We start from the raw sequence: 144,179 nt of genomic DNA, 5'->3' as shown, positions 1-144,179 counted from the left end.
CTCCTATCATCCCTGACCACTAACCATGCTGGCTGGGGCTGATGCAAGTTGGAATCTAACAACTTATGGAGGGCCACAAGTTCCCCAGCCCTGTAATATGTCTTTGAATACCAGATGCTGCGAAAAACTACAGGAAGAGCAGCCATCTTCGTGTTCTGCTTGTGAGCTTACTATGATGGGCACTGAGCTGGACATTGTTTGAATGAAGCAGAATACTGGACAGTGCCACCTCTAAGTTCTGAGGCCGTTGGGCAAGACACCCTCAATGGCACCCCTCCCTCAGGGAGTCTACTTTCTCACCAGTTGCTATTGCTCCTTATCCTTCCTCATCATTGCTACCACTTGCTTGCTTGACAGGCAGAGAGCCAGTGACCACATAGGCTGTGGCATCTCCTGCTCTTCCTTCCCACCACCACTATTATCTGGGCCTCAATGAGGGGCAGATGAGGTTGCAAGGGTAAAGAGGAGGAGAAAGTCCACAGGGCTTTCGTCAGTGGGCCCCTGCTAGGATGTGAGCCCATGGTCAGTGCCTGACCATACCAGTCCTTTATGGTGGCCCTTACTATGGATCTATGAACTTGAGCACACTCCAGGAGAGAGCAGAGGACAGGAAAGCCTGGCATGCTATGGTCCATGGAGTCACAAAGACTCAGACCCGACTTAACAACTGAACAACAACAACTATGGATCTGCTGTCTGATCCATCACGGCTCTTCTTATGCCCATATAATGCCACTCTGTTTCTTTGGGAGACAAAACAAAACAAAAACTGGGTGCAATTCTGAAACTGTGGTGTCCTGTGTTAAGCCAAGAAGACACTATACAGTACAAGCAGCAATAAAGAATGCAATACTTGGTGAGACTGGGGAGTGAAAACTGTCTAAATAAGTGGAAAAGTACAGGTTCCCAAGAAAGAATGGTTGCAGAGAAAAAAGTAATGTTAATAAACTATTGGGTGAGAGCTGAGAATGTGAGGGCCGACAAATACAAGTAGCCAGTGAATGAACACATAATAGGGGTGAGAATCTCAGAAGACAGGCAAGTCCACCCTCTCTGAAACACAGAGCTAAACAAATAAAGTTACAGGCAATTTTCTTTGCCTCTTGCTGTTATTGTCAGCAATAAGCAACAAATGGGTAAACAGTCTACTTTGGCCAGGCAAGAGGAAAAGCGAGCCTAGAGCCACCTATGAAGAATAGAGGAAGAAGATAATGTATAGTCGTGCAGTGATGTATTTCAACTAAGCTGATTCAAAGGCTCCATGTTGTGCTTTCAAAGATGTTTCTATGTGGTTCCGTGGTAGAATGCTGGCAGTGCCATGAAGTCAAATTATTAATAAGCTAACATTACAAATGGATTCCTCGATACTGTCTGAAGGATATGCAAGAGTCGTCTTCTGTTGTTTGTGGTGCTTGCTGAAGTAATCATTTTCAAGTAATTCTTGTGAACCACCTAGAGAGCTTTGGCTATTGGGTAGTATATAAATGTAATAAATAAATAAATAAATGGTTATGCTGGATAAAATGTTACAATTATATGTATTCATTGAGCATCTCTACATCAGCCTAAAATCCTGCATTTAAAACAGGGCTTTCTGCTTCCATTTTAATGCGGGATCATTACAGACTCCGTTTACATGTGCTTCTTCCCCTCCTTTCCCCTCTTATCTGAGTCTTCTATATGTTTCATTATACAGCTGCTAGATGGCGCCGTGGTCTAGTTCCTCTTGTTGCGGCTTTCCCTTTTTCATGGAGGGAACTCAAGCCCAGTAATTTGATAGCTCATTATCTCAGATCTTTTTAACAATGGAATAAAGGTCATTTAGTGCAGAAGATGCTCTGGAGGATGTCATCTAAAGAACCTGCAACGAATCTCAATAGCAGGATAAAAGCTTCATGTGAAGAAGCCCATTACTTTAAATGTGCCTAGATCAGGAGTGGGAACCTGAGGCCCTCCATGGCCCCACAGATGTTGTTGGACTCCAGCTCCCATCAACCTCAGCCAGCATGGCCAGTAGTCAGGGATGATGGAAACATTCATCCAACAACATCTGGAGGTTTCCCCACCCCTGGCCTCGATTCCCCACCCCTGGCCTCAATTATCCTACCTTATGACTGATTTTTGTTTTTATTAAAGGCTCTTAAAATATCAGTGGCATCATGGAATATGCCATGGCATCATACATTCAAACACATATTGCCTAAATCTGATTGGCCTGTTGAGAAGAAGCATCTGTCGTTGACAATGGAGTATATGAAACAGAATGTGTACTTTAGCATGGCCTACGAAGGTGTGGTCCCTTCCTAGCTCAACCTACACAGGCATTTCCCAGAGTGAAAGCTGGCTGCTTAGTCTCATTTGTGAACTAATCCTGAGATTAATTCTGGACATCTTCACTCAGGGCCAAACTAGACATTACATGTAGATACATGTAACATCACCCCAACTGGAAAAACTGCTTCTAGAGGGCAAAAGAGACCAAAGAAATAGCAGGGCAAGCAATACCTAACTCTCCCCCTGCGTGCACACCATTTCTCCCATTTCAACTCTCCCTCTAAGCTGCTTTCCTCCACACACATTTAAACCCCAACAGGGGGAGTGGATTAGAAGTGCTGGGGGAGGAAGCGTGATTTGGAATGGGAAAATGGTCCTCCTCCACTGATTCCCTGATTCTTCCAGAGGGTTAAATCCAACTCTAGTCCTACTTAGAGTAGGCCCATTGAAATGAATGAGACTTAAGTCCCCCATGACTAACTTAAGTCCTATTCCTTTCAATGGGTCTACTTTAAGTAGGACTAGTGTCAAATTTAACCCAGAAGCAGCTCATCCAGTTTCAAAGGGGGTACTTGGATTTCATTATCTGCACATAACGTCCAGACTGGCCGTCATAGCCACTATCTAAGGCTAATTAACATTTTTACAGGAAAATGAGCTCTCCATCAAATTACTTTTCTCCTTCTGGTAGACTTTTACCTTGTCCTTGAGAGCCTCAAGAGTTACTTGTTACACTTCTCTGCTAAAAGCCAAGATGTTCCCTCTCCACATACAGTTGTTCTTGCTCTGTATATGGGCTTTTCCACATGGGGCTTTTATCCTGCGATTGAGATTGGCTACTCATGGAAGTTTGTGTGTCCTTTACATGATGTTGTCAACCTCCAGTACCTCTCCCATGATTTCCGACCATTTCCATGGCTTAATTTGAAATTGAAATAATGACCTAATAAAAAGAACTGGTTTGAATCAATTTGAATTTTTCCATGTAAAGAGGAAGTGGTGCTATAACAACAGCACCATCTAGTGGCTGTATAATGAAACACATAGAACTTGCAGATAAAGGGGGGGGAGGCGAAGCACATGTAAAAGGCTGATCTTAATCCCACAAAGAATTCAGAACCAGAAGCCCTGGTAACATCATGGGATAAAAAGCCTCTGTGTGGAGAAGCCCATGTCTCAAGGTTCTCCACCTTTCTCTTGAAGTTAAGAACAGTTAATAGGCCTTTAAGCAGACCTCCTGCCTTCATATATAATTGTTTCTTAAGTTGTTCTCTTTTGTTGCTTGCTCAAAGTTATTAAAAAACAGACAACAGAGACAGAGACATCACTTTTCTGTTACTGTCAGAAGAGGTCACTTGGATCTCCAGGATTCATCTACAGGTTATCAAAAATATGGTTTCACCTCTTTTGCAAATGAAGCTCTATGATTCAATCCTACCCAGTTCAGTAGGCTTCAAGAACCACATCTTAATCAAGCCAGGTGGGGACTTACAAGAATTTGGCAGTAGACCTGGTGCCAGCAATAACATTTCTTGTATTGATTTCTAGGCATGCACAGGTCATCTGAAGCTTCATTGTAGGAATTCTAGGCATTCCACTAGAGTAACATATGCTTAAGTCCCATGGAAATCAATGATACATAAGTGAAGGTAACCATTTACTGAACCGTGGCTTCAGCCTATACATAATTTCTTCTCTGCCATCCCTTTCTGGCTCAGCCTGTCTTGGCGTTATGTAATCCTTTAGTCCATGTACTTGTTTTATATACTTAATTATTTATCTGCAAACTTTTCTTGTTCTCTTGCATAAAAAAATTCACCCAACCTCTCTAGTGATCCTGTGTCTTAGATAAGTCAGATAGTGTAAAGTGAACCTTATTGCTGTAGACTACACATTCCTTTGCATTCATTATTCATATGTGCTGCACATTTGCATGTGACTTAAAAGTCTGCAAATATTTTAAATAATTGGATTTTACTTTGGAAAAGAATCACTGATTACATAATGTATATCCTCTGTGGATGCCAATGCAAGTCTGCATATATTGTCTATCTATCAGAGTGATTTCAAAATATATTTTATATGATTCTGTTGTTAGTCTACCTGTCTTGGTTATATATTTTTACTTAAGAGTTACTGCACCCATAGTGGATCCAGAGCCTCGTTACTTTGCTGTTGTGCCACATTACAGCTACACACACACACACACACCATACACATACTGTGCATTTAATATCTGCACATTGTTAGGGCATGTAAGATAATAAACAGATCTATTCAAACCTCAGAGATGCCTCAATTGAAAGACCTGAAAAAGGGCTCAGTGACCTTGCTTAATTAGCCATGTAATGAAACAGAACTGAGAGAGCTATTCCCCGCAAACCACTGCACAGCATCACATCACCCCCTGCTTGTCAAAAATGACATGAATAGGAAGTCAGCAGATATGATTCTGAAACCAACCCCTGATTCTTATGGGCTATTTGAATACAGACTGTTGCTAATTTTATGTCTATGCCAGCAAATAAATGCTGAGGATGGGAGGGCATGCTGACTGCTGCATCAGTGCAACTCCTGAACCAGAGGTGCATTCCAGCCAGCTCCCTACAAATCATTTTTCCCCCTTCAGAGGGATATAGAGGCTTCACAGCAGGACATAATGCAGGTGGTGCTGCAATGATGCCCAAACACTGCAGGCAGATATAGGATGCACAAACACAGCAGATCTAAGCTGGTTTTTGTAAAGCTGCTTGAGCTGCTGCAACAAAAAAGCAGTGACTGCCATCTTTGCCATGATAGCATGTGATCCCCTGGGACAGTCTTCTCCAACCTGGTGCCTTTCAGATGTGTTGGACTACAACTCTCATCATCCCCAGCCAGCAGGCATGTGCTGGCTGAGCATGATGGGTGTAGTAGACCAACACATCTGGAGGGTGCCAGCTTGGGGAAGGCTGGCATGTGAAAAGAGAGATGACAGGAGAAAGTGTGTCAGGCTGAGGTGGTGATCCCATTCCTTGGCCATGGATGGTGACTCCTTTGGGTCCCTCTGTCATTTCCCCAGCAGTGCCATTCCTGCCCTTGCATGTTATTGCTTCTGTGCCAGTGAGGCAAGGGCAGCACCTGCTTGAGCAGCAACACTGGAGTCAGTTGCCAAATGCAATGCAAGCAGGGCTCCTTCTACCTGCTAGGTCAGCTTCTCCAATTGTGGGACCTTCCACATGAGTTGGACTACAGCCCCCATCATTCCTAGCCAGCATGCTCACTGGCTGGGGATGAGGGGGTTGTAGTGCAACACATCTGGAGGGCACTGGGTTGGGGGAAGCTGTGCTAGACACTCCAAGACACAAGCACGGGGGGGGGGGGATACTGCCCTAAAAAGCATACTTTGAAACAAAAGAGTACACTTTGCTGATAATGTTTCAACGTAAACATCACACAAATTTGATACCCAGATAAGATAGAAAATAAAGGATGTATCACCTAGCGAAAACAATGAGATTGCAAGAAACAGATGGTATGACAAGAAAAAAATAATCTGCAAGTCTGAGAGTAAACAAGTTTCCTTTATAGAGAACACTATTATAGGGAGGAAACAGCCTAATACTTCAATAGCCTAAATGCAAAACGAATGCCCATTATAGGACTCAGCTATGTAATTCTCAAGAAGATCAGAGGACCCTACTGATGTCACGGGGGCCTCCAGGAGATAGAGCCGGGATGGGGAATCTGTGGCCATCCAGATGTTGTTGGACTACAACTCCTGTTATCCCTCCCCATTGGCTAGAGCTGATAAGCCTATGGACACATAGACTTATACGCAAGATTCATGGCTCTATTTGCATATAAGTCTATGGGCACATCCTGCCAATTGCCTTTTTTTTTAAAAAAGAAATGGCGATCAGCGTGGAGGAGGCAAACGACTCTGGTTGGCAAGGTAAACAGCCCTATAGCCGGAGCAGCTCCATGGAATCCTCGCAGAGTGAAGCTGCTCTGGAGGATTCCGGGGGGGGAGGAATGGATCACCTCTCCCCCACACACACACATGGATTCCCCCAGGAACAGACAGTGGGAAATCCGTACAACCCTATTCCAGGCTGGACCCCACATGGGGCACTAGTGAAACTTGTCATACTATTTAGTGCATGGGAAATCAGGACCATGGTCAGCTCCTTGTGAAGCAGTTACAGAGTCAGTCTGGATACAAGGCACCCAAGAGCAACCATCTTGGAATGCTGCTCCAACAATCATCTGGAACCAATTGTGAACTTTAGCAGTGCTCCAGTCAAGCTAGTTTCTCAAGCTCTGCCCCCCTCTGAAGATGACTGTTAGTTTGTGGGTGCTGTGTCCTATTCCTCAAGTGATGACTCTGATGGAGATGGGGGGCATCCTGCTGCCCCTGGATATGGTGTGGTAGTGGAGGGGTACAAACATGGTAGAAGGTTCTTAGGAGGAGTCCTTGGAGTCAGAGAGAGAGGCACAGGGCGATTTCCTCAGGTGAAGCAGATGAAGGCAGCACTGGCTCCTGGATTACCTCTCCCATGTGAGTCTATGGTGAGATGGGTACTTCTGAAGCTCTCACCAGGGATAGTTATTGCACCAAGTCTCCTCCATCCTCCATAAGATGTCTCTTCTGACAGCAGGGGGTCCACGTCCTGGCCCTTGACATAGTCTGGGAATGGGGAGAGCCAGGTTCCAATCCCCACTCAGTCCAAAGCTCATTGGGTGACCATCATGGACCACAACCCAGAACCCCCATCCTCAGAGGATCCCAACCACTCATTCTCAGCAGAAGAGGCTTCTGAGTTAACTGTTCAGGGAGAGGACTTGGTTACAGAATGGAATCATGAGGCTTCTGCCTTCTCAAGACCTAGTTCTTCAGGAAACCCCCCCCCCATGTCCCGAGGAGGTCACAGTGCCATCCCTGGACTGTGGGGACTCCAGCCATGAAGACACCCACATGCCACAGCCGCCTGAGGCTGCTAAAACAGACCAGAGGTGTAAACAGCCTAAAGGAAACCAAACCTTTACTTAGTGCTCAGTCACAATCTGGAGCAATATATAGACCAGCTTGTCTGGCTCCCAGTTCTAGCACCACTCAGAGCACTCCATGGTGCTATCATATTATCATTCCTGCCTTCAGGGGATACCTTACTTGTGAAGACCCAATCCATAGTGTAATCCTGTAACCTGGGCCTCATCAACACCCCAAAATGCTAAGCCCTCGCCATGACAGAAGCAGAACAGAACAGAGACACTGCTTCTCAATGTAAACTACCTAATAATATTTTAGTGATAGTAAAATGAGAGGGGAACTTTGTTCACTGTCTTTAGCTCCTTGGAGAAAGGGTAGGATAAAATTTTAAATTTCATACTTGCAAACACTGCAGTTGTTTGAAAGCTCACATGCCCTGATGCTTCAGTAATAGGGTGGGATTTTAAAAATAAAAATAAAATATATGGTACAAAAACAATTGTTTGGTAGAATATTTTTACGTAATCTAAAAGAGCACCATCAATTCTGGAGTAAGGAGTCAAGCAGCAAGAAGAAAAAGAAGTGATTCTTACACACATGAAAACAGAGCAATTTTTTGAAGTCATGAGCTGAATACACAAAGGGCTTAATTGAGCTAGAGTTAGTTGCGACCACGTGTTAACTAATAGTGTCCTGTGTGTTAAGGACCAATAGGAGAGAGCTATTGAGCCATATGTGGATCCACTCCAGTACAAGCAGCTCTGTGAGGCATGCATGCAGGAGGAGATGGATTATGCCCCATGTTTAGGCAGATGTAAGATGCATTTTTTTTTCTTCAGCAGGTCTCACTTCCAAGTGGCTATGTGCTACCTCCAGCACCAGAGGCAGTGAGCCTATGTACACCAGTTGCTGGGGAACATGGGTGGGAGGGTGCTGTTGTGCTCATGCCCTGTTTGTGGGTTCCTGGTCAACAACTGGTTGGCCACTGTGTGAACAGAATGCTAGACTAGATGGACCCTTGGTCTGATCCAGCAGGGCTCTTCTTATGTTTTTATGTTCTTCAGTAAGTAGGCTTAGGATGGTAACTTTAGCGGTGACCAGCTTAAGTGCTATCAAGTTCAATGGAACTAAGACACTATTAACATTTGGTGTATTGTGCCCTCTGGGCATACTGGCATGCCCCACTGTTCACAAGACTGTGAACATTCTCTTGGACCATCATAGAACTATATCATAGCAGAGTCAAGTGTGCCCACTCTTCTCACAAGTCCAGGGCCTGTGCACTATATCTTCCCTAACTGGAATATGTTAAAGAGACTCTATAATAACCACCACTTTCTATAATGGTGGGAACTTATTATTCTTAACTTACACAACTAATTTGTAAATGACATGTGCATTCTCCAAGCTTTCCATAAAAATGTGACTTTTGAATAATATTAGTTCGTAATAATCTGAAAAGATTATTGTGACATCTTCCTTCCTCTCCATTTTCTTAATGGCTTCTTCATGACAAAGGCAAAACTGAAGGAGCATCACAGGCCTCTGTAAGATTTGGAATTATATTTTCTTAGTGAAAATCAATAAGAAATCAAAACTAAAAGCCTAAGGTTTTTCCTCTTCTTCTTCCTCCTCCTCCTCCTTGTTTAACCTTGGAAATATATGAAGGCACTGTAACTAAGTAGGTTGGTAAACGTACACTGCCTTACATATTTTAATGAGACAAAGCTCTTTTGACCAGCGATGGAAAGGAACAAGATATATTAAAACTGATCTAAAGATGTTACAGCTAATCCATTTAAATATTAGAGATACCTAAATAGATAACATATATCAAATGCAATCAGATGAAATTTACATCAAGACATGGCACATGATCACCTACACAAATTATTGCTTAAACTTTCTACACAAAACATACAGCCAATCTAGAATGTTAGTTCTAGTTTTTGTTCACCGCTACCAATATTTGGCTTATGAGAATCAAACATATTCAGCCCTCAACAAAGGATTGCAAACTAGGATCAAATCATGGCCTATGATCCTGGCTTGTGGGCAAATGATGATTTATGCAAACCATTGTTTGCCAGGTTTAGTCAAAAATGGCAAACCATTGGTTACCACAAACAAGGCATAGAAGCTTCTAGTATCCTCCCCTCATGTGTGAAGGGAGAAGGGAAAGAGGGAGCTCATGAGCACAAGGCTCTTGCCTGCTTGTTCTCATAACACCCAGCCATGGTTTGCCCTTGTGTCTGAATGCAGCCATGGTCTCCCTTCCAGCATCCACAGATGCCAGTGATTCCTCTTTGGGACACCCTTGCAGCCCCAGGCATCCTCCCTCTACCATGGCAGTTTACCCTGAGGCAGCAGTGCACATGCAAAGACACTTATCAGTGTTCCCAGACTACATGACTCAAGGTCAGAATAATGCTGCTTTAACTGTAATCCCTGAATTACAGGAAAGTGTGCCACTCAAGCCTCATCTCCCTGAGATTCCTGTGGGAGATGGATTTCAGCTGCACAATTCCCTGTATTTCAGAGTTCTGTAGACTCTGGGCTGATGCTGGCACAACACCTATGAATGCAACCTGGATATGACAGTGGCAGGCCCAGAATCTGGTGATTCCAGGGTGGGGGGGTATGTCATCTTGCATGTTGTGTATGCAGTGATGCAGTGGTGTGGTAGAGATGTGTTGTGTGTCCCTGTTATTGTGAATTAACAGGCACCCTCCAGGTGTAGTCAGTATGTGCAAGTTAGCACTGGCCTGGCACAGTCCCAGATTGGTGGCTCCTGGCAAAAATTCCTAGGGCCATTTTCTCACAATTTTTATATTTTCTGGTTGTATATTTTTTTCTTCTCCCTGGCTGAGAACACATTGGATACAGCAGCATCTCTATTCACCTCTGGAGTAATGAGAGTACAGGATTGCTTTTAAATCCCTCAAACAAACAAATAGGATTGCAGCCTCAAACATCCTTCCAATGAATGCCTGCCCTATGTTTCTGTTTTTCCCCTTAGCCTTCTCAATTGAGAATATATAAGAGGATGTTATGCATGCATTTCTATATACCTATGTTGTACTTTGTTGCATATTATTCTTTCTTATTATTGGCATTATGCTGTATCTATCTGTGCTGTTGGCAGAATTTTAATTGCTCACAAGCATTGCAAGTACTCCTTTTTTTCCTAAAAGAGAAACGTTAAACAAAAAAAACTTCACAGCTAATGAAAAGTATTCATTGATAAGGAAACATTCTTTTTTTAAAAAGGACTATTTGCTTTATTTTAAAAACTACATGGAAGAAATAGAGATGGTGACTAGTAAGACAATGCCTCATTAACGAAACTAGGAACTAGCACTCTTGAAACAGCATGTAAGGAATTAAGAACAGTTTTGAACACATTAAATATTATCACATAGTTACAGGTAATTTTGAGTCAAGAGAGGTCTAGGAAATAAGGTTAATAAGAGGTAAATACAGAGTATGCTGTAGTTTCTTCCATTTTTCTATTCAGGGCATTCTTAATAGATATGAAGGCAGAGCATTGCTGAAGAATTGATTATAATGTCATAGAAAGGCAATCTAAAAGTGACATTTTTAAAAACAGATGAAATACTGAGCTTTGTATCCACGATAGTTTCTATTCCTTGCTTTTCCATGTAACACTGTGTAAGAAATTACATGAGCCATACTTGAAAAATAAACTCTCTCTCCATATTTGCATTCTTTTTTTTCTTGACATATTGTTTTCATATGAATCTTTTTCAGGTCTTTTCTTCAGCCATAAATACATATGGCGTTCCCTGTTCTGGTAAAAAAACAAAACAAAAACATATGCACAATTTATTTTTGTACAATCCTTTCATTGTGTGTGTGTGTGTGCACGCATGCACGTGCACACATACCCAGACACACATACTTAGGTAGAATGTTATATTACACTGTAATTGCTACTCATTCTGTAAAAATGATACCTTCATAGATTTCAAGTTATTGATTATGACTTATTATTAAAGCATGAAGGTGATTGCTTTCCCTGTTTCTCCATAGCATTTGGTTTTCAGAGGTATATGCCCTTGAATAAAGGTCCCAATTAGCTACTGACAGACCATCCTCCATGAATTGGTCTAATCTAGCCTTTCTCAGCCTGGTTCCCTCCAGATGTTTTAGACTTCAACTCCCATCAGCCACAGCTAGCATAGCCAAAGGTCAGGAATACTGGGAGTTGTGGTCCAAACCACCTGGAGGGCACCAGGTTGGGGAAGGCTGATCTAATCCAATCGTCTTTTAAAAAGCCATCTAAGCTTGTACAGAACCTTGTGAGAGTGAATGTCATACATTTTTATGCGCCCCAGATATCGTTTCTGAAACATTTATTTCCATAATGTCATGATTTGACAAGAGGGGCTTGAGAAGTTTGATTCAGTGAAACTGGATAATTGAAGATACTGGAAATGGAGTTGCCATCAATTTGCCAACGAATCCTGAGCAAGATAATCATGATTAGTGATTCAAACAAGTGCCCCACAAAGAGTGTGAGAGGCCTCTGTTTGAGCCAGGTAGGAGCTGAATAGCTTCAGCTCGATAGGAATGTCAAGTGCTCAGACCCTGGCAAACAGAGCCGTAAAAATTAGCTCCCAAACATTCCCATCAAACATCCAGTCTCTGAGAGCCTAATTATATAGTGTGCAATGTACACGTACACTGTACATATATTTAATCTATATGTCTCCCATCTCACTCTTTTCTCTCCCAGAGACCTATGATTTGTAGTCTGCATCCATTTTGGAATGAAGTTAATCTTAGGCTACACAGCTATGTATAAAACAAGTGACATCTTCAAATGGGTGAGAAAAATGAGCCAAAAGACTCTGAGTCATTAAGTACACATTAACTAAATCTTGTCACATTAACTATAGGGTATAGCACCAATTTTCTCTTCTTTGTCATGATCTAACACTATCCTTTTTTTGTGTGTACACGCTACATACACCATACCATTCATGCAATATGGTACCCTGTTTTCCACTTTTACACTCACTCTAGGTTCTCTTTATTATTTGCCACATGCAGTATATCTCTCTATCATTGGATTTAGCGGTTACTGGGATAAATATAATAATGTTTACAATTACATAGAAATTCACACCAAAATTATATTTCTAGTGACAGAGTAGATAACTTGGGATATTTCTTTAGTCATTTAAGTACATGTTTACTGCCTGAAAAAGCACCGAGTCTGGCTGTGAGATGGTGATTGCCCAAGGCCACAATCCAACCTAAAATCAATGGGCAATATGTTGGATTGTGCCCAATGAATCCATGGGCAAGAGGAGACTTTTCAATAGCCACATTCACCTCTCTATCTCACTGACCCACAAAGCTTCTTTCAGGTACTGTCCAATAGCAGCTTTACCCCAGTTTACCACAATGTCAATATCAGCAAGACGTGTAAGTTGCCAGTACACACAGACTTGTTTCTCTACTATGGTTGCCTATAGTAAACTATAACTAGAATTGTAACTGCCATTTTTTGAAGAATCAAATTACACAGGAGAGACCCTTATGGAGTCTCACACTCTGAATATTATACAGATTAAATTATAGTGTTTATCATACTCTTTTCATAGAAATATTACTGTAATCTAAAAAGAAATATATTGATTCTAAAGAGATTCTAACCAAAGCCAAATAAAGGTGCTAAGAACTGTTTTACTCACACCAAAAACTAAAATTAAATATATATTTTTCCTATTGGGGATGAAAAATAACACAAAATAGAAGACTTAAATGGTTGTTCCAAAGTCTACCAAATAACAACAGCAGGAAGCTAGGGAGCCCAAAGAAAAGGGAACAAGAAAGCAAAAGGTGAAAGCACACCTTCACATGTTACTTTTTCTGATATAGAACTTAATATGTGAATGGAAGTGTTTCCCTGTCCCCCTTCACAAGCCACTTTGGAAGGAGGCACTTTTGACTGGAGAAATGGTGATGGAGTACATGGACACTTAGCACTTTCTCTGCCTGCTATTTCTCTCCTTCACATAACCCCAAGAAGCTCCCTGTCTCCTCCATGCAGGTTTCAAAACTCATATTTTTAACTATCAGTTCTGCTGGAAGGCCAGCTCCATTGGCCTCCTCCCTCCTTCAGCTGTCACCTGGCATCAGGCTGCAGCAGAAGGAGATATGGGAAGCAGGCCAACTCCATCAGCTCTGCTGAGACACTAGCTCCATTGATTCCACCTCTCCCTGAACTGTTTCCATTCTAGCTGGTCATTATAAGAACTATGTAGTTTTAAGAACTGGGGCTTGGGCTTACTTGTTTTCCTCTACCCTCGTCACCCTTTATTCCTTTTGCATCATGTCAAAGAAGGGGAGATGAAGGGACACAGGGAGCAGCCATCACAACTATACAGGGCAGAGGGAGATATGGTGGGGGGAGACAGTTGCATGTTCAGGGGAGCAGGGACCATAACAGGGTCCTGGTTGTCCCCAGGTGGTCCCCCAATACAAATAACCTGGATAGCCTTGGCAGCAGCCCCCCTGAGTTGAAAATACTGTTGGTGAATGCCAGGTCAGTGAATGGTAAGACAGCTGCCATCCAGGACTTGATCCTGGATGAGCATGCCGACCTGGCATGTCTTACAGAGACCAGGTTGGATGAAGGTGGGGGTGTTAATCTATCTCAGCTTTGTCCCCCAGGGTTTTCTGTAGTACAGCAAGCTAGATCTGGGGGGCGGGGGGCAGAGTTGCAGGGGTCTATCATGATACTATCTCCCTTACCAGGTGCCCTGGACCACAGTCTACTGGGTTTGAGTGTGTATACTTAAAAGTGGGTGCTCGAGACAGAAAAGGGATTCTGTTGGTGTACTGCCCACCCCGCTGCCCAACGGTCTCCCTTCCTGAGCTAGCCGGGGTGATCTCGGCGGCAGTGATGGAGTCCCCTTGGCTTGTTCTGCTGGGAGACTTCAACATCCATGCTGAGGCTGCCCTGTCGGGAGTGGCTCAGGACTTCATGTCCTCCATGACAACCATGGCTCTGTCCCAAGTGGTTTCTGGCCCCACTCATACAGCAAGTCACACTCTAGACCTACTTTTCTATGCTGAGCAGGATGACAGTAATCTGAGTGTGGAGGAACTTTCTGTTGTTCTGTTGTCATGGACAGATCACTACCTGGTGGGGTTTAGACTCACTGGAACTCAGTGCCTCTGCAGGGGTGGGGGACTGATTAAGCTGGTCCACCCCAGGAGGTTGATGGATCCAGATCATCATCATCATGGTGATCACTCTTGACCAAGTGAGATTGTCTTCCAAAGATAGAGTCTATGTAGATAACTCTTTAAAAGGATTAGACAGATTCATAGAAGATAGGTCAATCAACACATTAATCTCTAGCAGTGGGTCTGCAGGTGGCTGTAAAAGCCGATTCTGGATCTACACAGCCTCCCACAGTGAGGAAATAGGTTTTCAGGTGGAAGGCGGTCACAGTGAGGGTTTGCTTGACATGCCTTCCGCTGGGCTCATTTCTCCCTTTCGCTCTGTACTCGTGCTTCTTCAAAGTCCATAGCTCCTTTAATAAAGGCTGACCTCTGGTTGGAACACTCATGGGTTAGAGCTTCCCAGTTCTCAGTCCTTATATTACATGTTTTTAGATTAGCTTTAAGAACATCTTTAAATCTCTTTTGCTGTCCGCCAATATTCCATTTTCCATTCATAAGTTGGGAATAGAGTAACCACTTTGGAAGACGATAATCAGGCATTCAAACAACATGGCTGATCCAGCTAAGTTGATGTTGGACAATAATTGTTTCAACGCTGGTGGTCTTTGCTTCTTCCAGTACGCTCACATTAGTCCATCTGTCTCCCCAAATAATTTGCAGAATTTTTCGGAGGCAACACTGGTGGAATTTTTCGAGAAGTTGGGAGTGGCGTTTATAGATGGTCCATGTTTCACAGGCGTACAGTAAGGTTGGTAGTACAATGGCTTTGTAAACAAGCATTTTGGTCTCCCTGCGAATGTCCTGATCCTCAAACACTCTACGCTTCATTCGGGAGAATGCTACAGTCGCAGAGCTCAGACGATGCTGAATTTCAGCGTCGATGTCGGCTTTTGTGGAGAGATGGATGCCAAGATAAGAAAAGTGATCAACATTTTCCAGCATCATACCATTAAGCTGGATTGATGATGCTACAGAGGGATTGGTTTGTGCTTGCTGGTAAAGCACTTTGGGGGGTTTATATGTTAAGCGAGCGGCCGAGCTTTTCATATGCTTCTGCGAAGTTGTTTAGGATAGTTTGGAGATTTTCCTCTGAATGTGCGCAGATTACGTTATCATCAGCATATTGAAGTTCTATGACAGAGGATGTAATTACCTTACTTTTTGCTTAGGATCCAGATGGTTTCCTGGCGGCTCTTGGGGATTTTCCTGCTGCCTCAGCAGGCAATTCTGTCGAAGCCCTGGCTGATCTCTGGAATAGGGGAATGGCCGGGCGGTGGACACAGTTGCTCCTGAGCGTCCCCCCTCATGGAGTGGAGCCAGACCAGCACCATGGTTTTCTAGGGAACTGGCGGCGATGAAGCGAATGAGATGGAGACTAGAGCGATGTTGGTGGAAAACCGGAACGAGTCCGATCAAACACAGGCTAGAGCTTATTTGAAAGCCTACTCCGTGGCAGTGAGGGCAGCAAAGAAGTCTTTCTTTTCTGCCACCATTGCATTTGCAGGGAGCTGGCCAGTGGAGCTGTTTCAAGTGGCCAAGGGCCTTCTACATCCTGGCCCATGTGATGAAAATTCTGACCACTTGACAACTCTCCGTGAACAATTTGCCCAGCACTTTGCTGATAAAATCGCTCAGATCCGTTCTGACTTGGATGCTGTAGTTGATGCAGATCCTGTGGATGTCCCTTTGGCTCCTGCTTGTGCAGTGTGGATGGATTCTTTTCAATTTGTGCAGCCCGAGGATGTGGACAGGATCCTTGGAGCGGTGAGAGCCACCACATGTATGTTGGATCCTTGCCCCTCCTGGCTTATTAAAGAGGCCAGAGGAGGACTGGCTGAGTGGATAATGGGAGTGGTTAATGCCTCTTTGGAACAAGGTATTGTTCCATTATGCTTAAAAGAGGTGGTTGTGAGACCTTTGTTGAAGAAGCCTTCCCTGAATTCCACCATACTAGGTAACTATCGTCCAGTCTCTAATATACCATTTTGGGGCAAGGTATTAGGGCATGTGGTGACCTCCCAGCTCCAGGGGTTCCTGGATGAAATGGATTCTCTTGATCCATTTCAATCTGGTTTCAGGCCTGGGTATGGGATGGAGACAGCTTTGGTCGCCTTGGTGGATGACTTATGCCAGGAACTGGACAGGGGAAGTGTGTCCCTGTTAGTTCTGCTGAACCTCTCAGCGGCATTCGATACCATCGACCATGGTATTCTTCTGGGACGCCTTGCTGGGATGGGACTTGGGGGTACTGTTTTACAGTGGCTCCATTCCTTCCTAGGGGGGTGAACTCAGAAGGTGGTGTTGGGGGATGCCTGTTCGGCTCCGTGGCCATTAGCTTGTGGGGTCCCTCCGGGTTCTGTTCTGTCCCCCATGCTATTTAATATGTACATGAAACCGCTGGGAGAGGTTGTCCAACATTTTGGAGTTCAGTGCCACCAATACGCTGATGACACCCAGCTCTACTACTCCTTTCCACCAGATTCCAAGGAAGCTGTTTCTGTCCTTAACCAGTGTTTGGCATCAGTAATGGACTGGATGAGGGAGAACAAATTGAAACAATCCAGACAAGGCAGAGGTGCTCCTGGTCAGTCAAAGGCAGATCAGGGAATAGGGATTCAGCCTGTGTTGGATGGGGTTACACTCCCCCTGAAGACTCAGGTTCACAGTTTGGGGGTGCTCCTGGATTCAGCCCTAAGCCTGGATGCTCAGGTTTCAGCAGTGGCCAGGAGTGCTTTCGCACAGTTAAAACTAGTGCGTCAACTGCGCCCGTTCCTGGAGATGTCTGATATGGCCATGGTGACACATGCCTTAATTACATCCCGTTTGGATTACTGCAACGCGCTCTACGTGGGGCTGCCTATGAAGAGTGTTCAGAAACTGCAGTTGGTTCAAAGAGCTGCTGCCAGACTGTTGACTGGGGCTGGTTACAGGGAGCATACAACTCCCCTGTTAAAACAGCTTCACTGGCTTCCAGTCTGTTTCCAGGCACAATTCAAAGTGCTGGCTATGGCCTATATAGTCCTATACGGCTCCCATCCAAGTTATCTGAAAGACCATATCCTCCCTTATGAACCTGCCCGTATTCTGAGATCTTCTGGGGAGGCCCTTCTCTCAGTCCCACCACTGTCACTGGCACGTTTGGTGGGAACCCGGGAAGGCCTTCTCGGTGGCTGCCCCACAGCTGTGGAACACCCTTCCCAGGGAGGCTAGGATGGCTCCCTCCTTGATGTGTTTCCAGAGGCAGACTAAAACATTCTTGTTCCAGCAGGCCTTTGGGACATAGTTGGCACCTGGGGGTAAGCTGCTAAAATGTTGTTTTAAAATGCTGTTTTAATGTTTTAATATAATTTTAATTATATTGTTGTTTAATTTATATTTTAACTTTTGTATATTTTCATATGTTTTAATTGTATATGTTTTAATTTTTGTAAGCCGCCTTGTGTCCCAGTACTGGGGAAAAGGCAGGGTATAAATAAATATAATTATAATGACGACGATGATGATCTTTAGATTGTAAGAATGCAGACAGGGACTGTCATATTTTTACTGATTTTATGTAAACTGCTCTGGGAGTCTTTTTGTTAGAAGAGCAGGGTATAAATCAGGGGAGGGGAACCTCCAGCCCACAGACGTTCCCCATTCTGCCCACAGAGGGTTTGACTCCCTCTATGGGCCCTTTTCCCAGGAGCCTACTGAAGGCTTAACAAAGGGACAGGAAAATCCAGACGGAAGTAACAGGAGGATTCCCCTCCCTGCTCCCTTCCCAAGCCCCCTAGAGCCTACTGGAAGATTGGGGAGGGGGTGGGGAGAGGAATCCCCTTATTATCTCTGGTCAGTGAATGGTGATAGTGGGGATTCCCTCAGTGCTCCAACTGGGAGGGTGAACAGCGCATTCAGTGTTTAGCCTGTGCTGTGCCTTCTTCCATTGGGTAGGATGTGGGGTGGGCAAAGCAGCCCCAGCTGAGGCCAGTGCTGGAGCACTCCAGTGGCTTTGGCCACTTTGCCCTTGCTGTGCCTTCTCTCATTGGGGATAACATGGTGTGGGAAAATCAGCCCCAACATGAAGCAGGCTGGATGATGCCACAGGCTGTAATCCCCTGACATTACAGGACACGGCCACACACAGCATGACACCACTGCTGTCCTGCATAAGCACCAGCATTTGGCTTCCTACCCCAGCTCAGTTCCCCTACCATACTACAGATATTCCAAATAAATACATAAATACTAAACACAGATTTGTGTGTTAAGCACTCCCTCCCTCCCCTGCTGTTTCTCTACTGTATTTTTCCCCCTCCTGAAGCAGCTTTGCTCTTTAAAGCAGCAACTGGAGCAATGTTACGCATGTTAGCATGTAACATTCAGTGCACCTCTTAAACCAGGTTTTCAGGTTAAAAAGTAAAGGTGTCCCCAACCAGTCGTGTCCGACTCTAGCGGGTGGTGCTCATCTCCATTTCTAAGCCGAAGAGCCAGCGCTGTCCGTGGCCAGCATGACTGAACACGGAGGTGCACGGAACGCTGTTACCTTTCCCACCGAAGCGGTACCTATTTGTCTACTTGCAATTTCTTGCTTTTGTGCTAGGTTGGCAGGAGCTGGGACTGAAGACGGGAGCTCACTCCGTCACGCGGCGCTCGGGTCTCGAACTGCTGTCCTGCCGACCTTCCAGTCTGCAGTTCAGCGTCATAACCACTAAGCCACCGCAGCCCTAAGGCTTTCAGGTTACTGCATGCAAAGTTTACATGACCACTCTGAGCAACCCACCTGTGCCAACCAGGAGCAAGGATCTGATCCAAGTACCACAGCATGGTGATAGGTCATACCCTTGCACCAATAGATACTACCCTACCCATTAAGCCACTAGAAGCACTGTAGCATAAGCTCCAGTTTGGTTTTACTCTTTTTTTCCTGTAAAAAAATATAAACTTAATTTGTAATTAAGAAAAAAAAAACATTCAGTTGTTGACATGGCTCATCTATCTAGTTTTCCCTTTACAAGCCCTTCTGAAAGAAAAAAGAAAGTTAAAGGGACAATTAAACAGAGACTATAGAGAATTAAAAAAACAAAAACAAATGACAATATATCACAAAAAGCTCAGTAAATAATAGTGCAATTTTCGTAGCTAATAGAATGTTTTAACACCTGAATACATTCACATGCCTGATTAAACATTAACAACATAAACCCATAAAAGAAGATTATAAGTTGCAATATCTCTTTTCAAGTAACAGCATATTAACCACCGTGGTATACTTCTTCAATTACATTCCTTTAATTTATTTCTGTTGGTGGAATCACAATATTAAACATCACTTCTGTTTTAAAAACAAATGATTACATGTGTAGTCCATTACAAAAATGCAACTTAGCAAGTATGTTATATTTGAAGTGTATCTCAGTACAGCTAAAATTTCAATGTTTTCTTTAAACTCCCCTACTTGTGAAATTACCTTTTGCATATACATATCAGAGGTTTCTCTGCATTATATACTTAGCACATGGTGCATATAAACCTTTGATACTTATATGAGTATATTATACTCATTCCAGTATGACCTCCCTCACTTCTTTTTTCATCTAATACCTTCATCCTGCCATCCGAGACCAGAGCTGCATTTGACCCAGACAGTCCTAGTTACTGGTATTCAGATAAAGGGTTACTCATTCCCATATACATCCTCATATATTTTTATCCACTCATGACCCAGTTCACACATTATGTCAGCAAATCGTGGGTTATTCAACTCACAATTTGTGGGAATGTGCAATGCACGTGAGCCACTTCCACTTTCTGTAATCCACCTCCAATCGGCCCAATTGGAGGTTGTGAGCATGATGTGTGAACCTGAACCACTGGGTTGTTTAGGGACTAAACAACCCAGCAGTTAACTCATAGTTTGTTGTTGTCTCTTGGTGCTCCCTATGACTGGACCAGCCTAAAATTTTGATCTGACTACTTCCTAACTTCTCATCGCAGGCTGCAATCCTATACCCACTTACCTGATAGTAAGCCCCATTCAATTCAGTTGAACTAACTGAACTTTAGCAACTAACTTTTAAGTAGACATGTCTAGGATTGTAGTATTAATTACTCACAATATCCACCAATTACATCTTTTCCCTGTCCCACACATCCAGTGTCTATAAAGCAGATTGTAAACCTTCAAAGCAGTAACTTCTATATGCAGCAGAGCATTCAATGTGGTAGTACATTCATCTCTTTCTTTCACTTATCAACATCTCCTAGGCATTATTTATATTATATTAATATATGGAAGCCCCATGGAGATATCCATACTGGGGCTGGTGGAATCTGCATGAGCATGTGGGTGGTCCAACAGCATGGCACCACTCCCTGATAATCATGTGAGGACTCCATCACATGTACAAAATATGAAGGGAGCTGCAACGTATGTTCCCTCATCAATGGATTTAAATTTTCTGTGCCTATCTATATTTGCACATTCTGTTGTGGTACACTTTTCTGATGGATCAAACAAAACTGGAGAACATCCAAAATAACAGAACAGAATGAATGGACGAAGTCTCAGGATGTTGGGGGGGGGGGGAATTGTATTCTTTGAAGTAGCCCAATGCGTTTCCACCCTGTATAATATACATAAGCCTTCTTCAGGAGCTAAGCAGAAAGGGACAAGAACAACACAGTAAGTATACAGAGGCATTATTGCAGTGTGATTATTATAATGATTTTTAACTCAAATATTGTGTTTTAAAATATATGTGTTTCTGCTTTTGGTTTAGCCCCTGAAGAAGGCCTGTATATTTTATATGGCCAAAATGGGTTGGGCTACTTCTAAAAATAAAACTTTTTTTCCCCAACATCCTGAGATTTTGTCTCTTCATTCCATTGGATTACACTTTCTGATGAACAGATATTTTGATTTATATGAGACACTGGGGTATAGGATTGCAGCCTAAAGTGCTTAACTTTATGGATCACACCCTGGCAGCAAAATCCTATGCAAGTTTATTTGGAAGTTCCACTGTGTCCAAAGGGGATTCCAGGTAAGTGTGAATAGTATTACAGCCTAAAAGCACAATTCTAAGCATGTTTATTCAACAGTAAGTCCCACTGACTTCAACAGAACTTACTCCCTAGTAAGTGTTGCAGTCCTGTACCCATTTGGGAATATGCACCACTGAATTCCATTGACTATTCCCACTTGGGAATATGCACCATTGAATTCAGTGGGACTTACTTCTGAGTTGACATGTGTAGGATCGCATGTTTGTTTGTTAGTTTGTTATGCTTCTGAATACAAGTGCAGTAGATATATTCAACAAGTGTGTCCTTTCAAATATCTGGCACTAATTTAAGAAGATAAATATGTTTTTAATTTAATAGAGAAACAGAAAAGCTTGTTACAATCACTCATGTTTTAAGGGGTATTTATTATGATCAGTTTCCTTCATATAATTTTTCTTTGCTCATGTCTAACTTAGACTCACCAGATGCTCATCTCTTTTTTCAAAAGATTTATCTGCATTGCAGAACCATATTACAGCCCTACAGAGCTCACCTGAGGGTCCTTCTTTTAAATAAACCTATGCAATTATATGACAGATCCATTATGCTCCTTTATTTCAAAAGCCATGTAGCATGCTGTGCACCCCCTAAATTGACCTGCTACCCTCACTTCTGGTGGAGGACACTGTTCAATTGCCAATATTGGAATAACATTCAATGGCCAGGCCAGTCAGCTTCTGCTCATGGAACAGAGGGTGCAGGAGGCCAAACGTCACCTGGTTGATCACCTCAGGCAGCATAATATCTTGGGGCAGACCTGTCTAGAAAGTCTATGTGAAGAAGGAGGTTGGAAGCCACCCTTCTCTGTTACTACAAAAACCGTGACTTGGGTGAGACTTTGGTGTGTGCACCATCCTCACACCTGACAGGGGTGGACAGCTTGTGGCCCTCCAGACGTTTTGGCCTACAACTCCCATCATCCCTCACAATTGGCTATGCCAGCTAGGGCTGATGGGAGTTGTAGGCCAAAACATCTGGAGGGCCACAAGTTGCCCACCCCTTCTAAAGTGTAGGCAACTTCATCCTTTTATGAGTTTCATGCTGAGAAGAGGGAGTGGGTGGAGACTCAGGTGTGTACAGGATTTAAAACGAATGCAGAGCCAGGACCCAGGGGAAAGGGCTTCTAAATGAGGGGGGGGGGTGCCTTCTGGCAAGCTTCAGCTCCGGAACCGTTCGCGTTAGAAACTGCTGCGCACGCACCTTCCCCTCAAAGTGAGCAGTCTCAAGTGAACAGACCTCTGCTCACTTCTGTTCCATCCCAAACGGGATGTCTGTGGCAGCCAAATTCCTCCAGATTTGTACCCAAACCGCAGGCAGTTGTACGTGCACCGGCTGGGCTGGGCTGAGGTAGGGGAAAGATAAGCGCTCAGTCTGAGGTGAGCAGCATCCTGTCACGGCCCGCGCGCGTTTGCGTATGTCAGAAATCCCGCATTGTGACCGGCGAGTCGTCTTCACTCAGAGTATATTTTAGAGCCTCTCCCTGAAACAGCTGCCTTGAAACGGGCAAACCGAGATTGCCCCTCGGGGGTGGTTGTTCCCCGAGACACCCGCTGCTCTTCCGGAACCCTCCCCGCTTCCCTCCCTTCTCAGCCTTTCCTTCAACATTTCTCAACACTTTTTGGCCACCGCCCGGCAGGAGAGCGGCATCCCGCCTCCCCCCCCCCCCCGCGCTGGCTCCCGTCTGAAGTCCGCCGGCGCCTCTTCCAGGGCGCTCCGCCAGTCTCCCGCCGAAGAGCGCCCAAGCAGGAGGCGCCCTCTGCGGTTTGCTCGCGCCCCGCGCGCGCTATGGAGCGCTCCTTCCCCGGAGGGCGGGCGGCCGGGCTGACGGCCCGGCGGCGGCCGGGCGAATGAGGTCACAGAGCGGGGAGCGTTCTTCTGCCGGCGCCGCCCCGCGTGTCCTGGAGACCGAGAGCCCACCGACTGGCCGAGGAGGAAGGAGAGCCGTCGCGCCAAGGAGTCTCAGCCCGAGGCGTCTCCAGGGGCGCTAAAGCTCGTGCTGCAGGTGCTCGGCGGTGAAAATGGCGCTCGCCGGCAGGAGTGCAATACCCACCTGCCTCCTGTTTCTCCTCGCTCACTTGCCCAGCTGGGACACTCAGACTAGGCCCCAGAGGGAACCTGACCCAGGTAGCGTTTGTCAGGCTCAGGTAGGGTGGGGCTGGGCAGAGGCTGCTGTTGGCACGATCTTCGGAGGTATGAGACCATCCTTAAACTCATCTGCTACAGCCAGGTGTAATTCAGTGAGCAGTTCTGGCCAGTGCTTTACAGTTTTTATTGCGTGACCCCTCACAACAGACCTGTAGGAGGTACTGTACACTATTAGTCTCATTTTATAGGTGGGGAACTGAGGCTAAGAGAGTGGTTTTCTCAAGATTGTACAGTGAGTCCATGACGGAAGAGTGATTTGAACTCAGATCCCCAGATCCTGCTGTCTGGTCTTCTGGCCTGTTCTGGTTCATCACTCAACCTTAGAACCAAGTAGGATTGCAAGATAAGAACATCAAACATATGGGAAAGTCCTGAGTCAAAATGAAGGGCGTATACCCCGTAATACAGATTCAGCATTATTATAGTAAAGAGCAGGGACACCTGGCAACTCTGCAGGGCAGTCTGATGCCTTTATCATTACTTTGCAAATAATAATAATAATAATGGGTTGTATCCAACACTGGCCCCCAGAGGAATAGAAATCAATGGCAGAACAGATTTCCCCTCACCCTGCAGTCCTCTTGCATGCATCCATAATCTGCTCCAGAGCAGATTTGTGGGGGTCAGGAAGCTGCAGGGGGGAGGAAAGCAAGTGGAAGTCCCCTTGCGTGAGCAGAAGTACAGTTGCACAGTGCTGGGTTTCACCCAATGTTGTTCATTGCTTTGTGCAGTCATTGTTCAATAGCAGACCTTGCAAATCAGTTACTGGTGATCCTCACAGCCACTTTATATTAAACAGCATTTCAGTCAAATGCCTCCATATCCTACTGAGGTTATTGGCATCTTGTCAGCCTGCTTCTCTGGGATTTTAGGCTCCATGTTATTGTTCATTTTGCTTAAGCCTACAAAATTTGTGGCTTGCCAAGCTGAATACAGCACACTGACCATGTATGCTGGCCTCTCAGAGGCTTGACAAACCTCCAGTTTTTCTGCATGCACTGGACTGCAAGAATAGGGTAGGACATAGTCAAGCACCCAACAAGCCAGAGTACATTGCTGGTGGGCTGTGTTTGGCTGATTTTATAAAGAGATGCTATATTTAGAAGAGACTACCTAAAGTCCTAAGGGTTACAGGGGTGCAGAAGCTTTTTATGGTGGGGGCCAAATCACCCTTCACCAGCCTCACCATGGACCAGATGACATCTGGAGAGGCACGGAGTCCTGTGACTCTCCAGCATGGAGAAAGGGACTTGGCTGGCATAAGGAGGAGCAGCCATTCGTCCTGGCATTGGCTGGGTCCCTGGCTTCACTTGGCATCCCCATGGACCCCGCATTCTGCATGAAACTACTCTGCTAGCTCAGGGAAGAGCAGCTGCTTTTCCCATTGCCAGCTGAGTTCTTACCATACTCATCCCCACTGTTACCTGCAATCTGCAATAACAGTGGGGATGCCCCCTTGGGGGGCGGTCTTCCAGGGGTTGGGACTTGGAAGCCAGAGTGTGGAGCCTGGCAGGCCAGACTAGGCCCGTGGGTTGGGGGTTCTGCATAGCCCAGATGAGTCTTGCAGGATGGGATTCTTAGGACCTATGGCATAGGAATAGGTTCTGAACTGCTATGATTTATTTATTCCAAAGCAGTTTTCCCTTGAATCATATGGAGATTCTTCACATGGTAATTGTGGTGACTGCATGAATAACCTGGTGAATCAGTTATTTTAGGGGAGTTCAGTCAGTACTTTTCTCTTGACAAGTAGCCAACATCATTCAAGATTTAAAGGGCTGAATGATTTGGCCCTTGGATTAAAGGTGTTTTTTTTTTTTGGCTAACGCTATTATGTAATACAACAGGGTTGCACCTATTGTTGCTGCAGTGCAGGCAAGAAGGAAAGCATTAACCTTTTTTCAATACTTTTTATACTAAATAGGTTTCTCAGACCTTGTCACTGTGAGGTTTTCTATATGCATATGAAATGTGCTCCCTAAGTATAACAGCACTTCTCTCCCAAACAGTAGTCACAGATCTGCCCAAGGTACAGATTGTAAATGGTTACTATGATGGGGTGGCTGAGTTCTCTGTAACTGCCTATGCAACTGTCTATACTGCAACATTTGTGAAAGAGCAGAGTAGTTTGGTATAACAGAATGCCTCCTAGTACCATTCAGGCACATGTATACTTAGCTGGGACTGGAAAGCATAACTAGCATGTCATGCTCATCTTAGCAGCTGCCAGCATCTTCTTAGTTTATTTTTCATTTTGAGAACAATGGCTTTAGCCCCTCTCCCCTCCACCATTACTAACTTAAAGGTGTACATGTTTGGTACTTAATACTTTAAAACAAAAGGACATTGCTTTCACATGTCTATGAAAAAAGTACATTTTTATTTCTTTGGAGCTTTTTTTTTAAACATGGAATTGTTTTACAGGGAGGCAACCATCTTTTTTTTCTCTTTAAATCTGGATCACCAATTTTAATCTGTTATGCACTCTTTCACAAAATGAATTGGAAAGGTTATGTTCTGGCATTTATAGGCAACATATAAGGGCTGCAGATATTGGAAATTAAGTAAAAAATGTATTATAGTACTGCGGTAGCAGCATATAATAATGATAGGGTCTGCAAATAAATAATAGCAGTTGGAAAAGTAATAAGCGAGCTGGCATTTGACAATGTTGTTGAAAAACCATATAGTTATTGTAAAAATATAAATATTTTACTGCATAGGCTTACTTGCTTCCTTCCACAGTGTTTTCATCATAATTATGGGACTGACATTGAATGCGAAAAGAATATTTTTAACCAAGTGTTCATATGATGCAGCTGTACTCATTCTTAATCACTCATTAATGTCTCGTCAAAAGAGTACTGTACTTTTTGTTTGTTTCATTTACCAAAGGTCAGCATACTTGGAAGCAATTGTCATGCACCATTACAGACCTTTTTACATATTTTTCTTGTATTGTTCTAAGCTATCATGTGCGCAAATGAGTCAATTGGTATGCAGATTGTCTGTCATTAAGACCATTTGAAAATCAGCTTTGTCATTGGTTTAGTGCTGGAACTTTGGATTCATGCATATACTTCTTGAATATGTTGTGGCATTCAGAATGGGCCTGATGATGGATGGTCATGCCAGAATGAACAGTTTTGTAGACCTCAGTCAAAGTAACTGAAGAGTGATATATTTCTCTTCCACCCCCAAGTAGAATTTAGGGCTGGTGGAAACAGATACTTGTTCTTAAGAGAGTTAAAGGTGGACTTATAAAGACATTACTGGCCTTTGGTGTGCATGCTCATTTCTTTTGTCCCACTGCTATCTCTGGTTAAACTGGTTTTTGAAGTATGCAGGAACCTGCAAAACTGCCTGATCAGAGATACACACCATCAGAACAATATAATGTAATAATTCCAGCCTTGTTATGAGAAGTGGTAGAAAACACTGAAATTTAGGATAATAGTGGTTCCAAGGCCAGACTCAAAGCTATTTAATATAGTTGTGATATATGCTAATATACATGACCAAACTGCCTTGTTTCTAATGTGGATTGAGAAGATTTGTGCAGCTTTGGATCTTTTTTGAAATGGTGTGATTGCTTTAGCACAGTCACAACTCAAGCCATATTTACTATGGTAACACTGTAATGTCTTCTGGAAGGCTGTTGCAGCCACAGGTTCATTTAGAGCCATCGCACACTCTAGTTTAAAGTTTCAGAAATCAGTTCACTTATTTCAGGATGGCAGCACAGCAGATTTGGCCATCAAGCAACTAATGGAAAAATAATACATGCAAAGCAGAGACACCCAGGAGATTATACCTCTCCTTTGTAAAGCATTTGTGGTACCTGAGACAGTCAAATTGCCCATTCCCTCATCCTAGAAGCAAAGAATGAAGATGGGTCAGGTCTCCTTAGTGGCAGGAGATAAGCCACACATGCACAGTCATGGCTGCTCATTATTCTGTAAGATGCCCAAGGTTGCACTTTGCTTTTCGACTATCAGTTCTCTCTCGGCTCTCCATTTTTCTAGTTGTCTTTCCTAATCGAGCTCCCATTCCATACAGGATTTTTATAGCAAAACCTCTCCATTTTCTTCCATCAATGGTCACTGGAAATCTCTTTGTGACAGAATTCCCAAAGGTTAGAGCTACTTGTCTTCCTACAGGACTCCTTGACTGGCATCCCCTGTCTTTTCTTGTTACCCAGATTAGCAGCTACTATGCATTAACTCCGGGTGCAATCCTATGCATGTTTAGACAGAAAAAAAAGTCCTAAAACTCCCAGCAGTCCCCAGGATTGTTTTCTAAGCATGCATAGGATTGCACCCTATATCAATTAAAATAGTGCTTATTTGCAATTAAAACAGTGCCTCTTCCCATACAGAAAGAGACCCCCATAAGAATGGTACTCAATGCTTTTGGGCCAGTTTATACCACAAATTAAGGGCCGCGGTGGCTTAGTGGTTAAGACGCTGAACTGCAGACCGGAAGGTCGGCAGGTCAGCAGTTCGAGACCCGAGTGCTGCGTGACGGAGTGAGCTCCCGTCTTCGGTCCCAGCTCCTGCCAACCTAGCAGTTCGAAAGCAAGAAATTGCAAGTAGATAAATAGGTACCGTTTCGGCGGGAAAGGTAACAGCGTTCCGTGCACCTCAGTGTTCAGTCATGCCGGCCACATGACCACGGAAGCGTCTTCGGACAGCGCTGGCTCTTCGGCTTAGAAACGGGGATGAGCACCGCACCCTAGAGTCGGACACGACTGGTTGGGGACACCTTTACCTTTTATACCACAAATTAGTAAGCTGTCTCTGGTTATTATCTTATCTTAGTTTGGTATGTAGGCACAGAACCTTTTTATCCCTTTGTCTCTCTGAGTTGCCTTTGACTTAGTTTTTCCACCATTTCCTGAGACTCTGGGGACTCATTTCAACCCCCGCAATTTGGACCAGGTAACACTACGCCATGGCTCAATTCACTTTTTGGCACTTTGCCAGCGGCATGGTAAAAGTGGCTTGAGTTCAAATTATTGTGTTGAAACAACCATCCTAGGCTGAATGCTGCAAAACAATGCTAAATTCACTTTCATCACACATCGGTTTGGTCAGAAAAATCGGTGCTGCCTTCCACTGACTTTGGTAGGAGCATAGCTTGGTACATCATCCCTAACCCTTTCAAGATGTTTCAGTATAGCTCATGAAGATGGGCAATTTTAAAGGTAGTTCAAACATGTGTCCTTAATAATTGATGTTATTGTAAAAATGTTTAATTTTTTGCAGATGTACACACTGCAGTAGTTTCAAAAAATAATCTTAAAGAAATTATTAAATTACTTGGTAAGTAACAATTCTCCAGCATGTATTATACTCCCATTTATAGACTCTAATATATATTAACATTACATGTCAATGCACAAAGATGTACAGAATATGGAACACTATATTTGTGATTAAGCTGTAGCCTTTCACTAGAGAATAGCTGAAATATAGGGCTCAGAAACTGACCCAAAATAATCTGAAAATTATGTATTACTGTTTAAAAGTATATGGTTTTTCATAATATGTATTTACTCAGTACGAATTGTGTGGGTCATATTGGTTTGGCTGGGTGGCGTGGGTACTATTTTTGCATGATATATCCAAGCATGCCACAACATGTCTTGATGGCCATTGACTTCAGTGGCTTTGGATTGGGATTGGATAGGTTCATGGAGGATGGGTCTATCAATGGCTGATAGTCATGATATGTGGAGCCTGAATGCCAGTTGTTGGGAAGCAACAGTGGGAGAGGACTGTTGCCTTCATGTCTTGCTTTTGGGCTTCCAAATGGTTGGCCACTGTGGGAAAGATGTTGCTGGACAAGATGGACCATTGGTCTGAGTCATCAGTGCTCCTCGTTTGTTCTTAGCTTCTTCCAATCTTCTAAAGAGTAACCACCTACTCTCTGTTTCTCTGCATCACCTTTTTTCTGTGCGTTCTGGTACCCATCCTCAGTCTTTTTGTCAAACCCTATCTTAGCTGTTTACCTTTGTCCTGTGCATCTTATGATCAATCTACATCTTACCTTATCCATGTGGCAGCTTTCCACACTCATCGGTGCTATATGATGAAGCTTGCCTCATGGATTCTCCCAACTGCCCACTTTGTTTATTTATAGATGAAAAGTGAGTGGCAAGTTTCCATGGCAGCTACAGAAATGTCAGCCACTTACAGCAAAACTGTTCAAGTGACTGGAAGAATCCATGTAGTAATACATGTTTAATGTTATAGCCAGGCACAAAAAGTATGTGAGTACAATCCAACACATGGGCGTGGTAATGCCTAGACCAGTCTTCTCCACCTTGATGCCTTCAGATGCTTTGGACTACAACTTCCATCAGCCACAGCCAGCATGGGGAATGGTCAGAGATTATGGTAGATGTAGTCCAAAACACCTAGAGGCACCTGGCAGGCTGGCCTAGACCGACTCCTACTTCCACTGCAAACCTTAGCATATTAACAGGAATTGAGTTGCACTGAGCTCAATAGAATTTAATTCTGAATCAATATGCTTAGGCCCCAGGGTGTGACCACTAAAAGTCCTGTGTCCATGACAAGAACCATGTCATGTATGTGTAGTACACAGTATCAATATGATGGTATTAAATAAGTGTAAGTAATAGAATTATCATGAGTACCATTTTTTAGTAGAAAGGCAGGGTATGGATCAAATAAATAAATAAAAGATTTGGTTGTTTCTGTTATCCTGTTTTAGATCATTACAAAAGCATTTCACAAGGAAAACCTCCCTGACATATAAGTATTTGGGTTTCCTATTTGTTTTTATACTTGTTCCTTACAGAGCATGAGCCAATCGTCCTTAATATTTGTATAGCATGTTTTTGAGTGTTCAAAGTGCTTCACATAATTATCTTGAGTATTTCTTATAAGATAGGCTTGTATTATTATTCTGTTTTTGCAAACTGAGGGGGAGTAAGGCTCAGAGGTGGTTTACCTAAACCACCATGTGAGTTCATGGCTGATGAAAGTTTTGAACTGGAGATTTTCTGCTTACAGCTACTACACTACACCAGAATTCAACAATTTTAAAGTTTTTTTTTAATTTTGGTTTGGATATTATCTCATATATTCATACAGGTTATTTTATTTGCAGATCACCGAATCCAAGTTCTGCACCAAAAGAATTTGATGCATGAACATGAAATCTCAGAGAAACAAGACAGACCATTAACTGTACACATGAATATGGTAAAAGGCAGGTAGTCCCTGTTCTTGTATTTTCTGTTTACTAACCTTCCTGTGGAGAAGGCCAGCATTTATTCTTGGTAATACTCAAGTACTGTTTTCACCATCAGACACGTTAATCTACAACACGTTTACTTGGAAACCTGTCCCTTTCATTTTGGGGTCCATGCTTCCAAGCAAGTTTGCTTAGAATCACAGTTTCAAGTAGTGTCATGTGAATTGTGTGTGTGTAGTCTGCATGGCTAGTTTGTAGTGCAGAATATCCTGGTGGAATTTTAATGTATACAACTATATTGTTTCAGGATCCTCTGTAAAAGAGAAGGCAACTCCTAGTAGCCTAACAACACAAGAAATCCCTTTTCCCAATAACTATTCAGTGCTGATTGGTAACAAGTTGCACAAGATTTTCCCACATATCCTTACGGACTCTCCAATGAGACAGGGTGCAGGAACCGAAGAGGATAAAAAGGAAAGACCTATGCTTTTTGGCTTGAAACAGGACAAAAATGTGGGTAATAATGGTGGCAGAGCAGTAAGAACAACTAATATTACTATAAGATTTCATTCTGCTGACAATTCAAGCAAAACTCAGATTGACATTTTCAATTTAAAAGAGCCAAGAGAGGTTCCTGAAGTTCATATTGTAGCCAGCAACATTGTTAACCAAGGCATTAAAACTGATTCAGTAGTATTAAAAGGCAATGGTTTGCAAGTGATAGTAAATAGTTCAGTGGATAAGCAAGTGAAACATATCACTGAAAAAGGGAGAAGAAAAGCTCTGATAAAACTTGATCGTGGAATTACAGGAAAAAGCACTACAGAGGGCAGTAAGAAAAATCCTCCTCTACCAGGTAAACACCATACTTTTATTTTCAATTAAATCTGGGTTTCATTTTGAAACATTTGTACTGTTGCATTAACATTATTTTTGCTGTAATATTTGGAGAAAGATTATGAATGCTTAATGTAATTGAGTGGAATGCAATGGGTACATTTTGTTATGTGTATATCGCTTATAATATGAACACAATGGATTTCAGGGCTTATGTCATTCTTTTTCACAATAATCTTGTGAGATATTCCAATATGATCATTTTACAGATGTGGGAACAGAGACTGTGAGATTGTGTTGTCACTAATAAGTATTTCTGCCCACCAGGGCCCTCATAGCGATGTACAGTCTAAAACAACAATACAATAACATCAACACATCACAACAGCAAACTAAAAGCAGAAATGTAACCTTCTTTAAAACAAGCCAAAGAACAACATTAAAAATCCATCAAAGGCCCAGCAAAACGGTGAACTTTTTACAGCCTGTTTAAAACTCAGTAAAGATGGATCCAACCCTGACCTCCCTAGAGAGGAAGTTCCACAGCTGGGCTGCTGCTACAAAAGAGGACTTGTCTCATGTACCCACTTATCTAGTCTCTGACATATAACATAGCCTCTGAAGATGGCAAATTATGGGCAGGCTTATACACAGCAGTGCAAGCTCTCATCATGATAGTCCCCATGGTCACGCACCCAAGGATACTCCAAAAATGCAGTTGATCCTTACCTATCTGTGTTTATGTGTTTATATGTATGCATAGATCTATATATATCCACGCAGCTAGCTACTTGTGCAAACTGCAGCTATGTTGAGAGGGAACAGGGAAGTCTGAGGGGTGTGGAATTTGCCACTGCAGGAAAGCAGCTAGAGCAGCTCTCCGGAGTAGCCACCCACCCTATACCTTACTCAGAGAGCTGTGAACCTGATAATTCAAAGAGAGTGCAACCCCATCCAGAACAGACTGTCCCCCCAATCCAAGGTTAGCTTGGCCTACTGACCAATAGATTGGTCAATTTTATCCAGATTGAGCCTCAAGTTTGCATAAGGGCATTCAGTCTGTGGTATAGATTTGTTAAGATCTGAATGTCCCTGATAGCCATGATAGTGCGGTCACTGAACTTGAGCCGGACATCCTCGAGAGTGAAGTCAAGTGGGCCTTAGGAAGCATTAGTAACAACAAAGCTAGCGGAGATGACAGTATTCCAGCCGAGCTATTTAAAATCCTAAAAGATGATGCTGTGAAAGTGCTGCATTCAATATGCCAACAAATCTGGAACACTCAACAGTGGCCACAAGACTGGAAAAGGTCAGTTTACATTCCAATTCCAAAGAAGGGCAACGCCAAAGAGTGTTCAAACTACCGCACAATTGCGCTCATTTCACATGCCAGCAAGGTGATGCTCAAAATCCTACAAGCTAGGCTTCAGCAGTATGCGAACCGAGAACTACCGGAAGTACAAGCTGGGTTTAGAAGAGGCAGAGGAACTAGAGATCAAATCGCCAACATTCGCTGGATCATGGAGAAAGCAAGAGAATTCCAGAAAAACGTCTTATTTCTGCTTCATTGACTACGCTAAAGCCTTTGATTGGGTGGATCACAACAAACTGTGGCAAATTCTGAAAGTGATGGGAGTACCAGACCACCTTACCTGTCTCCTGAGAAACCTGTACGAGGGTCAAGAAGCAACAGTCAGAACCAGAGATGGAACAACCGATTGGTTCAAAATTGGGAAAGGAGTACGACAAGGCTGCATATTGTCACCCTGCTTATTTAATTTATATGCAGAGTACATCATGAGAAATGCCGGGTTGGATGAATCAGAGGTCGGAATTAAGATTGCTGGGAGAATTATCAACAACCTCCGATATGCAGACGATACCACCCTAATGGCAGAAAGCGAAGAGGATCTCAAGAGCCTCTTGTTGAGGGTGAAAGAGGAGAGTGCAAAAGCTGGTTTGAAACTCAACATTAAAAAAACGAAGATCATGGCATCTGGCCCCATCACTTCCTGGCATATAGAAGGGGAAGAAATGGAAGCAGTGACAGATTTTACTTTCTTGGGCTCCAAGATCACCGCAGACGGTGACTGTAGCCATGAAATTAAAAGACGCTTGCTCCTTGGGAGGAAAGCTATGGCCAACCTAGACAGCATAGTAAGAAGCAGAGACATCACCTTGCCGACAAAGGTCCGTCTAATCAAAGCTATGGTTTTCCCAGTAGTAATGTATGGCTGTGAGAGCTGGACTATAAGGAAGGCTGAGTGCCGAAGAATTGATGCTTTCGAACTGTGGTGCTGGAGAAGACTCTTACGAGTCCCCTGGACTGCAAGGAGGTCAAATCAGTCTATCCTAAAGGAAATCAACCCTGAGTGCTCATTGGAAGGACAGATAATGAAGCTGAAGCTCCAATATTTTGGCCACCTAATGCGAAGAGAAAACTCCCTGGAAAAGACCCTGATGCTGGGAAAGACTGAAGGCCAAAGGAGAAGGGGACGGCAGAGGATGAGATGGCTAGATAGCATCACGGATGCAATGAATATGAACTTGAGCACGCTCCGGGAGAGAGCGCAGGACAGGAAGGCCTGGCGTGCTATGGTCCATGGGGTCACGAAGAGTCGGACACGACTGAACGACTGAACAACAACAACAACAACAACAACAGATTTGTTCCTGATCTTGAATATTCAAGTCAACTTTTTCATCTCCTCTTAAAATCTACCTTTCACAGCACTGCCCATTAAAAAGGTCTTACTAATATTAGAGAGGTTACTAATCGATGTTTGTACTCTTGCAGAGTAGTGGCTAAGAATTTAAGTTAAAAAACAAGAAATCCCCAGTTCAAATCTCACCTCAGCCATGAGCTCACTAGGTGGCTTTAGTCAGTATGATAGGAATAGTGGCCTTCTTTATAGGGCTTACTGAGATAATGTTATGTGAAGGTTTGAACACTTGAAATGTTTTATATAAATGGTAAGATGATTATTATATAACTGATATAGCATACCATCCTACGAATTTTGCAACCCTAAGCACCATTATTTAAGTATATTCCATCAATCTGAATGGAACAGAAGGGATTCCTACTGGCAATGTAGTAGCCACAAGGAGCATGAAATGCATGGGAAGCCATTTGTGTGAAGAAAATGCCACATTTCAATAGTGCCAGCAAACCTTTTTTCCTTTTTCCAGGGTGGCTGGTGTGATTATAGTCTCCTGAACCACATTTCATACAACTAGCTTCCTAGTGGTTAGGAGCCCATGTAGTTTGTTCCTCTGGCTACAACCATGTTACCAGTATAATATATGCTTACTTCCATGTCAATAAATATGTTCAGCATTATGAAGTCAAAGTGCAGGTGATCTTTGGAAAACATTACTGAAACATGAATTTTGAATACATAAGCACGTGCGATCTTGTATATGTCTACTCAGAAGTAAGCCCCCTTGACTTCAGTGGGACTTACTCCCACTTAAGTGTATATTGGTTTGCAGTCTGAAAATGATAGTTAGTCTATTCATAATACAGGAACTTACATGTGTCTAATCAACACATCAGGGCACATAAGATATCCATGTGGTCATACATGTAGATGACTCAATAATCTGTTTTTGTGCCTGAAATAATTCCTGTGCGTAATTTGCATCTCTGATTTGAATGTAAACACTTGCTTCAGTGTTTATAATGAAGGAACTTCTCCCATATTCGTGTGGAAACCTGCAGGCAAGCTTCTTTCTTTCTCTGTGAAGACCTTCAGTGGCAGAAAAGAATAAAACTCCTGTCAACAGTGCATCTTATCGCCAAAGTTACCTAAGAAACTTACTATACACCTTTGTGTATTTGCAGCTTTGAAACCATTGAAAGACAACAATGTTGAAAAATCTACAAGTCAGTTGCGCTTTTCTGAAGAAAGTAACCCAAAAGGTTAGGGGGGGAGGTGTATGCATGCATGTGTAATATTGATAATGATTGATAGATAGATAGATAGATAGATAGATAGATAGATAGATTTGTCTGTGTAGATATATATCTAAATGCTTTTCTCTCTCAACCCATTTCAAGAGCTCTTTTACATGGGTGCAACCCACAGTGCACACATGGAATTCCATATATAATAATAATAATAACAACAACAACAACAACTCCACTCCTCCGAGCAGGTGTGCATGTGTGAATCCCTATGGCCCCTGTGGTGCTAGCTCCCATATTTAACTCTGTGACAAAGCCTGATTGCACAGAAGTTCTGTATGTGCATGAGTGTATCACAAAGCTTTGGTTCAGAGCTGTTGTCTCATGACAGCACCTTATTATGTTAAAAACATTCCAAATCTGAATATCACATACATCAGAAAAAATGTTTCTAACACTGGATTAACAAGATTTTTACACTTAGCTACAACTGCTATTAGGTAAACTGATCCAAATAATCCCTTTGCACTTCAGGTCCCATCTTACTATTAAGGAATTTTCCTCTGTGGTTTCCAGATATGTAGTCAATATTCAACCATAATAAGCCTTGCTTGCCCAAGTAATTTTGGTGACTACATTATTACTGCACATCAAGAGTGGATAATCTCTACTGTGCTAACACGTCAGAAGTGGAACGTTTTAAATGTAGATTTTTTGTCAGCAGAAAGGCACAATAGCTTGAATTAAAGGTCAAATTTGACAGGCCTATGGGTCCTCCTGTGAAGAATGCACTTTGTAATTTGCATTGTATTGTCCCATCAGGAAGAAATATGACAAATTTAACTGATAGGTCCCTTTTATGGTGATAAAATTGTCATACACAAACTGGAGCATATAACTATATCCAGTAGATTTGAAACTTTCAGACACACACGATCATCACGTCTTAAACTAGCTACAGTGGCTTGTTTAAGCTACGGCGTATGCCTGGTGCTATTTGCCGAATTACCTGCCCGGGTGTGGCTTGTTGTGTCATCCAAACCCAGGTGACATGGATTGTTGAAAGGGGAAACAACCTTCAAATAACTCAACAACAGGCCATGGGTTATTTAAGGCCATGCCACCCAGGTTTGGATGACACAACAAGCTGTGCCCGGGCAGGTAATTAGGCAAATGGCACCTGGCACACGCTGTGGCATGTTTAAGTTGCAGTGATCATGCAAACTGGGCCATTGATAGTTGCATTCTGCTAAGGAACCACAAAATTACTAGTTTAAACTGTTTTAACATTTTAATTCAAATAGTGTGCAAGGTGCAGAATTAAATATCAGAGCTGTGTTCAGTCCAAACAAAGAGATACAGAGCACAGCTGGGCTTTGCACAAATGGTGAAGGGAGGTTTTTACAAATTTGAGACCAGATTTAAAAGTGGTATTTGGTGGAATTCCCTTTTCTCATATTTGGATTTCTCTGCACCAGGAGTATGCAATGTTGTATTAGTTATCTTTAGCAAGAGTACTTTCACAGATGACTCCTGAACAAGAGTTTTGGAAGACAACTCTTGCCCTCTCCCTTGCTTTACAATTTCTGCTTGCTTTTAGTCTTGGGGGAGCAGTTTGATAGAGGCTGGATTTAGGGTGGAAAAGCTGGTTTGATGACAGCGTACTCCAGGGATAGGCAATGTGGTGCCTGCAGGCACCCATGCACTCTTCTTGGCATCCAGCAAGGTGCTTACCCCCACACACACACTTAAAAAAACACACACCTCATTTTCTTACCAGTAGCTGGGATTGCTGTGAAATAGGTTTCCGTTGATGCTAAAAATTGTGGATTGAGAGGAGTTGTTTTGTGTGTTGGGGCTCAGACCCCACCTCTGCCTTGTGCTCAGACTTTTGGGCAGGTTACTTGTCCTCTGCCACACCTCCCATGGCAGCCATTTTGTGGTGGTGCCCAGGACAGTTTATCAAATTTCCAAATGTGGTTGCCTACCCCTGCTTTACATTTCCTAAAGTTTGCAAGAAGCATTCACCTCAACTGATGGAAAAAACAGAAGAAAAACACGTCATAAATCCTGTAGAAAGAGAAGTGGAGATGTTTGTCTGAATGTGATTTAATTCTATGCAAACAGTATATGGAAGTAACTACAGGGGAGTCTTCACACCTTTTCCAAAGTAGGTATATTGAATGCATGATGGGGCAGTGGGCTTGCCCATGCCCCTTTACCATTGCACATACATAGAAAATATATTGGGTGTTAGTGCATATACTCACTAGGAAAAAAAATGGTGAAAGGCTCACTTATATCAGGCCAATGAACTAGATGCCTTATCTTGATTTGTATGGTGGCAGCACACAATCCTACTGTCCCACAGTGCATTCACTAAGCAGGTATATCAGTAGACTCTTATGATCATGTGAGCACTTCATTTTCTCTCCTGTAAAGGAGCTAGTAAGGCTTGACACTTTTAGTTCTGAAAAATGTTATTGCATGTTGAGCTGAAACATCCTGTCAGCAACAAAACACTCCTGGCATCGTCCTGCAGTTGATTCCACTTTCTCTGTCAAGCTGATCAAGTTTATATTTCATTATGTAGTGTGTATTTCAGCCTAGCAGTTGGTTACTTGCCCAGGCTAAGTTGCAGTGATTTTATCAGATCAAAGCCCCAAACAACCCTGTGACACATAAGTACATGTGAGAGAGCTGGTAAAATATCTCTGTGTGCTGGTAAATCTTTTATGCTTGTCCATAAAGCCAATGTTTCCTTGCTGAAATGTTTTGCTCCTACAAAGAATTAATACACAAGAGCCACATAATTCCTTTGCTCATAGTAACTCATATCAATTGTATTGAAAATAATAACTGCAGAATCCATGGAGCAGTTGGGGTTGCTTATGGTTTGGAGTAGGAGCACTTGCAGTAGACCATTTAAGGCGCAATCCTATGGCTGCTAGTCAGTGGCTAGACGGCCATAGGATAGGTTGGTTCCTGGGAACCGACCTCGGAACCCGCTCTCAGAGGTCAGTTCCTGGAGAACCCCCTCTCGCACCTCCTTGAGGGCAGTGCAGATCGGCTCCATGCTCGGAAGAGTGGTGCGGCATGGTGAAAATGGGGCGTTCCTGCCGGTGGGGCAGGGAGGTCTGAAATGCTGGTACGACGCATCCTATGTGTCATCCGGCCACTGCTTCCCATGCTCCAAGGTCCCGCAGCTAGAAGCCAAAATCAGCTGTCTAGCTGCGAAAGCAGGTGAGGAGGAGACCTGCTCCTCACCACTCCTCCCGCCCTGCACTAGCTAGGCAGTCGCCCCCAGGCTTGGAGGCGACCGTCGATCCAGATAGGATTGCTCCCTCCATGTTGCAGCAGCCACCCTCTAGAATGGTTTACCAACTGTCATTAGCTATTCTGGCAGTTCTGACATTTAGACGTCTTCTTAAGACCCATCTCTTCACACAGGCTGTCCTTGAATTGTGACCCAGCCAACCATGGCCTGTTGCACATAGGAGAATGTGCGGTTTTACTGCTGACTAACATTTTTATAATTGTGTTGTTTTACTGTTACATCTTGTTGTTTTATGTTGCAATCCTATGCATGTTTAGACAGAAAAAGGTCCTATGACTCTCAGCATTCCCCAGCCAGCATGGCTGGCAGGGGAATGCTGGGAGTTGTAGGACCTTTTTCTGTAAACATGCATAGGATTGCACCATAAATGGTACTACATTTTATGTTCCACACTTTGCTAGCTCTGTGAAAAGCAGTATATAAATCTGAGTAATAAAAAATTAAAGTATTCCTCCAAAATCTGTTCATTGCAACTGTAATAGTAAGGTTGGAATGAATACTCCTAATTGTAGGATGTTTCATGTTTTATTTTAGACATCCCTGAACCTTTTGCTTATCAACTTTTGTTGTTAAATGAAATTCTACCATCAGTAAAAATACAAAATTTTTTGTTTGTTGGATTATTTGTTACATAGTTGTGTGTTATCAGAACTAGCCACATATCTTTTTGTAACTTAACAGTAAGAAGTTCATATGAAGACAGCTCACAAAGCATAATGAGGCAATCAGAAACTCCTGTAAAAGAACTAGAAAATATATTAAATGATCTTAAGAAGGAGAGTGGTATGTATGTCTTGCCTTCCTTTATTAATAAAAGTACTTTTTAATAGAATTAAAGATGAGCAGAACTTAGACCAAACTTTACTGTAATGTAAACCAAATTGCTTTCCTGAAGGGTTATCAGAGTTCCATTAAAATGTACATCTATATGAGCACTTCTGTTTTTAATTTTGACAGGCAGTTTAGGTGATGGGATTTTGAAGCTGCTCATGTTATGAAACGGATTGGGTCTTAGGGCTAAAGTCAGTGCTATTGATTTCACTTTGACAATTATAGGGTAAATGTGTTTTTAGGATTGCAACCTTTGCCTGATCTGGGATTATTATTTTTTGAAACCTAGCACAAAACCTACAAAACGAAGGCTTGGCTGGTCAAATCAACAAAACTTTTTTTTTTAATCCAGAAAACTAAGAAATAAGAGCTGGAATGCCAATTTCTTATAGATCCTGAATTATCAGTCCTTTGTATGTTCCTTAAAAGTTAAGGACAGTAAGCTTATATGACTTATGACTTAATTTCTAGTTTTCATATGTAGTGCATTACAACTCCTTGGCTCCAATCTTAAGCACTTGTTAGGAAATAAGGCACACTGAAATCAGTGAGATTTACGTCTGAGTTAACATACTTAGGGTTACACTATTCTCATTTATCCACATAACCATCCACAGAATAGAACCTTGTCATCTGTCGCTTGCCTAGAAAAGGTGTAGCAGGGAAGTAGAACAGAGGGTGGACAACCATCCCCATAAATAAATTATAAGCCAGGCTCCTGTAATGGAAATTGAGGTGAAAAACTCAGACTTGTCAATGGCTAACGCAATCTGTTAAGGCTTTTGATCAAGAAGGAATTTGAATCTAAGTTTTCCTTTTATAAAAGTATCGTGTTAGAACTGCTAGAAATGGCAGAGAGTATATTTCTGTTTGGAGGATAAACTCAGGCCAGGTGTCAAGGATCTGCATAGGTGGGCAGCTGCCAAGGGCTCAGAAGTTCAGAAGAGCCTATCCCTGCCCCTGAGCCTACTGTAGCAACTGCCAACATCCTCCCCCCCTTCACTTGCCCATCCTGCTAGCAAAAGGAAGCTAGCCAGGGCTGAGCCTTCATGCCTCATGGTACCCCATTCTAATTTGTCTTTTTTGAAGTTAATTTTGATTAGAAGTGACCTAAACCAATCAGGCACTGCCTTGGGGGGGGGGGCATGTCGAATGAGGGCACAAGGCAATCTTAACATCACTCCTGTACCCTCATTGGCAATGTCCCCTCACCCCAGGCAGCATCTGATTGTTTCAGATTGCTGCTACTCAAAATGTAACTTAAAAAAACTTTTAGAATTGCATGCCATGGGGCTTGCAAGCTTGGCCAGCCAGATCTCATGGAGCTTTGCCAGTGAATGGGCTGGCAGGGGAGAGGGGAAGAAGCCACTGCCGGCCCAGCCAGGTTAAAAAAAGGGGGGGGGGATGTTGGCAGGCTGTGGCAGGGGGGATTTGTGCAGCCAGCCACTGGGCTTTGGCCACGGAGGCAGGCAGCTTTGGTGGTGGCAGCAGGCAGCTTCAGCAGAGGGCTCACTGGACTCTGGCACCAGCCCTGGGTAAATTCATTTTAAAATATTTATACAACAGCTGATTTGTGTGTAACTAATGATTTGCATTCTCACTGAAGTGTCCCAGTGAATGTTAATTCAACCTTTGCTCTTTTTGAAAATAGAGATGCAGGAGCCTTCAGCTCCTAGTGAAGAAATGCAATCTTCAGTCATGGAAAATATTCTTCAGGATCTAAAAGAACATCCCGGTAAATCTTACTGTACAACTCGGGTGGGGGGTGGGGAGTGGGGAACCTATATGTAATGTGTTAGGTATCAAGGACTGTTGATATAAGTAAAATATGCAAGACCATCTTATAGTTAATCATTTTTTTGGTACAATGAGGGTGTTACAGTAATTAGCTTATTTCTAGTAGAAATGTAGGTGTCCCGATACATACATTTCTAAATGAAGGCTAGAAACATCAAGCAATTTTAAGTAGTAGCTCTCTCTTCTAGCTTATTACATTGTGTTTTCCGATGGTTTGCAAGTAAAGAGGAGCTTGGACACAGGTTGACACATCTAAGGGTGTGTTTCCATGCTATTGGCTTCACCTGGCTTGCAACTTTGTTGTGATGTTTCCCCAATCGCATCTGCTTGTTTTCTAGTTTCCACAGTGCTCAAAGTCCTGGCTTATTATTGCTGTAGCCTGGGGCTCTGTGCTGTTTCCACTGAGCTCTAATCAAATTATTTTCTTGATGGCTGGGTGGAGTCTGGGTTGGGTCCGATTACCTCATCCGTGTTCCCGCCTCCTCTTGCTGAGGTCCCCCTCCCCCTTCGCTGACAGAAACATACTTCTGGGGGGGGGGATTGGAAGAGAACGTCATCAGACTGGCAGGGGCTGCTGAACCAGTCAGAGAGGCTCTCCCCTCCAGGCTCTACTCCTCTTAATGGCAATCTTGGGAACAAGCCTCATTGATCACAGTGGGAGTTACTTCTGAGTAGACTTCCCAGATGTATGCCCAATTCCGCCAATTTTTATTCCTTTTCCCCTAAATAGCAGGCTACCGCATTAGCAAGTACACGCTAAGTCACTATCTCATTATCACAATATTGCGCAGGTCTTCCATCAATACATATATCCTCCATGGCAGTATGGCGCTAGGACTCTATCACCCAATCGCAAAATACCTCTAACACGCTGTTGCGTGATAGCACATCGCTCCAGGGGTGCCCGCTGACTCCTGTTGAGGTCAAGGGGGCTTGTTCCGGAAAATGAGTTATGGCGCAATAGCGCAAATGCACGTTGGTGCTATTTCACAATTGAGTGATAGAGTCATGGGAAGATACTGACATAGAGGGTGTGCATATTGATCAAAGACCTGCACAGTACTGTGATAATGACTTAGCATGTGATATGAAAACTAGACTGTGATGCTTACAGCATCGTTTCTGTGGTCCAAATGGCACAAAGGAATATTAGCCGTGGATTCTCCGCACATGTAGTTCTGGGGAAGCAACCTGAGATAAACCTTATTTTCAGGCTGTAATGGGAGCACTTGCTTGCCCGCGATAGCAGGCTTATACGCACTAGTGTTCTAGAGCTTATTTCCAATTATGTTTTAAAAGTTGGTCCCTCGGCATCTTGCTCCAAAACGGCAATGAGACTTCCGGAAAACAGGGAGGGAAAGGGTTGGGTCACTGAGGTCACGAGTGACACACCCACAAAGGCCGGGCTACATGCCCCATGGGCAGGACTATGATACTGAACCCAGTGCGATTGTGGAAACAGGTCAGTAATGGAGCTAAAGTAAGCTGGAAAAGTCGGACTATAACCAGTCTCAGAAGAAGCGGCTTTTTCACGATAAAATGCAGGGCTGGTGTTGAATGGCCACAACATCATGAAAACACAGAGACCTCACCACACAGCCAGGTTGGGGTAAATCGTTGGTGGAAATACAGCCTAAGACTGTGCTGAGTGTTCTCTCTTCTATCCTTCTGTTGTGTAACCCCATACATCTCTAGCTTAAAACTATTGACTCTTCAACCAATCCTGAATTAGAAAAAGGTTTCTTCTTTCTTTTGTCAGGTCCAGATACAAACAGAAAATGTTCAAGTAATAACTGCATTCCAGAATAGCTCACCCAATAAAAAATGCATCTGGAGGTTTATGATTGTTAGAGAACTAAATTGAGTCAAATGTTCCCCTGAATGCAATTCAGTTAAGGTTTTGTTGCCAGAAATATGCCTTGCCTCTTGGATCCAGGGTTGATAGCACATCATAATTCTCACTCAATGAGAAATCAGTACATGGAGCTGGTATTTCCTGTCTTGCACACCTGTGTGTGTTGTTGAAAGCTGCAAGGTAGTGAAGTATGGAGTTTCTAAATAACTGAAGTTGTGTGGGGCGTGTTATAAAGTAGATGAGACCAGTTAGCTAGTACCATAGCTGGAGGCCTTTTACAGTTATCAGGCTTAAATGCCAGTGAAGAGTAGACCTGCAAAATAACACTGCAAACTATGAGTGTCCATCCAATGGTGTTCATCTGTCAGCAGAATGGATTCCTCCTTGCTCCTGCAGTCCCCCATACACCCCCAAAAACTGCTCCAGAGGGTTGGAGTACCTGCCATACCAGATTTGGGGGGTGGACAGTGAGTACAGGGGAACATTAATTCAATTAATTAATGCAATATTAGCCCTATGGCCTTTAAAAGAACTCAAATTTGAATGTAACTTAAATTAGAATGTAAACATGACACAAGATAAATACAAAAAGCAGAAAAACTAGACCAACTGAAAGCAATAAATCTATATATACTGAATTAGTAAGTTGTTAATTGTTTAACCAATTGGATACTTAATATAAACGGAGAAGTTGCAAATTATTGGAAATGGTTTTACCCCAAATCTTGTTGTAGAAAACAGATGGAAGCATTTCAAAGGTGCTTTGAGAAAGTATGAATAAGAATAATCCAACGCATTTTGAGTCATCAGGGAACAAAACATCCCATGTAAAAAAATATTTATCAACTGATATAGAATGTGTTTCTTCATTGCTGTAAAATTTCTTTACTACATACATGATAATTCTAAATATCTTCAACTCCACATGTTTCTATTACTTACTAATCAAATTATTTTAAAAAAATACTAGAAACAAGTCTAGACTTTCTAGAAAAAGACAGTAAAGGGGAAGCCAATCAGGTGCAGAGCAAAACAGGAACTGGAATCTAACAACCCCAAATTAGGGTAATTTTAATACATTTCAGCTTATTACAGGAGCATGACTCCTTATGACTGGTAAGTTCATCCTCTAATTTCTTCAGCAATGCATCTGCAAAAGTAAGTCCTGGAAGATGGTATAGCATTTTCCAGTTTCAGGGCTTAACAACAAACCAAAAGCAGGACACTGACTAACATAACAGTATGGGAAAATAAAAAAAAACATCACCAGCACAAGGCATGGTTTCCAGCAACCCTCTCCAAATTTTTTTTATTAAAGCCAAACCCAAAATGAAACCATTTTACAGTGGCCCTTATGGTTGTTATGGCCTGTGTTATAACAGTTTTTCAGTGTAGTTCTTATAATTGAATTACAATTTGATCTTTTGTTAAAAAACAAAGTTCAGAAGTCTTCATCAGCTAGTGAGAGGAGGACATCGATGCTTATGGAAAATGATTTTTCCTCAGAAGAACGTCAAGGCCCAGGTAAATCTCAGTTTACAGTGCGATTTTACTTTTCTTTTCTTTTTTTTTTTAGGCATAGAACACTGCTGTCATGTTATTCCACTAAAATGAAAGACAAGCAACTAAGACAATGTATTTTGATGGGCATCTTGGAGGGGTGAAATGACACATCTAGTCAGTTCAGTGAGGCCTAAATTAACATCACGGACAATGGAGATGGGTATATGTAGCTGGATACCCATTTGCATTCACTACATGTGCTGAAGACAGCTTTCACACTTGCTGGTTTGGAACAACCGAGTGTAATTGTGTACTCTGGGTATCACATGCTATATTTCTGTATTTCTATCTAACCCTATTCCAAAGACTCAGGGCTAGTAACATACATTTGCCAGACTATGCTGTTCTGCACAGAGTAGAAATGAATACCTGTATACTGCAATCCTATACATGTCTACTCAGAAGTAAGTTCCATTTATGTCAGTAGGACTTACTCCCAGGTTACTGGACATAGGATTGCAGCCTTAATGAACTAGACAGAGAAGACCAGAACAGAAACTGGAGCTATATCCTTTTCAGCTGACAGATATTGTCACAGTTTCAAGCCTCAGTGGCTTGTGAGTCAGATGTTCACACACATCTGCACATGCTCACTATTTCATAGATGACTGCACTGACAGCTTTGAGAAGGGGAAAGGCTTCTGTCCACCACATCCCAAATAGATGATTATTGCTATCATGGCTGATAAGACCTCACTACAGTGTTGTGCCATGTGGAGGGATAACAACTTCGAAAAAATAAAAACTACATGTTCAGCCCTGCACATAGTTGCTGAACTAGCAGTTATAACTAGTGATTAGCAAATTCCCCTATCACAATTCAGAACGGGTTCAGGAAAAAAGGACAGGTTGCTTACCTATAACTGTGGTTCTCTGAGTGGGCATCTGTGAACTCAAACATATGGATATGTGCCTGTGCAGAACCGTCACTCGGAACATTCCAAAGCTAAACAGTTTTAGGCAGAAGTCCTGCCCACCTCCTTTGTGCATGCTCTGGGCATGGATCCCACCTGCCTCACAGTTCCGAGTCCACCATAGTGGAGGAATAAAAGAAATCAAGGCATCGAAGTGGGGAGGAGGGTGGGTTGCATGAGTTCATACATGACTGCCTGTAGAACCACAGTTATAGGAAAACAACCTGTTCTTCTTGATAGTCTCTGTAACTCACACATGCGGGCGACTGAAAAGCAACAGATTTACTGGAGGAGGGAGATGTCACGTCTAGGGATGGTGGAGAATTCCACCACGGATCTCAGTGAGGCTGAATGCCAGTGCATTCGGCCCCCCAAAATCTGTGGTGGAACGAAGCCCCGCTGCTTCACCACCCTGCGAAAGGCACGTGAAACGGAGCACCTACCTGGTGCCGTTCACACTGCTTTGTGAATGGCAGCCACATCTGCGGCCGCCATTCACATCACGATTTTTCCCATGATAGGCTACGTAAATACTTATGTAGCCTATCACGGCTAACTCAGGGATGCCATTTGCGTCCCTGTGGAGGCTGTGATAGGCTACGTAAATATTTACATAGACTATCACGGCAAAAAAAAAAAAAGAATGCAAATGACGGCCGCCGTAGCCGCCACCATTTGCGTTCCCTTTTTGTCGCCGTGATCAGCTACGTAAATATTTATGTAGCCTATCACGGTGAAAAAAAGGGACGCAAATGGCAACGGCTACAGTGGCTGCCATATGCGTCCCTGTGCAGCCCAGCAGCGACTGGATGTTGCTGCGGGCAGCCCCAGCCGGTGGCTCCATGGAGCCATGGATGTCACGAAACGAAACAGGTAAGTCGTTTCGTACATCCCTAGTCATGTCAGAATTGAAGAAAGAACCGCTCTGCCAATAGCTGCATCAGCGTAAGCTCCGATATCGAGACAGTAATGTTTGATGAAGGTAGAAGACTGAGCTGCACAACTGCGGAAGTGAAATACTCTGAAGAAAGCCACAGAGGATGCTTTGGTTCTAGTTGAGCGGCCTCATACTTGTAGGGCAGTCGGTAAGCGTGCCAGTTGCTAGGTGAGAAATATGGCTGAAACCACCCACTTGGTGAAGAGTTGTGACAACTTGGGGCAATGCTTTTTAGGTCCTGAATGGCAAACAAAAAAGCAAGTAGAGTTCCTAAAGGATTATGTTCTATGCAGAGTGCCCTTCTGACATCTAGGAAATGATGGTTGATGTCCACTGGGGAGGTAGGTTGAGGAAGGAAAGTTAGTAGCATGATACCCTGAGCTAAATGGATTGTGAGACAACATTTGGAAGAAAGAAGCAGTCTGATTGTAGCACTACTTTCCCTATGAAAAATTAGGAACAGTTGGTCATTCCTTACAGCTCACAGTTTGCTTGCTCTCCGTGCCCTCCTGTAGGAAGGGGTATAATCAGATTTGATGGAATAGCCTCAGGAGATGATAGAGAGTATCTGTTTATCAGTGGTGAAGGATCTCCAGGCAGGAAGAAAAGGTTCGAGTCTGTTCTTGTGTAGGAGAACCATTGGTCAGGCTCATTTGTAGGAGTCAAAGACACTGTTATATTAGTCGGGGGGTGGGGGTGACCTCATGTAGGTTGGTGGTATTTTCTCTGAAAGGGTCTCCTGGAGTGAGAGGAGGTGCATGAGCCTTATTTAGGAGTTGAATTCAGACCTGAGTCAGGTTTGTGCCAAGGTGGCTATTGGCGTTGCCAATATGGATGTGGTCAGTTGGCAGAGGCTGATGATTGGGATCCCATTCCCATCTTTTGGCCAGATGTCTTCATTTTATTGACATGATCAATGGTATCATCCTGTCATGCCCCAACTGGAGGAGTCCTTCTCAGAGGAAGACCTAGAGACCCCAGAAGCCCAGGGCACCTCAGACCAAGGACTGCCACCAGACTCACAAGAGCCTGAGCCTTCAGGGGAGGTGGTTGCGGGGCCCTCCCTGTCAAGGGAAAGGGACTCTGCCTCTGCCTGACCCCCCAGGAGCATCGTCGCCTCAAGCAACAGGCTAGTAGGGTTCCTGTGCAAAGGAGTGCTCACTTTCAGAGAAAGGTCTCCTCAGGAGAAAGTGACTCCTTGGGAATAAGGCTCTGGAAAGGGAGGCTTGATTACTGAAGTTGAGCCCTGGGTGGGATTCAGCAGGCTTTGGGCATAACACCTTCACCAAAAACCTAGCTAGCATTGGAACAACTTTGTCCATCCCGCTTCTGCTGTGTACCTTGCCTCCTGAACCATGCCCATGCTCTGTTTCCTGACCTTTTGGACTGCATAACGTACCTCACTGATTTACTCTGTTTGACCTCTTGCCTGTTATCGTAACCACTGCTACTGTTGTCTGATCCTCTTTGACTGACTGTCTGTGTTCTGACTTCTGCCTGGATTTAGACCACTTCTGTAGCCTGAACCTCACTGGATAACCAACTGTAGGTTTGAAGGTTTACTAACTTCACTGCAGTTAGAGATCGCTACAGTCAAAGCAGGACACATCCATAGATGCACCAAAAAGGCCTTCACTACTGAGTGAGAGATCTTCCACTCTTGAGCAAGCCTCCTGGTATAGCCCCATGGTAAGGACCCAAGCATGACATCTCAGAGAGATGGTGGATGCCATGGCTTTGGAGCCACAGACAGCTATATGGCAGGCTATGTTAATGTCCTGTTCTGGACTGAGCAGAAGCCCATGCGGGTCAGAAACAGGCAGCAAAGTGACAAGGCAAAGCAGGCCAGAAGTTTCAGCACCCAGGAGAAGTCTGAGACCAAACTGAAGGCTTTTATGCTACAGTGCCAGACTCCACCGTTTCCTACAGAATGGAAGCATTAAAGGGACAGTCCTCTAGGCTGTAGCCTACCACTCCTCCATCTCTCTACGAGGTCATGCCTGGCACACTGCTGACATTGGCACATCAGCTCTACGGAATGTGGGGCTCTTCTAGAAGGGGGTTCTGGTTCGATGCTGGAGCTAGGCTCAGGGATCTCTGGCAGCTCTGCAGTGGTGCTTGGACCTGGAGTTTCTTCTGTTGGCACCACTGGTTCTTCAGCCTCAGAGTCCATGTTATTGCTGGACTCCAGAGTCATGACAGTTAATTTTCTGGCCCATGAGCCTGTACACTTAAGCTTGGAATATCATCATTAGGTTTTTGATGTCTTCTGGGAGACTATCAAAGAAGGCTGCCACGTTTTCCCATAAAAACTGTTGGTAGGCTGCCATGCATGCCTTATAGTTCACCACACAGAGTGCTAGGGCTGTGGCGGAGTAAATTCTGCATCCCATCAAGTCTAATTTTCTTCCCTGCAAGTCTACTGGGGCAGAGTGAGGCTTTTGTTTAGTCTTGGATTGGGATGTTTCCAGTAAGACGTGTTGTGTTCCACAGTATCGGTGCAGCCACTGAGAAGGCCCTGTCTCATCAACATTTAGGATTTTAAAGGTCATCACCAATGCTTTGAATTGTGCCTGGAAGCAAGTTGGCACCCAGTGCAGACATTGCCATAGACCAGCCTTCCCCAACATGGGGCAGTATCCGACTGTGTCATTCCACCAGCGCAAATGATGCTGCACTAGTAGAAAGTAGGGTCTGAATTCTCTGCAAGAGGAGAATCCAACTAAAGTTATGTTTGGTTGTGCATCATGCTTGCACAATAAATGTAAAGCACAAAATTTACTCTGCAGTGAATTGGTAAGACTAACAATAAGCAAAAATCCAGGACTGTTACAGTTTTCTAGACAAACCGTTCAAACCATGTACTTTGTGAGTATGCTCTTTTCTCACAAGTCCAATTCAGAGGCAATAGAATGATATCCAGTCCACGTGTAATACCTTTGGGGGTGGGGGAGAGAAGCAAGTGTAGTCTTGCGACTATTCCCCCTTTGATTGATGTGCAAGAGTGGAAGTGCTCCACCTGCAAAGAGGGGAAACACACAGAAACGGAAATGTTAAGCAAAGTCTGCAGAAGCCTGTTGTCAGTTTTACCTTTGCTGCAAGTCCAGCTAAAGTCTGGAGGCAAAGTGAGCTTCTGTGTATAGGAGAGAAACAAAGACTAATGAGGGGCTTCTTCACCCTTTGCCTTGAGACCCCCACTATGTCATCTGCCATGCAAGTCCCTCTTTTGCAGAGAGTACTGGTACTGGGGTTGCTGTCACAGCAGCCCCAGGGCATTAGAAGGGAGGCTCCATCACTTGTCATCAGTAGGGATTCACACATTTTGGTTGGCCAGCTCATTATTTGTTGTCATCAGCCCCTGACTCATCTCCTCCTGGCCCTAATCCTCTAGCACACGTTAGAGGGGTGAGGGGTGAACCTCTCACCCCTTGCAGAATAAGGCTATGACATATTCATGCTACCTTCCAGCTTGGTGCAAGGGGACAGGCTGTTCCTTCCTCATCCCGCAGTCCTCTGAAAGAGTGATGTCATTCACTTACCTCAGGGAGCACATTCAGAAGTGATTAGACTCTCTCTCAGTATTTCTGAGTGCCTGCCAATCCCAGGCAGCTTGAGTGAACAACCCTGCCTCTCTTGAGGACAAGGTGAGAGAAAAGATCAGGGGTTCAGAAGCACTGAGAATCTCTCTTTGTTTCGGAATCCACACCACCACCACCAAGCACAGAATGGGGCAAGAGACTGCTTCCTTCCCTTGGAGGAGATGCAAAATCATGCACTGGGTCTAAAGGCACTCAAAAGTGGTGTGAATTTCTCTAGCTATTCTGAGTACTTTCCAGCCTCTTGGGAGGTGAGTGACAGATTCCTTCCCCTTCCTACTACTGCACATGCTAGGGGACTGCAGGAACAGCTTGTTCTGTATCTCCTGACTAGATCGACAAAGTGAGGGACCCCTTTCTCCTCCACCATCAAGGAGGGAGGGATGTCTACCCTTGTCCACAAAGGTGAATCACTAGAAAGAGATTCCTCCTCACCTACAGAGAGCTGGCAAGCACATTTGCAGAAGCCTAGTCATCACAATGGCAAAGGCACTAACTAATCAAGGACAACTCAGCCACATTCCATCAAGTACCCCAAGTTGTAGTCACCTTGCTAGTCACAAAAAATACCGCACTTTTTTCCAACAGTAATATATTGGACATTGATGTTGCCCCCCCAAAAGTACTTTCTTGAGGAGGAATATCTGGATCTTGTACAACAAATGAACAACGGCTGTCCATTGCTCATCTAGGAAGGCTCTCTGCCATACAGGCAGAGGACTTCTCCCTCCTTGCAAGGAATTTGTTGAAAACAAGAATGTACCAAAGTTAGCAGATAGTTAGCTTTTCAGGTTTGAACTACATTTGCTGGATGTGCTATCTGGATGTGCTGTCTGAGGAAAATACTACATTTTCACAGATACAGTACATTGCACTCTGTTTGGAAAACATGACACCCCTGAAACAAAAACACCTTGTTAAGACATGTTGACTTGAGTACAAAAAATAGCAAATACGCATTTATTTCACAAAGAATCAGTTGTGCAGAAAGGCCCCTTTTTGCACAGGTACTAATGTAATTAATTATGATCAACTTTTGTTTTGTGGGATGCTTGTTGAGGTTTTTTTTAAATATACATCTAAGAATTCTGTCATACTACAGAAGAAACAGATTCCAGCAAAGATGAAGACAAGATGCCGATGGAGTTTTCCCCAGGAGAAAGTAATATTGCACAGGTCTCAAATGAAACACCATGGAATCCACCATTTAAAGCAACTCCAGTTCCAAGTAAATTCATTATTAAACAGTTATCTCTGCTATTTTGTCTATGGTAAAGACCTACTCTTCAGCTTCATCTATTCCCTGTTAAGCATGCTTAGAGCAACCTAGTCATTAAGGGGGATGTTTTCTTTCCAAAACATTTTGCTTACACAAACCAGATCAGCAAATATCCAGTTGTGCGTGGGCCAGATTTGAAACCTTGAGTAAAGATCACAGAAATGAAGTGGTAGGAGTGGAAGAGACAGCTGTACCTTACTGTTCTGTAGTAAGCTGTTCTTCTAAACCCATTTTGACCTAGAAGTCACTGCTCCAGAGAACATAAAAGGTCGTCTGATAGAAGTAGCCTGTGGGAAAGTGGGAGTTTGACATTGGCTATAGGTCAACAGTAAATTGTGGGGAGAATACACCACCAAACCTTTGTTCCCTCCAAATACACCCTAGCACTGTTGTTTCCCAAGCATTGGCTGCAAGCATGATCCCAAACAGCCCCACCTTGACTGACACCCTCCCCCCCTTCCTGCTGGACATCTTGATGGTAATTGATCAGCGAATGTACAGCACATTCCCTGGGGAGAATGTGCAGTACATTTGCTAGCATGCCTCCACCAAGTTCTGTTGAGACGTCCATCTAACCTTGCTCCATCTTTATAGGTTTGATTTTTATCCTACATTATGGCTCATGAGGTACTGAAGGCAATTCACTCTGTGTGTGTGCGCACGCACACATGCACACACAAAGTATAAAGAAACCCAATTCTAAAAGTGAAACAGTAAGGCTGTTGTTGCTGCTGGTTTTGTTGTTGGCTTTTATTGCTGTTTTATTGTGTTTATGTTTTTATCACTTAATATTTTAACTGTTTTTTATGTATTTTATTGCTGTAAGCTGCCTTGGGAGGGCTTCTGCCCTGAAAGGCGGCCAAGAATTTTTTAAAATAAATAACTATAGAATAAAATGTCAGTAATAGTAAAATAAAATAAGCCTCAAAGCTGTACATTCAGTTTGAAAAGTTTTGAAATAAAAAAGGTTTCACTTTGTCACCTAAAAGCCAACAGTGAGTGGTAATACACTGAACTGCTGTTACTATTTACATTTTCATTTTTACAGACTTGAGAATAGAAGTGACAAATGAAGACATGAATGATGCCAAAAGATTTGAATTCTTTGAGAAGTATGAAGGTAAATAAAACACCCCATTAAGTTTTTAGATAAGGTAGATTTACAGAGTAAACAGCTTGCTCTCCCCTGCTCATCTTCCTATAATGTTCTGTAGTTCAGTGAAAGCGAGCATTACCTAATACATCAGGGGTATAATTTCAGCTCTGTTGTCCTGTGTTTATTGACTTAGAATGGGGATAGCAGTAGTTTGCTATTTTTAAACACTTGATTTATGCCTTTCAGTTGGGTTTATTCTGCTAAAACGCATTTTGTGTGTATTCAGCTGAAAGAGAGCAAACATTTTTCTATGGCTGTGGCAATTTGTTTGCCTAGACCTCAATTACATAATTAACAGGGCAGATTTTTTGTTGTTGGGTTCCTTAAGCCACGCTTTAAACCTCTAATAAAGGAAGACATGTAAATCAGAGCTGTAGACAACAATGAAAAGGTACTGCTTTGTTGACTTCATTTAATGTTGTAAGCCAGCTGCAGAGCTTTTAGTTTCAAAATCCACCACACCAGGCAAAAGCAAACTATGTGAAGATGTATACTTGAGCAGTGAAACTCTACCTTTAGTATCACCCTTATCAACAGAACTAGGTGCAATAGATAAAATACATAGAACAACCTACTGCTACACTAAAGAGTAATGACTATTAAGACAAGCAGCTCTGTCCACATCCAGTTAAGCTCTATGTGATTGACTTGGTCCCAAGAGAAACATTTCATCTTTGTAGTCAGACTCAGTGAAAACAGAGATTTTTAATAGCATTAGTGTGCATTTTTTTTATCATGAGGTAAAAGCTACAAACCCCAGTGTAAATGCTGGATTTTGGATGCCAGAGCAGTGCGGCTGTACCAAAGGCTTAAGGGCTGGCAGGCTTCGGGGCATTGCTCCTGCTTGCCAGATTTAGTGGAATATATGCCCAGCTTTTGTGTGTGCTGATTTCTCTGGGCTTCTGTAGCTTGGGTCTGAAGCCAAGTATTGGCAGAGTATCCAAACTGAAGATCAAGCTTGAGTCCCTTGGCTCTGCGGCAGTGAGATCTGGAGGTATGGTGGAGTCAGCACACATAGCCCTTAGGGAAAAGTGACATATCCCCTAACTGTTCAGTCCTAAATACTAAATAGGATCCCAACTGATTTCTGGAGCAGAAAATGTCATTTTTATACTCAAGATAGATGGGATAAAAATGAACACAGTGAAATTGGATTTTGGAAATGTTTCTTCTCTCCATTATGCCTGCACCTTAAAAACAGGAGGCTATAGAGAAAATGGATCAAGAATGGAGGAAAAGCTGGTTGGGGAAGGGGATGGGGAGAGAATGAAGATGAGACACATAAATAAGAGTTGGTGAACCATATCACCAAGTGGCATTGCTGAAGAAAACCCCATAGCACAGGAGTACTGGAAAAAAGTTTTTGTGTAAGGGACAGAGAAGCGATAGCCTACAGCCCTAGCATATAATTTGAAGGGTTCTAACAACAGTTTTCATCCACCTAATGATTTGCAGAGGGGTAGCATTGTTAGTCTGTTGCAGAAAAAACAGTGTCTTGTGGCACATTTAAAGATTAACAAATGTATTGTAACATAAGCTTTCATAGACAGTTCATGCATCTGATGAAGTGGCTGTAGTCCATGAAGTTGTGTTGCTGGGCCTGGACCCCAAGCTCTTTTCCAGAGAACTGAATGTCCATTGGTGCCAATGAAAAAGCCCCCCCCCCCCCCGCAACTTATCCATCATGAGGCGGGGGGGATGATTTTGGGGGAGATCACAGCTGAAGGAAAGGTTAATCTTCCCCTACTCACATGCTTCAATCCCCCTCCAAAGATCACCCCCAGGGCACATGGCAATTAAGCCTAGGACAAAATTCTTCCATTGGTGCTCTTTGAAGCCTTTTTCTAAGCTTAAATGCCATGCCAAGAGGGGTGATTTCAGGGGGATCACAGTGTGGGAGGAAAGGGTTCACCCTGTGCACTGTGACACCCCATCCCCATCACAGTACCTGTCAATTAAACTTAGAAAAAAACTTTTCAATTGGGGTGATTTGGATGGGAAATTAATTGGCTGGTTTTGCCTTCTCTGAAACTTAAATATATCCTAATAATTTCTAAAATGGCATACATAAATTAGCATATGCACATTTTATGCAGATTTATGTCCCATGGGCCTGGGCCTTGAATCTTTTGAGTGCTTAACCACACCCCTGCTAGTAATGCTGATGAACTTAATGGGGTTCAAGCCTGGAAATGATCTTTAGGGTTTCGTAATTATTTATTTATTTTATTTGCAATCTGTATATACTGCTCCATATCTAGAACAGATTTTGGAGCGGTGAACACACACACAAAAGGTAAAAGAATAAAAAGATTAAAACACATTCAAATTATACTTGTTTAAAAACACAATGCCAATAAAAACTGTAACTGATCAATCAAGGAATGCCTCCTGTTCTCAAGGGACACCAGAAACAACGCAGTGTTGGTGCCTGCCTGACCTCCACGGACAGGGAATTCCAAAGAAAGTGGGCCACCACACTGAAGGCTCTTCTGGTGGATTCAAATCGGGCCATAGGTCCATATGGAACCACCAAGAGCAAGCCCTCCACTAACCTCAGTGACCGGGCAGGTTGGTAAGGGAGAAGGCGCTTTCTCAGGTATCCGGTTCCCAAGTTGTTTAGGGCTAAGTACTGAAACCTTAAAGCCTGGTAGCAAATACGCAAAGTAGATGCGAACAAGAGAATCCCCTGATTTTTCCCCACAGCTCCATTCAAAATGAGACCTGGAAAAGAATTAACAGCTAAAAAACTGACCTCCGGAAACTAGGTCTGGGGAACAAAAGCCCACCTCTGCAGGGTGGCCACTTATGCAAAGGGTCCTGCAAGGGCTAACTCTTCAAAGCAGCCCCCAAGCAAAGCCATAGAGGAATGTCTGTTGCTTTGCTAGGGGCTCATTTGAAGAATTACCCAGAGTGGCTTAGGAATTAGCCAAGCTATATACTGATTTCGGAGAAAATCGCATGGCTCATTTATGAGCCAATCCAATAGGAGCTTAGGGGAGCTTGCTGACTCTAATGTTGACATTTAAGACCCAATTCTTTCTGATGAGGCTTTTATTGATGTGAACAGAATCTATGTATGCCTAAGTATTGCTGTGACTGGTTAAGGGAAAAACGAACCAAGCAGGCTTTGACTCTATCTTAACTCCATCGTAGATGAACTTTACAAAATCTGTGCATTTTCTATAGCCATACCAAATAGCTTAGAGTGAAGAAGTGTTTAAATGGCCTGTATCCTATAGTACACTGGCTTACGTAACTTGTATGTGGGGGGTGGGGAGGCATCTGACATTAAAAGCTTAGCTAGAGCAACAAAATTCCCACAACATTGCCATGAATTACAGCACCATTTATGTAGCATTGTTGGATTCTGAATATGATACTGTTCTGTGTCATGTCCCTTTAGGTATCCAGGACAAGAAAAGAGCAAAGGCTGCAGACCTTAAAGACCTACTAAAGCACATCATCATAGCCTGTGTAGCTGTCACTAGTTTGATCTTGGCTGTAATAGTGCTTGTGCACATATACTCTTCATTATTTGTGAAGAAGCAGCAGCAGTAAGTCACTGCTTCATTCTCTCCTCCCCTCATATCAATGTATCTTTGAAATTGCTGCCTCACAACTTGCATCCCAATCCTTGACATTTGTACACTTATAACACTGATATCATGTGATGGTGACAATTGGCGCAGTGGTGGATACAGCCAATCAAATGCAGCTTTTGCTGGCATAGCTATCTAAGAATCAGAATGTTGAAGCTGAATGATAACTGGCTTTAATTCTGGAACACAAAGCATTACTTTGTAATGGTAAAAAATAATCAGATATGCATCTCAATTCTAAAAGTACATATATTGCTGTATCTTCATGCAACACCAGTGTAATGCCACTATAGAACACCATGCTGTAATTGTAGTGTGTCATGATATGCTAACATCACACTTTTCATGTTCAAGCTGCATGTTCAGCTTGGCACATCAATACTCTGCAGAACCTGGTCCATTTCCCACTCTCTCTTTTTTGCAGATGAAATACAGAAATACTCCCAGAACTTAACAATGATTACCTTTGCTTGTCATTAGCACACATCTGTATATTCTCTATCCCTTCAACGAACACAAATGTTATATAGTTGGTTTGGATCTGCAAAGGGTGGAAATCTTAACTCAGCCATAAAGCTTCCTCCAGGGCCTTGGGCAACTATCTCTTAGCCTAATCTTTTTCATAGAGATTTTTAGGCTAAAAACCCTGCTCTGAGCTCCCTCAAGAGCAGTAAACAAAAAAAATATGCACATTTGTACTAGCTTAATACATTTTAGGATTTCATTAAATATGTTATCTATATAAATTTTATAATCATGTATAATGTGTCTGACACAGCTTCTGGAACCACAAGTTGGACATACCCTGCTATTACCTACAAGGAGCTTTGTAGGTCCATCCAACCCTCTCATTGCTGACACTGAGGAGGGGAGTGAGTAGGATGACTGGCAGCTCTGAAACTGTCCATACGTTCCCTGAAGCCTCCCTCCTCTAAAAAAAAAACAAGTGAGGAGGAGGGAAATGATTTGGTGCCTGCAATCTACTCTAGACTGGTCCTTTGGCAACAAGATTGGCTAATCGCTGTTTGATATTTATAGCCTTCCTTTATAAAGGGTTTTTTTGGGGTGTTAAACCATTTCATTATTATCATAGGGAGCCTGTTACAACAAATCCCAGCACTGGCAAGAAAGATGAACCTGATCAAGTCACATCAACTGAAGAAAAGGGAAGCCAACAACTAGAAGATAACACTGTCTACACTGAAAATCAGAACAACGTCTACACTGAAAATCAGAACAACGTCGACACTGAAAATCAGATCAACGACTACACTGAAAATCGGAACAACGTCGACACTGAAAATCGGAACAACGTCGACACTGAAAATCGGAACAACGTCGACACTGAAAATCGGAACAACGTCGACACTGAAAATCGGAACAACGTCGACAGTGAAAATCGGAACAACGTCGACAGTGAAAATCGGAACAACGTCAACAGTGAAAATCGGAACAACGTCTACACTGAAAATCAGAACAACGTCTACACTGAAAATCAGAACAACGTCTACGCTGAAAATCAGAACGTCTACGCTGAAAATCAGAATGTTGACACTGAAAATCAGAACAACAACAACTTAAGTTCACCGCCAACAATTTTTTTAACAGATTATGAAGATGTCATAAAGCCTTTAGAAATCCAGCCTGTTGAAACAGTTTTCTCTCCTGGCTGCCTCTCAAGAAAGACTGACTTACTTCCCCCAGCTGAATCTTTAGGGGAATCACCTGATTACGGTTTACCTTCAATTGACAACATGGGTGAAAACCTCAAAGTACAATCTAGAACATTCAAAATGAATCATACTTCCTGTAACAATCGAGAACAGCATAGTAAACCTAAAGATCACGACTATAAAAAGCTTCAAGACAAAGATACCGTTCCTTATAGAAAAAGTTCACACCAAAGATCCTCCAGGCATAGACCCAAATCCACAGAACCCAAAAGGGTGCACACAAATGGTTCATCTAAGCATCCATGTTACAGCAATTCAGGTTGGGTTTGTGATTCTTCAAACGTTTCCAGTGCTTTAGACACTAATGAAAACACTCATGAGTCAAGACTGTCCCAACATGATGTTTCTGCATGTGCATGTTACCAGCATCTCAAAGGTGGTTCTAGTACAGATTCATATTCTGACTAGAGGAGTAAGGAGTTACTTGTTCTGCTTGATCAGGGTCCAGAAGCATTCCGTCCTAATGTTTTTACCATGGTTAATCATGATGGAACCCTATAGTATCCTGGAGGACACATGTTGCAATCATGCTTATGAATAATAAAAAGTAGGTTTGATATTGAGTTGCAGGAGTTGCTAATCTAGCCTCTTCGATTTGTGCAATTAAATTAACATGCTTTAAGTGTCATATATGCCACTTCCTTTATCAGGCATCAATTTCCATTTTGAAAAAGTGGACTCAACTTGAGCACTGCACTTTGCAAGGATGTATCGTTCTTTGTAATATGTAAGTGAATGCAAAATTGCGTGTGCATTGAGTATTTCAGGTCTAGGTTAATTAGTACCATTATGTTGAAGCAAAGGATGAGTATAGTCCACACATCTATATGCATGTGGTTTAAGAGGAACTGGGAATCTAGGACAGAATGTGATTTAGCTTTTGGCTTTTTCTATTTAAAAAAAAACCCCTTACTGAGGGAAAAACCCAAAATGCCAGGTGCTATGGGCCAGTTCATATATTATTATTTGCAGAGAACCAGTAGTAGTATGAGACACTCCTGGCTCTACAGTAGTGTTCCCCAACTTGGTATACCCTCCAGTTGTTTTGGAACAACAATTCCCAGCATTTCTGGCCATTGAGCATACTGGCTGAGTTGAAGTCCAAAACATCTGGAGGGCACCAGGTTAGGGAGGCTGTCCTACAGACTATGCAACTGAAGTAATTATGAACTAGGTCTAAGAAGAACCCAGAGAGCAAACTCATAAAGCTTTTAGAATGAGCTCAAAGTCCATTGATTCTTCAGCCAAGAATTCCCATGTCTGAGATGTAATTCAAGGTGATTATTCAGGAAGGTGCTGTCCATTCATCTTGGAACCTGGCAAGACAAACAGACTGGCCTAAGCAGTTTGATATTCTGAAAAGGTATCAGACAAGTTAAAGAAAAGAAGGCCCTATAAATTCAAAACTAACTTTATTATATATTTCTATCTTATCAAGGACAAGTACTTTTCCAGTTAGAAGAAACAGATAAAATGTCTGAAAGATAATTGTGTTTATTTTCTAAGCTTTCACCTGTGAATATAACAAATGGATAATTGAATGACTTGATATATAGTGACTTCTTTACAAAAATGTTTCCCCCTAGCATCTGGACAGCAATATATAAATATTTACAATGGAAAAATAGGCAAGGAAAGAGAAATAAGTAGTCTTCATTATCCAAATTAATTTCTAATACATCAGATTTGAACACAAAATACTTCATTCACATCTATTCAATATTTACATGTTTCATTACTTGAGAGCACTGAGGTTTTAACTTTATTTTTAGGATATTTGTTGTATGTTACTCCTGTTATGTCTCTAATATCTGTTTCTGTATAGCAGTTAAAAAATTTCTGGAAAAATAAATCATTGTTTTGAAAATGTTGAAAACATTAATGTAAATAATTTTAAGTGACAGATTTTCTCCACACAGTCAAGTACACCACAACACTGAAAAAGAACTCAGATACAGATTTTCTGACTGGATCCTAACCTGGCAGGTTTTAAACAAAAGTAGTTTGTAAGCTGAAATGGAAAATTATAACCCTGCTTAGTGTTCAAGGAAACAGTGCTTTCTGCAAGTGGATAAAATGGCCTGGAGATAAATTTAAAATTACTGTGGAATATGCTTCAAAAGCCCCAAACAAAATGTTATGATTTGTTAATAAATTAAAACAAAATTGTAACAATTTAAACCCATTTAATAATATCAACCATTAAATATAGGAAGTAAGCCTTGTTGCTTTCTGCACTAGTGTTGTACAATCACATGACTGAAAACAGGTTGCTTGCAATAATGACAAACACCTATTGCATGCCATTTGGTTTTAGTATGCCGGCCTTGACTGCCACATCCAACAACGGTTACACTTCAGTGATCCTGGTTACAGTCATTGCAGAGAGTGAATTACGTGTGTGAATTACGTCGCCCTCTAGTGCCCAAAGAGACCCTAAGCCTAGGTTCCCTAGCTTTATAATGTTCATTGAAATCCAATCTAAAGCTAAGAAATCGGAGGCTTTCATCAGAACTGGTGGTCAGTAACACCAAAAACTGCTGCACAATGCCCTGAAAGAAAAAGGAGAAATTCATAAGAGATTCATAAGAACTCACAAATATTAACATTTGAGTGTAACGGAATGAGTGTGCGAATCGTGTCATTGTTCTAAAGTAACCCTTGAAAATCTCAAAGAAAGAAACAAATGGAAACTGGTCTGTTGCAAGGGACAGCCAGCTCCTATAATGCTTAATGTCCCATCCATACAAAAGCAATTAGAAAGTTGTTCAATTCACTCTTGATTTAATGTGGGGAAAGCTTCAACAAAGTGAGAGCAGTTAACAACCCACTGAAATTAGTGCCAGGGTGGCCATGAAATTTGTGCCAGCAAGAATGCCTCATGTAGACAGACATTATTTTATCTATGGTAGTAATGGTCCAGCATAACTCAGACTCTGGAGTACAATCGTTTATGTCAGCACTTTTATATCAGGAGCAACCTCTATGCTGTGCTTGATTATTCCCCCTCTATTCAGGACAAATGTCACATTCCCTAAGGTACCATAATGGAATCATAAAGCAACCATACTTTTACTGTTACTGTCGTCTTCCAAATCCTGAATTGGCTTGGATAATGCTGCATTAAAACCATATTTACTTTAAAACAGACAAAAGATACCTACTAGTAGTGCATTAACATAAAAAAATCATCCTTAATCTTAAAAATACCTGATAGAAATGGGTAAGTAGTCGCAGCTGTGAACACATTTTTGGTATTGAATCTTGAAATTCTTTAATCCTTTTCATCTCTTCTTCCTGTTCTGAAGCTGTTACTCCCCATTCACCCTTAAGAACACAAATGTAAAAAATGGGCTGCACAACCAAGATATATCTGCTTTTGGTAAATGAAGCTGCAGACTGATTTTCTTAGATTGACTAGTAAGACAGAGTGTCCCAGTTCACACAATGAAACAACCCACAGTTTGTTAACCACGATTTGTTTGGGAGTGAGCAGGAACGAGTGAACATGCTGGCTCCCCACTGGTTGCCTATTTTTGGTGCGCTAAACAAGCCAGGGATACTCTGTCCCTGGGTTGTTCTCTGTGACATCCAGGAACAACCCATGGGTTATAACTCTGGGTTGTGTCTCCGTCAACAATCCAGAATGCTGTGTTCAGATGTCACAGAGAACAGCCCAGGATGGAGTGTCCCTGGGTTGTTTAGCGCACCAGAAGCAAGTGAGCAGTTGGGAACCAGCACACTTGCTCACTTTCAACCCATAGTTAGTGTCTTCAATTCTGGCTGGTGATTTCTCAAGCTTAGGAGCCAAGAAGTTAATTGGAAGAAATGTTGTGAGAAACAGTATAGCACGCATGAATTAAAAATTCCAGTTTGGGGGACTAGGAAACCTGCAAGTACATTTTTATGGGGAAGTTAAGGTTTGAGCTTCTGGCTCATTGTCCACTATGGCCTCCAGTATATCCCATAATCCAGATTTAATTTAGATGAGAGTGTAAGGTTGCAACCCTATGCCTACATTCCTAGGAGCAAGTCCCATTGAGCATAGTGGGATTTACACCTGAGTAAACATGCATAGAATTGCTTTGCATGTCTCTACCATATACAAACATTTACCCAATCATTTGAAGGAAAAGAGGGGATATTAGGAGGACAGTTTAAAAACATAAGCACCCTATTGTATCCAAATAGCTGCCTCTCTTAAAGTGTGACTGAAACCCCCTGTACCTCAAGTTCTCGTTCTTTTTTTCTTTCTTCAAACTGCAACCGTAGTTGCAACTCCTCCAAGGCAGCTCGGTACATTGTATCTTGGGCATTTTGAAACCCAAGAATCTGATCAAAGACGGCTCGAAGCTGGTTGAGAAGCATCTATAAAAAATTGCAAGATGAAAAGAAAATCAAAGTCCTAAAAATGAAATGTTTAAAAATAAACTAAGGTTTACCAGACAGGTTCTAAGGAAGTGTTGAAGTACTGCTCTGTTAGTGTTTCCTTTTACAGCAAAGAGATACACGGCAATGTTGTTTGAGCACACAGATTGTCTCTGAACATCACCAAACAGGTTGAGCTACTAGGGCTGCAAATCCTAAATACTCTTACTATGGAATAAGCACTATTGAAATCCATGCATTGCACGTAACTAGGCAAAGAAGAAACAGGAAATACTTTTAAGACAAACTTAAGTAAATTAAGTAAATTATTAAATAAGTAAAATAAGTAAATTATTAAAGAAGGAATGTTTATATGAAGTGGAAAAAGCTTACTCTTGAGTCAGTGTCCAGCAAACAGCGAGATATAATTGTATCTAAGAAAACTTCATGAGCCGCAATGATGTGATCCAAGTCCTGAGCTTGCTGAACCTTGTTCCATAGTTCATCCCATGAACATTCAAGCACCTATGAAACAAAAATCAGCATCGAGATGCAGTTCGTTTTAAATATTGTTTTCTCACCAACTTCTCTGCTCTACACAGCTATGACATACTTAATCTCATGGCAGTAAGAATATTCTTCCTATTTAAAAAAAACAAACAAAATGGATGGTTAAAGGGTACCTCAAATGTAATGTAATACTGCATTTGATGAATGAAATGGACCATTTCTGAAGCCAGAACGTGACACTGATGCAGCACCCCAGAAAGCTCTGTAAGAAATCCAAAGAATTTGTGTATTAAAAATTAGAATGGAAGTGGTCATCTAACCAGTTAAAAAAATACAACTGGAGTACAAATGCTAGCCTGCTCCTTCTCGGAAAGGAACAAAACGTACAAACTGATAACAGGGTTCTCAAAGAAACAGGGAACAAAATCCTATATGTGGACTATGATCTTTTTATTCCTAGTACATTACTGCCACAAATGCTTATGTTTAGCACGGTATCTGACTATGGTTAATATGGCCCTCCCATAGAACACACAATATAATCCATGATCAAACAAGAAAACGAGGTTAATAGCATAGGTTGTAACCACTCTGGAGTTTGTACAAGGCAAGACTCCTTAATAAAAAGGAGTTGGAACATGGAATAGATGGTCTACTAGATAGGAAGGCAGAACCACTAGAGCCAATAGGTAAGACATGGCTCCTCAAAATACTACATATTCTATATAATCTACTACTATACATTATAGGAAAAGATCTCTCGTTTCTTCTGAAATGTTTTAAAAGCGCAGGAACTAGATTTCCCCCAGCTTCTGGCATAAGGCATATTGGCAGTGCCCAATTTGTACTGGATTATAGGAAAAGAACTCTTCAAAACGAATGAAACAAACACAGACTGAAGACAGAACTATATGGAACAAAACTACATGGATCCAGAATATCTAAGGATCACACAGCTACCTATGAAAAATGTTTCATTCCAGTTGACTAGTCAGAGACATCCAGAAAATTTATCACCAATTATACTTATAATGGTTTCACCCTTCCAACAGAAAGGACTACAGAACAAGGGAAATAGATTAAATAAAGAATAAAAATATTTTCAGAATATTCATACTTGCTATTTCCCAATTATTAGAAAACATCCACACTTAAATAAAAATTCTTAATTTACATAATGTGTTTTCAATTTAGAAAATTTTATTAGTCACACAAAGCTCATCTCCTGTATAGAAAAATATATCCCTGGCTCAGCTTTTACTTTACAGATAAACTAGGGCAGCAATCCTAACACAGAAATTATTGCATTAAATTCAGCAGGATTTACTTCTGAGCAATCATACATAGAATCAGTCTGCATGCTTATTAGCATGCTATTGCCATAGAATGTGAAATATTTCAGATTCCTGAACTAAACCTCAAATAGAAATAGTCACAGTACAGCTGTTGCGAAGAGGAAGAGGTGATCCCAGTTGTGGCAACCTTTAACCTGGTAACAGCCTATTACAAGTCATGGATTACAGTCAACCAGGATTCCTGGAGAGGCTGCAGAAAAGAAAGAAGTCCCAAACAGATGTCATATTTCTGAACTGAAGCTCAATTTTGATGGGATTTTCTTTTAATCATTTTCCTTATATTGAAGCCTATGGTTTAATTTTTCCTTGTACAAACATGTCTAAAACAAGGGAGGAGAACCTTTTCTCCTTCTAAAGGACCACATTCCCTGGGGGTTATCTGTCGGGGGCTATATGCTGGTTGTTAGTGGGCCAAAGCCAAAAGTGAACAAGGCAACCCCTTTTCCCCCTCTTTCTGACACTCCTATCCCTTTCTCTCTTCCCTCCAAAACAATATCTGACATCACCTGGGACTGAACGAATCCCAATTCGTCTGCTCCTCAAGTTCAGTCACTGCCACCAACTGGCACTCCTGTTCAGGATGAGCCTCCTGCTCCTATCCCGACAACACCTCAGGATCGACACCCGATGGTACAGACATCATCAGAACAACCACCTATACCTATGCTGCCACTCTTGTCTCCTATTCAAATGGTGTCGGTACCATAAAAAGAACCCATCCTTTTAACATCTACATCGGAGGGCGAGATTAGGGAACCATCCCCGTTTCAGCCTCCTCTGTGTTTGCCTCGTTATATTATGATCCAGGATGGGATAGGCATCCACGTTTGCCTGAATCCATTTACTCCATGGCATCGTACCATAGGTCCTACGAATTGAGTAGGTGAGACCACCCATGGTACTGAGAGCGCTCTAGGTCACCACACTCTGAATGGGGTAGACCTCAGTCTCACTATGGTTCTCTAGGACCAAGGCAGTGGGTCAAGTATGACGACAGTGGGAGGCACTATCCTCCTCTGATTGAATGCCTGGTACAGGAGGAGAGTTGCCCTCATCACTGGCCATCTGCTACTGTTTCAACAGCTCCAAAGGAGCCTTTGCCACCTGTGTCAGAATCTGTTTATTTATTTATTTATTGCATTTATACCCCGCCTTTTTCCCTCTTGCAAGGAACCCAAGGCGGCTTACATTATCCTCCTCCTCTCCATTTTATCCTCACAACAATAACCCTGTGAGGTGGGTTGGGCTGAGAGACTGTGACTGGCCCAAAGTCACCCAGTGAACTTCCATGGCTGAGTGGGGACTAGAACCCGGATCTCCCAGCTCCTAGTCCAACACTCCTGCCACTACACCACACTGGCCACCCTTTCCACAGGTTGTCCTGCATCCTCCTGTGCATAGGTCTCCTCTGATTCGGCCTCTGGCACCACTTCAACAAGATTTGACACAAATCCTGTTTCAAACTGTACCGCCTCCTCCAGCTACAGTACCTCAGCCTACTTCTAAATTGCCACCATGTGTGTCTGAAGCAGGATTATGAATGGGACTCCTCTTCACAATCATCCTGTCGTCACTTTCTTCTCCAGATACTTTGGTGGAAGCCAATGAATCCATCTCTCCTTCTGAGGATTTGGGCCAATTTGCCGACCAGATTCTTAGAATGGCACAAGCTTTGGGACTTGAAACACAGCAAGTTGCGCTGTCGGTCCAGGATCCTGTATTTGATGCCGTGAATGCATAAGCCAGTGGCTATTCCTTTACTGCTTACGCTTAATGAAACTACTGAACAGATTTGGAATACCGCTTCCATGATGCCTCCAGTACCAAAGCGGTTGGAGGGCATATACTGCCTACAGAACACTAATGTAGAATATCAATTTAAACATCCTGCACCCAACTCTGTGGTGGCTGAAGTTGCACAAGGCAAGTCAAAGAAAACTCATTCGTCTCCCACCAACGAAGAGGGATGGAGACTGGATTTACTTGGAAGGAGATTTTACTCATCTGCAGCAATGGGTTTAAAAATCGCTAATTATAAAGCTGCAATGTCGGGTTACCAGTTCCTGCTGTGGGACAAAGGGGGCAGGCTTCTTGACCTTTCCACCGATGATAAAAAAGAGGTGGGTTGCCTCTTTAGAGCTGAAGCATTAAAATTATCAAGACAGCAGATAAATACATCTTGCCATCAGACAGACTGTAATTTGAAGGTCTTGGTAAGTTCAATCGCTGTTGGACGCCATGCCTGGCTTCAATCCTCTGGCCTCCCTCAGGAAATGGGGGCAAGGATAAAAGTTCTACTACTTGATGGGCTAGGTCAGTTTAACAGTAAAACAGACAAAGTGTTGGACACAGTCCAAAAAGCTCGGACTACGGCCCGTCAGACGGGGGGTTTACCACAACAGCAGCAGCCTCGGTATCGACACTGGTACCAATCTTCCACTCCTTGATATCACCCATACAAGGCTGGAATAGGTCAGCAACGGCCACAGCCTAACAGACAAGGGAAGTCTTTCCAGATCCCACGACTACCACAGGAAACCAGGCAACAGGGACAAACAACATCTTTGACTTACTGCCTGTTCTTTCACTCAATTGTCAAACGCTGTTTTTTGGGACACCCCTGGCACAATACCATCAGGCGTGGAGAGACATTGCGATGGATGCTTGGGTGCTGACCATAGTCCAGGAAGGATACTGGATCGAATTCGACTCCATCCCTCCACTTGGTACTGTGAAGGTTACTGCTCTGTCTATGACCCTTCTTGCAGAGGTTTGAGTCCTTCTAGACAAAGGGGCAATCCAACCTGTTCCACACAACCAACTGATAGATGGTCGAGAAGGGATGGCGGCGTTCGACCAATAACGGACTTGAGGCAGATCAATAATTACATCTCGCCCCCCCCCCCCCAATTCCACATGGTTACACTGGTGCCTATTCTCCCCCTCCTCTCCCAGGGAGACTGGTTCGCCTCTATCAACCTTACTTCCACGTTGCCATAGAATGCTCCCATTAGCACTACCTGAGCTCCGCCACTGGTACCGATGTATACAAATTCTGAGCTTTACCCTTCAGTCTCAACCCTCAGAGTGGTGGCTTTACGAAGTGCATGGCAGTTGTATGTGCCCATCTTGGTTTGCAGGGCATAGAAGTCTACCCTTATATCAACGACTGGCTCTTGGTAGCTTCAACGAAATTACAACTGATACGGTCGATAGAGATGACCTGCAGTCTCCTCCATGCTCTAGGTCTATAAATCAACACAGAGAAATCTCATCTTACCCCTACTCAAAGAATAACATTCATAGGAGCATTGTTGGACTCCGAAGTGGGAAGAGCTTTCCTGCCCATCACCACACTGGAAACACTAGTCACCCTTGCTTCAAACATATTGGATGGCAAGGTTATTATGACATACAAGATTCAGCATTTGCTGGGGTTTATGGCTGCAATGACAGCAGTCGTCCAATGTGCACAGTTGCAAATGAGACCCTTACAAATTATCCGCCAGCTCAACAATGGGTTGGATGCTCACCGAGTACTGCTAATGCTTCCACCCAGGAGTCAAGGACTCTCTGAGATGGTGGTTGATACCAACCAACTTGAATCAAGGGCTGCCTTTCCTCCCACCTTCTCCCTCTGTGGTTCTGATGACCAATGCCTCCCTTTTGGGATGGGGAGCACATTGCCGAACTCTGATAGTGCACAGTTATCCCAGAGAGGCCACTCACCACACAAACGTTCTGGAGCTAAGGGCTGTGCTCAAAGCACTTTATGCTTTCAAGTTGGACTTGACAGGCAGGAATGTTCAGATAACATAGGACAACATGACCGTGGCTGCATATCTGAACAAAGACAAGGGGACTAAGTCACTACCACTCATGGCTCTAACACTGCAGGTATTTGATTGGTGCATACCACGCCAAATAGCTTTAGTAGCAATTCATGTAGCGGGTGTGGACAATATTCTGGCTGATCAACTCAGCCGAACGATGGTGATATCTCACGAGTGGGAAAAGGCGAGGACGGTTCTGTGCAGCATATACAAGCAGTGGGGGATGCCACAGATCGATTTGCTACAGCAAACAATGCAATCTGTCATCATTTCTGCATCAGAGTGGGAAAAGGCAGAAGTTCAATGGGATATGCCTTTGGTTTTGTTGGGTTGGGCCTCTGTTTTATATTTTTCCTCACTTCCTGCTAATGACTTGAGTTCTGGTAAAAACTGCAAGGGACAGTACAGATTGCATACAGATAGCCCTTTGGTGGCCACATCAGGCTTGGTTTGGCCCACTAATGTGAATGATGCAGGTTGGTGCTCGTGGCTTCCATTGACTCCATCTCTCCTCACCAGGGAACACTGTCAGATTCGACACCTGTCCATTCTTTGCATGACAGCATGGAGAATCAGGTGACTGACAATCCTGCTATCCCGGCTGGGGTACAGAGAATACTAGACGCTGCACGTAAACCTTCCCCGCAACACTCCTATTCAAACAAGTGGACTACTTTTGTGGCATTTGCTCATCAGCAGTCCTTCCACCCCAGATGATGTTCAATGCATCACATTCTCTATTTCCTCCTCTCACTTTTTGAGACAGGACTCAGACTTTTCTCTCTCAGGGTTTACTTGTCAACTATTTCAGCATTTCACCCTCCAGTTGAGGGTTTTTCAGTTTTTTTGCATCCAACTACAAAGAGGTTCTTAAAAGGGATCAGGAATTTAGCACCTCCACTCCGATCTATGGTACCAAGCTGGAGCCTTTCTGTTGTGCTAAAAGCATTTTCAGTGAAACCATTTGAGCCTCTCGCTAATGTGGACTTATGCCTCCTTTCCTGGAAGGTGGCATTTCTGATGGCCACAACATCTGCATGTCATGCTAGTGAGCTTTGTGCACTCAGGGTTGACCAGCCATATCTTACTTTTCATCGAGATAAAGTGGTGCTACGACCTGACCTGTCTTTTCTGCCCAAAGTTGTTTCGGAGTTTCATTTGAACCAGGATGTTGTTCTGCCTGCTTTCTTTGCCTCCCTTTCTACACCTTTAGATTCGACCCTACACACACTCGATGTGCGTTGTTCAGTTCTCGCCTTGTAAAAAGCAAGGGCACAACTCCAATTGTCACCTCGTCTCTTTGTCTGTTATGGCAGCAAGCGGAATGGTCAGCCTCTGTCCACGCAGCATCTTGCTTCCTGGATCATTAAGGCTGTAGAGCTTTCATATGAGTTGGCTGGACTCATGCTGTCTGTCCCAGTTAGAGCTCATTCTACTCGTGCAGTAGCAACAGCTGTCGCATTCAACAGAGGGATTTCTATTCCTGAACTCTGCCGTGCAGCTACATGGTCAACACTGTCGATGTTTGTCAAGCATTACAAACTGGACACTTGGGCAATTGCTGACTGTGCTTTTGGGCATGCCGTCCATTCATCAGTATTGTAATAGGACACTGACCCACCTCCATTGTATGTTAGCTTGCTAGTCACCCATATGTGTGATACACAGAGACCGTGAAGAAGACAGAGACACGGGTTGCTACCTGAAACTGTAGTTCTTTGAGCGGTCACCTCTGCATTCACACAACCCACCCACCCACTTCAGTGTCGTACTCAAGTTCGATGTTGGTACCGAAGTATTCACTTCTCTCAGTTACAGGGCTGCAATGTCAGTCTCAAGGAATTGAGGGAAGAGGCGGGAACGCACTAGGGATATGTGCAATGGACAGTGGGGGAAGAGTTCTCACCAACATTCCTCAGCTTTAGAAGTTTCCCGAATCGAGGCTCCGTGTAGGCACAGAACCCATAAGTGTGAATGCACAGATGACTACTTGAAGAACCACAGTTACAGGTAGCAGCCTGTCTTCCTTGCCAGAGGCCTGAGCTTTTGAAATTAAGCCAAGGGCTACAGGTTGCCCACCCCTGCCCTAAAAGTTACCATGGAACTAGAATGTATATTTACACGAGTTTCCAGAATAATGGTCTGAAAAGCAACCACACTGTGGCTGTTCACACAACACGCTATCCCACACTCAGTGGTTGAGTGTGGGTTGTTGAACCCACAGGGTGGCTTGTTAGCCACGCAGCATGGCTTGTTAACCATGCTGGACAACCCAACAACAAACCATGTGTTCCCAAGGCAGCTTGTTCGAGAAAAATAAAGCACTCTGCATGGTTAACAAGCCACCCTACGGAAAATGTCCTGGGTTCAGACAAAATGCTAACCCACAGTTCAACAAAAAACCCACAGTTCTTCGTGGTCTCTATGCATCACACATTTTGGCTCTATGCCTGTGCTGAGCCTCGTTAGGGAAACTTCTTAAGCTGAGAGATGTTCTGGTGGGAACCCTCCCCCACCATCCACTGTGAATGTACCAGTGGGTTCCCACCTGTTCCCTCTCTCTCGACCACCTAGGGGTAGCCTCTCTGGGAGCTTCCTCCATGCATGGTGAATTTTTTGTTGGTGTTTTTAACATTCGTGCTGAGGTCCTTTTTGCTGTTTTTTCTCTGTATTCATCTTTTTCTAGTTGTCTTCGTACTTTTTGTCATTAAAAAAAAGACATTTTTTCATCATTTGTTTCTTCGTCTTTTTGTTGCCTACCACAGCTGCAGTCTTCTTATAGCCACAAAGGCCCCGTTCCGTAAATGCGTCAAATGTGGGAGTAAACTGCCCCCCACTGACCCTCACTCTCTTTGCCTCTTTTGCTTGGGGGAAGGCCATTTGCCAGACACTTGTTCTTTATGCCAGTGATTCACTAAGCAAGCATGGAAGAGTAGATCCAACAGTCTCAAAGCAGAACTGTGGAGGAGGGCTTTGTTGGCCACAGATCCAAAAACCTGTGCCGACTCTCGCGTAAAGAAGAAGACAGCAGCTGCTATGTCTTCCTCAGAGTCATTGTCTTCTTGTCCCTCAGGTTCTGCTGAGTAGATCGACCCTCCGACTCCGGCGTGCTCTTTAGCATTCTCAGCTGAGAGGAAGAATTTTTAAAAGGCTAAGGTTCCAAGTCAGGATCTGATAGCCTCAAGAAACAATTATTATTGTCACTTCATTATTATCATTTAATTTATATGCCACTTTTCCACAAGAAGTGCCCAAAGCAGCTAACAAAACAGCAATACCAGAACAACATTATAATAGGACCTCATTACAATCATAAACAATACATTTACACATAACCCAGAAACTGCAACAGCTACATCAGGAAAACAAAGTTCAGAAAACAGCAGCCAGGTTTTTTAAAACATGCAGTAGATCTCTCCTATGCTCCACTCTCTCACACTGGTGACGTTCTCAATGCTCCAACAGAGACAAGGGTGGTGGTGTTCAGTCTCTTCCCCTGTGCTCTGGATGTTTCTGCAGCTCCTGGAGGGCCTGTGGTGGCTGCAGATATATACCCAGCCACTCTGGAAACCAGGTGTTTTCAATTTCACCAAGGCAGAACTCACCATACTCCACTCTCTCACAGTGGTGCAGTTCTCAAGGCTCCAACAAAGACAAAGGTGGTGGTGTTCAGTCTCTTCCCGTGTGCTCTGGATGTTTCTGCTGCAAAAACAGAAAAGAAAAAGAGGGTTGGTGATAAGCCTTTGAAACTGAAGGTTCCAGCACCCCCTCCTTTACTGAATTCACTTATTCGTGTTTTTTTGTTGATACCGGCTGCTCCTGTGATTGAGCCAATTTCTATGGCATTGGAAGGTGAAATCTTAAGAGTTGTCCCCTCTGCAGCTGATTTCTCAGGATAAAGAAACTTCCCCAGTTGTTGTCTGCAGTGAGAGATGAGGCTCCTCAACACTGATTGCTGTCCCCTCCCCGGGACCGGGAACATTGGTTCCTTCCTTCTGAGATGTTCAGGTCTCCTCATGGCGATTGGGATAGAAGTTCAGAGTGGTCTTACCCACCATGACAGTGCTATGTCTTTGAGGACTAGTCTTGTTTTTGGGATCAAATTTATTATTATGATCAGACAAGATACCTGGGTGCAGCCTCGCCTCGGTATTGTTCACAGCCATCAGCGACTATTTCTCATCCTCCCACAGGAGATGAGTTTGTTCCACCTCCACCTGTACCTCCTCGATCCTCATCCTTGGTATGGAGCCAGTCAGTAGTGGCGAAGCCGACGCAGTTGCCACCTTCACCTGTGGTGCAACCAGTCCTTCCTCCAGTCCCGGCTCCTGGACCATCTTCGCCTCATAATTCAGCTGATTACCAGCCCGATTCTTCTTCATACTCCTCCGTTCCACCTTCTGTTTCCTCTCCAGATGATGTAGCTGGAATGCAGAAGGATGCTTCTCCTTCAGAGGACATGTTTAATTTTGCTGAACAGGTTAGCAGAATGGCCCGTTAGTTGGGCACTGATGTACAACAACCAGAGCAGCATGCTCAGGACCCAATTTTGACACAGTCCATACTGAATTGTCGAAACCAGTAGCAATCCCTTTCCTCCTAACCCTCCTCCAAACAGTGCACCAATCATGGAAGGCCCCATTGTCAATGGCACCGATGTCTAAGTGGCTTGAGTCCCACTACCACGTGCAAGAGAAGGATGCAGCATTTTTATATTCACATCCACGATCGAATTCCATCACTGTGGAGTCAGAGCAAGGACAGTCGCAGAAGGTTCATGCCTCGCCCACTGATAAGGTGGGTAGAATGTTGATCTTTAGGGAAGGCGAATGTATTCTTCCACTGCTCTCAGTCTCTGCATGGTGAACTATCAAGCCATGATGACCAGATGCCAACTGTTCCTATGGGAGAAAATGGACTCTGTTTGTGCTTATCTCCCAGAGGACCAAAGGGATCTCGCCAGAGTTTTTCATATGAAAGCTGTCAACGCAGCAGATTAACAGTTCCCATCATGAAGCTGACTGTAGCACCAAGTCAAATGTTCGTGCAATCGCCCTCCGGAGGCATGCTTGGTTGAGGTCTGCGGGCTTAACTCCTGAGGCTCAATTACGAATTGAGGATTTGCCCTTTGATGGTGAAGGGCTCTTTAATGCCAAAACTGATGAGCCAATGGACTCTGTTCAGAAGGTGAAGGCAACTGCCAGAAAGATGGTTTTGGGTCTTCAACCTCCACAGCAACAGTACAAGTCCCACAGGTTGTTCCGCCACCAACCATACATGACCAAGCAGCAGCTGGATCATTATCTTCGTTACCAGCCTCCTCAGCAGCAGCAGAAGCAGACTACTCCTTCTGCGAAATATCGTCAGGGCCACCGTAGGCCTTACTCTTCCTCTAAGTGGCAGCTTTGACTTTCCGTTTTTTCCCGTCTCCAGTCTCCCCACCCAACCTTTTTTGGGGTCCATCCTGGCTCAATTTCTGCCCACCTGGAAGATAATAACGACAACTGGGTGTTAAATATAATCAGCCGGGACTACGTGATAAGAGTTTCATACCTTTTCCCAGTTGGGTGTTGTTTGCGTCACCCCCTGTTGCTGGCCCTCCTCTTGGAAACAACAACGCTGCTCCAGAAGGGAGCAATCCAAAGAGTTCTTCCATACCAGCCAGAGGGTGGTTTCTTCTCCCAGTACTTTACCGTACCAAAGCAGGACGGAGGCCTCCATCCGATCATGGACTGAAGGAACTTAAGCAAGTTTATAACTCCCGGAAAATTCAGAATGATCATGATGGCCTCGATCCTCCCTCTCCTTCACAAGGATGTTTGGATTGCAGCCGTAGACCTGAAGGACACATATTTCCATATAGCAATTGCAGAGACTCACCAGAGGTACATGCATTTCATCATCAGTACCAACATGTTTCAATTTTGAGTTCTACCCTTTGGTCTGGCAACCACTCCGAGAGTCTTTATAAAGTGCATGGCGGCTGAGTGTGCATACCTTTGACTTCAAGACATCGACGTTTACCCTTACCTGGATGATTGGCTTCTCGTCTTGAACTCCAAAGATACCCTTTCTTGTGCTATTGAGATTGTTCTGAACTTTCTGGAAGCATTGGGTCTGTACATGAGCAGGGAAAAGTCAACTTTAAAACTGACTCAAAGAATCCAATTCATAGTGACGCTGCTAGATTCAACAGTTGCACACACTTACCTTCCTCAGAAGCAGGAGGAGCAGTTGATTGCCCTCATGGAGATCCTTTATTCTCAGCGGCTAGTCACCGCTCACACTGTTCAGACACTCCTGGGGCATATGGCTGCAATGGTCACAACTGTTCATTGGGCAAGGCTTTGGATGCGACCACTACAAAACTGGCTGCTCCAAAACACTGATTCCACCACCGACACCCGGCGCTGTCACTTGAGGATCCCAGATAAAATAGCAGATTCCCTCCTGTGGTGTATGCAGTCACACAACCTTTGTTGAGGCACTCCTTTCATCCAAGCATCCCCTGTGTGGATACTGACAACAGATGCTTCCCTCTCAGGATGGGGAACTCACTGTTGTCCACTTTGGATCCAGGGGGCCTAGTCTGCAGTGGAAAAGAAACATCACATGAACTACCTGGAGTTTCTCGTCGTTTTGAAGGCGATGCATGCATTCGAGACTTTCCTTCGAGGAAGGCATGTGCAAATCCTGACCAACAATATCGCGGTGTTGTGGTACATCAAGAAGCAACACAGCATGCATTCATCCAGGCTGCGAGTCTCATGATGGACATATTCCAGTGGGAAATCCAGCGAGACATTTTCTTGAGCACTCTTCACATTGCTGGTGAGGACAATGTTTTGGCGGACACTCTGAGCCGGTCGTACAAATCATCCCATGAGTGGCAGATGTCTACTTCCATCTTGCCTTGTTTCTTCCTGAAATGGGCTTGGCCCAGAACGGATTTGTTTGCAACTCCATCAAATGCGATATGCAAGAGATTCTGCATTAGAGTGGGGATTGGTTGATCATCACTGGTCAGCGCTTTTCAACTACGCTGGCATGGGGAAATGTTTTACCTATCCCCTCCATTTCCCGTTCTCTCAAGGATGCTCCAAAAACTAGCACACTTTTGGATGTGGCTCAGAAGCCCGCTACGCATTGGTCCTATGCGGCTAAGTGGTTGTCATTTTTGAAGTTTGCAAGTCTCCATGGTTTCGATCCCCTTCAGGGATCGGTTGAAAATGTTCTTTTGTTTTTGCATCACTTATTTCAAAACTGTTTAAACCTGTCTTCCATATGGGTTTATATGGCAGCTCTCTCTTTTTATAGAGGACAAGTTCAAGGTTTTCCCTCTTCAGTCACTCATCAGTTTCTGCGGGGCTTAAAGAATTTGGCACCTCAGTGGAACGTCTCTGTTGTTTTGCATGCCCTTCTTCCAAAGCCCTTTGAACTTCTGGCCACTATGGATCTTCGGATGCTATTGTGGAAAGTAGCCTTTTTGGTTGCCATCATGTCCTCCAGACGTGTTAGTGAAATTTGTGCCTTACGGGTGGATCATCCCTACCTGATCTTTCATAAGGAGAAGACTGACCTTAGACTGGACAATGACTTCTTACCAAAGGTGGTCTCTGATTTCCATGTCAACCAATCCATATCACTGCTGACTTTTTTCCCAGACCCATGTTCTGACCTGGAAAGGAAGTTGCATGCTCTGGATGTAAAGAGAGCATTGGCTTTTTATAAGTCACGGACAGCATAGTTCCATAACACGCAATGACTTTTTCTTTGCTATGGTGGTCCCAAAAAGGGTCTCCCTGTCTCTTGTCAAAGGCTGGCCTCCTGGATTGTGCAAACTATTGGTTTAGCCTATGACTTGTCAGGCTTAGAGTGTCCGCCTCACATTCAGGCACATTCCATGGGGTGGAGTGGGGGAGCGATGTCTACAGCCTCTGGCAAAAGTGTGCCATTGTCGGACGTAAAGCAGCAACGTGATCAAAACCCTCAATGTTTGTAAAGTATTACAAACTGGATGTCAAGGCACATTCTGACTATGCTTTTGGGCGAGCCGAGCTGTCATCAGTCTTACCCACCGCTGGTAAGTGAGCTTCTTAATCACCCATATGTGTGATGCACAGAGACCATGAAGAAGAAACGCAGGTTGCTTGCCTGTAACTAGTTCTTCAAGTGGTCATCTGTGCATTCACACAACCCACCCTCCATCCCCACTTTGGCGTCAATGCTGATTTCGATATTGGTACCGAGGTGTGACTGTTCCCTCAGATTCGAGGCCACACTAGGCAGTCTCAAGGAACTAAGGGAATGGGCAGGAACCTGCTGGTACATACACAGTGGACAGTGGGGGAGGGTTCCCGCCAAAACGTTCCCCAGCTTTAGAAATTTCCCAAACGAGTGTCAGCGCAGGCACAGAGCCCATATATGTGAATGCACAAATGACCACTCGAAGGACTACAGTTACAGGCAATTTCTACAGCAACCCACACTCAACCACTGAGCGTGTGTTAGTGTGTTGTACAAACCCAGGCACTAAGTTACTGTGGTTCGAATGTCAATCCCTAGCTCTGCCTTTCCTTTATATATCTTAGTATCTTATCTTATATATCTTGTTTTCAAAGAGGCTATGTAAAATATACCAAAGGAGACATTCTTGCCCACAGCCCCTAATCACCCATGGTTATACAGGGATCTTTATGCACGTTGAAGGGCCCACATTCTAGCCCCTGTGCCATCCTAATGTGTATTAGCATAGAAATGTAAATGGCATATTGGGTGTCCTGCCTAGTGGTTTCCAGTGGCTATTTATGTTCAACACTGGAAGACAGAGCCTGCCTCTCCAGTGCATAATCCTCAGAGATTACAAAACTCTTTTGGGAGAGCTTCACTAAAACACTTAGGCCAAATTTTGTGGGGAGAGGAGATAAGGCATCGTCAGTCAAGGGTACTCAAGTGTGGAACAAGCTTCAAGAGTAGATAAGACCATGCCAAAGCTTCCCTGTTTGCACAGCATATTACAAAACACACCTGTTTGCCATAGCCTACCTGAGATAGGTAAAGGCCAAAGAATTCTTAACTATTTGATGTTCCTGTACATTTATAAACATATATAAAACTTGAGAGAAAGAAAGAGCCACCAAATTCAGTATAAAAGGTATCCTATGTGAAATACAATATCCTGAAACAGTATAAGACAGAACCACCAGAAGCGGAACTAAGCAGTGTATCTGAGCATGCTCAGCTCCAAGACCCATTTCTATTCTTCAGTGAGGCTTCATGACCCATCCCTAGTATTATCATGGTAAAGATCCAGGTGAAAGAGCAATACTGAGAACTTTTAAGGTTGCTGAAGCAGAGAGACACTTCATTAAGATAGCCAGAAAACACTCGAGGAAAAAACATTCAATTTCAGAGCCAGGGTTTGTATTCTCTGAACCTTTAAAACTTATGAAATCTTGGTGGCTTACTATAAATCACAACCTAGTAGTTAATTGTCTTATTTTTCATCTTGTTTTTAGGAAGATCCAACGGTCACACAAACACGCACACTTCAAATGTGTGAAGATTCACAAGGTTTCTGGTAATCCTATGGGCTCCTGTGGTTGGGGCACAGAGAGCCAGTTCACATGACACAACAGCCCATGGGCTGTCAGGGATGAGCAGGCACGCTGCCCGCCATTTCCACTTTTACCCAGCAACCCATAATCAGCTCCTTCGTAGGTTGCTGAGTGTGACATCTCAACCTGGACCACTGGCTTCAGAGCTAAACAACCCAGTGGTTAAACCAACAACAAAGGTTTCAGAGCAGCCCACAAGTCTCAAAGCAGCTTCCTTCACTCTGAATCAGGGGTGGGCAACCCATGGGCTGCATGTGATGTTCAGAGGCCACCTATGCAGCTCGCCCTGGGCATCCTGGCCTCCCCAATCTCCCCCCACCCCCACTACTGCTGTGGGGAAGTCCCCTTCTGGTTTACAAACCAATGGGATTAAAAATGGAAGGCAGACTTAAAAGCCTTACTGCCTCATAGTGTCCCAAAAATACATGTACCGTTACAAAGATGTTTGAATGCATAAACTACAGTCACACCAGCAAAGGGGAGGGTTTAGGGAACGTATGAGGCCTGCCTAGTCTAGGCTTTAGCTCATTCTTATTGGGAAGCTTCCCTGAAATTCTTCCGATAAGTTTAGGGGATTGCACAGTTCCCATGCTCCAAGTCCTGGGAGGTTCCCTGAGCTGCATGCTTTATGGGCCAAGAGCTCAGGGACCATTCAGTTTAAAATGAGCATTTGGAGGCTCACTCACATTTCAGTCTGAGCTAATAAATAGTGGCCTTGGATGAAGAATATATTAAATACTGAGGGGCAGCTGAATAAATTATGAACTTTTAGAGAATGCTCAGAAAACAGGCAAACCTTTTCTGAGTATTTCACTGAGAAGGCTTGACTGGAATTGGCCCCAGTATTTACAAGTCAGAGAGAATTCACCTTTCACTCATAAATACAGAAAGAATAAGGTTCAGGTTCATATAATCATCTCCCTTGATTACTATCAACATAAGAAATAAAAGAGAACCATCTTCAAAGTCTTCCCCTGGCCATTTTTAATTGGTAAAAACATTTCACTATTACTGATTTTAAAGAGACAACTGTCCATTGTTTGGATTGGTTTTACCAAAACCTGGCAATCACCTGCTTGGCAGCTTATAAACAGAAATGTTAACAATTTCCAGTGAATCTTAAGAAGTTTATGCCCCCTATGGCTGCATTTCGACGTCGCTTTAAACCCTGGTGGCTTAATAAGCTACTCACAGTAGCTTATTTTTTAAATAGTTCACAATGCCCCGCTACACAACTGGGCTAACCATCTACTGTGTGTAGCTTATGAAGGTACTGTGCCTAATCTGACCCATCCCCCCAACCCCTGTCCCGCTACACTCCTCCCACCCGAGCAGTGGCACTGTTTCACCCATTCATTACATCACAGCAGGGGCTACAAGGAGTGAAATCCCTGTGTGCACCAAAAAGGGGGTGGCAGAAATAAACCCTTGGGGGTTTGCAGGATCAGGACAACAGTTCATAGGGGGGCACCCAATGCACTTGCAAAACCCTGAATTGGGCATTTTCCTCCATAGCCATTGCTGTTCCTCTTTATTTTTCCTTTGCACTGTTGCACACTTCCAAATTTGCTCATTTTCAGAGTTGCAAACATGGATCTTTTCCTCTTTACTTTTTCTTTTACACAAATGCGCATTTGCACTTTTCACAGTAGTGATCAGGGACGTCTGCGATTGTGTAACTTCACTGTAGTGGGACTGTGCGATCTGGAAAGGCTGGCATTCAAAGCAGGGGGGCTGTCATTGTGTTACTTCACAGCTGCGGGACTGCACAATCAGGGAGGGCTGGCCACAAAAGGAAAAAGGGGGTGGGACAGTTCCTTGACAGTTTGCTGGAATGGGGCAAAACAGCACAGGTAGAGTGCCCTCATGGGGAGCCTTCAGATTCTGTAGTGGATAATTGCTAATTTTTGCTACTTTTTGGAAAAGTCGCATAACATGAAAAAGGAAGTGGGAGCTCTAACTCCCTGACAGTTTGCTGGAATGGGGAGAAACTGCACAGGTGAGATGCCTTCATGGGGAGCCTCCAGGTGCTGTAGTGGGTAACTGTAGAACTGTGCTTCTTCATGGCAAAGTGAGCAGTTCCTTCCCTATTACCCTACTTTCCCCTATTTCCCAAGTTGCTCAGTTTCAAAGTAGTGATCAGGGATGCCTGTCTTTGTGTAACTTCACTGTAGCGGGGTAGCGTGATAGCATGAGGCTGCCATTGTACTAGGGGAAAGCTGTCATTCTGTAACTGTAGCAAGGTATCAGGGTAGGCTGTGCTTGTTTGGCTGCGGGTGTCCCTGGGCTGCTTGGCAGAACTCAGAAAAGGGGCTCTGCAGGCTGGAGCAGAGCGGTCACAGCAGTTTTGGCTGCTCTTGCCAGCCAACTCTGTAGGTAACTGTAATATGCCAGGGTGAACGCCAGATGACACAATAACCCACGGTGGGTTAAATAATCCTTACTGCAGACCGTGGGTTATCAGAGTGGATTATTTCAGCCAAATAAGCCATTGTGGATTTAAAAATTCTCAACAAATGACACGATAACCAACGATGGGTTAAGTAAGCCATTATGGCTTATTGTGATGTGTGAACCCAATCAGTATGAAGAAGCATTACATGGAAAAGCTAGGAACTTCTGTTTTTATATAATCTTTGATTAACTTTAGGTCTGCATGTCAGCACCATATCAAGCAGGAACAGCCACAGTATTGCTGGGTGAAGTTCTCCTGAGCTTCAGTAGAACTTCTATACTCATCTCTCAGCAGTTCTCCACAACTAAGTTTACATAACAGTGATCCAGCCAGCAGACCAAGTTCTCAGAATTCCTAACACATGAGTTACATATTAATTCAAATTCTGTAAAATCACTAGAGGTGTTTATTTACAACATATGTAAATTCAGTATGCAATTCAGGTACCTTTTGCTCTCATTTCATTTTAGTTACCAGTTCTTTAGTGCTACCTAGAACATCCACAACTCTTTAAGATGCCTTTTTTTTTTTTTTTTTTTGCCACAGTCCAATATGTTTCCCAAAATCAGCCTTCCCCAGTCAGATGATTTGGACATCAACCCCCATCAGCCCCAGTCAGCATGGCCAATGGTCAGGAATGCTGAGAGCTGCAGTCCAAAACATCTGGAGGGCACCAGTTTGGAGAAGGCTGCCCTAGATCTTCATTATCTTACAGTGCAATCCTATGCACATCTACTCAAAAGTAAGTTCCACTGAGTTCAATGGACCTTTCTCCTAGGTAAATGGGCACTGGATTGCTGCCTGGAAGAGCTGCAGATAGAGGGAATTCTCACTATTTTGACTTCTGTTTCACTATTGGATGAAAATTTGGACTTCTATGCTTTCCACACCTGAATTGTTAAGTAGCTAGATTAGAGGCACTCTCTCTCAAAGAGCCATCTTCTATGGAGATAGTTATTATTTATATATAAATTAAAATATTTATATCCCACCTTTCTGGAAATCCAAGAAACAATATTCAGACAACAATATTCAATTAAAGCAATTATAAAATGTGTACAAAATCCCATTCACACAAGCATGAAACTAACTGTAAATAATTCTATGCAAAAGCAGAAGTGCGACCTACTCTAAAGACTAATTTGATATTGCATCTCAAACAGAAACAAGCACAATTCTTTATAAAACAGGCCAAGAAAACTACCTTACACATTCCAAGTATGCTGTGGGCTCTTAAGCTCTGGCATTTAGAAATATACTGGTCAATAACAAACTGTAATGCTCTATTGCCCCCTCAAGGCTGTTACAAAAATTTCACTGATCCTTATTAAACCCATTTTATACAACTCCTCTACGATTAAGCAGGCTTTTGCACTGAAACTCTTTCATCAAAAGAAGAGGGGGGACCATTCACTGCATTAAAATAGTTCTCACTTTCTGGTCGTACAATGAAGCTATGCCCCACCTTTGTATACTGCTCAGCAGCCTTAGAAGTTGTACTGCCAAGCAATGAACCATCTGCTCTCAAAGTCAGGAGCAACTCTTCCAGCAACCCTTGACCAGTCAGACAAGACACAGGCATCTGACCAAGCGGGCCAAAAAGTATTTGAATAGCTCCTTTCCCCCTCACAGCAGAGAACTTTTTATCAGCCAACCACCACCATAAGCAGACAACTAGAAAGGTTACTGGTCAGTGTATTTGAAAGGTGGTTTGAAGAGCATTCTGGGTTATATGCTGGCTAATCTTCTCATTTACAGGAAACCTTGAGTTTGAAGATTCATACTTGCAAGACACAGCACGAACACCAGAGCCCAATCTAACCACCACTCACGGGTGAGGTGAGATTTGAATTGGGAACTTTCTAACTTAGGAGGCAAACCTAAAACACACATTCAGTAAGGAGTAAGCATCCTTGAATATATTGGGATCTACTTCTGAGTAAATGCATAGGATTCTGCAGTCATGCTCTTAGCCACTAGCGCGCAGTCTACAGAAGAGCTGAAATCAAATTGCAAGTCAATATAGAATACACAGCATAGTCTGTTTGCCTCAACAGCAAAGCAAATGTCTGAGGGCCATTTCATAACACATACAGGGGCAAGCACATGCTTATCACCACCACTTGCATTGGCTGAAGAGCAATAATCAATCCTAGGTGCACAGAGCCACATTCCATTTTGGAGAAGCTCTCGGGGGCCACATTACAGTGGTAGGCAAGGCCAAAGGCAAAAGGGCTGGGCCCAAATCTGAAACATACCAACATATCCTAGCTTAAAGCTCATACTGCCAGTAACTAAGCCTCAGGAGAGGCATTTCATGCTTTTAGAACAGGGAAAAATGCAGAAAAGCCAGGAAACCACCAAATGATCAGTATTTGGGGGAAAGAAGGTAGGGCCAAGGGAAAGGGGTGCAGCCTTCTAGGGAAGGACAGAGGGTCAGGCTGGGATCCCAGGTTGGCCAGATTTGGCCCTGGACATGAGGTTCTGCTTCCCTGGCATACAGGATATATACGCTGGCAGATGGGTGTTTGCTGCATGAACATTATACTTTTCACATTTACACTGTGGATGCCCATGTAATAAGCAACACACCAGGCTCACCATGGGTGATTTAACTCACGATGAGCCATGGTGTGTGCCAGGCACCATTTTGAATATGCAACCCCCAATGGGGTTGTGGTGCGTTGTGTAAAGCCAGCCATCAGGGTTAAACAACCCTCGCAGAACCCTACAACATTCCATAATCCCACTGGAGATTGCATATTCAAAATGGCACCCGGCATGCATTTCATAATTCTGGTATTCATCCTTTTAAACCTGTCCCAGGTACCTCTGTCATCTACAGTTTCCTTCTTAGTGAAAAATGTAGATGCGTCTAGTAACGTAGCTACCTGTTTCTCTGTGTAGGTAAACGTATCAATATTCCTTGCCACTGTACCCCACTAACAGAAAAAAGGGGGTTGAACAAACAAGAAAAATACTCGCAGAAAAAAGGTAATATCTTAAACCACACAAAAAGCCACCAAGCAACATAGGTTATAGCAAACTGCCAATTCTAATAAACAATTAAAAACAAGGTTTTAATAAAATATTACAAACAAGGTTAAAAAGTTCAACAAACAGTCCTCAAGTATTCCCTACATACATATTATAATAATTGGTATCTGTATCTGGGCTATACGAATTTTGTAATACCCCTGTCCGATACGCATTTTGACCTAAATGGTCTTCATCAGTGGGAAAATAAACACAAATTACAGCCCATATAATCACCAATTACAAATAATTTCTCATAATTGCAGAGATTCTACATAAAGCCTATAAAACAAAAATAAATAGGTTTAAATATATCTAAAATACAGTCAGGGCCAGAAATATTGGAACAAGGATAACTGTTTTGGCAGTTGACCTCTGTACACCACCACATTGAAGTTGAAAGGAAACATACCCAGATGGGACCAAAGTCAGGACTTTCAGCTGTAATTCAAGGGGTCTGACAAAAGTGGGGCACTCACCATTCAGGAAGGACAGCCAGTGGCATACACACACACACCCATCGTTGGTGGCTCATAAGTAATGGAACAAACCAACATCATTTCAAACTTAAGGATCGCTTTTAATACCTGGATGAAAATCCTTTGCAGTCAATGACTGCCTGAAGCCTGGAACCCATGGATATGACCAAATGCGGAGTTTTCTCCCTCGAGATGCTTTGCCAGGCCTTTACTGCAGCTGCCTTCAGCTGCTGCTTGTTTGTGGGTTTTACTGCCTTCAGTCTTGTCTTCAGTAAGTGAAAAGCATGCTCTATTGGGTTAAGATCAGGTGACTGACTTGGCCATTGAAGAACAGCCCACTTCTTTGCTGGAGAAACTCTTGGGTAGCTTTTGCTGTATGTTTTGGGTCATTATCCATCTGCAATATGAAGCAGCGTCCTATCAGTTTGGCAGCATTCGGCTGAATCTGAGCAGAAAGTATAGCCCTATACACTTCAGAATTCATCCTGCTACTTTTATCAGCACTCAGGTCCTATCAATAAACACCAGTGACCCAGTTCCATTGGCAGCCATACATGCCCATGCCATCACACTGCCTCCACCATGTTTGACAGATGATGTGGTATGCTTTGGATCATGAGCTGTCCCTTTCCTTCTCCATACTTTTCTCTTCCCGTCATTCTGGTACAAGTTAATCTTGGTTTCATCAGTCCAAAGAATCTTATTCCAGAACTGGGCAGGCTTTTTTAGGTGTTTGCTGGCAAAGGCTAATCTGGCCTGTCTGTTCTTGAGCGTTACCAGTGGTTTGCACCTTGTTGTGAAGTCTCTGTATTTACATTCATAAAGCTGTCTCTTGACTATAGATGTTGACAATGATATGCCTACCTCCTCAAGAGTGTTCTTGACCTGGCTAGATGCTGTGAAAGGGTTCCTCTTCATCATGAGCAGAATTCTGCAGTTATCCACTTTAGTTGTCTTCCATGGTCTTCCAGGCCTTTTGCTGTTGCTGAGCTTGCCAGTTAATTCCTTCTTTTTCAGGATGTTCCAAACTGTTGTATTGGCCACTCCCACTGTTTTTGCCATCTCTCTGATGAGTTTATTTTGTTTCCTCAGCCTAATGATGGCCTCCTTCACTCGCACAGACACCTCTTTGGACCTCATGTTGGGAGTTCCAGTGAACAGCTACCAAATGCAAATGTAACACTCAGAACCACCTCCAGGCCTTTTATCTGCTTGATTGGTCATGGGGTACCCAGGAAACAGGCCACACCTGGCCATGCAGCTGTTTGTCAGCCATTCCTTCCATTACTTATGAGCCACCAACGATGGGGGGGGGGGTGTCTGCCACTGGCTGTACTTCCTGAATGGTTAGTGCCCAACTTTTGTCAAACCCCTTGAATTACAGCTGAAAGTCCTGACTTCGCTCCCATCTGGGTGCGTTTCCTTTCAACTTCAGTGTGGTGGTGTACAGAGGCCAACTGCCAAAACAGTTATCCTTGTTCCAATATTTCTGGCCCTGACTGTATTAATACTGACACAGTTAGTAAAATAGCTCAAAAATAAAATATATATTTACCAACAGTTTTTAAACTAGTAAAATTGTTGGCTTCTCACAAAGCAGTATATATGTATGTCTACTGGATAAGGGAGTCTAAACATTTATCCCGTACCTAAGACATAACAAGGCAAAACGCCTGATAAAAATTCCCAGGTTATCACACCACAATACTAAAAAAATAAAAAAATAAATCCCTTACAACAAAAGGAGCAACCCACCAGCTAAAAACCCTTAAGATTTTCTTAGCCAAGATGGTAAAGTTCTTCCTTCAATATATACTGAGAAGGACTAGCTCTATTCCAAGAAAGAAGATTTTTAACACTTCGTCCTACTCCACCATGCGGTTTGAATGCTGTGAGTAGCCATCTACTATTGTAATCTGGATTACTAAATAAGGGCCTTAATCAAGGCTCAGTGCAGGTGTGTTATCAATTTAGCAAAGGGTGAGTACCCATAATTATCTAATGCTAAATGTGTTGCTCCCAGACTCAAGAAACCTAAGAAATTTTAAAGCCACATACGTACCAAGAAGCCAAAAAAACCTTAAAACCCATGTAGCATACAGAGAGAACTGATTAAAAATATAGTACAAATACAGTAATCCTAAAATTACAATCAGAAAAACTATATTGCTAAGATACAACAAGCAATAGAATAAAACAGTGGCAAGTATAGTATGAAACTAATTAGAAAACCAGCACAAAGGAAATTACAAATATGGCATCCAACTGAATTCCTCATTAAGCCCATAAGGCAACATGGTCCTTAATGTATATATCCAGAAAGTTTCCTTTCTTCTCAGTAGATGGTGTAGCCTGGTTCCAAAGCCTTGAATCTTCTCAATAATCCAGAACTTCAAAACATTTTCATCATGTCCCATGTCCATTAAATGTTTCACCATAGGGACCTGTAGTCTTCTGGAGCAGGTGCAGCTCAGATACAGATACCAATTATTATAATATGTATGTAGGGAATACTTGAGGACTGTTTGTAGATCTTTTTAACCTTGTTTGTAATATTTTATTAAAACCTTGTTTTTAATTGTTCATTAGAACTGGCAGAATAAAAGACCAATATCATGGTAAATTGCACCAACAAAATCTCACTTCTGAGATTCAGGAAGAAACAGTATCCCTCTGCTCAGCACTAGGAACATACCTACTCACTGTTCAAGAAAAGTATAGACTAGTTCGAGAAGGATTCAAAGTACCACAAAAATAAGAAAGGATCTGGAAAAAAAAGCCGATGAGGAAAGGGTACACTAAAAAGATTTCCTATAATCTACCTAGAAAAAAGATAAATTGCAAGCTTTAAAAATATTTAAAAGGAAGAATACAAACAAGTGGGGGTGGGGGGAGGGGGAAAGGCAGGCATCTGTACACCTTACAAAAAACAACTGTTTTAACTATACACATCAGGTTAATTTTTACGGCACGAGTAGCAAAACTGCAAGTATTTCACAATTCTATGATCAAACCATTCAAGCATGAAATGGGGACTTCATCAACATCACGCTCCAAAAAGCAAGGCAGCTGAAGCAGCCCTGCCTAACAGAACTGAACTCTCACTTCTGTTGCACTCCGTGTTTGAGGCAGGAGAGAAGGAGGCCACCACCACCCACTTCCTTGTCAGCCTCAGTTAGTAACAGTGTCTGTCCTTTTATTTTTAATTTCCAAAAATACAGCTCCGTTCTCCAAGTAAACAAAGTAGATTAAGAGAGTAAAAACAATGTGCTAGTTTAGCATCATCACTGAACTAGTAATTTTGATTACTACTATTAAATTTGTCCTGTATGTAAAAGTTAGAAGCCAGCCAATGAAATTGGTGTGGAATTTTTATTTCAATGACATTATACACCATCCTTGCTTCAGTTTTCTCCACCTGTTATGATAAAGTAAATGGCAGAGTAGTGGCAGTCAAAATAACTTCCAGCTAAGAGCCTATATACCAAAACCTTCCTACAGGCAAGGGCTTCAAGACAACATCCATTCCCCTCTGTGTAGTCAAGAAGAATAGCAAGTTTTGCCTTAACTCCCAACACACACATTTCTAGATATTTTAAATTCTATTCCCTTTCATGAGCTGCCTGAGAGTTGGACTAGATCTGCTGAAGAAGCACACCATACTAGATTATTAACAGTACCAAAAAGTTTATCCAGCATACAAAGTAACTTAAAGAGCTATGGTCTGAGAACAATGGTTTGTGTAATTTTCCCTTAGGTTATTCCCTTACCTGGCATATTTTTTAGAAGCTTTGCATTGCACATATGTCCCTTCCATATATCTGTGAGAATATATTCCATCCGTTTTGCCCTCCACAGGAAATTGAACACCCTCAGGTAGTGGCTCATGCACTCTCGTGTAAACACCTGCAAATAAGATCAAGATACAGCCTTAAAATATAATCATTATTTTTAATACCCCAAGTATTGCTGCTGCTTTCTTTGCTTCAAGTATTTCTGTTTGCTGGACAGCACAATAGGTCAAGACTATGCAGTTAGTCAATGAAACATTCTGAGTTAAGAGATTTTCAATGCAAAGTTAAGCAAGCTCCGGGTCAACAACACTAACGTTAATAGGATGTCCATACCAGTATAAAAGAGTATCCCTTTGAATGTCTATGCACAACAAATACAAGGAAAGCACCAGTGACAGAGATCACACTTTGCACATTGGAACTCCCAGATTCAATTACTAATATCGCTACTAAATTGAAGAGTTCAATTATCTCAGCACCCCTAGAACTACATCCCGTGGTTCTTGATGGACTGCTCAGCACAGCATCTAAGGCAACCAACCCAAACCTGGGGCAATCCAGATGTTTTGGGCTTCAACTTCCATCAGCCTCAGCCAGCATGGACAATAGTTAGGATTGCTGGAACTTGTAGTCCAAAACATCTGGAGGGCACCAGGTTGGAAGAGACTGATCTAGGGTCTAAACCTTGATCTGTTCACACAAAACCAAACAAGCTGCACCTATAGATGTCAAGGTCTATGTGTATAGAGGACTTTGCAAACCTTTTACTACACCTAGAGATTCTGGGTGCATAGAAAGGGCAGAGCCTGCTGCTGCTATCATGGTCAGCCTCATACAGGGCAGCCACTGTGTGACAGTCCCAGGTCTAATTCTAACTGGATGGGGAGAGGGGATAAGAGACCCATTCAATCATCCCCCTCCCTAATTTTTGGACACTACCTCATCACTAGATATAATCACATGTTTAAAAATGTAACCTAGCTGGGCTTTACTGATTGGCAAGGTGACCTTTGTGTTATAGTAGATGGTTGAGATGCAACTGTCATGATCAAGCTCAAGTACAGCTACATCCTCCTTTCGCTTGGATCTTTACTGCCCTAAACCAGCAATACTTACATCCTGTTGGAATTAAACACTCCCCCCCATTAATGTCTCATGTACAAAGTTAAAAAATACATCTATTTTTTTCTGAAAACTCAGTAAATTAAAGAGAAACCACTAGCTAAAATTAGGGGCCTTTTTTGGATTTGATCAGTTTGAAACCAGATTTTAGAAAAGGAAGCAAGAGCTGTTGAATTTGTTTTCATCTGCCTCCATGGGTAAGGCTAGGTACCCAAGGATCAAGATCATATCACTACCACAAGATGTAGTGATGGCCACCGAGTTGGATGGCTTTAAAAGGGGATTAGACAAATTCATGGAGGATATGGCTATCAATGGCTACTAGTCCTGATGGTGATATGCTACCTCCAATATTGGAGGCAGTATGCCTAGGTATACCAGTTACTGCAGAACATGTGAGTACTATTGCACTCATGTCCTACTTGTGAGTTTCCCACAGGCAGCTGATTGGCCACTGTATGAATGGAATGCTGGACTAGACAGACCCTTGGTCTGATCCAGCATGGCTCTTATGTTCTTATGACATGCTGGTTGGTTACTAGCACAAATACGTATGCTTCCAAACCAAACATTTTGTATTCCCTTGATGCTGTAGCAAAGTATGTGGAAAATCTTAACCAGAACCTTTATTTAAATTTATAAATCGTTAAGACACAGAACAATCTTCCACAACTCATTCAACTTCACAACAATCCTGAGAAGTTGTTTTATAGACGGGAGACTGAGGCTGAAAGAGTGACTTGCTCAAGACCACTCAATGAGTCTATGGCTAAGGTTACTTTGAACCCAGGTGTCCCATGTATGAAACTGAAACCACTGGGCTGCATCAGTTCATTCTGCTTAACTTTCACTACAGGTTTAAATTCTACTGTTTATACAGTTGTGTTGATTCTCTTTAATTAACGTGTATGTGCATTAAAAAAATACTCTGTTGAATACAATCCCTCTGATGTTTCACTGCACTTCTCTTCAATACCTGAAAAGCTTATTTTAACAAAAGAAAGAGACATCAAATGGTTAATAATATGCAAGAAAGATGAAATATAAAGAAACCAGTTACACAGCTCTGCAGCTACCTACAATTTATTGGGAGGATGCAGAACACGAAAAATGAATTAACAAATTAGAACATGGAGATATTATCTTCCATTCACGAAACTATAGATAGCAATACCTTCTGGTCAAACTCTCACTTTTGACACCATATTCAGAAAGCACTGCTATTCTTTACATATATTAAAAGCATTTTGAATAATGGTGCTGCTATTTTCTCATCTGTTTTAATGAATACTACATATCAGATTTTATTTAAAGAGTACAAATAGGTTCCCCTAAAATACATTTTACAGTTCTTGCAAATTATCCCAAATTAGTTGCTACAGTTTCAGAATAATGGATGAAAATGAAAATCCATTTATTAAGTACTTTCTAAAATCTCCGACAGAACAAATGAATTATTTATTTCAAATAATGAAAGTCTTAAAATGTAGCATTTTAAACACTCATTAATAATTTAAGAAAATTGAGATTTTGGCTGTACTCTTAATACAATGGGTACATCCAAGATACAAAGCAGTCTCTTTAATCATGCATTTCTAAAAAGTACAAAGGCTATTTTAATAACAAAGTATTTAGTGAACTGAGGGGGGGAGGAGAAATCGACAAACTTAAATATATATCCTTACCGTTGCAATTGGTCCATCAACATGATAGTCTAAGCTGAAAACATCCCAACCTGTATCACCAGGAGATACCTTTAAAAACATAGTATCAGCATTTAACCACATTGTATACATTGTTTATTAACTGTTTTCCAAATTATAATTATAATCCAGCAATTAGCAATGAACCTGCTCAAATGCTACTTTATCACCCTACCTTATTACCAGTGCAAGTCTCAAGAAGGGAGATGACACCTGTTTATTAGTAAGGGAGATCCAGTATGCAGTCTCTGACTGTGGGCATTCTAGATTCAAGCAAGCAGAGAAGGGCACATATGTGCCTGAGAAAGTGACACCCTCTCTAAACACTCAGTTGACTAGTATAGCAGGCCTTTCAAAGGGTCAGAATAAATTCAACAGTGCTATAACTTCAGGCCACAGTGCAACACAGAGTTAAGCACACTTAAAGCCCATTGAAACCAGTGGGCTTAAGCATGCTTAACTCTATACTGGATTGGAGCCTTAGTTTTTACTATTGTACACAGGAGTGTAACTATCTATAACTGACTAATGAGTAACATTTATCTAAGGGCATTTTCGGAGAAGTACGAACGGGTTGCTTCACTGTAATTGCGCCTCCGCAGAGTCCCATTTAGGAACCTTCTATAGCTAAGGAATTTTGGCGGGACCCCGCCCCCATCATCCCACTGCTCATGCCCAATGGGCTTGTTACCACTCGTTCATTCAGTTCTCTTTCAACTGCTTTTTTGGCAGCCTCGTTGGGAATCTTCTCCGGCATTCTTGACCTTCAGGTTGCAAGCAGCTATGTCACGGGACCAGCTTTTCCTCTGGGAGAAGGTAGGCACCCTTTCTGAACACCTTCCAGAGGATAAGCACAAGCCTGCTCGAATCTTGTTGCCATACAGCAGATTGAGATTCAAAAGTTAGATCCATCACCCTCTGCTGATATATGTGGCTGTGGTCGGCAGAATTTTTACAAGAAGCATGGTCCTGCATCAAAGACTTGCCATTGGTGAGGGTCTGTTTTAATGCAAAAACTGATGACGCAATGGATACAGTTCAGAAAGCCAAGAATAATGTGAGGCGTTTGGGTCTTGGGCAACAGCCCCCTTCGTATTGTCCTTGCCAGTGGTCTAGGAATACTGCCTATACACAGTCCTCATACTCACTCACTGGGCAATCATACAAGCCATCCTCTACTCAAGGCTCTAAAAGTTTGTTCCGACCATCCAAATCCTGCAACACTCATAGGAAACCAAATAACAAGCAGCAGCATAGACTGTGACTTCCTTTGGATGCCTACCCCCAAGACACCCGTTTTTCTCCTTTTCAGCGCCCATATTCTTCCTTATCTTCCAGAATGGTGAGACATAACAGCTGACTCTTGAGTTCTGTCCATCATCCAAAGAAGTTACAAGACTGAGTTCAACTTCCTTCTCCCTACAAAGTCTGGATCACTGCTCTACTTCAGAACCTCCTAGAGAAGGAAGTTATAGAAACAGTTTGGACTGGGACATTCGGAGCAATTTCTGTTCTTGGTACTTCATGGTACTGAAATGGCATGGGGACCTCCGCCCGATCCTGGACCACAGAGAGATGAACCTCTGTATCACCCCCCGAATGACTTTGAATGGCTATGCTCTCCAATAAACTTTCTTTGTTCTGGAAGGGCAATTGATTCATGTCTCTGGACCTGATGGATGCCTATTTTTGTATAACAATTGCAGAACTGTACCATCATTTCCTTCATTTGCTATAGGCAGAGATGTCTTCTAGTTCTGGGTGCTGCCGCTCAATCTACCACTGGTGCCCAGAGTGTTTACCAAATGCATGGTCGTGGTTGCAGCCAACCTTCGTCTGCAAGGCATTTCCAACTACAATTATATAGATGATTGCCTTCTTGCAGCACAGACCAAGAAGGATCTTGTATGCAACATCCACTGTGCATTACCTGTGTCATAAGCTAGGCCTCTACATTAGTACTGAAAAGTCCCACATGTTCCCCTCTCAACATATCCAACACATTGGAATGATTCTGGATTCCATCACAGGTCGACCCTTTCTGCCAAACAACAGAGCAGAGACCCTGATGCACCTTACTGCTAAAGGTCTCTCGAATGCAGAGGCCTATTGCTGCTTCAGTCCAGAGACTTCTTCATCTCATGGCAGCTACTACCACAGTTGTGAATTTCACCCAATTTCAAATGTGGTTGCTACAGAATTGACTCATTCAGTCCTTCAACCCAGAGAGGGATCCTAGACAGATAAATTTGCTTCTACTGCAGACCACTGCTTCCTCCCTCAACTGGTGGACCGTCAGCTCCAATCTTCAGGATGGTGCTCCGTTCTATCAGCCCTTGCCTTCCCAGATAATCCACAACAGACTGGGAAGGACATCGTTGTACCCTCCAAGTTCAGGGGCATTGATCCAGAGACAATTCTCAGTGTCTTATCAATCTTCTGGAGCTTCTCACTGTCCTAAAGGCCTTGGTGGCTTTCAATATGGAGCGGAAGGGCTGCACTGCTCAAATTGCACCAGACAACACATCCACTGCCCACTATTTGAACAACAAGGGGCAGATAGAGGTAGGCAATTTCTCATCATGTCCCAGTTGGCTTCTCATTGTGAGCTAATTTCTTTGAGAAGAAGACACAGGGAGTCCTGATAGTTCAGCATGATAATGGACAATAGCAATTTCTCATGGTCAGGCCTGAATGTAAAAACACACCAGTAACAGCATGACTACTGGAAACACAAACTGAGCCCAATGCTGGAAAGAAAGTTTATCCTCATGGAGAAGGCCCTACCCAAAACATACAGAGCCAATTTAAATATTAGGGGGTTGTTTTGATACAGTGTTTTACATTATTTGTGTCAGGAAAAGAATGATGGACATAATGAGTGAGTAACAGCTGTTTATTTCCATGTACATACACTTCTGAGGGGAAGCCAGCAAAAACTGGCTTTTTGAGGTGTGTATGGGATAGAGATGCAAAGGCTGGGGGGGGGGGGACCCAGAAAATTTGGGGGAGAAACTGTTCCCCCCGCCCATTTTCCAAAAATCTCAGGAGGGAGGGTATACCCCCCAGGCCTTCACATCTCTAGTACCAGGATGACTATAAACATCTGTTTTTATTGTTGTTGTTGTTATTTCCATTGATAAGCATGGGGTTTTACAGAGCTGGTCCAAGACATTTTTCTGCCTGAGGTGAAACAAATGGGTGCTCTCGAGGCTTTACATCATGGTACATAGTACCCAACACTGGTCAAGTTATTTTGGCACTTGAGGCAGCAAATCCCACAAAGCTCTCTCCCCTTTGTTGGCAGTAAAAATACAGTAAGAATAAATCAACTATTTCCTGTCCTTTCATAATACCCAAGATCAGCTGCCTGAGGCGGCTGCCTTACTCTGCCTAATAGTAGCGCTGTCCCTGCTTGCAGCAGAAATGGATACAGGGGAGACAACAGAGGAAGGAGAGGAAAGTTGGTGCAGGGGTAAACAGGAGAACAATTTGCAATTATCTCAGTTATGTGAGCACACTGAGGATCAAATTAAACATCGCTTTTCATAGCTAGCTTGGAACATAGGAAGCTGCCTCCTTCTGAGTCAGAACCTTGGTCCATCCAGCCTGGTACTGTCGATGCTGACTGGCAGCTGCTCTCCAGGGTTCCAGGCAGGATTCTTTCCTCAGCCTCCTTGGAGAGTCTGCAGACTGAACCTGGGATGTTCTGCATGCAAACCATGTGCTCCGTCACTTGTTTCTTACTCAGAAGTTTGTTCTGGGAGGGGGCGGGGGGCTTTTAACATTCTGCCCTCCTGCTGTGGTCCTGATCTGTACAACAAGATCTGTACTTGGTCAAGAGCCCTACTGGAGCTGGCTCTGGAGATTTTCCACTGGTGCATTCCATGACACATCACACTAGTGGCAGTTCATGTCGCTGGGGAGGACAATGTTCTAGCCACGATTTGAGTTGGACTCTCTCTCTGAGTCAGACAGTGGCCGGGTCAGTCACCCGCAGCTTGTTCTGAAAGTTGGGCAAGCCAGAGGTGGAGCTGTTTGCCAAGGTGGTGAACACTCAATGCCACTGCTTTAGTAGCAGGGTGGGCATCTATCTAGATTCATTGGGGGACATGTTCCTGTACCTGCAGAGGGGACTACTTCTATATACTTTTCCTCCTTCCCCACTGCTGATAAGAGTCCTAGCCAAAATCAGGATGGATAATGAGAGTAGTTCACCACATGGTGGCCAAGGCAGCCTTGGTACATGTTTCTCACTCAGCTTTCCTCTGAGAAGTACCTCAGACTTCCCTCGGTCTACTCACCAGGCCGAATTTGCCATCCGGATTCCACCACACTTTGCACGACAGCCCGGAGGATTCAGTGAATGGGAATACAGTCCAAATTCCCGAAGACATCAAATGGGTTCTCAAAGAGGCAAGGAAGCCACCTACCCATGAATCATATGCGGCGAAGTAGAAATCGTTCACTGCTTTTGCTGTTCTTCATGGGTTCAATCCAGTTCAGTGCCACTTGCACTGTGTTTTGAAGTTCCTTCTCTCACTTCAGGAAAAAGGATTGTCAGGATGTTCCCTTAAGGTTTATCTAGCCACAGTATCGGCGACCCACATTACGACTGACAGGGTCTCATTTTTTTCTGCCCCTCTGGTTAAGCAATTTTTGTGGGGCATTCGTAACCTCACACCCCAGGTTCAGAAACCTACTCCAACATGGAGACTGTCTGTAGTCCTGAAGGCTCGAAAAGCAAAGCCATTCGATATGCACTTACTGACGTGGAAGCCAGCTTTCCTCCTGGCAGTGACTTCAGCTCAGTCTAGTGAACTCTGTACACTACAGGTGGACCCTCATTACATGACTTTTCATAAAGGCAGTGGTGCTGCCTCCAGACTTGGCCTTCCTTTGTAAAGTTGTTTCAGATTTTCACCTGAATCAGGGCATTGTTTTAGCAGCCTTTTTTTCATCTCTTATCAACACTGGACTAAATTTACCTGGCGGGTGCTGGCTTTCTACAAGTCTCATACAGAGGTTTTCTGCAAAGTGCCTCATCTGCTTCTCTGTTATGAGGGACCTCGCAAAAGACTGCCTGCGTCATCTCAACTCCTTTCATCACCAGTTGTGCAGGTCATCAAGTTGGCTTATGAGCTAGTGGGTCTGCTGCTGTCAGATGGATTGGAGCCCATTCTACCAGGGCTCTGTCTACTTTGGTGGCCTTTGCTCAGGGAATTCCCCTTTCTGACTTGTGCCACAGTGCTACTGGTGGAAACCATAGACTTCAATAAGACATTACAGGGTGGATGTTAGCTGATCCTCTGGTCAAGCTGTGGTCATCTGTTCTACAGAAGAGCACTGATACTCCTCTGATAAGTCAGCTTGCTAGTCAACCATATGTGGGATGCACAGAGACACCAAAGAAGAAAAACAGTTCCTTTCCTTTAACTGTGGTTCTTCGAGTGATCATCTGTGCATTCACACAACCCACCCACCATCCCCTCCTCAGTGCCTTCTCTTTTCACAGTACTGGGTTCCTTGGTTTTGAGGCTGTGTTTGGCAGCCTCAAGGGAACTGTGGGAACAAGCCCACTGGGCATGTGCAGTGGGATGGGGGAAGCAGGTTTCCATCAACATTCCTTAGCTACAGAATGTTCTTGAACAGGAGTCTGCACAGGCACAGAGCCCATAAGTGTGTTGCACAGAGACCATGAGGAACAATTAAGACCTACATTTGCAGGTAAGAAAATAATGATTCCACATACAAAGATGATACTGTTTTCTGATGCTGGTCTCAGAGCTAAATTTGAGCTACTTTTTTAAAATTATAAACAAACATTCATAAGACATTAACATGGGTCAAAAATACCTCCAAAAGTCTGACATCCAAGCGTTTAAGAATCTCAGGATTATCAAACTGTGCATTAGTTGCCCTGACAGCTGTTTCAAGGATTCCTGTCAGATTATGCTGATATAAAGTGGTAGCTGGTCTTGCAAGCTCCGGCCTAAAATTATAAAGTAAGATTTTAAAAGGACAGATATGCAATGTACATAATAGCTCAGCTGACATCCAAATGCAGGTACAATAGACCTATGCAATATATTTTCAGCCCACACATTTGTGAATAGTTTACCCTTTCTAGATCATGAACTACTAAAAATGTTTGTGTACTTATAAATATGCAATATGCGGATTTCCACATAAACCCCCCACACACAAATTCCCATTCTATGACAGCCAGTGTCAGGGATTGCTAAGCTCTCCTGCCGAGTAGTGCAGCAACAGAGACGTTTGCTATGCAATCCACAAAACCTTTATTCAGTTAATAACACCTCTTCACACCTGCAGCATTATGCCTAATGGGCTAAACAAAGCAAGGCAGTTGCCCATCAACAAAAATGGATGGTTTCCTGTGGTGCCCAGACTTTTACCCAGCTCCTCTTTCAGGGAGGATCCTCCTGACCCAACTTCTGACAGGCAGCCACTCTAGCAGACTGCCTCCCACCTCCTCTCAACTCCTCCTACTTAACTCTGCACTGAACTCTGGCATCTCTCACTTCCAGTGCTCCCTCCTCCTCTGAGAAAGAGTTAGTTCCCACAGGGAGGGGATGATAGCCTCTGAACCTGAGCTTCTGTTCGATAAGCCCCTGGGAAGATTCATCCCTGACTCCTGGATAGCCTTGGGGAATTCTCCCACCCCACCCCACCCCGGTTTTGGCTGGGCTTCTCGCCCTGCCTCCAAATCTGAATAAGAGTCTGAAACCAAACCAGGGAGTTTGGGCCCAATTCCAGGGACCAGATTTCGCAGCATGACACTAAAGTTGTGTCACATCCCTTAGTAACAGCCCTTTTCTACAACAGAGCCAATTCATACAGCTTTTCCAGGTGCACAAGATGTGGGTTAGTACACTCATGGTCAACACTAAACCCACAATAAAGGGGATGTCTTCTTCACAAAGGTCCAAGATCACGTTTCACTCAAGCCAGTAGTATTGCAGTGCTGAAATCTAGTCTGAATAATATCCTTTCAGACTGGAGGCAACAGTTTCTGGTTATATTTTTCTTTTGCTCCCTTTCTAAAGGACCTGCAGTAGTAAACTTGGCTAATCTTTGTGAAAATGTGTCTTCTCTTTTGGCCAGTGTTGATAACTATTCTTATGTGAGTGAGTGAGTGAGTGTGTGTGTGGGGGGGGGCAATTGATGAAAGAATGACTTCAGATCCAGAACAGCTACACTGTCTACATATTTGAGAAACCCTGTTTAGACCAACGTTACATTTTCAAGATCTTCTCAGCAACCCTGAGTTCTCAAACATCTTTTTAAAAAACATGAAAGCAGAGTCTCTCTGAGTTCTAACAAGCATTTTGGGTTCTTCAGTTTAAATTCTTTCAACAAAGACTGGACAATTGTGCTTTTGCATTAGAAAATGGAGAGGTCAACACTGTAATATTCTCAAACTTGAAATAGTAAATTAAAATTCCATGTCAAAAGGTATTTCTTTCCACTAAAGCCTGAGTCTTCGTTGCTTGACACACCAGATGTTTTACTGATTCCATGCCTCATCATTATTCTACTGCACTTTAGTGCAGAGATGTTACATCAATTCAATTCTTGGACAAACAGACATCTCTTTGATGTCTGGCAAGTAAATGGAATCTTTTGTAATGAAAAAAAAATTCGCATTATGGAAGGGAAAGGAATGTGGCATGTAGGAAGCCTGCCATTATATTTTTGAAACTCCATCCCAAGGGAAAACCCAAGATGTTTTAAAAAAATACTGGCACCAAAGGGAGACAGAAGGGGGTGCTGAAGTTAAGTACAGGATCCAGGAGTTTAAAAGCTGTAAATCTAAGTGCACATTAAAAATAAATATATTTTGGTACATTCATCAAAGGGCAGTCTTCACCTTCTGTTGATCAAAATATTATTCAGTGGCAGCAACTGCTAAATAGCTCAAGCCAAAGTGAAGCTTAATTTCTTAGTTTATGATGTTTCTAATGCTTTTAGATGAGCCTATAGCCTACATGTGACACAAAGAACTAAAAGTTGATGGTTAGCTTTGCGTTGTAATGCATGGTATCAACTTCAAATCTATTTTTATTATTAGCTATATGAAATGCCCATTATTGTTCAAAAACAATGGGCATGATCTATCACCTCTCTCACTTGCAGGAGGAGACCCCCAGATACAGTCTCGAGGCCTGCCTTTTACTGGCCCTAGCTAGCTGGTTTTGGTGCCAAGCACCCTGCCATACACCTAGTTGTCACCACAAACATAAATTATTTCAAATAAATCCCATTTAGACATTCTTTTTCATACATGTGCTTGGAGGGAGGTTGCAGTTGCGATAGCAGGCTTCACCTCCCTGACTGCACGCATTGGCTGAATATATGCACAGAGACTCCTTCAGTGTGACTGGAGCACCTGTGTGCCAAACCACCGTGCATACATTTGACCAGTACAAAGAGGTCAGGCATGCAGAGGGTGTGGGACCTGCTGCCACCTACACACACAACTCGCATACAAAAACAGAATGTCTGCTCTGCACAGAACATAAATGTATCTAGCAGCCCACTGCTCTCCAAGGCTTGGTTGTATTTAGTAGCCTGCATATTGTGGTCTTAAAAGAACTGCAAGGCACTGTCTAAATATAAAAATAATGGGAATCTTTACCCCCACATTCACAATCTAGTAAGTCCAAGATGCAACAGAAAGGGAAAGGGAGAGGGGAGAAGACAGAGAGGAGGAATCAATCAGGGCAAGCCTGAGAAAAGAGCTGAATCAATTATCTGATTCATATGTAATAACCCATGGTTTGTTGATGGGTTAACCGCTGGCTTGTTTCACCCCTAAACAACCTAGCAGTCCAGGTTTGTGCATCATACTGCACAACCTATGAAGGAACCAATCGTGGGTTGTGTAGTAAAGCAGAAGAGGTGGCACAACAACCGATTGGTTTTTAAAATGATGGGTTGTACTTACATGTGAACAAGGCCATTAGCAGTCTTTTAAAAGTTGTGACTGATGCTACTAACCATGTCAGGTGCTGAAGAATTCAAGTGATACATTCCATCTGTTCTGTGTGTGTGTGTAAAATCTAATTCTGCGGTATTTGTAGCCATTAAGTTTGTGACCATTAGGAATGTAAAGGATTATAAGATTAATAATGCAATATGAATGTCTACTCAGAAGTAAATCCCACTGACTTCAATAGAATGTACTTCTGAGTAGAGATGCACAGAACTGTGCTATTAGATTGTCCGGGTTCAGACATCACACTAACAACTTATAAACAGCGGTGATCGTAGGTTGCTAATTGAAAGTGGAAGCGATAAGCACACCAGAGCCAACACACTCTCTTGCTAGATTTCAGCAATTTGTGGATTAACCCACAACTACCATTACATATGGACTGGGTCAGTGTGGCTTAAATCTGAGCAAACATGCATAGGATTGCACTGTTAATATCATATGGACAATTCAAGACTCTCAGTACAATTTAAAGTGAGAGAACAGAACAGTTTTTCAACATCTAGCAATTCTGTTCTACCTAGACTCTGAAAGGACCAAACATTACATAACAACCAGGTCTGCACAATCGCCACAGCTCATCATGGCCATCCTGAATATTCAAACTGCAGCTTGCCGTGTTCACCGAACCCAAGGGCCATAGATTATGCGCAGGTTAAACAACCCACACAGAACCTATGGCTATGTAAGAAGGGTTAACCCTCACATATTGTAACTCATGGTCCCCAGGTTCAGACGATACGACAAGCCAATGCTGTGGCCTAAATATTCAAAATGGCCACTGACATGCACCACAACCCACTGTGACTTAAATATAGCACAATGGGCTTTTTAGTTGTGTGAGCAAGCCTAGTATGAAAGTTTTTTTTAAAAAAAGGCAAACAACTCTGGGTTACTCAATACTGACTCTAAAACAATGCAAATTGAACATACTATGTAAGTCCCACTGAACATACTATAGAAGCATTAAAATTGTATTTTAATAGTAAGTTGTATTGCTGTACCACAGGGTTACTAAAACTCTGTTTTGGATTTCAGTCAATGTTTTACTCCAGTAGAAGTGTTTAAATTCAATAATATTACAATCTATATTCACTTACTTTAGCAAATCCATTAAGTGCCTGATAAAATCTCCTTGACCAAGAAGTAAGTAGCGCCTCATGGCCTGCATGTGCTCCAATAAATTGTACTTTTTATTAAGAACATCTAGCAAGTATTTGCTTGTCTCAAAATATGCAGCATCTATTTTTCCCTGAAATGCATTTTCCAAGTCTGTGAACATTTCAGCAGCTGTTATAAGGGGAAAAAAACGGTTTTTACATTTCTTTTCTATTTTTCTTACACAAAAGCAGCATACAATTAATAAACTTCACCACTCAACACAATAGATTTGAGTTCTGTAAAATTAACTGTTCTTTCAAGTACACTGTCATCACTTGATGGGGAATGGAAGAGGATATGTATGCATTTGATGTGGGCTTATATGCAACTTTTCATAACTAAATATCTTCCCTATCCTTAAATCAAATATTCTAGAAAGGCTATAGTAACTACTTTGTATTCTTAAACTGTCTGATTTATTTTTTAAAATAAATATAAATAAAAAATATATTTTTGTAATACAGAATTTTGCACAAATTCATATGAAAAATCTAAAGAGAAGATTAAGTCGGCAATCTATGCATATTATCTTTGGAGTAAGACACTGGGGCTTACTTCCAAGTAACCATGCACAGGATTGTGCTGCATACTTATATAAAGCACATATTCAAGTCTAGTTATAGTCCATTGTAGAAGAGGTGGAAAAGAATCCTGTACTAAATAACAAGAATGCTATACTATACTTAAATGTATACTGTAAATCTACTACTTAGTTAGGCAGAGCTAGTAAACATGTACTTTTAGTTATTCAGAGATAATTCCTTTTTATTAGATGCCTGGGACAGAAATTACCCAGCATGGAGTTCTTTTTCCTCTGTTGAAAAAGTATCACAAAGAGATGGCTAGGATGTGCAGAGCAATCCTATGGATGCTTACTCAGAAGTAAGTGCCACTGTGCACAATAGGGCTTACCCCAAGTTAAATGTGCACAAGATAGCAGCCTAAGAACATGACTACAATGAAGCCTAAGCTATCTTAACCCTGTGGGAGGGGGAAAAAAAACCCTTACACTGTTTAAAGTAATTTTATTGATCTCACTTTTAAGCTGATTAATTAATGTAGCTAAGGCTAGAAAATATCTAGCCAATTTGATATTCTGCTCTGTGAAGCCTTAATTCACTATATACATTGCTATTTCATAAACAGTATATATAGGCCCCAATCCAATTAGCAAGATTTGCCTGTGCAGCTAATCACATGTAAATGTCACATTTGACCCCATTGAACTGCATATCTCCATCTGGAGCCATTAGTCATATGCACCAAAGCATAACTACAGCTGGACTAGAGCAATAGCAACAGGGAAATTACCATTTACACCAAAAACGTCATGTTCCATTTAGGCAAGTTCACACGGGAGCACTCCATGTTTCGGGTTCAGCACAAAACCAGAAGTGAGGAAACAGTCCTCTTCCCCCACCCCCAAGATGGTACAACACAATGCAGGGGGTTTGCACATAACTATCGCTTCTTCCCCCATTAGGACTACACTTCCTGCACACATCCACAATTTCCCAACAAGCTGCCAAAATAACAGCAAAAGTAGCCTGGAAACATAACGTGCTAAATGCATGTGCCCGAGACACCCTTCCTCCCACAAAGACCCCACGCTTTCTACACCATTGTACAGTGTCAGGTAACTATAATTTGAAAAATCAACAAGGTCAGAATCAAAGCTACTGTGGTACCTCTACAGTAACCTTAATTATCACTTCTGTACAACAAATGTGGATATTCTATTAAGTGACATTTTTACAATACATATTGCTACAGTAATCTTGTTTTAATTTCATACCATCCCTTGGAGACTCTGCAGATTTGGCCACAGCTATCATCTTGGATGATGGACTTTGGTCATGACAAACCTGATGCAAGAAGTTTATGGATTTTCCTATTAGGAGAACCTAAATATAAATGTAAGGCATTTTCAGAAGTTATTTTCTAAAAGGTTTTATAAGTAGGAGCGATACATTTTCAGCAAGTATACTTCACTTACTAAGATAGAGCCTACAAACCAACATACAGTAATAAGCACACACCACTTGCTTTCAAGTGCTAGCCATTACTTTCACCAGCATTTCCAAATCATATCCAAAAGAACTGCCATGCACTCCAGCTGTAATTTTCAGACTAAATCATATATTCGAAATATTCTGCTAGATCAAAGGAGAGTAAAGGCAGATGACAGTGTTCACTGTAGCCATGATGGGTGCTCATGGCAGACATAGGTCACAGTAGTGGGCATTTTGCCAACATGGATGGCAAGATCAATTGGATGACTTCACCATTTGTCATAAGAAAAGGGCTATTTGTCTGAAACCTATTTCACTGTGCCCCTTTTTTGCCTATGTGGTAACATTCATACACAAGTCTGGTCTGCATCGGACCATGGTCTAAACAACAAGTGCCCTTCTTTACACTTCTATGACAGTTAAGAAAGCTGTAAGGGGCCATTCTAAAATAATCACAAACAAAAAATTACCACTTTTCTTCATACCTTTCTTGAGTGATCCATTGTAATAAATGAAGGAATCATTGATTTCCTCAGTGTGTATTTGTCATGCCACAACCGATCTGTTTTCACTGTGGGATCTGAAGCTACAAAGAACTGCAGGCAAAACAAAAGATGTAATTTTTAAGGAATCATAAATATTATGTATATTCAATCATATGTATTTTAAAAAACACAAATATATAGTATTTTATGTATAACACACACACATACTTGCAGTCTAGTCAGAAATATACTGTCACGGCTAGAACCATAATCTTTGGGCACAGTTCAGTACTACAGGACTCAAGGCAGGTATTTTTAAAAACCCATCAGTTATATAGTAACTGAAAACAAGAAGGAGCGAAGGCAATCTGTGTGCTATTTCAGCTTTTACTAATGAGTTTATCGCTCTCATTGTTGCAGAAGCCAACTTGCTGATTCAGAATCTAACACTCTCTGGCATTACAAGGCAGAGAGAGAGAGAGAATCATTACTTCCATAGAGAAACGGGGGGGGGGGGGAGAATCCCACTGGGAATGTGCAAGTCTTTGAGTTTACCTGTATAAGAAAAGTCACCTAATATTTACCACAGATAAGCCTAACCTTAAAAGCTATTATGGGGGGGGGGGGGGCACATTCAGCCCATGGGCCACATGTTGCCCACCACTAATCTGCACACAGTGAGTTGGATCCACATTTAATCATATTTAGAGTAGACCCAGTAAAATTAATAACACTTGTTAGCTGTGACTAACCTAAGGCCCACTCATTTTAATGCGTCTACTCCAAATATGACTAAGTCTGGGTCCAACCCAGTGAGATCAGGAGTCACTCACATGCCAGTATGTGTCCTTCTCCACCATCTTCACCACACCTACAGCGTAGTTTCTCAGCTAGGATATATTTTCTTTATTTAAATGCACAATCTCCCTGATCCCATGAACCAGATCCTGCTTGAAAGCAATGTTCGGATGTATCCCACATACAAATAAATGTGGCGTCTCCCAATTCAGATGTTTTGTTGTATATGTAGGTAAGGTACCCAAAAGCCTGAGACCAGGACCTTATGTGCCTGCCATACACAGAGGCTCTGGGAAAGAGGTGAAAGGTAGTATTGCCTGAACAGGCCCTTCTAAGGAACACGACAACCAGACCAGCAAGCAATATTACCTCATGAATATTATTTTTAAAAATCTTACCCAGGAAAGTAGATATAATGGACATTTTAAAGATCAGTTTCTAAAGTTTATTACAGCAATTCCCCTCCCTTGGTAACTGGCATGGCGCATTAATGAGAAAAATATAATTTTAAAATCCATCAGACAATTCAATCATCTTTGGGAGTTATAAAAGCCCTCATTTTATAACCCAGGGCAAAGTAACATGCAATTAATGTATTTAGAAAACATGTAGTAAAAAAATACAAAGAGCGAGAAGAGAATTTTATAATTAATCCTGTGAAAAAGAGATCTTGGGAAGGGCGAAGGAAACCAAGGTCAGAACATAATTGCAATATAATTATTTTATTGATTCACTTTACCCGTTCAAGGTTCTTTGAGTTTTGTTATTATATCTAGTATAGAAAGAACTACAGGAGAAATGGGAAATCATGGTACAATCTAACTGATGAACAAATGCCAAGGCCTTCCAAGCAACAGATAAAAAGGGTGATTTTCTTAGGAAGAAATTAAGAGCTTGTTTACAAAGGCAATCAATGTCCCAGAGGATAACTGCTATAATATGAGGAGGGAAACCCACATTTTCATTTGCCCCAGTGTAATTAACCCCCCTTTTCCCCCTCCCCCAAAGGCACTATATGACAAGCGTATTGTAGGGGTCACGTTCACTGGAATATATTCACTATAGTCGAGTGTTCTTGGGGTTTTCACCTGATGGGATTTATACATCTCATGGAAGTTTATTTTACTAATAAAAGTTACAAAGAAGTTTAAAGAGAAATAACAGATCTCACTTATGCAGAAAGCAGTATAGAAGAAAATGGCCACCTAAAAATCATTCCCCTACAGTTTGGCATTGACATAAGCTAAAGTCACAGCTCAAATCTTTATCTGGCTCTGATTTTCAAGATATAAATTGGCACAGGAATGCAACATTGATGTAACATCATGATTCATTACACTGCACCATCAGCTGGTACCTCCTGTCCTGAATGCTTATTGCTGCTTCAGCAACCTTTTGAGATCAGGCCAGTAAGAAATGTTGGAACGTTTAAAAATTAAATAAAACAAGCTCTAATTATGGTGTACTAACTGGCATGCTAGCCTGCTGTTTGACAAAGAACTGTGCACACAGAACTAGTCACATGGCTCTCTGGATCATGGCCATTGTGTCTAAATAAAAAGTGTGTATGAATTCTTCACATGAAAATCTATTTTCAGGGTAAATGCCAGCCTTTTCCTCCTAGTTGTACATTTCTGTAGTACAGGTACAGTATACAATTTTCACTTAGAAAAGTGGTTTTAGTTTTACAGGAAGTGGGAAGTGGACCTCACTTTAGTAAAACATTTCTATAACTTACTTCATGGTATGTATCCTCTAGCTCCCCATCATAAATCCAACGATAAAGGAAATTCAAGACAGGATGTGACACCAGGCCAAGAATATGCTGCACCAGGGATCTCATGTAGGGGTCCCCTGTTTTACTGTAGGCATGAACAGCAGATGCAAGTTCACCACCTTTTCTTCCTGGGGAAACAAGGCACACAAAGAGGAGTTTCAACATACATTCTCTCTCACCTGCCTAGTAAACTAGTGCTACATCTGTGGATTTGCCATACGTAAGGTTTCATTCCAAAGCAGAATAGACATTTGAAGAAGATTGTGAGTTTAATGCATTAAGAATTGGGATGACTTCAATGTTTTTGTAGTAAATAGTGCACATGCGTGAGCAAGTCTTGTGGCAAAGGCACATCAAAACCACCTTGGTCAATTCACTCCATCAGAGACACAGTATCTAGAAATAGGCTTTAGCTCAAAGGTTTGATAAGAAAGACTCTCCTAGTTACAACACTGGTAGTCTCCGAACAGAACATAAAACAATTGTGGAATAGCTTCTTTATTAGGAGAATTGTCTCCACGTTCACCTACTGCATAGACTGACACTGGGCAGGTAAATAATCCCTGCACAGTTTGTCTCTGCCAAAAGCATGAGAAGAAACAGTGCTAAACCCACAGCTGCTAAATCCTGCCCTGGTGTTTCTCCATGGTGCCTTTCCTTGAGAAAACACTAACTCCTCCAGCCTTGGGCAGTTTGTTGAAGCCTGTTTGGAGCTTGCTCCTAAAGGGGCAACGTAGGAAGAGAGATAGGTCTCTTCTCTCCCCAAAAATTTAAGTGGCTCCTGAGGAGCAGAGGTTGGCATTTCCCAGGTAAAAAAAAAAAAAGTCATTCCTCCCTCCTGGCTCGTGCCTCTGTTCGTCTCCCCATCTCTTTTCTACCTCCTCCCCACCTATCTCCTTTCCCCCCTTTTTATCTTGTGCCAGCCTGCTTTTCCTCTGATCTTCTTCACCCGCTCCCTCTTCCAGGTGAATCCCATAACACAAGTCTGAAGCACATGCCAGCTGGCGCTGCTATTCATTTGTGCCGCTGCCACTTGCAGCTGCCCTGGCAGAGCTGACCTCCTTCAGCCCAGTGTTTGGAAGGGTGCAGGGCACCCTGGCAAAGCTGTGGCGGGTCTGATGGATGCTGGGTAAGAGACGGCGAGCCCCGCTGACCCCTCAATGCATATAATGCTTCCCAGCCCTCAACCATGGTTATCAGGTCAGGAGCAGGCATGCGACCTCCCTACCACCAGCAATAGGTTTCTCCAGAGGGAAGGAGTTCTTATTTACTTTTTCTTATTTAAGGCATTTCTTAGCTGCCTTTCAAGACTGTGGTCTTCCCAAAGTGGTGTACAATATAAAACATACAATTCTGCCTCAATATAGCAAGTTCATAAATTAGGGCATTGTACCTGCTGACCAGGGGCATTGTTCACCCTGATGAAAAGCTGCTGCTGTGAGTTTGACAGACTAGGCTCTCTACTTCCCAGGATGGCAGGGAAAGGCAAAGGTGAACCAATGCTTCAGTCTTTTCTATCCATGCCTATCTACAGGGACAGTTATGAGTGGGAGTTCCAAACACAAATCTGGCAGCTCCCATGTGAGCCGCCATAACAAGTAGCCAGGCTCTTATGGTTAAGGCCAGAGGGAAAAGGGCAGAATGCATGCAATTCCACAGGCCACTCCCAGTCTCTTAAACCATAATGAGCAGCATCTGTCTATTACAGCTCTTAACAAAAACAAAAATGTCTGCTTGTCAGTCAGCACTACCAATGAACAGTTTTAACTCAGCAATATATATCCACTGGAAAGATATTGCTATACAAATGCCCTTAGAATAATCCAACTCTGCATTTTTCAGAGCTATTAACAGGTTAGTGTTTGACAAATCACCTTTCAAACAGGAACTCCTTAGCATTCATTTTCACCCCATATGCAGTTGTAAACATTCTGTTGACAGACCTTGACAGTGATCAACAAGTGCTGCAAGAGTCTTCAATCTTATCTTAGGATCATATGTCCAGACTAAGAGACGGCGAAGCGTTAAACTGCTCTCAATCCCCAAATTCACACCTTGATCATCTTCTACCTGCAACTAAGACGACAATGGAAGATGAAAAAGAGGGTTTATAGTGCAATCTACACATGTCCATTCAGAAGTAATTCCCACTGAACTCAATGAGGTTTACTCTCAGGTAAGTGGGTCTAGGATTGCAACCTCAGTCAAGAACAAACCCCGCCATGCTTTCCTTTAATATGAGCTTTGCTTTTTTATCTCAAGTATTACCCATACCCAATATGTTTTCATTTTTTAATTAATTCATTTTTCATTTATTATATTTCTATACCAGCTCATAGCCAAAGCTCTCTGGGCGGTTCACAAAAATTAAAAACCATTAAAATTCTTTATATAAAATATAAAACCATTCACATAATAACATAGAACAAGACACACAACAACAACAACCAGCAAGAGACTCATTATATGCTGCTAAATGCCTGAGAGAAAAGGGCAGTTTTAACCTGGCACTGAAAAGATGACAATGTTGGTGCTAGGTGGGCCTCCTCAGGGGGATTATTCCATAAACGGGGGGAACCACCACCAAGAAAGCCCTCTCCCTTGTTGTCACCCTCCAAGCCTCCCTTGGAGAAGGCTCCTGGAGGAGGGCCTTAGATGTAGAGCATAGTGTGCAGGTCAGTTTATGCTGAGAGAGGCGTTCTGTCAGGTACTGTGGTCCCGAGCCGTGTAGGGCTTTATAGGTCAAAACCAGCACTTTGAATTGGGATCAGAAGCATATAGGCAGTCAGTGGAAGTGGGCCAGAATCGGTCTAATATGTTCAGACCTTCTGGTCCCTGTTATCAGTCTGGCTGCCGCATTTCACACAAGCTGCAGCTTCCGAACCAGCTTCAAAGGCAGCCCCATGTAGAGTGCATTTCAGTACTCTAATTTGGAGGTTACCAGAACATAAGCAACTGAAGCCAGATTACCCCTGTCCAGATAGGGGCATAGCTGGGCCACCAACCGAAGTTGGTAGAAGCCACTCCGTGCTACTGAGGCTACTTGAGCCTCAAGTGACAAATATAGCTCCAGGAGGACCCCCAAGCTACAAACCTGCTCCTTCAGGGGGAGTGCAACCCCATCCAGAACACGCTGAGCACCCTCCGTCCAATCAGGAGAACAACCCACTAACAGCATCTCAGTCTTGTCTGGATTGAGTTTCAGTTTATTAGCCCTCATTCAGTCCATTGTCGCACCCAGGCACTGATTTAGCACATCCACAGCCTCACCTGAAGAAGATGAAAAGGAGACATAGAGCTGTGTGTCATCAACATACTGATGACAACATACTTCACAACTCTGGATGACCGCACTCAACCGCAATGGTTTCATGCAAATGTTGAACAACATGGGGGGACAAAACCAACCCCTGCCAAACCCCATACCGGAGAATCCACAGGGCCGAGTAATATTCCCCCAAGTACCACCTTCTGGAGCCAACCATCCAAGTAGAAGCAAAACCACTGCAGCACAATGCCTCCCACCCCCACCTCAGACGATTGTCCTAGGATACCATGGTTGATGGTATTGAAAGCCGCCAAGAGATCAAGGAGAATCAACAAGGTCACACTCCTTCTCTCTCTTTCCCAACAAAGGTCATCAAACAAGGTGACCAAGGCTGTTTCCATGCCAAAACCCAGCCTGAACCCCAACTGAAATGGATCTAGATAATCAGTCTCATACATGAGTGTCTGGAGCTGGTTGGCAACCACACGCTCAAGAACCTTACCCGTGAAAGGAACATTTGCCACTGGCCTAAAATTATTAAGATTTTCCAGGTCCAGGAAGCTTTCTTTAAGAGTGGTCTCACCACCACCTCTTTGAGGCAGCCTGGGACCACTCTCCCTCTAGCAAGGAGGCATTTATCACCTCCCTGGCCCAGCCAACTGTTCATTCCCTGCCAGTTTTTATAAGCCAAGAGGGGCAAAGAACTAATACGGAAGTGGTTGCACGAACCAGTCCAAGCACCTTGTCAACATCCTCAAGCTCTACCAACTGAAACTCATCCAAGAGAACTGGACAAAGCTTTGCTCTGGACACCTCACTAGATTCACCTGCTGTAAGACTGGTGTCTAAGTCCCAGCGGATGCAAGAGATTTTATCCTGGAAGTGCCTAGCAATGAATTACAGCGGGCCTCAGATGGGTCTACAGTCTCCTCAGGGCCTGCATGTAATAGACCATGGATGACCCTGAAAAGCTCCACTGGGTGGCACATGGATGATTGAATGGAGGCAGCAAAATGTTATTTCTTTGCCCCCTTTTTACATTTAAAAATGCTTAGGGTGAAACTTCATAGAAATATTAGTACTGGCGTTCATGAAAACATATAAAGAAAGGAGACAGAAATGCAAAGAGCTATATTTTAAAAAGAAATTAAAAAGCAAATCAACAGGAAATCATTCATGACAGAGGAAGGATTCTGAATGAAAATCCCTTGTAGAGGTGCACCATAAAATAGCTTCGACAGTTTTTGTCAAACCAGTACAATTTCAATTCAATTTTATACCTGTCTCCTATTAGCTAGATACTAGGAAAGTATTATACAGTGGACGTGCAAATAAGTCCACAAAACATACATGTCCATCTACCCATGCATAACAGTGTGAGAAACCTGTGGCACATCTACAGCTTGGGAAAAAAAGGACGGGGGGGGGGGGGACTGAGGTTATAACAATTTGCTTTCTTGGAAGGAATTCTTATTCACCACAGATGAGTGGCTATTTACAAGCTTGTAACAGATGGAAACAGTTTAAAGACAAATTTTATTAATTTGGTGGACTCAGGCAAGAAACAGAAATATTCATTTACCTGTGAGTGTAAAACAGATAGTAGCCTGTAGTATTCTTTGAGTTCCTGGTTTAAGGCAGCACAAAAACTCTATAAGACAAGAACAGAATGAGTGAACAGAGTTCATACGCAACAGCCACATTTCAGAGAGCTCTGAAGGGCTTGCTTGCCTGCAATCTGGCAGCTGATGCTTTGTCTTTGAACAAGCTCACAGCAAGTCACCTTTTGAAATACCAGAGGATTTACAAAAACACTCTGATGTGGCATGATGGGCTTTGTTTCAGGAAAGAAAATAGTGTAAAGAACCACCGAACACATCCTGGATTGTAACTTGTAAATCAAAACTCTTCAAGAGTTAAGATAGTATTTGCCACTAAGAGATACCCATGATCACTCATTAAAAAGGTTTCCAGAAGTATACAAATAGGAAGTAGCCTGCACTCATACACACAAAAGGGATTACAAACACAAACCAAATGAGAAAAACTGTGCAAAGTCAATGAAACAAATAAGTTTAATAAGAAAGCTGTCACAAAAACTGCCACACTGAACTTAAGTAAAATATTTCCATTAAAATCTCACCCGATGTTTAAAAAACATGCACACACCACATTTTGGCAGTTGCATTAAAAGGTCACAACAGGCAAACAAAGAAAACACAGCAACTTCAATATTCTGATTTAAATCCAGTGCCAAACCACAAAGAAAGCTGGGGGAGGCAGTTCATGTGTTACAAAGAAATGGAAACAAAGTGCAGAAATTGTTCTCCTTGACATTTCTCCTTTCCTCATCTCTGCTGTATTGCTGCAGAATCCAGCAGCAAGTCCCACTTCACACGTTACCATAGAAGCAAAGGAAAGTCGCAGTACGAGTCACTTGCATTTCTCATTTCCACATTTCTCGATAACATATGAACCAGCCTCAGCGTATTGCATTCTATATCATCCAAAACCTGCCATCCACAACAGCATCAAAGGAAGTGGGACTCAAGGTGAACATTTAATTGGGTAACAAAAAAGAATTTTAGAAGTGTAGGGTGCAATCCAAACACTCAGGTGGACATGTCCCTTTGAAGATCACTGTGACACGAATACACACAATAGTACACAAAACTGATTGTTGTTTTTTTCTGAGGGGTGACAATGCACATAAGTGCCATATAGTTAGAGAATGGTTTCCCATTAATAACTTTTGAAAAAAGCATTTATTAAGAGCTGAATGCAGGATGAAATACCAACTTCGTTTGCGTCTGCGCCTGTCCCCTAGCATCAGCACATTGAGCACAGACATCTGAAGAGGGAAAGCCTACGTGTGCAGAAGTGTTCACATGCAGGATTCCCTTCTTCAGACATCCCCGCTCAATGCACAGACATCAGGGGAGGTGCACAATGTTGGGGGAAGGGCCAGTGGCATATGTAACACATATTGAAGGAGGCTTTAGAATATCAGCCGATAATGTCAGCTTCAAGTACACTGGGGGATCAACATTTATGCTTTGGATTAACATTTAAAGCTTTAAACACATGGTAACATATATCTCTGCCAAGACATACCATAATGCTATTGATACAATTTTCTTTACATTTTTAAAGCTGACTACTTACTACTGGCTACTTTTAAAGCTCATAAGCTGTTCCCAATTATGAGAGTAAGGAGAAAAGATTTAGCAAATCTAACCAGAGTGCTTGCTTGATATTTCCTGTAATTATAAACAGATTTCCTATCCCACACCCACACCCACACCACACCGATAATATAACCCATCAAACAGAAAAACAAACAATGCTGAAGACTTCTGTATTTTGCTCACATACCTGGCCCACTAATCCAAAAGCACGATCCATGCTCCTCTGGTCGGTATACTTCCTTATTTTATTGTGCAGCCACCCTAACTCAGCAAGCCTGCTTGTAGTATCTCTCAGAGACTTGGAAAGGCTCACCTAAAGTATTAAGGAACAAATGCTGAAAAAAATCAATTGTAACACTTGTATTGAAAAGTGTAGCACGAAAGACGCCTCAAAGAGCAAGCTAGACTATAAATCCAATTTCCCCCTTTGATCTGGCAAAGTGTTGATCATGGCCCCCATAATTCTATAGAAAAGATGTTCTCTTAAGCAGTTTTTAATAAACAAGGGGCAGAATGGTGGGAATTTCTTTTGCCTCACAGGTATATAATACAAAGCAAGGGGTACTTTTGTCAGACATTCCGATATCCACTATACATCTAGTATGTCAACACTAGAATTGATTTTCCACCTCTATCCTGCACTACTATATTTGAGAATGTCAGATATAGCAGGTCCTTGTGATTGCACTCAGGTGCAATCGAGTCGATGGCCCTCCACATCTCACTGTTCCACAGAGAGGATAGGGCCTTGGCTGGATCACCAACTTTCTCCACTGGGAAATCCCCAAGAGCATTCAGAAATCCATTGGATTCCATCAGTCTCCTGGGGCAGACCACCTGAATGCAGGAGGGAAGTAGAGGGAAATTGAGCTCAGCATGAGTTCAAATATCACCAGGAAACATTCTGAGCACGACAATGGGGTTACTTGGACCCCCCCCCCCCCCAATTTTCAGATTACTCATCTCACAGCTTGGAGCAAAAACCAAGTCAAGGGTATGCCCTGCTTCATATGTTGGGCCAATGACAAATTGAGACAGCCCCATGGTTGTCATGGAGGCCATGAAGTCCCGAGCTGGAGCTACAGAGACAGCCTCAGCGTGGAAGTTGAATCCATTAAAACTATTGGCAGAAAGTATATTAAAAAGAATATGCATACTGAAGTTTCATCTAACTATATAAAACTTCCTAACTACATAAAACAGTACCTTTCCATCTACTTTGTAACAATTTTCTGAATTGAACATTTTAATGATTTTGCCATCTATCCCCTGGAAGACGTATAAAATGTCTCTCACAAGATATGCCTCAGTTATTTCAACAGAGCCTGAAAAGAGAAAAACATTATTAATACACTTGCAGAATATTTGAAAGTCAATTTTGTCATTTTATTGGCCCAACCCTAGCCACTTTTAGGCTGCAATCCTATACATTGGGAGTACTTGGGAGTAAGCCCCATTGAACCCAATGGGACTTACTTCTGAATAGACATGCATAGCATTGCACTGTTAGTTAAAAGGATGCCCCAGTGAGTTCAATGAAGTTTACTCCAAGGTAAATGTGTATAGAACTGCAGTCTTAAAGTTAATCAGCAAATAGCTGCACAACCAATAGTAAATTATTTTACTATTAAAATCTAAAATCAAGTCAACAATTCCGAGGAAGTCATATCTAAGTTCCCAAATATTTATTTATCCCTGCAAGAAAATAGCCACCACATTTATGCAAACATACCAACCTTATACAGCAAACGCATGGCCCTCCAGATGTTTTGGCCTACCACTCCCACCAGGCTGAGCAAAGCATAGCCAATGGTGAGGAATGATGGAAGCTGGGAGCCAAAACACCTGGAAGGCCAAAAGTTGCTCATCCCTGCATTATAGCTTTGAGCCACTTTTAATAACTTGCAGCTAGTAGTATGCAACTGTTTATTTATTTATTTATTTATTTATTGCATTTATACCCCGCCTTCTTTCTTCTTGCAAGGAACCCAAGGCGGCTTACATTATCCTCCTCCTCTCCATTTTATCTACTAGTGGCCCCGAGGGCAGGATGCTTCCATATGCATATCTTCCATGCTTGTCTGAGGCAACTGACATTACACCCCAGCACACCACCACTGATTAAATTGGGGCACTGGTGTGGGGGGTGTTCAACAAGTGGCTCATGTCACTTGGGAGGGGCTTTACAACAATATTTTCAAGGACTGGCCATCTGTCATTGCATTTTCCTGCCAATCCTCTAACTTTTTTTCCCCAAACAGAACTACTCAGGCTTGATGTACATTTATCCTTACTTATTGGAAAACGGACACGCCTTAATGGACTCCTTGTTTTCCTCTCCTTATCAGATGGCTCTTTTGTTCTTTCTTGATTACACACTAAAAACGTTTTTGTAGTTTAAAAAATATGGCTTGGATCCTAAGTTGGGAAGTTCACAAAAGGAAAGTTTCCTGCCTTCTCCTCCTTCTAAGCACCCCCTAAAATGCCTCACCAGAGTGTGTCAGGGTGCCCTCTTGAACTATGTGATGGGGAGGGGGGATTGCCCAAAGTTAGGTGGAGGTCTGCCCAATTTGGGGTAATTCCCTCCCACCCCTGTACCTCATCCCACATTGTGCAGGAAGGCACCTTGACCCACTGGGGAAGCTTTTCAGGTGATACAGGGGGTGGAAGGGTATTGGAAACTTTCTTTCTGTGAACTTCCCTAAGGAAACTTATCGTAGGATTCAAGCCTATTTGTTTAAGCACTATGCTTCTTGGTCAAAAGGACTAACTCAAAGAAGTTTAGAACTTAAATAAGCTGTCTTTTCTGCAATAAAATTGCACTTCACATAGCTCACAGTGCACAGAATCACAAGAATAGTTGGAAAAGGGAATTCAGATATTTATGTCACCTAATCCAGTGACACTTCCTCTTATATGTTACATCTATGCAGAAAAATGAATGAGAGACAGAAAAGACTAAGGCTAATGGACAACCAGCCTCCCTTTCCATGAATGTTACTGCTCTAAATTTGCTTACTCACAACTCTGACTGAGGTCACTGTGCTTAGGACTGCAGCCTTAGAACTGTAAACTTAGAAAATATGACCTTTGTCCTCCATCAAATATAGAGTTCTTACTTTAAGAGGAGAGAAATATTTTGCCTGTGAGGGCCTGTTGATCTACAGAAAAGGTAACTGAAGGCCACAATTGATCGTGCGCAGAGCCAGAAGTGGGCAGAGTTTGCGCACAGCTCTCTTACATAGCTCTCTTGCTCTCTCACTCTCTTCCAGCCCACGTGAAATTAGGTTGAGGGACACCTGCAGCCAGAGGTTCCCCACCTCAGCTTTTAGCAAAACAGGATGGCGTTCAGCTGATCTCTTTTCTTTTTAGCTGAAATCTTACTTCTATATCAGCTTATCTTATGGAAATAAGTTTAACTGATTTCAATAGACCTTACTTAGAAGTTACTTTGCATAGGATTATAGCTAAGCTTCCCCTTCATGGATCACTGCCTTGCTGTGGCGAAGGGGCTTGCATAACTCAGTGAAGCCTTAAGCTATGCCATGCAGGGCCACCCAAGATGGACAGGTCATGGCAGAGAGTTCTGACAAAATGTGGTCCACTGGAGAAGGAAATGGCAACCCACTCCAGAATTCTTGCCAAGAAAACCCCATGGAACGTATCACAAGGCTAAAAGAGATGACGCTGGAAGATGAGACCCTCAGGTCGGAAGGTGTCCAATATACTACTGGGGAAGAGCAGAGGGTATTTCCAAGTAGCGCCAGAAAGAGTGAAGCGGCTGGGCCAAAGCCGAAAGGACACTCAGCTGTGGATGTGTCTGGTGGTGAAAAGAAAATCCGATGCTGTAAAGAACAATATTGTTTAGGAACCTGGCATGTAAGATCAATAAATCAAGGTAAGCTGGAGGTGGTCAAACATGAGATGGCAAGATTGAACATCGACAACTTGGGAATCAGCGAACTAAAATGGACAAGCATGGGCAAATTTAATTCAGGTGACCATTATATCTACTACTGTGGGCAAGAATCCCTTAGAAGAAATGGAGTAGCACTCACAGTCAATAAAAGGGTGGGAAAAGCAGTACCGGGGTACCATCTCAAAAACGACAGAATGATCTCAGTACGAATCCAAGGCAAACCATTCAACATCACAGTAATTCAAGTCTATGCCCCAACCACTGAGGCCGAAGAAGCTGAGGTTGATCGGTTCTATGAAGACCTACAACACCTTCTAGAATTAACACCAAAAAAGATGTCCTTTTCATCATAGGGGATTGGAATGCCAAAGTAGGAAGTCAAGAAATCACCGGGATAACAGGCAAGCATGGCCTGGGTGTACAAAATGAAGCAGGACAAAGGCTAATAGGGTTTTGCCAAGAGAACACGCTGATCATAGCAAATGCTCTTTTCCGACAGCACAAGAGGCGACTCTACACGTGGACATCACCAGATGGTCAATATCGAAATCAGATCGATTATGTACTTTGCAGCCAAAGATGGAGAAGCTCTATACAGTCAGTAAAAACAAGACCTGGAGCTGACTGTGGCTCAGATCATGAGCTGCTTCTTGCAAAATTTTGGCTTAAATTGAAGAACGTAGGGAAAACCACTAAACCATTCAAGTATGACCTAAATCATATCCCTGATGAATATACAGTGGAAGTGAGGAATCAATTTAAGGGATTAGGCCTGATAGACAGAGTGCCTGAGGAACTATGGACGGAGGTCCGTAACATTGTTCAGGAGGCAGCAACTCAATTCATCCCAAAGAAAAGGAAATGCAGGAAGGCAAAGTGGCTGTCTGAGGAGGCTTTACAAGTAGCTGAGGAAAGAAGGGAAGCGAAAAGCAAGGGAGAAAGGGGAAGATATATCCAACTGAATGCAGAGTTCCAGAGAATAGCAAGGAGAGACAAGAAGGCCTTAAATGAACAATGCAAAGAAATCGAGGAAAACAATAGAATGGGAAAGACTAGAGATCTCTTCAAGAAAATCGGAGATATCAAGGGAATGTTTTGTGCAAAGATGGGCATGATAAAGGACAAAGAAGGCAGGGACCTAACAGAAGCAGATGAGATTAAGAAGAGGTGGCAAGAGTACACAGAAGAACTATACAGGAAAGATTTTAATGTCCCTGATAGCCATGATAGTGTGGTCACTGAACTGGAGCCGGGCATCCTAGAGAGTGAAGTCAAGTGGGCCTTAGGAAGCATTACTAATAACAAAGCTAGAGGAGATGACAGTATTCCAGCTTAGCTATTTAAAATCCTAAAAGATGATGCTGTTAAAGTGCTGCATTCAATATGCCAACAAATTTGGAACACTCAACAGTGGCCCCAAGACTGGAAAAGGTCAGTTTACATTCCAATTCCAAAGAAGGGCAATGTCAAACTACCATACAATTGCATTCATTTCACATGCCAGCAAGGTTATGCTCAAAATCCTACAAGATAGGCTTCAGCTGTATGTGAACCGAGAACTACTGGGAGTACAAGCTGGGTTCCGAAGAGGCAGAGGAACTAGAGATCGAATCGCCAACTGTCGCTGCATCATGGAGAAAGCAAGAGAATTCCAGAAAAGCATCTATTTCTGCTTCACTGACTACGCTAAAGCTTTTGATTGTGTGGATCACAACAAACTGTGGCAAATTCTTAAAGTGATGGGAGTACCAGACCACCTTACCCGTCTCCTGAGAAACCTGTACAAGGGTCAAGAAGCAACAGTAAGAACCAGACGTGGAACAACCGATTGGTTCAAAATTGGGAAAGGAGTACGACAAGGCTGTATGTTGTCACCCTGCTTATTTAACTTATATGCAGAGTACATCATGAGAAACGCCGGGTTGGATGAATCACAGCTCGGAATTAAGATTGCCGGGAGAATTATCAACAACCTCCGATATGCAGACGATACCACCCTAATGGCAGAAAGCGAAGAGGATCTCAAGAGCCTCTTGTTCAGGGTGAAAGTGGAGAGTGCAAAAGCTGGTTTGAAACTCAACATTAAAAAAACGAAGATCATGGCATCTGGCCCCATCACTTCCTGGCATATAGAACGGGAAGAAAGGGAAGCAGTGACAGATTTTATTTTCTTAGCCTCCAAGATCATCGCAGACGGTGACTGTAGCCATGAAATTAAAAGACGCTTGCTCCTTGGGAGGAAAGCTATGGCAAACCTAGACAGCATAGTAAGAAGCAGAGACATCACCTTTCCGACAAAGGTCCGTATAATCAAAGCTATGGTTTTCCCAGTAGTAATGTATGGCTGTGAGAGCTGGACTATATGGAAGGCTGAGTGCCGAAGAATTGATGCCTTCGAACTGAGGTGCTGGAGAAGACTCTTACGAGTCCCCTGGACTGCAAGGAGGTCAAATCAGGAAATCAACCCTGACTGCTCATTGGAAGGAAAGATACTGAAGCTGAAGCTCAAATATTTTGGCCACCTAATGCGAAGAGAAAACTCCCTGGAAAAGACCCTGATGCTGGGAAAGATTGAAGGCAAAAGGAGAAGGGGATGGCAGAGGATGAGATGGCTAGATAGCATCACCGATGCAATGAATATGAACTTGAGCATGCTCTGGGAGAGAGCGGAGGACAGGAAGGCCTGGCGTGCTATGGTCCATGGGGTCACGAAGAGTCGTACACGACTTAACGACTGAACAACAATAGCTAAGCTTGGAAAGCCTTAATTATATAAACTGTGAGAAAGCCGAGAATTCTTCATCTAATGATTTTCTCAGAAGGGCACAACATGACAGCACACACAGATCTGATTTTCAGTTCTATTTTAACTTTCTATGATCCAGGACTAGGAATGTATAGATTTTGTTAAATCCGTTCTGTCAGTGTTTCGCAGATTGTTGGGCATCTTTTGTTCAGTTGTACGCTCATTGACAGAATCAGATTCTTTTTAACCAGAATTTTGTTCAACTTGCACTAATTGACATTAGCGCAGGTGTGCATTACTTAATGAAAAGTGGTGCTAATGTGAATTAGCACAAATCCTCCCCCAAATTGAAAAACCAATCCACAACTCCATGGAATCCACATGACTCAGAAAAAGCTGGTCTAGTGTGGAATCCACAGGTCAGAGTAAAAAAAATCCTAACTCACTTGAATCCGTTACAGATTTCTCCAACATCCCTATCCACGACAGATACTGGGCCTGTTCACACATCAGTCACACTAGCCCATGGTGGGTGATATGCTGTGCAGAGTAGGTTGTTTCGCAAACAACCTGCTGAGCTCCCATCAGACAACGAGGCAAGCAAGCTACTTAGCATAATTTATTTCCTCCCCCCTCGCACCTCCTCCTACTGTAGTCCTCCCACCCGCCCAGTCAGGTATCCCAGCTTCCTTTGCAGTGGAAACCATATTCTGCCGTCCCTCGTGCTGCCTTTCCAAGCCTTTGCCAGGTCCCCTATCTCTGCCCATATGCAACAAAAAAGGGTGGGGGCCTCCAACTCCTTGAAACTTTGCAGGATGGGGAAGAGATTTAATATACAGGTTCCCCTTAAGTGGAGCTACCACATGCACTACTGGATAAATGCACAGCTTTGCTTTTTCATGGAAAACTGAGGATTTAACCACAGGTGAAACAAACCATGTGCTTCCCTTCCTGCTCCTACCCCCTCTTCCCCAGTCCTTATCCCTCACCCACCGCCCCAATTTCCAAGCCCTTACCGGCTCCCCCATAATATTGAGCCTTTATAAAAATACATATTTTCTACACATTATTCAACAAGGCTCTCTGAAGTGCTTCTGGGTCTTGAGCTCCACTCTCTTAAACAATTCTGAATTATTATGGGAATTTTAAGTTCAGGTCCCCAATTTCCAGTGTGAATTTAAGAATCAAAGAACTCAGATACTTGTATTTTTTCCTACAGTCCCCGACATATTCAATATTTATAAAATGCACAAAATCCATCTGCTTTCTTTATAAACAGTCCTTAATTGGGAATATGAATTTATTTAGTAGCAGCATCATAATATAATAGCAGAATGCATCTGCTCCTTCGGTTACATCTGCCAGCTAGAATGAGTATTTTTTTTTGTTTGCTGGCACAACATAAACAAAATAAATTAAGAAATGGAGATGGCTTTCTCTATTTATAAGCCACTGTTGTCTAAGTTTTTATCCACACCCAATGTATCTGTGGCATCATAACATCAACTGGGTTTTAATGGTGATTATGCCTAAAAATAGAGGATCCTATTAGATTGTCAAACTGTAAGTTTAGCGGTGGAAGGCAACAAAATGTTTTATGTAAGACAGTTTATCCTGAAAGTTACTGAGAAAACAGAATATTGTTCAAGGTCACTTATGGCCTGTTTGAAGAGACTAACTTTGCTTCTAAATGAAAAACATATCAATGATTTGATTAATGGAGAAATGTGCTATGATTTATTTCAGTGATTCCACACCAGGCATCTTCAACAGTTGCTCTGGAACAATCAGTGGCAATTAATTGGTCTATATACACTCTCACATGTGTAGCCACACATCACATACCCATACGCATAACATACATCCTCCCTCTAATCCCAACATTTCAGGGTGCAGGGATGGGTAGGTTTAAACCTCCCACCCCTGTACGCTGAGACTGTGGCTCCTTCGCCCGCCCCCAGCTAATCAGCTGGGTAGGGGGGAAGGTGTGTGATTTAAATAATACTCCTCACAGCCCAGGAGTGTGATTGTGCTGGAGAAGAGCGACTCTCCTTGCGCACCTGTTTCCCCAGCAGAATCACACTCCGACAGCCTGCCAAAAAGCTGTTTGGCGGACTGTCAAGAGCACAATTGTGCCAGGGAAGAGCCACACAGCTGTCATTTTGTACTTTAACACAGATAAAAATGGTGTTGTTGTCTATACAAGTGAGATGAAACAATTAGTTTAATGCATCAAGAGACCTATTGTTGTTGTTTATTTGGTCAGTCGCTTCCGACTCTTCGTGACTTCATGGACCAGCCCACGCCAGAGCTTCCTGTCGGCTGTCGCCACCCCCAGCCCCCCAAGGTCGAGTCCGTCACCTCCAGAATATCATCCAACCACCTTGCCCTTGGTCGGCCCCTCTACCTTTTGCCTTCCACTTTCCCCTATATGTATGTATAGAGACCTATACATACACATTTATATATACATATAGCTTTGGAAAGGTGCCACCAATCCAAATACACACAGGGGCTGTTCATACAACATGCTAACCCACATGCGGTAGTGGGTTGTGTGAACCCAGGACTACACCCACAGGGTAGCTTGTTAACCATACAGGGTGGCTTGTTAACCACCCTGAACAACCCAACAACAAACTGTGGGTTCTCAAAGTGGCTTGTTCAAGAAAAATAAGCCACACTGCATGGTTAACAAGCCACCCTGAGGAAAATGTCCTGGGTTCACACAACACACTAAGCCATGGTTCAACAACCTCATGGTTCAACAACAACCACTGAGTGTGAGTTAACATGTTGCACAAACCCAGTCACAAACTCCTGAGTAGTACATCTGCCATTCTAATTCTAGTTCTCCAAGAATCCTGTGAGAGAGCAGAGAAAAGCAGAACTGGAAAGGCCAGCAGGAAGTCTGTTGATGATATTTCAAGGTGAAACCCACAGGAGTGAGAACCATCAATTCACTGATAAGACATTTCTTTAACACTGGAAGAGATTTCTGAGAGAGGAATACAAAGGATAAATCACCCCTTTCCTAGCTATTTTTAGGAGTAATGGTTGTGAACAGAGAGCTTAGCAGTGCAATATGCATGCCTCCATCTCAAATGCCAATCTCGCTCTCTCAACAACATTCCATGGATCTTTTGCAGTGTTCCTCCCACAATGGTGGCACAGCACACTTTCATGCCTTTGGATTTTAGCTAGTTAGCCATTTCTTCTTTGGATCCCATAACCTGGATCCAAATAACTTATTTAGGAGCATATAAAACCCCAGTGGAATTTTGACATTTTCTTGATGAACCTCACGCTCCCATGCATTATCACAATCTGCTTTTGAAAATCCTCTCAGTATCAAAAGCAATTTGCATGTATTCAGCAAATACAAGCCCCAAACCCCATTGAGCGTATGGAATTAATTGTATGGTTCTTTGGATCCTGGCCCTTGGGTTTTCAAGTTATATAACTTATTGCATAATTAGCTTTAAGTGTACTGTGAAATAAATCCAAGTTACATTATTACTCTTAATGCCCAAACTAGACGTGACACACCTTCGTATACTTCTTTCCTGCATTTTTTTTTTTAAATCCCAAAGCAACCTTGTGATATTGTGAGTTTACGCAAGGGAATGGGGTGGAATAGGGGGCTGATTAACTATTTCCCCTCCAACTGTTTTACTGCTAGGAATTTTCTCCCCCAAAGCTGCTTTTCTACCCATGAGGGGAAAAGATACAGGTACAGTCCCTACTGCACAAATTGTAATTCCTCGACTCAATCTCTCACACTCACAAGGCTCTTTTTGGTTTTCTGTTTTAACACAAAAGTGGGAGAAAAGATATATAAAAACTGCATGTCATAATTCATTTAGGCCCGAGAACACAGTCAAATGCTTGGAAGTATGTTTAGGCTGCAATCCTTTAACAACTTACCAGGGGGTAAACCCCATTGAACTCAATGGGATTTACTTCTGAGTAGACATATTAGGCTGCAATTCTATACACATTTACCTGGGAGTAATCCCCACTAAACACAGTGGTGCTGCTTTCAAGTAAACATGCATAGGATTCCACTGCTATTTTTTTTTTACAATATGGACAAAATATGCCAAAGTTAATGATCTAAGGCTCTTCCTACTTCAAGTTCTTCACTCAAAAAACACACAAAATGGAATCTACTATTTCCCTGGAAATTATATCAACCAGTATCAAAATTAAAGCTGAAACATTCTGATTTCAAGATTTATTCCCACTGAAATGAGATAGTGTAGATTTCTTTGAATAGAAAAGCTGAGGTAATTTTCAGGTAAGCACTGTGAATGAAAGATAGAGAACAGTCAAATGAAATACATTTTGCTCACCAGTTATATCCCCTTCCCGCCTTGACCTTGGCAGATTACGTGAAACAGTGGCTGAAAGGCCTTTTGAGGTAGAATTCTGTAACGTCGGCTGCCCTGCAGTTAGAGTCCAAGCAAGTCGTGCCCCCAGCTGTTGCCGGAGGCAATCTCCCACTCCTGCACGTTGATAGGATTGTCTAAGGAAAGAAAGCTAATATTAATATAATTAGTTATTGAAGTGTTACTTATCAATTTATATTACTCTAAAATGCCTCTAGAGGCAAGCTCTGAGAAACTTAAAGTTCAGCAGGCATCTTCTACAGCATGGCACAGAACGAACAGATTCTCATCCCCCCACCACTCTGCTTGTTGCAAAAAAAAAGAAAAGATATGACAAATCATTGCTTTTTAATGGGACATTAAAGACTAGCATTTCAGATGTCTTCTGAGAGAGGTTTCCTTCCACACTGAGGTGTGAAATCTAGGCCTGCCAAAAGGATACCTCAGAGCTTAATGTTTCAACAGCCATATGACACTTCTAATAGGTCTTTGCTGATCTTTTAGGTAGAAAACCAATCACTGCTATTTTATTTCAGTAAATCAAACAGCCCTATTCACAGAAACGCGAATTTTTCAACTTCCCGTGGATAGGCTGTTATCACAACTGGGATGGCACCTCCCCTTGCCTAGGGTCAAGTAACTAAGATACCATGGGGGGGAACTACACACTTTCCCAGCAAGCTAAGCCCCTTCAAATTATTAAAACTTACCTTACAGAACACAATTCTGGAACAAAATATTCTGGAGAAAATATTAAGGGCCAGATAAAAGGAAGGTGAAATTTTCTACCCTCCTGGATCTCAGAACAGAACTGAATGGTTCAGAAAGTAGGGTAGAGTGACTACATCTCCCTGCCACCTCAGGAAATGAGAATTAACAGGTAAGAAAAAAATAATCAATGGGACTTACTCCCAGGTAATTGTGCTTACCTCCAGATATTTTCCTTACTGCTATCATGGAATTATTATGTGGCCTTAAGCATATAACTATAGCAATTCCAACAATCCTAAAGGAACCTCTACTCCCATACAAACCTACTCACATGTTAAAATAGGCCCAAGCTCTACCAGGTGAGCTTGCTTTTGGATTTTAGGAAGGTGGTGGCTGGAAAGGGCCTTCTCAGTTGTGGTGCCCCATCTGTGGAACACTCTTCCCCATGGAGGCTCATCTGGCACCTACTTTGATGTCTTTCAGCAACAAGCAAAGGCCTTTTTATTTACCCATTGATTCTTTTTAAATAATTTTAATTTGGTTTTAGTCATGCTGAAATGTTTGTATTGCTCTCTTTCAACTTTTTAATTGCTTGTATTGATTCTACTGTAAGCTACCCTAAGGGTAGCATCATTGAAGGGCAGGATATAAATAACATAAATAACAAAATCTTATTAACCCCTGGTACCAAGCTGCGATGACAGCTGCATTCTGCTTAGGCTGAATTCTTTGAATAGCAAGCCTCCAAGTTTACCTCAACTGCTATTTATTGAGGTAGAACTCTGTGAATGGTTATCTGCAAGATGAACAAGTTTCATTTACCCTGGAAGAAATGACTGCGGAGTTGGTGTTGGCCCATTCGGGGCATACATGCCTAGGCTGCTGATCCCACTGCTTCCCATACTGCCAGAATTCAGACCAGACTGGGCATTCCGGTCTTGGTAATTCAAGGGAAGACTCTGAGGCCTGGCATAGTAGTAAGGAGTTGAGTGAGCATCCCGTGGTAGCGCTTGAGCAAAGAGTGTAGCAAAATTTGAAACCTTGAAGGGAAAAAAAAACAAGCTTTAAAGAACCCCATATATATTGATTAAATAACTCTAACCACACTCTCCCTCTGACAGTTACTATTTACTATGTACCTGGAACTATTTCAGAATAATAAAATATAGCATACACATTTAACCAGAACCAACCCCAATCTTTCTGAAGTAATTTCAGATAGTCTTGCTAACATTTAGTACATGAACTAACTCCTAACTTTCCAAATATGCAGCTGACTAAATTTCTACAGTGTAGATTGTAGCAGTGTAGTACTTGAAGGAGTGCCTCCTGCCATACCAACTTGACTGCAGGCTAAGAGCATCGGCCCTTCTCTACATCCAACAGAGACAAGGCTTGTTGCAATGAGGGAGAGGGCTTTCTCGGCCCTGGCATGAAATGCCTTCTCCAGATACACCTGGTGACTTATTTGCCCAGGCATTTTAAGACATTTTCACTATCTTATGTATTTTAAACTCTGACTTTTAATTTAGCTTTTATTTGCTGGTCATTCTGTATGCATTTGTGTTTTTAATTTTTGTAAGCCACCTTGAAATTATTTATAAAAAGGTGGTGTGTGTGTGAGAGAGAGTGAGAGTGAGAGAGAGAGAATATATATAATATAATTTACCTTGTTTGACTGCTTACGTGGATCTTCACTGAGGCTGAGCAGGAGGTAGAGGATTGACCATTTGTTTTTCAAAACACCCTATCACAAGACATAGCTATTAGAAATGGTAGCATAGTTTCAGAATAGATTATAGTTTTACTTGTACATAAGCAACTAGAATCTACCTTATAATTTAAGAGTAGTATGGGTAGGAAATGTTTAGTTTCAGATAGTCTAATCAACTATTGTTCACAGCTGGTCTTCAGGCTCTATCATTATTGGGGGGGGGGAACCATTCCTCAACCACCTGCATGGGTCAATCAATTAAAAGATTTGTAAGTCTACTATGCTCAAAATGGAGGATGGTACATGCATACACAGAGTATCAGCAAGTCAACTGCCACTTCCCTCCCTTTTGTACATACGGATTCCTTTGTGTTCATATATTAAAAAGGCCAGACCTGCCTCTTAAAAGTCTTCAGTCCCCACTGATGACCTATTTGTCCCTGATTTGATGCTGGTACTCAAGCATAGTGCTGTTTCAATAAACAGCCTATTATAACTATGCAATGAAGTACTGATATAATGTATTAGGAAGGGAGGATGCTGACCACATTCTTAGTAGTACAATTCTAGGGCAGCTTTCAGGTCTCGTTTGTTCAATATATACTAATTCATTAACTTGCTTCTGTAATATAAGAAGAAACACTGATTTGTGGTTTAAAAAAATACTGATAGACCTCCCACAATAAAGTTCACAGCTAACTCGCACACTGCTATATTTAAGCAACTATTCTACTGCTATCAGAAACAGGCCCAGTGTCAGGGGTCATCACAGGCGGGCAGCTGCTGAGGGCCCAGAGGGCCCCATCCCTGAGCCTACTTCAGCAGCTGCCACCATCCTCCTCCTCCTCACTTGCCCAATCGGCTGACAAAAGGAAGAGCCAGGGCCAAGCCCGCAGGCCCCGTGGCAGCCCATTCTAAAAAAAATTAAAGTGACATTTTGAGTAGCAGCAAACTGAACCAATCGGGCATTTTGTGGAGAGGGACATGGCCAATGAGGGCACAGAAGCAATGTAAAGACAGCCCTGTGCCCTCACTGGCCACGTCTTCACCAAAGTGGAGGTTCAGGTCAGTTCAGGTCGCTGCTACTCAAAATGTGGCTCAAAATAAACTTTTAAAATGGGGCACCACAGGGCCTACAGGCTCAGCCAGCCAGGTCCCACAGTGCTTTTCTAGTGAGTGGGCCAACCTGAGGAGGAGCTGCCGCCGCAGGGAAAAAAAACCCAGAAGGAATGTTGGCTGGCTGGCTGGGGGAGCAGTTTTGGCAGGTGGGGGAATCGTTACAGCAGTTGCCAGGTGGGCCCATGCAGCTGGTGGGTGGGCTTTGGTGGGAGCAAGCAGCTTTGGCAGGCCCATCAGCAGGTCTATACCAAGGACCCAATGGATCCTGCCAACGGCCCTGCTCAGAAGCCTGGAAATTACTGAACTAGCCTCTATATTGAAGGAGGAACGATCTCAACAATGCCAGGGAATAACTCATTTTCTTGCAGTATAAAGTTTGTGAACTTTGCTGAACTTTACTGTCAAAACTGACTCATAATTTCTCAATTACCAAGTGTGTTTTCAGAACCCTAGACTTCAAGTACATGAGACAGAAAACCAAGATCACTTAAGAGGCTGAAAGAATGCCTAATCAATAAATCAATATACATTATCTTAAAAATAGATAGCGGTAAGGTAGGTTTAACTTAAAAAGTAAAAACTTTTTTGCTTATCTATGTCCTTCCCATAAAAAGTCATTTAGGGAACTAAAATAAATGCTGCTTATTTTTTATTTTTATCAAAACAAGCTCTTAGCATTTTGCAGAACAGGAGATTGGAACAAACTCAAAACACAAGACATTTCCAAAACACAGAATATAACAAAATCACACTACTGGCTACCACTACACCACAATTAACAAGTCATCTCCATACTGGATCTTGGATTGCAGGGAACTCATTCTTGTACCTGAGAATGGAGTTTTCTGTAGAGCTCTGAAAATACAGCAGCATTTTCTTCCCTTCCCTGCCGCACAACTATAAAGAGAAAAGGCATACTGGGGTCACTATAAGCCTATCATGTGCAATATTAACACTTAAACCAAATGTTACTTTTACCCAGCATTATGTTATACAATGAACAATTTGAAGGCAAGTGGTATTGGTACCAGTTGTTTTGATACAATGTAAATGCTTGTCCATTCATGTCAGAAGGATAACCCCCTATTTAATTCTAAGCGTCACCTAATTCAAGAAAAATTTCCTACATGAATAGTACTCCTGTATAGGACATCCACACTATGGCCATGTCCACACAAAACAGCAAGCCTTAATCGTTGAGAATTCTAGCTTACTGGTAACAAGAAGTGTGCTCATACACACTCCCTAATTGCTCCTGCTGGGCTCCTCCTGCAAGCAGGAATGGCTAAAGCAGCCTACCCCAACCTAGTGCCCCCAGATGTTTTACTACAATTCCTATCATCCTGAATCAGCATGGAAATTGCCCATGCTAGGTGGGGATGATGGCAGTTTGTTTGTTTATTACATTTATAGCCTGCTTCTTCTCCCTCTTGCAAGGAACTCAAGGCAGCTTACATGGTCCTCCTCCTCTCCATTTTATCCTCACAACAACCCTGCAAGGTACATTAGGCCGAGAGTCAGTGACTGGCCCGAAGTCACCCAGTGAGCTTTATGGCCATGTGGGGACTACAGCCTAGATCTTCCAAGTCCCAATCCAACACTCTAACCACTACACCACACTGGTTCTCTTGTAAAACACATCTGCAGGGCACCAGGTTGGGGAAGGCTAAAGAAACCAGGAACTTACTGGCAACAGAAAGCCTCTCCTATAACACGCCAAAGTTTGTAGTTAGTTTCTGGCTTGCTAGAGGAGTGACAAGACAAGGCCCAGTTTCAAACCTAACACTTTTAATTGCTTGTAAGTCCCTAGTTACTTTTCCAATCCCACTTGCAGGAGGAACCAAGTGCGAGCGATTCGGCAGAGTGTACCAACACACTTGCTAGTTAGTGATAGTTACCATTTTGTGGAAACACTGTCTATAGTAAGAGGCAAATGCAATCATCAACTTCTGCAGAAGGAATCTGCTTCTCAGCATGTGTAGATGTGACAAACCACATCTTTTATCACAGATCAGTTTTTCTGAGTAAAAATTACATCCACCCAAGAAGTTGTCTTCTGTGACAGTGTGAAAAAAAAGTGGATAACCCACAAGCACTTGATAGCCAAGCCACTGTTCCCCTCGACTGTTATCCCTTTTGGCTGCAGTCTGAACATGCCATGGCACAAATTTCCAGCGTGATCCTCGGTGCAGCAATTGCTCATTCCCCAGGGTTAAAAGTCATCGCTGGATGATCTGCTTCATAATGCCAAGACATCAGAACTCTTCCTGATCATGCAAATTATCATGCTGTAAAGAATCCCACATAAACAAATAGCATATCAAAGGCCATACACGTGACTATGGTAGGAGCCAAGAATTATGTAAAAAACCACCACGAAAACATAGCACACCACTAATAGTTTCAGAAGATGTATTTTCTTTATTCAAATACATCTTCAGTTTCACTTTAGATTTGAGATTTTTTTCAAGCTGCATTATGGTAAAACAATCCTAAAATCAATATAACATTGCCAGGAGCCTTTATATAAAGAGGCTGTTCTTGAGAACTTCTCCAAGGGCTAGTATTAAAAGCAACTGCACAATCTACCCAAAATAATTTCCTGTACTTCCGCTCAGGCAGAGTAATTCTTAGTGGGACTGGGGCACGGGAGCAACACGGAGGATCTAACGTCTCATCCACAACCCTGCTGGCTCACAATTTTTTCCTGATGGAGCGGATCCTGCCCCTCTTGCTGGTCACAATGGGAAAGAAAATTCCTATGTCAGCTCCAGGTGAGGCCCCTAATGGATGGGGCTTGGGATATGGCGAATCCAAGGCCAGCTCCTCCCCACCCCATCCCTGGAACAACCCATTTCAGGGACTTTCATTGACTACCACCAGTAACTTTCTGGCCATGGAGCTCTCCATGGGCTCAGCAAGGGCTTTTAAGTTAGAGTTCCTCTTCACTGGCAAGGGCCTGCGGAGAGACACCTCTACCTAATTCTAACCCCCTCCAGCAAGCAAGCTCCAGGGATTTGAATTGCTTAATTAATCTGCAGTCCTAAACACACTTACCAGAGAAGGGCTCATTGAAGATAGTGGGACTTACTTTCAAATAAACATCTATGTGATTGCACTGTTAAGAGTTAAAATCAGGAAGGGTATCATCATTCACTCATTTTCAGATGATCTACAAAAGTAAGTTGTGGTAGGATTGGAATACTTCCAATATGTAGCTGGAGTATATACAGTATTTTGGTAATTCATCTGACATTGTTCAGAAATGCTCACAGAAAATACTTCCATGCCCCTAGGTGAGAATATTTATTTGTTCTTCAAAGGTTTTTACAAACATGGGGTTCTATGTCTGGCCACAAACAAGAGTGAACGATGTCGTAATTGCCTATTTTCCTGTCACACTATTTAAATGCTGAAAAAGAATCTGAATGTTCACATGTGTCTAGATGTTTCTCTGGGAGAGATACCAAGTGTATGAACCAAAACATAACACAATTTGACATCAACTGAGACCTGCAGTTTGCAAAAGCCAGCTCTAATGTCAATCAACTGTATATCTGTCTCAAAGGAAGCTCTCCATACTTGGAGCATGTCATTTTCCAGTTTCCACAAAGGACTCCATTTTTGTTGTTCAGTCGTGTCCGACTCTTTGTGACCTCATGGACCATAGCACGCCAGGCCTTCCTGTCCTGCACTCTCTCCCGGAGCGTGCTCAAGTTCATATTCATTGCATCGGTGATGCTATCTAGCCATCTCATCCTCTGCTGTCCCCTTCTCCTTTTGCCTTCAGTCTTTCCCAGCATCAGGGTCTTTTCCAGAGAGTTTTCTCTTCGCATTAGGTGGCCAAAATATTGGAGCTTCAGCTTCAGTATCTGTCCTTCCAATGAACACTCAGGGTTGATTTCCTTTAGGATGGACTGATTTGACCTCCTTGCAGTCCAGGGGACTTGTAAGAGTCTTCTCCAGCACCACAGTTCGAAAGCATCAATTCTTCGGCGCTCAGCCTTCCTTATAGTCCAGCTCTCACAGCCATACATTACTACTGGGAAAACCATAGCTTTGATTAGACGGACCTTTGTCGGCAAGGTGATGTCTCTGCTTCTTACTATGCTGTCTAGGTTTGCCATAGCTTTCCTCTCAAGGAGCAAGCGTCTTTTAATTTCATGGCTACAGTCACCGTCTGCGGTGATCTTGGAGCCCAAGAAAGTAAAATCTGTCACTGCTTCCATTTCTTCCCCTTCTATATGCCAGGAAGTGATAGGGCCAGATGCCATGATCTTAGTTTTTTTAATGTTGAGTTTCAAACCAGCTTTTGCACTCTCCTCTTTCACCCTCAACAAGAGGCTCTTGAGATCCTCTTCGCTTTCTGCCATTAGGGTGGTATCGTCTGCATATCGGAGGTTGTTGATAATTCTCCCAGCAATCTTAATTCCGACCTCTGATTCATCCAACCCGGCATTTCTCATGATGTACTCTGCCTTTGATTGTGTGGATCACAACAAACTGTGGCAAATTCTTAAAGTGATGGGAGTACCAGACCACCTTACCTGTCTCCTGAGAAACCTGTACGAGGGTCAAGAAGCAACAGTAAGAACCAGACATGGACTCCATTTTAGTGTGTGTCAAACCAAGGTCACAGCCACTTGCTGCTAAAATGAAAGATCTGCTGTACAAAAGACTGCTGGGACAGGATTTGAAAAAAATTCTCAATGCTTCTGATTTGTAGAATGGACTACCTCATAGGCTCGGCATGTATAAGAATGATTTTTTTATTTTTTAAGAGGAGGAAAGAAAGGAGAACTGCTCCATAAGTGCTCACAATCTATGCCAAGAGACCAAAAATCTTGGACAACAAGTTTAGATATAAGATGATAGTCAGCTTTGTTAAAAGATACAGAAATCATATCAGAACCCAACTGGATGCTACAAAAATCTATGAGTCATACACCCTAGCTTCCCACACTAATCTATCTCATATTTGGACAAATTTTATTCCCATGGCTCTGAATCATACAATGCAATCTTCAACAAGCCTGCTTAGAAGGAAGTCCCACTGAGTTCAATGGGGTAAGTGTGTACAGGATTGCAACCCTAACCTCTTAACTCTCCTTACTCCTTTCCTCATCACCTGTAGTTATTCTGGGGACTCACTTTCATATTTAAGCTTGGACAATTGAGATCACAGTATCATGTGCGCCTCAAGATCTTTCCCTGTATTACATTCTGCATTATGATTATCAGCAGCATGAGTTGGACTACAGACTCACCCCTTGAGGGATAAACCTTGCTATAATGGTTATGTTTCATATTTTCTCTACCACCATGAGGGTTAGAAAATTATTCAGACACGTGAATATATATACATAGCTGCTCAATACATCACTATATCCTCTTGCTTTTTTTTCTGTTAACTTCAGCTGACAGGGTGATATTATTAAAATTCATAAGACAAAATATAAAAAAATAATCACACATGTATATGTAATAATGAGAAAATAGGCAATATTTTGTACTGATAAGTAGTAAAGCAGACCTGCTCTGTCACAGGAAATAAAAAATCACTTATTAAAAAAACCTTAGATTTGAATATTGTTAAAAATATTAAATAAACTTACGTTCTTTTTTAATTTTTTCTGCTACAAGAAACTCATCTCTCTCAACAGTAGGGGCAAAATTGCTTCCAATGACTCGCACTGCATACTGAAACTGCTGGGCTACATCAGCTGAAATAAAATCACAATTAGATAGCATTTAATAGTAAGGCAGCTAATATATATACAGAGGCAGATATAAACAGAGGTACGTACAGACCTTACAAATCCTTCATTTGTAATATAGTATGAATGTAGAAAGTCTTCCTGTACAACCAAGATTTTTAGTCTAGTACTACTGTCTGTTCGGAAGCAGTCAGCGCAGATCCAAAAAACATATGTTGGATGACTTCAGAAGCTAAAACACAGGGTTGTATAAGCTTGGAGTCCATTTATAGGCACCTTAATGATACACTGCTCCTACCTTAAAGAAGCTAAAATAGTCTGACATTTTCATCACTCATGGTCAGGCCAATGAACCAGAACATGTCAACAACCAGATGGTAAATGTTAGCCCACCAAGAAAAACTTCCACATGGCTAATAGTTATGGGGGAGCACCTCCTCACGCAGCCCAAAAATCAATTGGGCTGTCGTGTTCAAACCTAATGCTCAAAAAACCGAAATGGATCTTTTAGTTGCTTCACTTGAACAATCGAGTAACCCAATTTCTCCCCAACTCCCCCACCCTCCCTGCCAGTTCTTTCCCTTCCCTAAGGAAAAAAGTGAGGGTAGACAGTAACAGGGAATGCAGTGTGGGAGAGCAGGGAAGGCAACAGCTGGAGTGTTAATTGCACCAGAGATCGTGGGGCTTGAGTACAAGCCCACAATCTGTAGCTGCAAATGGTGGTAGACGGTGTAACCGCAATTTGATTCGGGGCAAGCTCACAAGGGGGCTGTGCCCACCTCAAACTGGGATTGCTCTAATCTGAACGGGGACGCTCACATTTGCAAGCACCCTACTTGAAATAATTACCCCTTTTCTGGCGCTGTTCATTTGGATCTTTACAGTTCAGCAATACACATATGTTCCTTCTCACAGTGATGCCTCAGGTCAAAGGCTAGCAGAATAAAACAAAGTTGGATTAAAATCAGCCCTATATCCCCTAGAAATACGTGGGTGTGAGTATCTCTTGAGCAGTGTCCTACGGAGAGAGTTCACTCTCCATGAGATATATCACTGAGGTTTTCCAGCCCTTCTCCTGCCTACTTAGAGTGCTATGGTTCCTATACACCCTGGGAGGAGCGGCTCTCGCTGCCATCTCCAGTTGTATATATCCTCCAATGGTAGTTATTACCACTGGTATACCAATGCGCACTGCCAAAACAAAAGTTTTTAATTAGATCCATGTTATATTGCCATGCACAAAATTCTGCAGTCAGTACTGGCCCATGGTGTTGCCAAAGCAGGGGGTTTACATTGCCTTTCCTTCTCAGCATCTGGTACACATGAGAAAACCAACTGTTCCCTCCAAGTAACCTGCCCATGGATCCCAGTCTCTGTATCCTTTGTGCACTGTTTGTTGTCCTACCCTGAAATGTTGTTTTTATCCTCACCAGTCATCCAAAGATTGCTAAGCTGAATATTCAGCTTTTACACTTTTGCTCTTAATTTGAAGAGGCCTTGAAATCTCTCCGCAATGTTTTGCCATTTAATGGTTGTAGGAAGAGGAAGCATTACAAAGATTTAACATTTTTCAAATACACACATGGAGCCTGTAGCAAAATGTTGCATTATGGAGCACTCCTGCTCAGGTTCCCAGCCACTCCATTCCATTCCCCTTTCCCAGCTTTCCAGTTCCCCCTCATGTCAGTCAGCATTCTGTGCCCTCTGACCACACTCAATCCTCACTGGAGGGGGGGAAGTTGGAAGATTATTTTCCTCTCAAGATTTTTCATAGTCCTGCAAACCTTGGGGTTCCCCAGTCTGTTGATGCATCCTCTTGTATGTGGGTGGTGACACTTTGGCTACATAAGCAACAGCTCTCAGAAAACTGAGATTGTGTGTATGCACATACGCCATGTTCAGTAACCATCTCAAGCCCAGGGTCCTGTGTACTTTCTCCTTTGGATGAACTTGGGATGGAATAAAGGTAGCATATCTCTATACTGTATGAATTTGCTAAACTGCAGATTCAAGAAGAAAAAAAGAAGGAAATAGTATATGAACTTTTTTTAACCCAAATAGTCTTTGAGATGAAAAAGCTGTCCTCCCAATACCCCTATTTGCTCTTTAAAGTCCTTGTCCCTGCTAGGGACTTCATTCCACATTTGGCAGAACTGGATCAGCAAAATGAAGGTCCACTGGGCAGCTCCTATTCTACAGAGGTAAATGCCAAATGCTCCCCAAACCAACATCTCTGGAAATAAGCTTCCACTTTGCAGATCCTAATGTGTTTCACTAGCTGGCACATACAGAAAAGCACAGAAACTGAAGATCTTCTTAAGGGCCCGCTGTTGCATTTTGTTGAACTTGTCTCTTGTTATGTTAACCTTTCAATGATGCAGCCTTCCTAATCCATCAGAACTTAATTACAATCTAGTCACTGCATATTAACAAAAGATTGGACAGAGATGTCAAATTAGCATACATCAAAAAATATTATAAAAGACTGGATTTCTTTCTTTCTTTTTCTCCTCACAGGACAGCTAACTTTAAAAGTATACACCACTGAGAAACTCATTAAAATGAATGAGAGCTACACCTCATAAATGTGAGAGCAATGCAAGTGGGATATGAATTAGGAATGGTGTTAATGAAGAAGCTAGTTAGAACACAACCATGAACTGCTTGCTTGTAGATTTCAGCAACTTCCAGACACACACAAAAAATCTATGAGAAAGTTAATAATTCCAAGATCATGGCCTTATCTGAGTATCCTGACAGAAGTTCTTAATGAAAAGATTTATGAAAGATTCTCCACAGAACTAACAACACCATTAAAGACCACAGTGCTTAAAGGAAATAGCAAAAATGATCAATTTGAAGTAGGCATGTTCTTCAGAGCAAAGTAGTAATTTAAATTAAGTATGGTTCTGTGCTAGGCAGGTTTCCCTAGTGCTTAGTAGGAATTGTCTTTTATCACTCATTTTGCAAAATACATTCCCTTCTCACCATCTCCATTAATGGATCAGAGGTATTTCTGCTCAGAACTGCAGTTTGCCATACGTATTTCAAAACCTAGAAAGTGCTCTGAACAAATCATTGTGAAAGTATTAGGGGCTATAGTAAAGAAAACTAAAATGGAAAAAATCCAAGAAAAGGATTCCAACTGTTACAGCAACAGCTAGTGCCTTCTAGAAATTTCTCAAGAAGTGAGAAGAAATTAAATATATTTGGTTAGCTCATGGGGCTGAGTTATTATTTTTCTAACAAAAACACTGGTAATATGCATTGAAAACCACAAGTACTATTTGATGAAAAGATTTTAGGAAAGTCTAGAGAAATATGGTCCTTTTGAGTCATGAGATCCAATTTCCTGTAGCCTCAAGCATATCCCATGTTCTTTTCAATGGATAAGAGAGAGGGGGGACATTTAATTATATATGCAAGAGCTCTTCTTTACTATCAAGCTTTCTCCATCCGAAGTCTGCTTTGGATGGAAACATCTGTCCTAGTTCTATTTTAAGGAGGTATTTTAAAACTATTATTATCTGCACCAAGCTTCCAGATTAAGATGACTAGTGCATTCTCCTTGTCTCTGGTCTTCCTTTGTCTCTGCTTGTCCCCTCTCTTCTACCTAGTGCTTGGCTGCCAAAATCGTTCACCTCTCTCATTGCTCCTCCACTGCAATCACATAATGCCTGGCCTTAAATTCCTACACTAGCTTTCTGTCCATTCCCACATCCAGCATAACCTCCTCATCCTTGCTTTCAAAGTCATCCATGGTCTTGCCTGCCCCCACCTCCTGCCATTGCTCCACTCTTACATGCAAATACATCCCTCACTTTGACCTTCACTCCTCAAGCTCCACCACTTTCCATTGTGCAAAGGTATTCCACTCAAAAAATGCTGTCCTTTCTCCTTTGCTGCCATGTATGCTTCAAACTGCCTCCCAGAACACCTGCACAATGCCACTTCTCTTCCTTCAAATCCCTCCTCAAAACCCAGCTGTTCCACAAAGCCTTGGGCACCCCCCCAGGGCATTTCCATGTCCTACTGTAACTAAGCCTAAGCACATGTAATCACACCTACACATAACCACACATTTCCCCCCCTTTCCCCCCTACTTTTCCCTATGTCAAATTGTGGATTGTCAGCTCCTCAGGGCAGGTCCTCTTGCACTCTGTACAATGCCATGCACATTGATAATGCTGTAATAATTACAAATTATTGTAACATAATAATTAGTACTCCCACAGACATAAAGAAATTTGCACAGTTTTACAGTATCTACTTAAACCAGGGGTGGGGAACCTGTGGCCCTCCAGATAATGATTAACTACTACTCTCATTATCCCTCACCACTGGCCAGGCTGGCTAGGGCTGGTGGGAACTGGAGCTCAACAACTTCTGGTTCCCACAGGTTCCCCAGCACTGCTTTATTTTAAACACTTTCTTCTTAGATATGCAAGAACAACAAACATACTAAGTAAATTACATAGATCTCAAGAGACCATAGTGTGACACTTGAGGGGCATGCTGTCTATTCTGCTAAAATATATTTTCTTCCAAACAAACAAGACTAGTCTCTTGCTTACTCAACCATGCACCCTGCAGGAACTACTTCAGTGGGATATGGGCTGTAACTCAGGGAGCTTGAGCATCTTTTCCTGCTCTAGCCTGCTGTACTCTTGAGAGAGAAAACATGGAGTAGAACCAGCTAAAGGGACAAAAGATGCTCTAGCCCTCCATACTTTATGGCTTCCCTCTCAAGAATGTCTTGAGAGAGAAATGACAAAATATGGTGGGCTAGAGTGGTAAAAGAGTCAATTTTAGGAAACAGAGGTACAGCTAGAGGGGATATAGCTCAGTGATAGAGCACATGCTTTGCATGCAGAAGGTCCCAGGTTCAGTCCCCAGTATCTCTAGGTATGGCTGAAAAGATTCCTGCCTGTGTGTTTACTCATGAGCAAGTCCCACTGAATTCAGTGGTCTTACTTCCAAGCATGTGTGCACAGGATACACCAGCCTTCCCCAGCCCATTGTCTTCTAGATGTTTTAGACTTCAACTCCCATCAGCCCCAGCCAGCATGGGCAATCATCAAGAATGCTTGGAGTTGTCCTTCAAAACATCTGGTGGGTACCAGGTTGGGATACACATTTACCTAAGAATTAGCCCCATTGAACATAGTGTGATGTATTCACGAGTAAGCATGCATATGCACTGTCAGTGTTTCATTTCAGTGGCAAATGCACATGCAAGTGCTTTAACAGTTTTATTCTCCAAAGGCTCAGAGCCTACTCCTTGCAAATGCCATTAGTTATTTCTATCCAATTTTAACAGTTTGCATTTGAGCACTAATTCTTAGCTGCTCATCAGTTTATCAGCTTTATCCATTTTCAGTACAACAGTTCTACATAAAATTATTTCATGAAATCCATGGAAGTTTAACTTCATCTCTCTTGTGTACAGACTAAACTTTATTCTCATAAAATGGTTAGGTGAAATATCCCATGGAATACTACAATGAAATTAGTCCCTTACTAAAAAAATCTTTGTTTGCTATTCTCAACAGCATTCACACACAAAAAATCCTTCCAACACAAGCAAGTATCCATCCAAGCCTTTCTAACTGAACATATAATACCACCACAATTAAATGCCCTTCCAAGTGTATTTGAGATAATAGGCTGGTTTGCACAACATGACAGCTCATCGTAGGTTAATTTACCTGCAGTGGCTGTCACATTGTGCTGGGCACTGGTTGTCATGTCATGTGAAACCAGGCAGCAGAGGTTGTTTGAGAGAAAAGGAGGAAGTCCTCTTAAGATGGTGCTTGCTGTTTTTATAAGTATTTGTATTTTAATTTTTTTTAAAAAAAATATATGCTACCTGATTACTGAGGGGTACCTTTTTATTCAATTAAAAGTTTTCTGAAATGATTAATCTGGTTAATCAATTAAACACTGTAGCCCTACAGAAAAGTTTTGAAAGGAAATCTGGAAAGCTGTTCCCACAAAATGAATCCCCAAAGGGTAGCCGTGGTACTCTACTGCAACAAAAACAAGGAGTCTTGTGGCGCTTTCAAGACTAAATTTATTCTGCCATAAGCTTTTGTGGACTGTAGCCCATTTCATCAGATGCATGGAGTGTTATGGAGTTTCAAGTTTATATACAGTATATATGGTGGAGGTAGGAGGAAGAATTGTAAATAGCAAATATGGCTCACAACTTACTTAAGATATGCTGCTCACAACCTAAGTGCTGTACCTCTTTTATACTTTGCTCAAAAGTATAACACAAGATGGGATAGTGGGTTTTTGTTTTTTTAGCAGCCTCTCAACAACTTACAGGTAGCTTTGTAGGTAGGAAAGGTTCCTCCTGTGCAAGCACCGAGTCATTGCTGACTCCTAGAGGGATGCCGCTTTCACTGGCATTTTCATGACAGACTATAGCGGGGTGGTTTGCCATTGCCTTCCCCAGTCGTGGCTACCTTTCCCCCAGCAAGCTGGGTACTCATTTTACTGACCTCGGAAGGATGGAAGGCTGAGTCGACCCGAGCCGGCTACCTGGGACCCAGCTTCTGCTGGGATCGAACTCAGGTCGTGGGGAGAGTTTCAGTTGCGTAACCAAGCCATAAATAAGCCTCACATTTGTGTTCAGTGATCCAGCAGTCAGCCTCATTTTGGGGCTGCATACCTGTTATACTTAGTTCTTCCTTTAGCACACTTGCATTCTGCCCTTCGTCTAACCCGCTATTCCCACTTCATACACGCATCAGGCCTGTGAAGCAGGCTAGGTTGGGAGGCACAGTACCTTTCCTAGGCCACTCGCTGAGCTTTAAACTAACAAAAAGACGTGTCACCGGCGTCGCCTCCCTCTGCTGCGCGTAACTATTTCCGCAGGCACCTCTTTTTGGCGGGATGGAGGCGGCGGGGTGGGGTGCGGAGGGGAGGGGAGGGGAGGGGAGGAGCAGGGAGTGACTCGGCAGCAACAACATCCACTCTCCCGAGTGTTTCCCGGGCCACGTGAATCAGCTCGCCTGCTCAGCTCGCCCACCTGCGCGGCAGCAGCTGCCCTCTTCGTCTGCATGCGACAATATTACTGGGGTGGAGGGGAGCCGGAAAGCATTCCTTGCTCCGCCTTAGGAGTACCGAGCGGCTCTGCCAGTAGGAAGGGAGTCGTTCCTCCTCTCCCCCGCGCTTCCCCTCCGGAGCTCAAGCCGGGGGAGGAGGGGAGAGAGAATAAGTCCGTAGCGGGCCGTCTGGGGAGGAGAGGAACTAAGCGGTTACCTTCGCCCTTGCCCAGGATGCGGCAGCACAGGTTCTGCAGGAGAACGTTGGGGGACTTCTGATCCGGGCTCGCCATCCTCGCATGGGCGCGGGGGGCGGGAGGGAAGGCTGCGCTCTCGCAAACAGTCCCCGCCTTCAGGGGCCGCGTCTCCGACCCTCCCAGTCCGGTGCTTGCCTGGCTTTAGGGCGCCATTTTAACAGAACCCGCCGAAGGGAGAGGGAAGGGGAAGGGGGTGGGGGAAGCAACGGTTTTCAAACCCGGCCCCCCATAATGCTTCGCAGCCCGGACGGCACGACCCCGAACACCTTCCGACATGCAACAACTAGTCGCAGCGAAGAGGTTCCGGGGTACAAAAGGGTGCTATCCAAACTAAGGAGGGAGGCGTTGTTGTGCCCTTTCTTTCCGTTTTTGTGCCTTTTCTTTCTGTCCTTCCTTCCGTCCATTTCCCTCCCGCCAACACGGAAGCTATGATTTTATTCGCGAGCAGACACATTCTTTTCCTGCAAAGGTCCCCAAGAAAACAAAGAGTGCTGGTTATATGGCTGTTCAATTACATCACTACTGCACCGTGGCATCATCGCTTTTTAAACGATTGAAGCGCGGGTGCGTGACATAAAAGACGCAAGTCTGTCTCGACAGCCTCCGTGACACCCGACACCCCCTCCTTGGGGTTTGAGTCTTGTGGAAGTTGGCTCCTTGGAACGAAAAATAAGATGTTAAAATTATAATTTTGCAGTTTCCGCAGAAAAGACGACACGTGAGGTCTTAATCTGCAAAGTGCGCCGGCTGGCAGAGGATTCCTTGTAAAATCTCGCAGTCCATGAAGCTAATATCTGACCTCCAAGCCATGATGGACTTTCAACCTAATCCTGTATTGTCTGGCACATAAATTGTGCACATCGTCTATTTATTTACAGTATTGATATGCTGCCCAATAACCAAGTGCTCTGAGCAGCTTACAATAAAAATAAGAAACATTAAAATACAATTAAAAAATAAGGACAAGAACATACGATGCAGCATTTAAAAAAAACCACAAGAGAAGATTAAAAAATCTCAAACTCAAAACACAAATAATGTTTTAAAACTATTTTAACACAGTTGGTGTGTCATCTGGCCCCCATTTCTTTGCTTTTAAATATCTGGTCTACTTTAGCACTTGCTTCAGCTCATTTGCTTATGTTTGTTTTTTTCGCCTTCTATTCCATTCTAACTTTATTCTGTCTTGCTGCATAGACTGCTTCCTGGCCCCTTCTAACTCCTTGAAAAGAATGATACTCCAACAGATGGATGGGCCTCTGCCTGATAGACTTCCAGGCTCTTAAGACCAAGTGCTTTGAGAGCTACTGCAAGGCACTTATGTGCAGTGGTGCGGAAGAGGTGGAGGTAGCCACAGAGAAACAGGTGTTTGGCATTCCTGTATATCAGCCTTTCCCAATCCAGAGCCTTCCAGATGTGTTGGACTACAACTCCCATTATTCCCAGTAGCCATGTTGGCTGGAAATGATGGGAATTGCAGTCTAACATCTGGAGAGCACCAGGTTGGGGAAGGCTGATATATATTATAGTATATCAGCTGCAGACATGAAAGTACACTACTCTAGCTTTGCTCCCAACCATCATGCTCCATGATCCTTCCAAGAAGCAAGGACACTTGCCAAGTAATTGTTGGGCAGCCTTCCAAGAGCTCTCTTAACCCATTCCTAAAACATGAAGAATTCCCGAGATTCAGGGCAGAATGGAGTAGGATTGCTACCATGCCAGTTTTGAATCACTGACCATAATAGGAAGGGGCGCCTTGTTTTAAGGCAGGGATAATGAATCTCAGGCCCTCTAGATCAGTGATCTCCAAACATTTTTGATCGTGCACCCCTATCAGTGAAACAATTTTGAGCACGCACCCCCAATATATGTATATTTAATTTATAAACTATATACATGTACTACTGTACTAATATATTATGTACATTATAAAACATACACAAAAAAAATTAAACAGGATGAGATAAAGATGAAATAAAAAAACTATTTTAAAAGTATTGTTTATTAACAGTACAAAAATTCTTTTTGCTCTCACTTTAAAAATATTAATAATATTTTAGTGAGAGCAATGTGATTGAATATGCTTCATTATTTTTGAATATCTTGGTTTAACGCTTTCTGATGCAGTGAATTGAAGGTCTGGTTCTAAGTTCAATTCTTTGTAAGCCACCTATCCATTTTGTGAGGGTTAGTTTAGTTAAAACTAGATAATCTGTAAATCCACAAGGGCACCACTGTCAACTTGCAAGGAGGGGAAAAGTCTCCTTGCAAGGAAGGTTAAGGCGTGCTTGGCTGGGCTCCTGCCTGCGCTGGAGAGTCCTGGTCACCGGCCCGCACACACCCTGCACAGAGTCCCCACTCCTTGGCCATCTGGTGGCTTGGCCTGGGCTATTAACTCTTCCCGCTCTCTTTTGGCAGGATGGAAGCTGAGAGGAAAGTGCCAGCTTCCTTCTCACTTCATTCTGAGAAAGGAGAGTGGGAAGGGTTAATCTCCTTCCTGCTTTCCTTCAGCAGGAAGGCACCAGGACCTGAGCAGTTGCTCTCAATAGGACAGGAGCCGATCCCATCTCAGCTCCCATCCCATCTACTCACCCCGTAGGAGTGGGAGGCTGCTCAATTATCAGGCAGCTCACGCACCCCCGTGGATCATGTCACGCACCCCACTTTGGAGACCACTGCTCTAGATGTTATTAGACTACAACTCTGATCATCCCTCACCATTGGCTATGCTGGTTTCGGCTGATGGGAGTTGGGAGTCCAGCAGCATCTGGAGGACTCCAGGTTGGAATTACTGGGCTTTCCTACATAAAGCTTTTAACCCGCACCTTTACTGAGGCTTCTGCTTCCGGATTCTGTGTGAGATTAAGGCCAGCTCCTTTACACATTTTTTTTCCCCCAGGGGGTTTCTTTCTCTGTCTTTCTATATGTTTCATTACACAGCCACTAGGTGCCGCTGTGGTATAGCAGAACCGCGAAAATGCACAATGCTTCTATAATGCCACTGAGAAAAATACCAGACTTTCCACATTAGGGAAAAAAATCACATTAATAGTCACAAAGCACAGGAGAGGCTCTGGGGGATGATGACATCATGTAAAGGACCTGCAAACTGCCATAAGTGAAGAATCATGCATGCACAATAAAAGCCTCACGTAGAAAGGCTCACTGTATTTTAGTCTATTTTCTAAATAGGCATAATGTTAATGAAATTACCTTATCTTAAGAAGCTAATCTTGTAGATGGTGTAATGGATGAACAAACACTGGGTCCTTATGGGAAGGGGGAGTGCTAATAAGGGAAGGGGGATGCTTATGGCAGTGACTTGCCACCAGGGCCATCCCAAGACATTTTGCTGCTTGAGGCATAGAACAAGATGATGCCCTCTCCCATTTCATTATCAAAAGTTGACTGGTCTGGCAGATGAATCTTTCTTCAACACTGGTAGCAGGACAGCATCCTCTATCACACCTGAGGGCAGCACTCTAGCTTAGGGGCACAGGGCAGGCTGCTTGGCACACAGCTCTCTCCTCTAACACCTTGCTGCCACCTCCCAGCACCTTCTGTCGGAGGTGACAAACTCACTCTGCCTAATGGTAAGGCTTTCAACTTCAATGTGGTGGTGTACAGAGGCCAACTGCCAAAACAGTTATCCTTGTTCCAATATTTCTGGCCCTGACTGTATATCTAGAAGATTTTCTGAAAGACAGGGTGTAAACAAATACAATAAATAAAATGATTCAGGGCTCACCTTGGACAGGGCCAGATTAAAGTCTTTGTAGGCCCTAGGCACTCTCATAATCATAGGCCTCCAAGACAGATCTGTACATAAATATTTACACTGTATAGGTCCCATAATCATAGATCTGAACACAGGGGCAGTGTGTGTGTTACCTTGAGCTAGTGGGGCACAGCCCTGGGAAGATTCTAGCCTCCAAAATATCCACAGGGAACCCCAAAACAATAGTCCAGAGTCCCCAGATACTCCCCCACATTCATATATTTTCGTTTAAACATCCTGGGACTTTTCTGTCCTTCTCCTGACCTGTGCTGTTGCCACCAGTTGCTCTTTCATAGCGCAGCTAATCAAAAACATTGCTATGGTAGCCCAGAGAAGTCCTATCCCTTGTCTCCAGGAGGGGAAAAAAAAATACCAAGCAGTTTTCCTTGCCCCCCCACTAACAATTTTCAAAAGATTTGAGACACTGATCAATTAGGACATGACTTGTGGCTACACCCACCCCTAATGTCAAGGCTAAGCTCTGAAAGCCTTGCCTAGCCATTAGCCAATGAGAATGCTGCTGCAACAGAACTCACACCATCCAACTACAAGGAGA

General features: G+C 42.8%; 2 protein-coding genes and 1 pseudogene across 15 annotated transcripts; 2 read left to right on the top strand and 1 right to left on the bottom strand.

Annotated features, from left to right (window-relative positions):
* Nucleotides 1-44,987: 44,987 nt before the first annotated feature.
* TUBGCP3 (tubulin gamma complex component 3) lies at nt 44,988-140,017 on the bottom strand. 14 transcript variants are annotated; one of them, XR_014789236.1, is made up of 23 exons: nt 139,327-139,795; nt 132,432-132,539; nt 127,646-127,713; nt 125,653-125,730; nt 124,806-125,023; nt 123,237-123,409; nt 113,423-113,541; nt 112,404-112,529; nt 110,611-110,679; nt 107,704-107,836; nt 105,722-105,888; nt 103,186-103,296; nt 102,484-102,592; nt 100,628-100,817; nt 96,365-96,500; nt 90,491-90,559; nt 87,660-87,795; nt 71,908-72,004; nt 63,288-63,376; nt 62,998-63,129; nt 62,464-62,604; nt 61,447-61,563; nt 44,988-60,788 (listed from the first exon to the last, which is right to left on the bottom strand). XR_014789236.1 is itself a non-coding variant. In XM_084844617.1 (23 exons), exons 6-23 carry the CDS (start codon nt 124,883-124,885, stop codon nt 60,630-60,632), a joined length of 2,256 nt encoding a protein of 751 aa, XP_084700743.1. In that variant the 5' UTR covers nt 124,886-125,023; nt 125,653-125,730; nt 127,646-127,713; nt 132,432-132,539; nt 133,383-133,467; nt 139,327-139,795; the 3' UTR covers nt 44,988-60,629. The 14 variants fall into 14 exon arrangements, 8 of the variants coding, with proteins under 8 accessions (XP_084700743.1, XP_084700741.1, XP_084700740.1 ...); XM_084844617.1 differs by lacking the exon at nt 71,908-72,004 and adding an exon at nt 133,383-133,467; XM_084844615.1 differs by lacking the exons at nt 71,908-72,004; nt 139,327-139,795 and adding an exon at nt 139,803-140,017.
* Nucleotides 52,800-60,539, top strand: LOC146350261 (uncharacterized). Its single transcript, XM_084844623.1, has 3 exons — nt 52,800-52,865; nt 56,308-56,458; nt 57,597-60,539. The coding sequence occupies exons 1-3, from the start codon at nt 52,823-52,825 to the stop codon at nt 58,642-58,644; spliced, it is 1,242 nt and encodes a 413-aa protein (XP_084700749.1). The 5' UTR covers nt 52,800-52,822; the 3' UTR covers nt 58,645-60,539.
* LOC146350260 (uncharacterized) lies at nt 66,515-69,565 on the top strand (annotated as a pseudogene).
* Nucleotides 140,018-144,179: the final 4,162 nt, after the last annotated feature.

The sequence above is a fragment of the Heloderma suspectum genome, chromosome 3 (genome assembly GCF_057233095.1).
Source record: "Heloderma suspectum isolate Gila_16-S chromosome 3, 16-S_ref, whole genome shotgun sequence".
Taxonomy (NCBI): Eukaryota; Metazoa; Chordata; class Lepidosauria; order Squamata; family Helodermatidae; genus Heloderma; species Heloderma suspectum.
The sequence above is the reverse complement of the archived record's forward strand: the minus strand, read 5'-3'. Positions and strand labels throughout refer to the sequence as shown.

Bases quoted from the DNA above. Each gene is read 5' to 3' on its own strand.
- LOC146350261 (XM_084844623.1), top strand. From the start codon at position 52,823: ATGAATGATGCCAAAAGATTTGAATTCTTTGAGAAGTATGAAG. The intron at 52,866-56,307 runs GTAAATAAAACA...ATGTCCCTTTAG, and splicing joins ATTCTTTGAGAAGTATGAAG to GTATCCAGGACAAGAAAAGA. The intron at 56,459-57,596 runs GTAAGTCACTGC...TTATTATCATAG, and splicing joins TTTGTGAAGAAGCAGCAGCA to GGAGCCTGTTACAACAAATC.
- TUBGCP3 (XM_084844614.1), bottom strand. From the start codon at position 139,510: ATGTTGTTGCTGCCGAGTCACTCCCTGCTCCTCCCCTCCCCTCCCCTC. The intron at 103,297-105,721 runs GTAAGTTATAGA...TTTTGCCTGCAG, and splicing joins TAGAGGATACATACCATGAA to TTCTTTGTAGCTTCAGATCC. The intron at 100,818-102,483 runs GTATGAAATTAA...CCCTTATAACAG, and splicing joins TGCAGAGTCTCCAAGGGATG to CTGCTGAAATGTTCACAGAC.